General features: G+C 57.2%; 5 protein-coding genes and 2 non-coding genes across 11 annotated transcripts; 2 read left to right on the forward strand and 5 right to left on the reverse strand.

The window, feature by feature from the left end:
* Nucleotides 1-2,112: 2,112 nt before the first annotated feature.
* On the reverse strand, nt 2,113-3,937 carry RPS15 (ribosomal protein S15). Its single transcript, XM_060094743.1, has 4 exons — nt 3,842-3,937; nt 3,370-3,455; nt 2,345-2,579; nt 2,113-2,261 (listed from the first exon to the last, which is right to left on the reverse strand). The coding sequence occupies exons 1-4, from the start codon at nt 3,842-3,844 to the stop codon at nt 2,148-2,150; spliced, it is 438 nt and encodes a 145-aa protein (XP_059950726.1). The 5' UTR covers nt 3,845-3,937; the 3' UTR covers nt 2,113-2,147.
* Nucleotides 3,938-6,907: 2,970 nt separating this feature from the next.
* DAZAP1 (DAZ associated protein 1) lies at nt 6,908-27,423 on the reverse strand. Of its 2 annotated transcripts, none has more exons than XM_060094746.1 (12): nt 27,226-27,423; nt 20,249-20,289; nt 19,605-19,771; nt 19,266-19,331; nt 17,707-17,814; nt 16,833-16,881; nt 13,808-13,890; nt 11,366-11,519; nt 10,403-10,432; nt 10,152-10,292; nt 9,176-9,352; nt 6,908-7,800 (listed from the first exon to the last, which is right to left on the reverse strand). In XM_060094746.1, exons 1-12 carry the CDS (start codon nt 27,252-27,254, stop codon nt 7,628-7,630), a joined length of 1,218 nt encoding a protein of 405 aa, XP_059950729.1. In that variant the 5' UTR covers nt 27,255-27,423; the 3' UTR covers nt 6,908-7,627. The 2 variants fall into 2 exon arrangements, with proteins under 2 accessions (XP_059950729.1, XP_059950728.1); XM_060094745.1 differs by having other exon boundaries at nt 17,707-17,817; nt 27,226-27,422.
* Nucleotides 27,424-33,385: 5,962 nt separating this feature from the next.
* Nucleotides 33,386-36,679, forward strand: GAMT (guanidinoacetate N-methyltransferase). Of its 2 annotated transcripts, XM_060094747.1 has the most exons (6): nt 33,386-33,629; nt 34,653-34,798; nt 35,009-35,072; nt 35,360-35,427; nt 35,616-35,726; nt 36,283-36,679. In XM_060094747.1, the coding sequence occupies exons 1-6, from the start codon at nt 33,449-33,451 to the stop codon at nt 36,421-36,423; spliced, it is 711 nt and encodes a 236-aa protein (XP_059950730.1). In that variant the 5' UTR covers nt 33,386-33,448; the 3' UTR covers nt 36,424-36,679. The 2 variants fall into 2 exon arrangements, with proteins under 2 accessions (XP_059950730.1, XP_059950731.1); XM_060094748.1 differs by lacking the exon at nt 35,616-35,726.
* Nucleotides 36,680-37,293: 614 nt separating this feature from the next.
* NDUFS7 (NADH:ubiquinone oxidoreductase core subunit S7) lies at nt 37,294-44,299 on the reverse strand. 2 transcript variants are annotated; one of them, XM_060094749.1, is made up of 8 exons: nt 44,090-44,299; nt 42,359-42,392; nt 41,386-41,454; nt 40,748-40,865; nt 39,021-39,200; nt 38,882-38,945; nt 37,996-38,084; nt 37,294-37,464 (listed from the first exon to the last, which is right to left on the reverse strand). In XM_060094749.1, exons 1-8 carry the CDS (start codon nt 44,103-44,105, stop codon nt 37,354-37,356), a joined length of 681 nt encoding a protein of 226 aa, XP_059950732.1. In that variant the 5' UTR covers nt 44,106-44,299; the 3' UTR covers nt 37,294-37,353. The 2 variants fall into 2 exon arrangements, with proteins under 2 accessions (XP_059950732.1, XP_059950733.1); XM_060094750.1 differs by having other exon boundaries at nt 38,882-38,928; nt 44,090-44,269.
* A 69-nt stretch (nt 44,300-44,368) lies between these two features.
* TRNAN-GUU (transfer RNA asparagine (anticodon GUU)) lies at nt 44,369-44,442 on the reverse strand. The gene has a single exon. It is a non-coding gene; the product is annotated as a tRNA-Asn (tRNA).
* Nucleotides 44,443-44,574: 132 nt separating this feature from the next.
* Nucleotides 44,575-44,647, forward strand: TRNAF-GAA (transfer RNA phenylalanine (anticodon GAA)). Its single transcript has one exon. It is a non-coding gene; the product is annotated as a tRNA-Phe (tRNA).
* Nucleotides 44,648-47,094: 2,447 nt separating this feature from the next.
* On the reverse strand, nt 47,095-66,850 carry PWWP3A (PWWP domain containing 3A, DNA repair factor). Of its 2 annotated transcripts, none has more exons than XM_060094751.1 (14): nt 66,796-66,850; nt 65,657-65,785; nt 65,000-65,085; nt 63,629-63,699; nt 61,316-62,047; nt 60,005-60,112; nt 58,285-58,355; nt 56,669-56,745; nt 56,150-56,210; nt 54,617-54,692; nt 54,227-54,277; nt 53,376-53,812; nt 52,157-52,245; nt 47,095-48,533 (listed from the first exon to the last, which is right to left on the reverse strand). In XM_060094751.1, the coding sequence occupies exons 2-14, from the start codon at nt 65,711-65,713 to the stop codon at nt 48,479-48,481; spliced, it is 1,971 nt and encodes a 656-aa protein (XP_059950734.1). In that variant the 5' UTR covers nt 65,714-65,785; nt 66,796-66,850; the 3' UTR covers nt 47,095-48,478. The 2 variants fall into 2 exon arrangements, with proteins under 2 accessions (XP_059950734.1, XP_059950735.1); XM_060094752.1 differs by lacking the exon at nt 66,796-66,850 and adding an exon at nt 66,673-66,762.
* Nucleotides 66,851-101,079: the final 34,229 nt, after the last annotated feature.

The following is a 101,079-nucleotide window of genomic DNA, read 5'->3' on the forward strand; positions in this document are numbered from 1 at the left end:
TAGTTGCGGCTCATGGGCTTCTTTGCGGTGGCTTCTCTTGTTGCAGAGCACAGGCTCTAGGACTCCTGGGCTTCAGTAGTTGTGGCACACAGGCTTCAGTAGTTGTGGCTCATGGGCTCTAGAGCACAGGCTCAGTAGTTGTGGCACATGGGCTTAGCTGCTCGATGGCATGTGAGATCTTCCTGGACCAGGGCTTGAACCCGTGTCCCCTGCATTGGGGACACTGCACCACCAGGGAAGTCCTTTGTTTTAATTTTGGTTTTTTGGCTGCGTTGGGCCTTTGTTACTGCGCAGGCTTTCTCCAGTTGTGGCGAGCAGGGGTTACTCTTCGTTGCAGTGCGCGGGCTTCTCATTGTGGTAGCTTCTCTTGTTGCAGAGCACAGGCTCTAGGACTCCCGGGCTTCAGTAGTTGTGGCTCATGGGCTCTAGAGCGCAGGCTCAGTAGTTGTGGCACAGGGCTTAGTTGCTCCGCGGTATGTGGGATCCCCACCAGGGCTGTAACCGGTGTCCCCTGCATTGGCAGGCGGATTCTTAACCACTGCGCCACCAAGGGAAGCCCAATTGCTCTTTTAAATTATGGAATTTCCAAACAGGCAATTGAGGCCACAGTGGAGGGAGGCTACCTACTTCCTTTCTAGTTGTGGGGCCAGGCAGGCAGGTCCTGTTGTGACTGAAGTGAATCTGGTCCATGTTGCCCAGAGACCTTCCATGGCAGCCCTCACAAAGGCCTTTAAACTCACTGCGAGGCAGACAGCTAATCTCACCTGACACCCAAGCCTCACATGATGGATTCAAGTTTCTAGCTGGTTCTTCTGAAGCCCGATCAGGTTCAGGGGGCCATCCACAAGTGTGTCAGTGTTCTATCCACTGAATGGGCTGCCAGCCCCTCACTTCTCACCTTTGCCATCACCCAGGTGTCCTATCTAGTGTGCTGGACCCACGGGCTGCCTTCCCCACTCATCCTTCCCTCCTGCCAGGTGTAGGTCAGGCCCACCTGTCCTTTCTCAGTGCACAGACGCTCACGGTTTCTGCAGGGCTCTGGCTCCTGGCATGTGCATGTGTGTTAGGAACTAGAGGTCCTGCAGCATTTTGACGTCTGTCTGTTTATACATCAGCCCTGTTCCTAACAGGTTGCTCTCTTCTCCTTAAGGGTTTATAGGAGAATAAATGTTCCTCCATGAATCAGGGACACGAGACAGACTGCACAGAATCTAGTCTCAGCACTTGGGTCCTTCTGCGAAACTGGGCCAACCTGAGTGCTTAATCCTGTCCCGCAATCTGTCTCCTGTCTTCTCCACTCGAGATTACACACGTTGAATTGTGCTTCCTGTTCAATCTAACTCCAGATCAAGATATAATAGTACAAGCAAATTACGTTACAACTGAAAACCCAGAAAAAGAGCCCAGAGCAGCAGTCACGGCGGGAGAAGCTCCTTTCAACCATCTCCTCCCCGCCTCCATGGCTGGACTGTGGCCGCCCCTCACATTCTAAACTGAGGTGCAGACTTGGGTGCCTAAAGGCCACCTGCAGGACACCCCCCTGCTCCCCACTTTGGCTGATGGCAACTCCAGCCTTCCAGTAGCTCAGGCAAGAACCTGGGAGTCCCATCCACTTTCTTCCATATCCCACCAGCAAGTCGCAGGGACCCCTTAGGGCCTCACTGCTGCTTGGACAGTCACCGTGCCTGTCCATCCACTGGGGCATCTGCCATCTTTCCCATCGTGAAGGAAACAAGATCTGACCAGGAAGACTTAGGGAACACGGTGGAGACCGCACCCACAGGACACCCCAGGAAGGCTCAATCCAAGGCTCGGGGCCCTGGGGTTACTGTGGAAGGTTTTTGGAAGCCGATCAGGAGTGCAGGGAGAGCCAAGAAGAGGCACCGACGCAGGCAGCGCGGCCCCTGGACATCCGGGACTTAGCCCAGAGCCCAACCCACCCGTTCCCTAGCCTCAGCCTACCCGAGAGGGGCTGCATCCACAGCAGGAAACCCAGGGCCACACGCTGTCCAACAATGGCCCGTGACCCACCTGAGCCTCCAGGTTTTGTGACCAGGTGCAGCCCCGTTCCCTGGGGGGTGGACCGGAAGCACCACACGTGGAAAGGACTGGTCGCACTCAAGTCTCTACTTTTATTGGCCAGCAGGCTACTTAAGGGGGATGAAGCGGGAGGAGTGGGTGGCCCCAATGCCGGGCCGGCCGTGCTTCACAGGCTTGTAGGTGATGGAGAACTCGCCTAGGTAGTGGCCGATCATCTCAGGCTGAGGAGGAAGGGAGCAGAGTGGTCAGGCAGGCGTGGGTGGCCAGGCCCCGCCCACCCCGGCGCAGCACAGCCCACGCGCACCTTGATTTCCACCTGATTGAAAGTCTTGCCATTGTAGACGCCCACCATGCTGCCCACCATCTCGGGCAGGATGATCATGTCACGCAGGTGCGTCTTCACCACCTCGGGCTTCTCCATGGGCGGCGCCTCTTTCTTGGCCTTGCGCAGCCGCTTCAGCAGCGAGTGCTGCTTCCTCCGGAGGCCGCGGTTCAGCCGCCGCCGCTGCCGCGCGCTGTACAGCTGCATCAGCTGCTCACTGCAGGCAAAGCGCACAGAGCCTGAGACCCGGCTCACCCCCACCGCCCGCCCACTGACATTCCCGCTTCCCGTAGAGCCCCCAAAGCAACACTCGCAGCCCGGCCAGGGCCCACGGCACCTGTGCCGAATGTTCGGGATAAAGCCCTCCGGTTCAAGAACCGCCCCCCACCCCGTGCTGTCCACAAACGAGGAAGCCGAGACAGGGAAAGAGGTAGCTCAGGTGAGGCGGCGGAGCCGCCGAACTTCGCGGGCACACTGCTCTGCCCCGAAGGCCTCAAGAACCCAGGAGCGGGGCCACCCTGAGAAACCCACTGCCAACGAGGACCCTGTGCTGTGCCCCCAGGAAGCCGGCCCCTCCGAGCCAGACGCGCGTACATCTCCAGGAAAAAAGGCGTCCCTGGCTGTCCGCAAGCCTCCCTCCCCATCTGGGGGCCAGGGCGTCGCACCCACCCTGCCTAAAAGCTGCCAGCTCCTCCAGCCAAACCTTAGACCAGGGATCGGCAAACTCCCGCCCACGTACCAAATCCCAGCCTGCAGCTGCCCGATCTCAAAAGGCTCGCGAGCTAGGACAGCGTTTACATTTCCGAAGGGGCGAAAACACGTCCAAAGGAGACACGTAGAAATCCTCTTAAATTCCATCCTCAACGTCTCCACGTGGAGTTTTATCCGCACGCAGCCCCGCCCTCTCCTTTACACACGGTCTACGGCCGCGGCCGCAGGTCAGGCTGCGGCCCCAGCCCTCGGCATCCCCCCACCCCGCCGCCATCCCCTGCCCGGCCGCCACTTACTAGGACATGTCCAGCAGCTGGTCGAGGTCCACGCCGCGGTAGGTGAACTTGCGGAAGGTCCGCTTCTTCTTCTGCTCCACTTCCGCCTGCGCGGGCCGGGATACGGGTGAGAGGGACCCCGAGACCCACCTCCCAGCCGGCGGCGGCATCACCGGGCCCGCGGCTCCCGCCGAGAAACGTGCGGCCCTCCCGGGTACGGAAGCCCACGGGGACGTACCACCTAGGGCCCGTCCCGGGGCGGCCCGGGGCTACGGGGGCTCGGCTGGGACAAGCAGGCCGACACAGGCCTTCCCTGCCCCGGGTCATTCCGATACCCAGCAGGCCCGCCCCGCGGCCCCATGTCCGGCGGCGGTTCCGGAGGCCTGCAGGAGGCTGCCGCAGCGGCGCGGCCTGACCGCGGCCTCCACTGCGCGGCCAGAGCTCGGATGGCGCTGGATGGGCCCGGAACAGACACGGTAACCGTCACACTCACCATCTGGTCGGCTCTTCAGAAAAGATCGTCCTTTCTGCGCCTGCGCAGTTATCGCGAGGCCTCTCACGTGCCCCGCCCCCGGGCTGCGCGCGCGCTTCCGCTTTCCCAGCGGAGGACGCGCGCCCTCTGCTGTCCGGAGGCCAGAGCGCTGACTGCGAGGAATAAAGGAGCCTCTGCCAACCTTGGGTGCTCGGACCCCCAGGCTGGGGCTGGCCGCCTAGTATTTGGGAGCCCCTTCCTCAATTGGGGGACGTGGGACGCGTCGCCGCCCGTTTTGGAAACTCATATTCGTGCTCCGTAATCTCCATAATGAAATCCACATAAAAAAGTGTTTATGGATTGCCTGTTTGCAGTAAGCGCGCTGTCTGGGTTTGGGACTGGCCCTCCCCTAGAGAGCTCCCGACCCAGTGGGCGAGACAGACCCGTAAGAAACAAGGTCATACAGATATCTGAGCCAAAAGGAAACTCGGGGGGGTTGGGGCACTGCCTTTGCACAGATGGTCAGAAAAGGCTTCCCTGATAGGGACCAGCCAGCCTTTAACAGACGAACTTATATCAATATAAAGTAACAACTGCAACACTGCAGTGCTAGGTTTGCAACACATAAGCATGTAATATGTCTAACAAGAAGAGCAAGGATGGGCCGAGGGATGAGAGCTATATAGGAGTACGCTTTCAATAGTCACTGGAACAAGGTGTCCATCTGAAGGCGATTCTGGTACATTAAGATGTATGTGGTACATTGTGGCCCAGCAATTCCACTCCTGCATGCATACCCCGAAGAACTGAAAGCAAGGACTCCAACAGATTTGAACACCCATGTTCACAGCAGCATGATTCACAGTAGCCAAAAGGTGGAAACAACCCAAGTGTCCATCCATGAATGAGGGATAAACACAATGAGGTCCACCCACACAGTGAAATATAATTGAGCCTTAAAAAGGAAGGAAAATTTGACACATGCTACAATGTGGATGGACCTTGAGGGCATCAGTGAGAGAATCCAGACATAGGACAAAATACTGCATAATCCCACCCATGTGAGGTCCCCAGAGGACACGAATCCATAGAGGCAGGAAGTAGATGGTAGGGGTCAGGAGCTAGGAGGGGAGGATGGGGAGTTAAGAGTTTCAGTTTGGGAAGAGAAAGTTCTGGAGATGGATGGGGGGGATGGTTGCACAACAATGTGCATGTACTTAATGCCACTGAGCTGTGCACTAAAAAATAGTTTAAAATGGCCAATCTTGTATTTTTTTGTTTTTTTTTTTTTTGGCTGTGTGGCATGTGGATCTTAGTTCCCTGACCAGGGATCAAACCTGTGCCCCCTGCGGTGAAAGTGTGGTCTTAGTCACTGGACCACCAGGGAAGTCCCCTACCAATCTTTTATTTTGTCACAGTAAAAAGCAACCCAACAGATGTGTGTGGTAAACTATAGAACCCCTAAAAAACTCAAAAAGCACAATGAAAAAAATTAAAAGAATTAATTTTCTAGCTACACTAGAAAATAGTCACTGAATGCAAAAGAAAGCCGTAACAGAGGCATACAAGTACAAAAAGACGTGATACATAGAAAACAGTTAAACGTTTGGCAGGGGTAAGCCCCATGAATGGATCGAGGATGCAACCAGCCCTGCAGGGAGGCTGAGGTCCTGGAAGAGGGAGTGAATGTGCAAAGGCCCTGAGGTGGGAATGAGAAGATAAAACAAGAGAAAAGGCCAATGCCCTCCCCTCCCCCCAGCCACATAACTCCACCGCGCCTCACTCAGTTTGCCTTCACTCAGTTTGCATGGGGGGCACGAGGTGACTGTCTCCAGCCCCCTACCGACTAGGCTTGGCCAAGTGGCTTTGGGGGGAGCTGGGGCTGGCCTGGAGGGGACGAAGTCTGAGCCCTCCTCAGCCATTTCCACAACGGGGTGGGGTGGGGTGGGGTAGCCAATTAGGCTTCACGCGAAGGAGGGGACGTCCCTCCATGCCCCAGTGGGGTACAAGCACTGTGTTTGGGACTGCAGGAAGTGTCTATCAGGGTGTAAAGGTGCGAAGCGGGCTTGCCCAAGTTTACAGAGGCAAACGTGGTCCTGGGAGCTCCTGGCTGGCTGGAAGTCCCTTCAATGTTTGCACGGCACCCTTTGGCCAAGAGACTGTAATTTTGCAGAGAATTCATCTTGCTGATGTAAGGAGCTAATTTTTAACAATGCGACGACATGCAGTGGGGACTGGAGGGTGTGGGCATGAGGCCCCCCCGCTCTGCCTGACCCTGCTGCTTCTGTGAACCGGAGGGATGGGTGGAGGAGGGGTGCAGTCTTGGAGGGTCATCTTGGGTCTGGGGGAGAAGATGCCCGTTTCACTGGCTTTCTGGGCTGAGCCAAGCGTCCCTTCCCCCGCTAAGTGCACTGGGCTGGGGCTCACCGGCTATCTAGTTCACCGCATTTTCAAGCCTGGCACACTGGAGCTATCCAGGATTTATGTTCTGAAATCTTGATTGTCGTTTTTACGACAGGAACGGCTCCACCACTTCACGTGGCAGAGGGGACTCTGCAGGTGGGAACTCGTCCCACCCCGCCTCCCTGGCCCCCAGGTTCCCTCTGCTTCTCTGGGATCCTCCTTTGCTGGGACTCAAGCTGCTCCACTGCCCAGGCCTGGCCCTGCCTCTAGGGCCCTGTGAACAACAGCTGGGCCCCACCAAGTGCCCACCATGACGACCTTCAGCTCCCTGAGCTGCACCCCACTGGCCCTGAACTGGGGGTGTCGACAGCCCCCCCACCCATGTCCACGGCCAACTTCGTGGAAAGATGAGCGGCCTGCCCGAGGCCACAGTCCAGGTGTCACTCCCACAAGGGCGGGGGAAGCCTGGCCAGCCCCACCCGTGTGCAGACCTCTCTTCCTTGGAGCCTGGCAAGTGGCCTCTGAACCCTGGGACCCAGGGTCCCTCACAGTGCATCTGCAGCTCTGACCAGGCACCCCCCCAAGACCAGATCCCCCAAAGCCCCAGACCTGCCAAGGAGGGCCCGGGCTCCCCACACGGAAAGGGGCTCCTCCAAGCAGAGGGAATAACGGACACAGCGTGGGTTTCTAATCCAAACGCACTTTCTTTATTCAAACCGGTCAGCGGGGACGCCCTGAAGCCCCAAGCGCGGGAGATGGGCTGGCCCGGCCTCCTGGTACTTGACACCAGGGCGGACGCAGGCGAGCGCGGCCCCACGGCGCACCTGCAGACATGGTCAGGCACGCCAGTCGACAAAAGCAAAGAATAAACAAAAAACAAAACACACTCAGTAGATTTCTTCTTTAAGCTCCCAGAGTTTCTGGACCAACGAGTCCCAACCCTCAAAGCCAGGAGTGAGGGACTAAAAACGCCCCTCACCTCCACCAGTGCCGACAGAAACCCTGTTTTAAATTAAAAAATAAGCGAGTATACATTGTAGAAAATTTCTCTTAAAAATCTCACAATTTGTAAATGTATATTTTTTTCTTTAACATAAAAGTTTACAATATACGGTAAAATAAAGGCTCAGGAAAATAATTTCAAAAAAAAGGAAGAAAAAGAAACCTGAAGTTTTTTGAATTAAAGCTGAAGAATTTTTTTAACCCTGTTGTTGAACCAGTGACTTTTTTATTGAGCTGATGGGTTAGAGAAAGAATATGTTTAAAAACTTCGGTCCAGATGCCCACAGCCACCGCCAGAAGCCCCCCACGCTCCAGTTGGTATTTTCCCCAAGTTTGTGATTGTCACGAGTTCACAAGTTTGAATCCTGGCCTCAGCCGCCTGACATCCTCAAGGTGCTGCGGCTAGCGTCGGTAGGGGTGGAATCCTTGTACGTTGTGGTTCTGACCGCGTCCAAAGCCACTTCCGCCGGCAGGGGGACCCCCCGAGCCGGGCACCGAGGGGCCCCCGTAGGAGGGGGGCTGCTGGCTGGGGTCTGAGAAGCCCTGTCCGAAGCCCGCCAAGTCCTGTCCGTAACCTGCAGGGAAGGGCTCAGTGAGTTGGGACCACTTCCGCTCCCACTGGCACCCACAGCCAGGGCCCTGCGCGGGGCAAGGCGTGGACCCGGAGGGTGAGGGCCCACCTGGGAGCCTCGGCAGGACCCTGGGCAGCTGTCTTGCACAGAAAGAAAAGCAGCTCCAAGACCCCTCGGACCCCTCGTCTGTCCCGTCTGCTCTCAGCCCATTTCCCCACTCACTGCCCTGCCCTCACGGCTGGAGAGGCCCTTGATCCTGGAGACACAGATTATCTGGCCTGCCTTGGTGGACCACAGGCTTCTAGAAAGTTTGTCCTCGGGTGGAACACAGGGTGGACTCAGCACAGATTTCAGGATGGGAGGAAACGTGACAGGCCAGCCTGGGGTACAGGTACAGAGCTTGGCCCTGATGGTGCTGCCTGCACAGCCCGTCCAGGTCGGGCAGCCCCTCCTCCAAGCAGGAGCAGCCCCGCACCATGAGCAGCAGAGGGGGCCGTCCAGGGGCCCAGACGCCCACCGTGCTGCCCCGTGGAAGGAGAGCACGGGGCCAGCGGGGAGGTGGCCGGCCAAGATCCTCGCCCTGGCAAGGGCCCGTCCCCGAGGGCACCGCCGGGTCCACCCCCGCCCAGGATGGCAGAGGAGGCGACATCGTGGCCCGGGCGCAGGCAGTGGGGACCGTGGAGGAGGAGGCGCCACCTACCTAGGCCACATCACTGCTCAGCCTGACCATAAGAGTGTAAACAAAGTGAGGGCCGAAGCCTGGCGGCTCTGGAGAAGAGGTACCCAGGCCTGGCAAGAGACGAGACCAGGCTGACTGCCCCAGGCGGCCTCGGCAGAGGAGCAGGGGTGGGGAGGGGCACACGCGCTGTCGCTCGCACACCCCCACCGGGGGCCGGCGACCCCACACCCGCCACCGCCACCACGTCCTGCTCCGGGTGAGACGAGAACCCACATGCTCAGGAACCGCGGCCGGGCAAAGCCCCCAGGGGAACAAGAGCGTGCGATGTAGGAGTGCTGGGGGCGTCTGCTCAGCGCCAGCAGAGCCCCAGGCCCACCCTGTCCCCAAAGGAGCTCCTCTGATGGGTGCGGACCCTGGGCTTCCAGCATCTACCTGGCAAGCACCCTTGGGAACACACAATGCTGACATCGCACGGCCCTCACACCCGCCCTGTGCCCTATAAACCCAGACACCCAAGGCGGCAGGGCCCGCCGGGGCGCCCCCAGGCACAGGTCCCGGACGTCTGCCAGCCGCGGATGCTCCTCCGCGCCAGCGCCCTGGCCGAGACCCCAGAAACCAAGCGCCTGCTTCAGGCCCGCTCGAGCCTGGGTCTCTCGAGCTCTCCCCACCGCGCGTGGATGCGGGGAGCGAGGCACTCACCGTACTGGCTGTACGGGAAGTCGGGCTGCGCCGATGGTGGTTTGCTCATGTCCGGGGCGGCCTGAGACGGAGGCGGCGGGAAGGCCAGAGGTGCAGCCCCCGGAGTGGCCGGTGGCGGGGGGACCCCCGGGGGGGCGAACTGATCCGGTGGGGGAGGTGGAGGCCCGTAGCCAAAACCTGCAGGCAGACAGGAAAGACAGACACAGACGCAGTGTTCGCCCTCGGGGAGCCACCCAGACCACCTCCACCCAGCAGCCAGGCCTCGAGGACGCCCACAGGCCGGGCCCACAGCCAAGGAAACAACCCCCGCCGGGCAGAGCCCGACCAGCCGCTAGCCTGGCAGCACATGCCTAGCGGGGCGGGTCCGCTGCCCGGGTGGCCTTGGGAAAGCGGGAAGTCGTGAGCCGTCCATGAAGGGCGCTCCGCTCTTTCTTGTCAGAAATGAAACTGGCCGGGGGCTGGGCCAGGAGCAGGCGCCCCTCCTATAAGGGCACGCCGGTCATCAGGTGGCCCGCAGGCCCTGCCTTGTCTGGGCTACAGGGCTGCACTGCCCGGTCCCGGGTCCCTGGCCACAGGGGGCCGCTGAGCACGCCGCCCCAAGGACCACGAGGGAAGGAAGGCGGAAGACACTTCCCGCCAGCCGAACAACACACTGAAGTGGCTGCCTGTCGGCCCTACAGGACCAGGTGAGGCACTTCTCTTTCCCAATGGACACATGGTCACCACGTGTGGCCGCACCCGCTCTACGCACGGTGCTGGGGGATGGAAGGCCCGCGCCAGCCCTCCAGGGTCGCTGACCATCTGATGCCTCTTCAATTACAGCTGAGCACAGAGCAAGGGAATCAAGCCCCCTCAAGTGAAGTACGGAGAGCAGGTCCCGAGCGATTAAGGTGAGCAAGAGGTGGGGGAGGGGGGGTCTCTGTGCCCGAAAACTCCCAGGCCCCGGCACCCCCCAATAGGGCCCACGGCTACTTACTGAACTGCGGGGGCGCGCCATAGCCCTGGGGGAAGCCCTGGGGAGGGGGGAACCCTCCAGGAGGGGTGGACACAATGTAAGAGGTGAAGGGCGGGGGCGGCGGGGGGGCTCCTCTTCCCGCAGGGGGCGGTCCGTAGCCACCTGGAACACAGCAAGCAGGCTGAAGGCAGGCTGAGGGCGGGCAGAAGCCCCCAGCCCCACCCGCCAGTTTCACACCCTGTTCTCTCCATCTCCTCCCAACAGGGACTCACCAATCGCCTGTCCTGCTGGCACCCACATCCCTGCGGGGAAAACAGAGAGGAGTGGGTGCTGCGTCAGCGCCATGGCGTGGACTGGGGACCCCCCCCCACTACGGGACCTGGTGTCCTGACGCATCACGGGTGCAGGGGAGGCGTCAGAGGGGAGCCTTCCTTGGGTCGCATGGCCCCAGCTCTTCCAAGCAGCCCCTCGGTCAGGAGGGCGGGGATGCCCCCAGAGCAGGGACTCAGTGGCATGTGTGGGACTCAGGCTGGGAGGCAGGAAGCTAGGGCGGCCTCCGGCCAAGCGCTGCTTCTTGCCCTGCTTGTGGGTGTGAGGGCATCTGGTCTCACTAGATGGTTCCCTACAGCCGTGGCTTGTTTTGCAATAAAAACCATTCTAAAAGCCAGCCCTGGAGAGACCAGGAATAAAGCCTGGAGCCATGCAGAAATGAGTCTATGAGCTTGGGGGCGCCCGGTGCCCTTCCCTGGACAGTGTTCCTTCTCTGGGTTTCTAAAGGGAATGGAGGCTCCTGGACCCTGGCTCAGGGCCCCTGGCCACCCCAAGCCTCCCCTGCAAGCTGCCCGTAAAAGCTCTGCCAGCCCCACACGGAGGGCCCGCAGCCCAGGGAGCTAGAATAGACCCAAAGGGCTCAAGAGGCAGGACTCCATGCTTCCCCCCCGCTGGGTGGAAACGCCACTCTCCCTAAAGCCTCCGACCAGAGCTCGCGAGACAGTCAGGCCACGTCCATCTCCCACTCTGGCCTCATGGAACCTGCCCTTGGGGACACACCTCCGACCTCCACCGGAGGCACCAGCCCAGCACTCCCATTGCCCGCGGGCGGCAGACGGGACAGACCCACCCAGCCCTGGACAGAGAGGGGCCCTGGCGCAGGTTCTGGCCCCCACGGCGCGCACGTGTGCCAGTAGGCGCGTCCCAGCTGTGGATGGGCCCCTCGGGAGGGGCGCCAGCCTTACCTTGCGGGCCATACCCCTGCTGCCATGTGGGTGGGGGCTGACCTGCCCAGCCATTGGCGGCACTAGGCACGACCCGGCTGCCCCACTGGCTGGCCCCCGGCTGGCCCGGTGCTTGGCTTTTGCTGTCCCGTGGCTCGGCCCGTTTAACTTCCACCTAGACAAATTGAGCTCTGGTTTAGGGAGACGCTGAGAGCCTCATACCCCCTTCCCTTCAGACACACCCTCAGATAACTTACGACTACACTTAGCATCTTATTACGACTTAAAACTAAATACTTAACTATAAACCTTATTTAGGCCAGTAACTTTTTTTCTTTAAAAAGTTTTTAAAATTCTTTTGTCTAAAAAATGTTTCTCAGGTACAACAGATCCAACTGTAAGACACATGAAGCCCCACCCACTGCAGAGCAGGGCTGAGGGCCAAGAGTCCGCAGAGAGTTCTGTGCGTAACAGGGGCCTTTCAGTCAAGTTAAGGGGCAGTGTCAACCCAGGGTCACGCAGGCCAGGCTCGGGCCAACCATCACGGCCCTCCTCTTGGCCTCCCAGGCCGGTCGTGCAGACCCTCTCCAAAGCCCCCGCCCTGCCTGCACCCTTCAGCTCATACCTGAGAAACACAGTTGGTTTACTTAGGTTTTTTATTTAAAATGTCTAATGGAAGATAAAGACTTACCTTCCCCAGGCTAACGCTTAAAGAATCTCAATTAACTCAAAATAATGTCAGAGGGAATGGATGTGATAAGAGAATCTTACATTACATCTAACAAAAAAAGTAAACAAACATGCAATAAAATGGACATTTGAATCAGTAAGCAATCTTCATACTGTGTTAGGTCAGCAGCCCAGGACCCTTCCGCTTTTGGACGTGCCAGGAGCCACAGCACGTGGAGGGCGGGACAAGGGGACCGAGGTACCCATCCCACCAGGCCTAGCCCCGCCTACACAGCCTTTCCAATGTGGGCCGACTGACAACAAAGACCCCCCATTCCAGGGCTGCGTTAGCATTCTAGAATCCCCAGTTATTCTTGTTTGTAGGATAAATTTTAGCCAGGGGAGAGAGACAATGAATTCACTTGGAGTCGTCCTTGGGGCCTCACAGCCTGGTGCGCCAAGCATCCTGTATTCAGAATCCCATCAATTCTGCCTAAAGGCGTTCCTGGGAGAGAACAGACAGGCGGGGGACAGAGGCACAAAGACCCCACCTTCCAATGCCCCGAGGATGCTCCATGGACAGGAACAAAATCCCCAGTAGCTCAGGGCGGTGCGAAAGCAGGACCAGAGGACCCATTTCAAAGAACTCAAGTTAATGAGTCTGCACGCTTTCCTTAAGGGAATTTGGTTCCTGCTTACAAAGCAAAGCAGCCCTGTGACTTAAAAAGTATACATATTCTTTTAGTGTTCCTATTCTGCCCTTAGCTTTTAATTACAAGTGGGCCCCAGCCCTTCGAGACCCGGCCGGAGCTGGACTCTGCCCCTGGGAGCAGATCCGTGCACTGAGAGGGCCTCTCTGTCCCTGAAGGAGGACCTCACTTCTCCCCAGTTGTAAACGCCATAGGACCTTAAAACATGGGACACGGGCTCCTCTGAATGTGTGTTCATAACAGCACACACCCTTGGAATCTGCAAGCTAACCTTAAACTAGGAGCATCAATGAACGTCTCAAACTGAGAGCATGACTGTGTCTCCTGCACAGTCAGGTTCGGGTGGAACTGAGTCAGCCGCCCATCTGTAAAGCGAGGGGGCGGGGGGGTACCCCTGGGGCCAGATCCCCTCCACGTCTCAGCCGACGCAGGGCTCTGGCAAAAGGGCTGGGCTCGCCGAGGGGACGAGGACAAGCCGAGGGCCTGGGAGGGGCGGCAGCCTGGCCGGCTGCACAGCCCCCCACCAGCTACTCAGGTGAGAGCCAAGTTCTCAGCAAGCTCAGGGCCGGACAATGAGGGGTCGGGCCACCTCCCGAGAGGCTCCCTCCGTGGCAGCAACACAGTATGAAGATGAAACAACCAGAGGTCACTTGACTGCATGGAGTTAAGAACTATCAGGAGCGTGTGGCCGGCACCGAGTTCACAGTAAGTGACCCAATTGGAAAACCAATCCTTCAGGATGTTTACGTTGCGTTCAGTTTTACACGGAACCTGTTCTCAAAGGTTCAAGGCCCGGCACTTTACGGGCCGGCGTGGGACGGGAGGGGAGGGGAGGGGACACACATCTGAAGGAGTGGTCACTGAAACCAAGCCTGAGGCAACCCGTGACTTCACTGGACGCCAGCCTGCCCGCCCCACCGGCCGCCCCCCAGGGGCTCCCAGAACCGGGTCCGACCCCCAGCTGGGGGTCCCGGGATGACTAGCCCGGCCCTCCTCCTGTCAAGGGATTTCCTCTCCAGTGAAATCCCTAGGTTGCCTAAGACTTAGTTTGGTCTTAAGGTAAAATAAAACTACAACTACACACTTTTTTGCCCATGATGTCGTGAAAATGCATGTTGACAGCCTGGTCCACTGATTGTTCGTCCTCGAAAGTAATAAATCCAAAACCTAGCCAACGACGAAGAGTGAATCAAGGTAGCAGGGTGTTGTGACACAAAACAGGATGATGAACAGTATTAGGGACGGGCCGAGGGATCGACCGAGGGTTTCAGCGAAGCAAGTGTGCAAGGCTGTGGGGCATGAGCACGTCTCAGCCCAAACGCCGCTTCCTCCACAGAGGTGACCTTGAAACCACCGGGGCGCATCTTAGCAGCAGCCCGGACAGCAGGGCGGTGAGGGCCCGGCTGGGGGCAGCCCCGAGTGTGTAGTGGGTGCGCTTCTGCTTTTCTGAAACCCAGGGTCCTCCCCCTCGGCTGGCAGTCGCTTTGCAGCTAGTGCTGACAGCAGCCGTACATTGTTCTAGCGCCTTAACAGAGGTACGTCTCTACCAGTTAGAGCCTCGCCAAGCTTGCCCAACGCTGTTGGGTAAGCCCGAGGAGTTCTGCCAAGGTAACGTACGTATGTATACAGGTGTCTATCTATACGTAGCTGCATAAATAAATACACAGAGATACAGGCCACAGTGGGTTCCAGCAGGTCAAACACTGCTGTCGGCAGCAAGAGCAAGAGGCACCATGTCATCAAAAGGACAATTTCAAAGGGAAAAACAATTTAGCGTTTCCCAAACACAAGAGAGTGCAGTATAAACGAAGTTTGCTGGTCTGGTGAGCGCGGCCGCCTGGCTAGCGTGGAGTGTCCAGCCCTCAGGCTGCTGCTCTGGCTCCCCAGGGCCCATCTGCGCTGAGCACTACAGACCCCCCACGGCAGCCAGCTGCCGGAAGACCCCGAACAACAAAGGACAGGCCAGGGGAAGGGCCAGGGCCCAGAAGGGGAGGAAGATGGGTTTGTGGGGAGGGGCACGGAGCACCGTGGGAGGTGGATGCATGGGGAGGGAGGTGGGGCCAGCGGCAGGGGAGGGAGTGCCCAGGAAGGAGCAGCTGCCTCCAGGCCTCTCAAGCTGAGCAAAGAAGGATGCAGGAGCACAGTCGTGCGGACCGCGTGGAAAGAGTCCTGGCAAAATTGTGGTGGGAGAAGGATGGAGGAGGGAAGGCAGCTCAGAACAGTGGGTGGCAGCCTCGCAGGGAGGCCCGTCCTCTCTGCACACGCACGTGCCTGAGCGTGACACACACGCACACAGAACCTGCGCACAGCATGGGGAGGAACCGTGAACAGACCGGAGGAGACGGGCCGCAGCGGCGGGCACGCGGGAGGGTGTGAGGGAGCAAAGGCAGCGGCTGGGGTGTGTGGGGACTGAGCCCCGGGGTGGGGACGGGGAGCCTCAGATACACCGAGGGACAGGGAGGGAGGGAGGGAGGGAGGGAGGGAGGCTTCGGATTAGACTCAGGAGGGAGAGAAAGTAGGGACGAGCTCTTGGGCCGCCCGCTGACCAACTGCTGGCTCTGGCACAGCTCCCGCCCTCCACCCGCCTAGCACTGGGGGCCGCGCAGGGACTCGCCAAGCCCTATGGCGGAGGAGGATGGCAGGAGCCACACGGGAATGGGGCCAAGGGGTGAGCCCCGAGTGCTCTCCCGCAGCCCCTCCTGCCCAGACCCCGCCCAAGCCGCCTGGCGCCCCACAGGCGGCCCACGGGTTGTCTAAGAGCAGCCTCGGGACCCCCGCGTCCCGAGGCGTCCCAAGATCGGAGGCAAATGGTGGAACACAACATGGGTGATGAACGGCATGTGAAAAAGTGAACGTTTTCTCCAAGTGCAGGAGTGTCTGAAGCCACAGGGCTCGCGGTCCTTAGAGTGCAAGAGGCGGTGAGTCGTGGGGAAGGAGCCCCGGGGCGGGGCTTCTAGGGACGCGTCTGTCTGTCAAGAGGCGACATCACCGCTGAGGAAGCGGAACAGAAACACACTGAAACTTCGTTTACACCCCACTGGAGCAAAGCCCGCTCCCTCCTCTGACTGCGGGACTGGCCTGTACCTGTGTGATATAATTTAGCACCTGGAGAAGAGAAATCTAAAGAGATATCGTTAATCACAAACAATTCACAGAGAGAAAAGGAAAAACAACTTACTTAACATTACTGTACTTTACTATGAAACACTTAAGTATGTCACTAAGCATGTACGTCTACATTAAAATTAAAACTAAGACTTAACAGCTTAATCGACATGAAGTGAGAATACGTTACTTAATCATGGAGGAAGAGGAGAATGAGGTTCAAATGGCAAACTATTCTCCAGCATGGCGGGCGCATGCTGCGGGCGGCGCCGGCCACGCTTGGATGCCTCGAGGGGCTGGGCAGGGGCTAGCTCACAAGGCCGGTCCAAAAGCAGTTCAGGAACCAAAACACAGAGGCAGGGACAAATAGCAGCAGCCAGGGGGGGAAAAAAAAAAAAAGGAAAGAAAAGAAAGAAAAACAAAGGGCACGGAAATTGGGCGCCCAGTGCCCCAGCCCCGCAAACCACAGTGGACGTGCAGGTGGCGGCTGGGGGAGGCTGGTGCGGGCACGCTGGGGCGGCTCCTTGCCCTCCTCCCACCCGCCCCGCCGACTTAGGGGAAAAAGAACAAGAAAAAAAGAAAAAAGCATGGGATGGATCAAGGGAACTCCACGTTCAAGCCGAGCTGGGGCAGACCTAGCCTGACGACATGAAATGAGACTCCTGACTTCGCCGGAGTGAACTTAAAACAGGAGATGGTTGTAATTGAGGAAGTTCACAATTTAAAAGAAAGACTAATCTTTCAGGACACCCTTAAAAACAGAAACCATGTTGAAATTCATGCCAAGTTGTAAAAACTTCAAAAGAACGAGCTAAAAAAAAAAAAAAAAAAAAAAAAGGTTGTACCGCCTGCCCTTGGGAAGCAGACAGGCTGGGGCTGCGTGGGAAGGGACTTCAGTCTCCAAACCACCCTCTCCTGAGGCAAGGCTCGCTACAACCACCACCTAATTGTGAGATAGTTTGCCATCTGAGGGGAAGGCCAGGGACAAACTCCATCTCTTTTACCTCGAGGCCTCTGCTTTTCCGCATCGTAGATCATGACCACTTCTGTGACCTGGAAGGGAGATGGGCGTCTGAGGGCCCAGGTCTGCAGGTGGCATGGGCACATCTGCCTATAACACTCCCGGCCCCCGCTGCCTGGGACTGGCTGTCGAGTGCAGGAAGTCCTGAGGCAAAAGGCCGGCTTCCTGGGTTCTGAGACCCACGGGTCCAAGAGCAGGCCGAGGGGTGGTCACGGGGCAGGGTGGGTGGCTGGTCACCAGGGGCCCAGGCCCCACGCTCCAATGGGGAGACGAGAGCCAGGACCTCCCACCCGGGATCAGAGTCCCCGGCCTGGCTGGGCCACCACGCTCCCCTCCTCGTCCGCTCCGCACAAGTTCCTGCCAGGCCCTGGGCACACACAGGCACCACCAGGCAAGCACGCTGCAGCCGGGGCATGCGTGGCCAGCGGAAGCCTGCGGGGACTTCGTGTCTCTGCTTTGGATGAGGGGACAGCCTCCCCGCCCACTGGCCCCCTAAGCCCTGCCTGTGTCCTGTCTGCCCCGCTAGAACTCAGCTCCCCAAAGTTTTTTAGCCTCTTCCAGAAAACAAACCCACCCGCCCCCCATCCTAGGGGAGGAGGCGGAAGCCTCACCGAAGCCCAGCCCCTTCGTCCTGACACCATCTAGCACTTTCTACCACGGTGGCTACAACCAACCCGAGGGCCTTCCAGGAGGTCAGTCTGCCCCATTTACAGTAAGTCCTCTCCTGGGATGATAACTAGCCATGCAGGGAATGGATGGGGCTTTGGTCTGCTTTGTGCCAGGCTCAGCCTCCCCAGGACACAGGGCTGTGCCACTCCCGCCCTGGCCGACCTGCTGCTGGCGCGGGGAGAACTCACCACTCCGAATTTCTTGAAGTATTCCCTGAGCTCTGTCTCACCACAATTGTGAGGAATTCCACCGACAAATATCTTATTTGATTTACTGTTATCACTCCTGGGTCCTTTCTGCTGTTTCAAGGAGGAGAAGATGGTTAGTTCACGTGCGGAAACTTCCTAACACTCCCCGCTGTTGTGCACGGTGTGGCCTCTGAAGGTCAGACCAGACACCCCAGGAGCCCAGTGAGTCCAGAAAACCACAATGGCCGCTGTATGAACGAACGCGTCCACCCACCGACAGAGGCTGGGGCGCCCCAAGCACGCCCACCCACGGCGCCTGCCAGCTCTGCGGTGTGGAACCCAGGGCTTTAGGGGAGGAGAACGAGTACCAGGGTGGCCTGCACAAACCAAACTGGCAGACCAGGCTCGCTTCCAGGAGCAGTGTGTAAGCTGGTGACGCACGGACGGTGGAAAGTTCTGGTAACTGAGGCTCAGTTGCCACCTCTTTCGCCTTCTGGCCCGGACCCCGCTCTCTGTGGACACCCTGCGCTGCCACCTCCTCCCACCCCCCAGACACCAGCAGCTGGGGACGCAGAGGCTGCACTTTTGGGCGTGGGGGCAGGGTGCCAGCGGCAGGGGCAGGCACAGAGGGGGGTACACACACGGCCGGCCTCCGCAGCCACAGGTTCTGCGTCCTTGGATTCGACCAACCGTGGATCAAAAATATTCGGAAAAAAAAATTCCACAAAGTTCCACAAAGCAAAACTTGAATTTGCCGCACGCCAGCCAACTATTTACACTGTATCAGGTATCGTGAGTCATCCAGAGATGGTTTAAAGTGCACAGGAGAACGTGCGTAGGTTACAGGCCATTTTACGTAAGTGACTTGAGCGTCTGTGGATTCTGGTCACCTCGGGGGTCCTGGAAGCAGTCCCCGCAGATCCTACCGAGGGACGGCTGTGTAGATCACTGATGCTGACCACTGATGAATCTGGGCAGTGTTTTATTTAGGTGTTCACTGTACCACTCTTTTTCTGTATTTGTTATTTCCTAACAGAAAGCGGGAAAAATACGCCCTTGGTCTGAGCCCCTGAAGGAAATGCAGGTGCCCGGGCCCCAGCCCCACACAGCCCCCAGGCCAGCCCGTCCAGCAGGGCTTTCCTCGAGGACAGGGTACTCTAGGTGACGGCTGGCCTGGCACCGGGGGCCACACGCGGCTCACAGAGTCCCAAGGTGGGTTCTGAACTCAGCAGGCCTCCTCCCTGGACGGAAGCAGTCAGCAGAGCGCTGAGCGGTGGTGGTGGGGGGTCGGCCAGGAGCAGTCGGCGCGGATACAACAGAAGGTTCCTAACGACAGATGGCTGTGAGCCGTCGTTCGCAAGGTAGACTAATAAGAAACTTCTCGGTTACAAGATAAAATACTTCCAACACTGAATGGACCCGAGCCGTTCTCAGCTGCTCAACCTCATGCCGGAAGCCCTCCTGTTGCTCAGTCTGAGTGAACAAGGACCCAGGTCAGAGACACGGCTCCCCTCGCATCAGCGGCTGCGGGACACCCAGCAGGAGGCCCCAGCCCTTACCCAGCCTTCCTTCGGCCGCGTCCTCTCTGGCTGCATCCCCCGAGGCGTACATGGCTTTGGGTCGATCTGTTGGAAGTTTCAAAGGAGCAGTGGTGAACAGGAGGCTTGTTTCCCCCAGAGAGAAGGTGTGAGCAGCAGGGCCAGGGGCACAGGGCCCATCAGGTGGCCCGGGCCGCATCCTGGCCCAGCGCCAGGTCTAAGCTCGGAGCCTTAACCCCTTCAAACCAACCCCGCAGGAAAGCAGTCCTTGACACACACACACCACAGCTCGGGCACAGAGGCATGCCCAGGAGCCACACACAACAAGACGGAAAGCTTTATTCGGGGACCGGCACTCACGTTTCGGCCATCGAGGGTGTGTGGTCTGCTGGCCAGCACTGTGCCCACGCAGTTTGGGTCTTTGAATTTGACGAACCCAAAGCCTCGAGACTGGTTCGTTGTCTTGTCTTTCATGATCACGCAGTCCACAACCTCTCCATACTGGGAAAAGTAGCTGCGCAGCGTCTCTGCTCAGAGATCGGGACACACGCACATGCACAGCAGGGCATTAGGCAGGTCACACACTCCCAGCCCGTCAGCCTGACCTGTAAAGTGTGCAACTAGGAACCTTTAAACTGGCTGATCCACTGACATGGGGGCAGCGGAGAGGGTGAAGGACGGGGCGCCAGGGAAGGGAAGGTGCACCCCATCTCCGCGGGAAGAAGAAAGGCCACAGCTAAGTAGGCAGAGCCAGCGGATCCCTAGCCCTCCTGGCTCCACCTCCACACGCCAACAGCCTCTGCCGTCAGAGCCGGCCACCCTCCCCGACTGTGACCATGACCATGAAGCATCAGGACGAGATCAAGTTCCAAAGCCCACGATCATTCATCTCTGCCCCCATCAACTCCTGATCAAGTGCCCCTTCCCAGAAACCAAGACAATAAATAAGTCAGGAATTAAAGACAATTCACACAATCCAAAGACCGAGGTCCATTCGCACCTACCTTGGGTGGTGCTCCAGTCAAGACCGCCCACAAAGAGCTTCCTGCAATGCAACAAGAAAACATTCAGGGTCAAGAGGGTTCTGCCCTGGGAACTCCCCGGTGATCCAGCGGTTAGGACTCGGCGCTCACTGCCGTGGCCTGGGTTCAAGCCCTAGTCGGGGAACTAAGATCCTGCAGGCTGCATGGCAGAGCGCCCCCCGCAAAAAAAGAGGGTTCTGCCCAAGGTGCCGACCATCTGGCCTACCCTAAGGCGGTAACCCGGGGCACAGCCATGGCCCAGCCTCATCAGTCAAAGGCATGAAAGAGGCCTCCAAGATCTGCCCACAGGGCGGGAGTGAGAGTTAGAATGTCCCAAGTCGCATGTACACGCTAACCTCAACCACAGTAAGAAAAGAGAGACCGACGGCACCCCCTACCGTGCCAGTTTGGGAGCAGGATCACGGGGCAGCTTCCCAACTGCTCAGCAAACACCAAAGGTTTCCAAGTCCAGAGCTGAGATGCCACGCAACAAACTCGGACGACAGCGGGGATGAGGGCTTTAGGACAAAGCTGGGATATGCGGCACGTGGTCACAAGTAAGGACCCACAAATCACTGGGGAGGTCCCTGGAGCTCAGACATGGCAGGGTGGCCCGGGCTGTCCTTTCGGACAGGTGCCCTAGAATGTTTGAGAGGAAAACTTCCGGTGGCCTCCCTGCCTAGTGTCCACATAGTCCCGGGGCGGGTCCAGAACCCAGGAGCCTTCCACTGCCTGCCACTCTCAGGCTGGCTGGGCATGAGTGAACGGAGAGGCGCCCTGTGCTGCAGGCTCCCAGCCCGATCCGGGGCAGGTGTGATAGGGTAGGCAGGGGACGGGGCTCTCCATCCCGCCTGCTGCCCCGCGGAAAGGAATGACACTGTCACCCATGGAATGGCACCCAGGCACTGTCCCCATCCACAGCCAACCCCCCCTTGCTTGGCTTGAAGACAAAACGGCCCCCCGAGGCTGAGCGCGCTGAGGGCCCGAGAACCGGCAGCCGGGATGCAAGAACAGACCCTTGCAGGGCAGTGGCCCGCACTCAGGGGTCCCTCCCACTGAGGCTTTCTGCCTGGGGGAGAGAAACTCAGTGTGGAAGAAACAATTTCCCCGCCCCAGACAGGTGGCCCCTGCCATCCTCAACATGTCCCCGTCCCCCCACACAGAGCGCGTTTCTGGATGGGGAGGCCAGCTCACACCTGGCCCTTGTGACCTTCCTGTCCTGTCCCCTATGCACCCCTGCGAGATCAGGCCAGGCTCCTCCTGCCTCCCAGAGAGGAGGGAGCAGAGCCCGCAGCTGTGCCCCAGGGCCTGGCACCCAGGCAGGCGATGACCGAAGGGCCCTGAGGCCGGCAATGGACCGCCTCTGTACCCAGGCCTTGGGCACAAGCACAAACGGGTTTGCTGTGGAAAAGCAGCTTGAAGAAACAAAGGACCTGGAGCATTCTCAAAAAACCTGAGACAAACGCCAACTCACTTAGAGGAATACCCACCTCTGTTTAGCCTGCATGTGATCAGAACAGGAAGGTTGTCAGCCAGTCCCTCCAAGCAACCCAACCCCCATGCCGCTGAAGAGGAAGGAACTGGTCTGACCAGTCCAGGTTCCAGCCCTCGTTTAAATTTCAAAATCAGACGTTAAGGGGAAAAGAGAGAGAAAGGCCATCACCTGTGCAAATTGACAAAACCGGAATCTGCCCTGTGGATTAGATGATGATATGGTGTTGATATGTGCTTCCTGATTTTATCACTGTGCTGTATTTAGAAAATGTTTCTGTTCTTGGAAAACAGGACACACAGGAGCGTCCAGAGGCGCACAGGGCTGGAACGTGGCACGGAAAGCACGCAGCGGGGCCGGCGTGAGGAGAAACTAGGAGGCAAAAGCTGCTCACCCATGAGAAGATGCCAGAAGCACAGCTGGCACAGGAGAGAGCTCTATGTGACCGGAGACCCCATGCCAGCGCTGTGCTGAGTGCTTCATATACTTCCTTTCCTCCTGCTCCCTGTCTGTAGATGGAAGGTTCCGGAAGGCCCAGGGAGACCTCGCTGACCCGCGGTGGCAGGGACTCGGGGGCTCTAGGCAGACTTGGCGCCATCGCTGGTATCGCAGCCAACACACCTGCACAGGGTGCCGGGCTCTGCCCACCCTGCCGCCGTCGGGGGGTGGCCCAGACAGACTTGCTTGGCACCAGACGACCTCAGGCCTTTCTGGGCGCTTACACACGACTCAGCAGATGAAGGGTCAGCTGACTCTGCATGGCAGCCTCTCTCCAGCCCTTCTCTGCTCTGAAGGGTGCCAGAGTCATCACTCAGCTGAAGCTGGAAACTGGGGGGCCCTCCCACAGACCCCGCCCCGCCCCAGGGGACCTCCTGGCTCTGTCACACCCCTCCATCCCTGGATACCCGAGAGGAGGTCTGCAGTCAGCGCTGGCTCCCGGGGCCTGCCCCCCGACTGCCAGGATGGGGTCGCTGCCTTCCTCCAGGAAGGGGTTCGGCACAAGTGACCGGGTGCTGGGGTCCGGGAAACACTCACCCTCTTCTGGCTGCTGAACGGAAACATGCTCTGGATGACTCCCCTGTTCTTGCTCTGGGTACTTTAGGGCAACTGTGTAGTATGTACACCAGAAAGTCAGGCTCCGGTGGCTTCCCCGGCCCAGGCTGCCCACGGCAGGCACCACAGGCCGCGCCCAGGAGGGCAGGGGGCCAAGGCCAGGACCCCTCACACGGTCCGGCAGGCGGCCCTCTCCTCGAGAGCCTGCATTCACGCCTTTCTGCAGCCAGGGAGCCACCCCACTTCCAGCCCTTCTGCTGTGACAGACTGGACACCCAAAAGACAGTGGTCGGGACAGGGGTCTCACCCCGCCGGCCGGGCTTCCCTCCGCCAGCCGGTGAGATGACCTCTCATAAACTATGGGGCCGCACAACACATGGAAAGCCTGGGCCGACCTTCGCTGAGCACGTCGGAGGCGCGCCAGCTCCCTAAAGATACCACAGCCCACCGACCCCCGCCGGCCGGAGCCCCCCAGATAGCGACCTCCGCCGAAACACAGCCGCGCTCACCTGCAGGGGTGCCCCCAATTCTAGCCTGGCCACCCTGGGAGTGACCTTGGCCGAGTCCCCTTACCCTTCTAAGCCTCGTGTGCTCTGCCAAGGGAGGGGTCAGAGCTGAAGCTACAGAGGTTCAGCACAGCCCAGGGCAGGGGTTGAGGAGGGGCCCCGCACAGAGGGCAGCAAGCCACCAGGTTCAGGTGCTGAGCCCACTGCAACGGCCAGAACCAGAAGGGAGTCAAGTGGAGCAGCCCCCAGCATCACAGCCAACTGTACAGGCGTCCAAAGAGCCCTGGGACACACGTCCTAACCCACGGGAGCGAGCGGCATGGACACACTGGGAACCAGGCCTCAAAGAGCAAATGCCCCCAAACAGGGGTCTCATCTGGACAATTCTGCCCCCAGGGGACACTGGACCACGTCTGGGGACATCTGTGGCTCCTGGCATAGAGGGGGTGGGGACCAGGGATGCTGTTCCACACCCTGCAGAGCCCAAGACAGCTCCAAAATGCAAGAGAGAAGCCCCAGAGAAAAGGCCCTCCACTCCCACACCTACAGGGCAGGAGACACCTCTTCCCCCACCACACAGCGGCCCCCCATAGGGCGCTCACGCCCACAGGCCTCAGGAAGCTCGGCCCTGCGTGCTCCCGGTCTACACCCACGGGGCCAGCCAGAGCTCAACGGAAGGCTCTCTGCGTTCAAAGCCTCCGCAAGTAACCATTCCAGAAAGAGCCGCGCCCATGAGGGACCCACAGGCTCCGCCCCAGGACCCCTCCGGTGCTAAGTCACCTGAGCCTTCATGTGCCCCGCCCCCCATCATCCACCTCCCGCGTTTCTGTCCTGAGCAGCCGTGCCCACGTCTCTCTCCAGAGACCCAGTGCTGCTTTCCCTCCCCTCCCCCAGGTCCCTCCTCGCCCTGGGACCCTCCCCTCCCCTCAGTCACATCCAAGGGTCCCTGTCTCACCAGCCCGGGGGAACACCAGCAGAACCACATCTGCCAGATAAACCCCCCCTCAAACTCCTCTCCGGCTCCATGACACGTCAGCCCCCAGAACCTCAGTCCGGGGACCCCTCTTTAAGGGGGACTCTCCAAGGCCACAGAGGAGACCGGGACACAACCCTGACCGCTCCCCAGCCCTCAGCAAGGTGAGCGCCTGTCCCACCAGGCGGCCCAGGAGGGAGGACATCTGCCCGTGGCACCCGGCTCCACGAGGCCACACGTGACACCTGCTGCTCCTATTGGGCCTCTGCCCTCAAGACCCGCCCCGGCTCCACTTGGGCCACTGTGACAACCAAGATGACAAAAACATGAACTAAAAGCAGTGGCCTCGCCAGCCCCTGTACAGTCCAGACGCGGGGAAGCTTTGCCTTCAAAGGCTCAAACTCAAAAGTGCAGATCCCCGATGGGGCGGCACCCCAGGCATCCACCCACTTCCTGAGGACGCAGGTACCGTCCAGACAGTGGATCCGCCCCTCTGGCCTGGGAGCCACTGGGCAGGGACTGACCAGACATCAAAGCGAAGGAGGTCTGAGGGGAGGGTGGGTGTAGTCAGCGATCCGTGAGACTGTCACATCCCCATAACATGGCTACCACTTCGTCTGAGCATGACGCGCGCTCCCACACGGTGACCACCCCAAGTGGACAACGGTGGTCCCACCCACGGGAAACTCCAAGAGGGCCCATCATCAGGGAGCCAGATGGGGTCACAAGCACTGAACTAGAACAGCCACACAGATTAAGGAAGTCAAGGTGGACCCGGACTTCCCACAGCAAACGAAAACAAGGCTCCCACAGAAAACAGAAACTGACCAATGTTTTGGGGCAAAGCAATAAAGTTTCTGGAACACCTGACATCTACAACTTTAGAACTCAAGTAACCTGGGTGCATTCACCAGGGTGGCGAGGGGAACGCAGCCAGGCAGGTCCCTGATCCCGATCCTGGTTCTGCTACTTGCTCTGCGGCCTCCCCAAGCTGCCTATGGGTCTGGCGTGGGTCTGCGGTGCAGAGGGTGGGACCCTCCAGACCCAGCCTTGGATCCTGGCTCCACCCTCTCCCAGGGGTTGGTACAAGCTGTAGGGGTGAACCACCAGGGACCCCTGTCTGGCCGTCTCCTCGAGGGCACACCGAGGGGCAGGCCTCTTGGATCTGGAAGCTCCCTGCCTTCCCAGGCGAGAGGAAAGGCAGCCCAGGCCTAAAGAAGTCAGCCTCTTGGCCGCGGAAGGCTTGGCTGTCAGGAAAAGAGGCCCATGTGGCTGTGGAAGACCTGCTGCCGCTCCCTCAGGTCCTGCCCCTTTCGCCGCAACTTTCTTTTTACCCACATCCTAGTTTCCCAGCGGAAGCGCTGCAACTTTTCACTTACCCGACACACAGCTCAGGCTTCCAGTGCCTGTACGTCTTTCCTAAACAAAGCAGGCTAGGAGCTACACGCCTTCTTTCTGGTCCTCTAAACGCTGTGGGGTTCTGGAAGGGGGAGCCCACAAAACACACTTTATGTCCTACGGTGTAACGTGCTGCTGGAACCTGGCGGGGGCTCAGTGAGGCCAGCCACCCACCAGCCAACAATGACTTACTCACCAAATCAAGCGTTTTGTAAACACCACATCTGTTCAAAGCTAAGCGCACGGAGAAATGTACACAAGGCCACGGAAACCCAGCCCAGGCTGTTTTGCCATCTCCGCAAAAAGAACTTAACTGTAAAATTACGCTGATGCTGTAGAAACCAGTCTCTGCAAAGAAAACTAGACCAAACCCCTAGACTAGGGCAGAATGGGATTTCCTAGCTCCTCTGGGATCACTCTCCTCTCCAGCTCATTTAGCATTAGGCAAGACTATAATTAAAAGGGAAACTTAGCTATAACAAACCTTCTCTCACCAATAGTTGCACCAAGGAGAAAGACCTCAGGAGCAAGCCTGTCTGTCCACCGCCCAAGTTTCTCTTTCTCTTTATCTTAAACCCGCCCATGGGGGTTAGGTGGGGGCTGAGCAGGAAGGGGCTCCAGCAACATAAAAACAACAGTTGCAGACACCCCATCAGGTGGCGCGGAGGCGCTGAGATGGTGGACACTGCGGGGTGCGCTGCTTGCAGACCGGGGACGGCCCCCCATGACCTTGGCCCTCGGGCCTTCGGTTTGCGAAACTACACTTGGGAAGAGAGTAGATGGCGGAGTGGGCACTCGCTGAGTCCCGGGTGGGAGAAGCTGGGCGGCGGCAGAACTGGAACCCCCCCCCACGACCGGGCCGCCACGTGCGCTGACCCGCCAAGTTCGTGCACGGGCTGGGGGCTCCCTGGACCCCACAGGTTCCTGTTCGAGATCCCCGAAGAAAAGCACGAGCACAGGGACGGTTCCGCACCCCCCCCCCGCCCAGCGAGAAATCCAGGCGTGGGGGCAGACAGGGTGCCCCGGACCCCCCCCAACCCCGGGTTCCCGATCGAGAGTCTCCCTGCGGTAAACTCCGGTTCGGCGGCGGGGTCTCCCCCAGGCAGGTAACAACAGGAACCCCAGGAACCCCCAGTTGAGGCTCGGGGTTCCTGGCCAGGAAGCGGCGGGGCGCCCGGACCTCCAGGACTCCCCGGAACCCCCGATGGAGGTTCGGGGTCCCCTACCACGAGGCGGTGGGACACCCGGACCCCCAGGACTCCCCGGATCCCCCGGTTGAGGTTCGGGGTCCCTGGCCACGAGGCGACGAGGCGCCCGGACCCACAGAACTCCCCGGACCCCCGGTTCCCGCTCGGGGTCCCCGGCCACGAGGCGGCGGGGCGTCCGGACCCCCAGGTCCCCCCAGGGGCCCCCGGCCCGTCGCGCCCCCAGGCTCCCGGCCGCCGGCTCGGCACGGCCCCGCGGCGTGACCTTGACGGGCCGGGCGGGTCTGGGCGGGGGCCGGCCGAGGCGGCGGCGCGGGCCGGCGCGTCCTCACCCGATCTCGTCGGCGCCCGAGTTGTTCATGGCGGCGGCGGCGGCGAAGGCGCTCGGCGTCCGGGCCCCCTGGCTCGCTCCCGCCTCCGGAAGGTCACTGGCCCCGGCGCCCTCCCCACAGCCGCGGCCCGGATCTGCGCAACGGCGGCGGCCGCGGTGCCTCCTCCCCTCAGCGCCAACGGTCACCGCGCACCCCCGCGCCCGCGCCCGCGCCGCCGCCCTGCGCACGCCCGGGCGCGCTCCCGCACGGGGCCTCCGGGGGCGGAGCCAGGGGTGCGCCCGTGTGCGTGCGTGCGTGCGTGCGGCGGGGCCCGCGCCGCCGCCGCTTGGCCGCCGCGCGTCGGCCTAACTCCTCGGCGACTGCAAGCGTCGCCGCGGGGCACGTTGGGAAGTGGAGTCCCGCGCGCCGGCGCCGGCCCCGCCCCGAGGAGGGGAGCGCGCGGATCGAGCCCTGTGCGTGCGCGTGCTGCGGGCGTGCGTGCGTGCGCGGCGGCACGGGGCGCGTGCGCGGCCGGGCGCTCGGGGCTAGGCACCGCGGGGCGCAGGCGCGGCTGCGGCTTCCTTGTTCAGTCTCGAGTGCGGGGCGGGGGCGCGCGTGGGGTCAGCCGTGGGAAGAGGCCCCGCCCTCATCCCGCCGGGCCGCGGGAGGCTTCGGCGCCACGTTCGGCTCCTGAGCCTAGACTGCTCCCGCTGCCCCCAGAAGACGATACCGACGGTCAGAGAGGCTCATTCACCTGCCCAAGGTCACTTACTCAAGGAAAGAACTGGAATCAAATCCAACAGTTGGCTGTAGATGCAATGATTATGAAAACACATTGAGTCCCTGCCATGTGCCAAGGATTGTCCTGCCCGCATTTGTCCACACCGGTGGTTTTCACCCACGGTGATTCAGCCTCCTTCTCCCCTCGGGGGACAATGAGCCATGTCTGGAGATACGGTTTTGGTTGTTACCACTGGAGGTGGGTGCTACTGGCATCTAGTGGGTGGAGGCTGGGGATGCTGCTAAATATCCTACAATGGGCAGGACAGTCCCTCCAGCAAAGAATAATCTGCCCAACACGTCAACACGGAAGGTGGAGAAACCCAGGTCTACACGGACCATAATAAAAGCTGACCTGAATGGTGTTGTCAGATGGCGCTTTGTGCTGCGTGGTGACTTTCCACTCACTTTCTCAGCCTCTTGGTAGCCTGACAATATAACTGATTCACCATAAAATGAAACAAATGTGAGGAATCAAGGAACCAGGTCACAGGCAAACAGTATGACATAAAACATTTAAAATACACCTCACTTTGGCCACTTTACAGTTTGCAAAGCACATTGGCATCATCAGTCCCACCAGAGGAGAGTAACTCATTAGTCCCCATTCGCAGGTGAGAAGCAGAGACTCAGCAGAGGGGAAAGGAGTGGCCTCAGGTGGCATTGGGCAGGTGTTCTGTCTTCCCCCTGGGGGCTCTGTGAAGTTTTTCTGGTCAGAAGAAACCAGTAACACTTGAGGGGGGCGGGGGAGGCTGGCTCCCCACTGGGGGAGGGGCGGGGGAGCACGGCCCAAGTGCTCAGACAGACACGCCCTAGGCTGCTCACAGTGCACTATTAGAAGAGCAGAAAATTGGAAGCAACCCCCATGTCCATCCACTGGTGACAGGATAAATAACCACGAAGGGCGTGAATAACATGCACAGGATGTGGTCAAATGAAGGAAGGCAGACACAAACTGTTAAAAAGAAAATACTTTTAGGGCTTCCCTGGTGGTGCAGTGGTTGAGAGTCCACCTGCCGATGCAGGGTACGTGGGTTCGTGCCCTGGTCCGGGAAGATCCCACATGCTGCGGAGCGGCTAGGCCCGTGAGCCATGGCCGCTGAGCCTGCACGTCCGGATCCTGTGCTCTGCAACGGAAGAGGCCACAACAGTGAGAGGCCCGCGTACCGCAAAAAAAAAAAAAAAAAGAAAATACTTTAAAAAATACAGACACCTACCAGGGATAAAACAACAAGCAGCTATGTGCCTGCCACTGAAACGAACGCATGTTAGCGTTTTTGTCACATTTGCTTCAGATCTTTTTTAAAAAATGAACTTGGCGGTTTGCTTTTCCCTCCTCCCCGTTCACTTCCTTCCTCCCACCCCAGGGCAAACGGTGGGACAAAAACGGGTATGTGCACACTTTCCTGAATTTACTCCTAACGTGGGTTCAGGCATACTCAATACACAGAATATAGTTTTGACTCTTTTTTTCATTGTGGTAAAATACACGTAACATACAAGTTATCGTTGTACCCTTTTAAAATGCACAGCTTGGTGGCATTAAGCACATTCACATTGCTGTGCAACCATCCCCACCATCATCTCCAGAACTTTCTCATCTCCCCAAACTGAAACTTGCGATGTTTGACTCCCCAGCCCCTCCCTCAGCCCCTGGCCCCCACCATCTACTTCCTGCCTCTGTGGATGTGACTCCTCCAGGGAGCCCCTGTGAGCGGAATCAGACAGTATTTGTCCTTTTTCATCTAGCTTATTTCACTGAGCATCGTGTTTTCAAGGTCCATCCACGTTGTAGCGAGTGTCAGTGCTTCACCACTTTTCATGGCTGAGTGATGCTCCCGTGCGTGGAGGGACCACATAGCGTTTATTCATCATCCGTTGATAGACACTTTGGTTGTTTCTACCCTTTGGCTATTGTGCATAATACTGCTAAGAACATGGATGTACAAATAAATGCCCATTTGGTCCCTTTTACTTTAAAACATAACTACATGTAACACTGTATATGCAGAAAACATACAGCCACATGGACATTGCCTGGTAGAGGAGAGACCTGGGCAGAGGGTAGGCATCATGGGGACCTTGTTCTGTCATAGCTGCCATGTGACTTGTAATCATGTCATGTACTTATTACTTATTCTTGTCCATCCCCCCAGTAGGCTATGAGCTCCAGAGGACTCAGGGCTGGGCCCCCTGAGGTGAGGAATTCAGTATGTGCTGAATAAATGGGTGAGTTTCACTTCCCAGGAAAGAGCTGTGGGCTGCTCTGTAAGGGGGGCTGGCAAGCTTTCTGCTCAGGGCCACACAGTAAATATGTTTGGCTTTGCCAGCCTTCAGGTCTCTGTGGCAATGAGTCTGTGCTGTTGTAATTGGAAAGTGCCAGAGTCCATATGTAAACAAGTGGTCCTGACTATAAACTTTATTTACAGACATGCCAGTATGACTGTTGTATAATTTTCACATGTCTCGAAATAGTCTTTTGATTTTTTTCAACCATTTAAAAATGTAAAAAGCAGGACTTCCCTGGTGGCCCAGTGGTTAAGACTTCCTGCTTCCCCTGCAGGAGACATGGGTTCAATCCCTGGTCAGGGAACTAAGATCCCACAAGCCTCGCAGCTTGGCCAATAAATAAATAAATAAATAAAAATGTAAAAAACATTCTTAGCTCACAGGCTGTATCAAAACCACAGAAGGGGAATGTGACCTGCAGGCCAGAGTTTGCCAACTCTATAATGTTAGAATGTTTTGATCAACTGTGTCCCTTTTCTAATCAGAAAATAAATATTTTCCTTCTTTTAAAACATCTTTTAAGACTGTGGTCTGGAGTCAGGCACACCCCTGTTCCCATCCCCTCTGCCACTGATTTGCTGTGTGTCCTTGAGAAAGCCGCCTTCCCTCTCTGAGTCCGGGTCTGCAAACTGCAGATAACAGCAGCACACGCGCGCTAGACTCTCTTGAGAAAAATGGACACAATGAATAACCACATGTCGGTAACTCATTTGAAGACATCAGCTGGGCAAGAGTGGTCACTCCATTGAGAGAAGAGGACCCCAGCCAAGGCTGGAACAGAGACCCCTTGGCTGAGTCGCCATCCAGATTGCGCCATGCCCTCAGCAACTCTTGGGGATAGAGTCCAGGCTGCATGTAGGCAACCACTGGGAGGTGGCAGCTTGGCCAGACACGGGCGGTTCCTTATCTCCTGGGCACCAAAGCTTCAGGAAAGGATCCCAGTTGACCACCGCCTCAGCTTCCTCTTAGTGTCTGTATGGGCAGTAGCCTCTGAGACTGACCCCTACTTCTTGATATTCATAGCCTCCTGGGATTCCCTACCCTTGTGTACCTGGCTTCTAACCTGTAGGATACGGCCAGGGTGAGGGGATGTCCTTCTGTGATCAGATGACAAATGGTTCTGACTTCCGTCTTGCTAGAAGCAAGTTGTCACTTCAGGGAGGCCCGCATGGCCAGGGACTGAATGGAGTCAACAGCCAGTGAACAAGCCTGGAAGCGGATGCCTTCCCCAGCTCTGGGCGACACCTTGACAGCCGCCTTGCCAGAGGTTGTGAAACACAGGACCTGGCTAGGCTAAGCTGCACCTGGATTCCTGACCCACCAAAAAATGATAAACATGTGTTGCTTTAAGTGGCTGCATTTGGGGCAATTTGTTACATAGCAGTAGCTAATGAATACAGCCTGCCTTCTGTCTCGGGCCGGGCATTCCAGGGCATTGCTTGAGTTGGGTGACAGTAGTGAGTGCCACCTGTTTACGTGGGTGGCCCAAGGATGCTGGCATAAGGATGCCTGCAAAGCCCCCGCCACAGTAACCAGGACAGCTGTAAGGAAACTTGACAACACGAATTTACATGGGCTCACGAATTCAGCGTGAGCCCAGCCCTGGTGCCTGGTGACATCTACTCATCCTGCCTCCACCTGAGGGTCTCATGGAATCCGTGCTGTCCCATCCAGACCACATTAGACCCAATGTGCCCTCAGGAGTCATCAAGCATTTTGTGTGCCAGGCGGGTCGGACAGACAATATAACCATGAAGAAATACCTTCGGTGAGTGAAATACCAAAGAGAGGTACTGAGAGATGAAACAGCTTCAAATGGGCCATACCCAGCCTGGGGGGACCCGGGGGGCCTCCCAGAGGAGGTGTGGGCTTGGGCATGAACCAGAAAAAGAAGGAGACCAGGCCAGGAGCGAGGAGAAGCTGTCCAGGCAGAGGGGAGAGCATGTGCAAAGGCCCAGGGGCAGGAGGGACACAGGAGCTCTGCAGGGTGTGGGAAGGGCCACGGGGAGGACTCTGGAGCCACGTTAAGGCTGTGAGCAGCCATCCAGAGGTGGAAACAGAAGGGCAGGGCTGCCTGGGTTCAAACTCTGTGACCTCAGCCTCTCGGGGCCTCAGTTTCCCCACGTGTTCACTGGGATGTGAAAAACACTTGGCCCAGATGGGGTGTTCCAGTCTCACAGCCGGTGGCCCACTGTGTGCAGATAGATGGGAAGGGGAAGTCATGTTTCAGAACCTGGAGGAAACCCCAGCTCGCCTTGGGGGCTGGTCTCAGCGTGGCCAGCAGAGGACACAGTGACCCCCAGGGCTGCTGTGGGGCAAGCTTTTAGGGGTGGGCGCTGCAGGGCTGCCCCGCCTGCCGTCCTGGGCTGGAGGGCCCGGGGACCACTGGGGTGGGTATTTCAGTCCCAGCACTGGAGGCCCCTGTGCGCTGAGCCCCTCATCAGGCCCCTGGGGTCTGAGGTGACCTGGGGGGTGAGGTGAGCTCAGGAAAGGAGAGAGGCAGCCCCACACAGGAGTCGGAGTGGGGTTTATCAGGGGTTCCCACACCCCGCCCTCCCGGCCATGAGATTACCCGCTTTGCCTCTGGAGCCTCAGTTTCCCCACCTGTAAAATGAGGACGATAGAAGAAACCACTGCAGCGCTTCTGAAGATTAAGTGATAGTATTTATTTATTCTATTTATTTTGGCCGCGCCATGCAGCTTGTGGCATCTTAGATGCCGGACCCGCGCCCTGGGCGGTGAAAGCGCAGCGTCCTAACCACTGGACCGCCAGGGAATTCCCTAAGTGATTTTATATACTTAAGGCACTTCCAACCGTGTCTGGAAAATCCTTAGACCCTCACACCCCGGCAAGGAGGGGGCTATTGACGCGGTGGTGACAGACGAGGAAACCGAGGCAGGAAAGCGACTGGGTGAGGACTCCGAGGGCTCGCTGCTCTGGTGCCGAGTCCGCCCGCCAGGCGCTGGCTGCCCGGGAGGCGGGGGCGTCGTGGGGGTCCGGGAGACAGTTGGGGGCCGCCTTCCCCGCCGCGGCCGCTAGGGGCCGCGCGGGCCGCCGGGCAGTGCGCTCGCGCCCCGCCCCCGCCCCGCCTCCCGTCCGCCCCCTGCCCAGAAGGCCCTGCAAGGACGCGGCCGTTCCCTCCCCAGCTCCCGGGGCGCGCCGTCCAGCCGCAGCATGAGCGCCTCCGCTGCGACCCCTATCTTCGCACCCGGAGAGAACTGCAGCCCCGCGTGGCAGGCGGCGCCCGCGGCTTACGACGCGTCGGACACGCACCTGCAGATCCTGGGCAAGCCGGTGATGGAGCGCTGGGAGACCCCCTACATGCACGCGCTGGCGGCCGCCGCCGCCTCCAGAGGTAGCCCCCGCCGAGCACGCGGTGTCGACCGAGGCTGGGGCCGTTGGGACCCGGCGCCCGCCCGCTCTCCAGCGACGTGGCGGAACCTCTGCGCTCCTCTCTTTCCTCGCCTGGAAAACGGGGCCGCTCGCGAGGGCAGCGGGGTAGTCCTGGGGCGCTGCGGGCGCCCTGAGTACCGGGAGCCCTCTCTTCGGGAGACACCGAGGCCCCGACCGCGGGAAGGGGTCGGGCTGGGTCGGGGGATGGGTTCTCAGACGCGGAACTCAGCCGCCCGGACCCCGCCCGAGGTCGAAGACAGGGGAGGGGCGGCCTGGCGAGGTGCTGCCCAGGCCCACGTGGGTAATGTTCCTGCCCAGGAGTCGCGGGAGGCCCTGCCCTGGCTAAGAATAGCTCTGGTAAAGCTGAGGCCTGGAGACAGCTGTCGGGGGTGGCCCTGCACCTGGTGTCAGAGCCCGCGGGGTGCCGAGGGCTCCCCCCACGACCCCCAGAGGCCGGGCGCCCACCTCTGGGCCTCTGTGTTCCCACCTGGCAAATGGGCACAGCCAGTGTCCCTGCACGGTTAGGGCGTTTCTCCCCTCCTCTTTGACCCAAAGGGGCTCGACCCCCGCCCCTCACTGTTCCAGGCCTGGGTCTTGACTCCTGGTCCTTCCTTGCCCTTACTTTGTAGACTTGTTTGTTGGGGGGGCAGGGGACGCTACCCAAATCAGGAGATAGGCGCCCTCAGTGCAAACAACATGGGCCAGGGCTCAAAGTGCAGGGTCTGCCCTGCCCCGTATTCCAGCCCAGAAGCCGCTGTCCATGGCCTCCCCGGAAGGCCACCCTCTCTGGCTACTGGCCCCGGGCCCACGCTGTTCCCTCTCAGGGCTGCTGTGTTCTGTCCCACCCCCCACCTTTACTCTGCCAACCGGTCGCTCCTAGTGGCAGTCGTTTCTCTCTGCCAAGGCCCTGACCCCGCACCCCCTCCTCCAAGCAGCCTCCCCAGCCCCACCCAGTGTGTAAGACGTGGGCTGTCTGTCTGCCCAGGGGGCCGGGTGTTGGAGGTGGGCTTTGGCATGGCCATCGCAGCTACGAAGGTGCAGGAGGCCCCCATCGACGAGCACTGGATCATCGAGTGCAATGAGGGCGTCTTCCAGCGGCTCCAAGACTGGGCCCCGCGGCAGCCGCACAAGGTGCCCACCTCTGCCCGAGGTTCCGCTCCTCATGCTCCTTAGGGGGAAGGCCCTGCCCTCGGAGTGGGTTGGGGACCTGGGGTGGCCGCAGACATGGGGGAGGTGGTCTTCTCTCTTGGGAGTTCCTCTGCCCCCTCCCTTGCAACAGGTGGAGAAGTCCTGGGCCCCCTTTGACCCCCAGCCTTCTCTTTCTTTCTCCCCTGTGCCAAGGTGGTTCCCTTGAAAGGCCTGTGGGAGGAGGTGGCGCCCACCCTGCCAGACAGTCACTTCGATGGTGAGGGGCTCTGGGCACTGGGCGGGGGGCCTCTGCCTGGATTGCCAGCCCCTCCTTTGCCCGCTTCTGAAGCACACATGCCTTGATGTGTCACTGGGGTGGCCGAGCCCGGGGGGCAGGCATGGACACACATACAGGAGCCTGGCACTCAGGTGCGTGGACACCTCAAGAACGACCGGATGGGACACAATTCGTAGGGGCAGCTGCAGCATAGCGAACTCTGGGTTCCCGGCCGCCTCAACTTGCAGCTAGCATCCTGACCACGTGGCTTCTGTCCTCCCGAGCAGGGATCCTGTACGACACGTACCCGCTGTCTGAGGAGACCTGGCACACGCACCAGTTCAACTTCATTCGGGTAGGATCTCTTGCGGTGGGACGGGGTCTGCCAGCCCTAAGGTGGGGGTCAGCCCAGTGGGCGCGCCTGCCATCCACACAGGAGGCACCTCTCCTTCTGCCGTCCCCCTGACCTGGTGGGAGGCCCGCTGGGAACGCCTCTGCCCATCCCCACCCCCTCCCGACCGCTGTCCCCCCGACCCCGGCCAGGACCACGCCTTCCGCCTGCTGAAGCCGGGGGGCATCCTGACCTACTGCAACCTCACCTCCTGGGGGGAGCTGATGAAGTCCAAGTACTCGGACCTCACCACCATGTTCGAGGTGCCGCAGCCTGGGCGCTCCCTGCCCCACCCCACGCCCCACCCCCGGCAGCGACTTTGGGTGGGGAGGCAGCTGGGGTCACCTGAGACCTGGGGAGGGTCCCTTGCCTCTGGCCCTGGGGGCTCATCTCTTGGGTGGACTCTGAGCCTCCACTTGTAAATTAGGAGAGGTTTCTCCCTAGCTCAAGGACCTTAGATGGCTCCCCAGTGCCCTCAGGATACAGGGATTCAGCCCAAGGTCCCCAGCAGCATCCCCTCACTCTGCCCTCGTCCACCCAGGGTGCATCTTTATGGGTCTAGCCACCCCTTGTCTTGGGCCTTTGCCCACTCGGTTCCCTCTGCCTGCGAGGACGTGCGGGTGAGCAGCCTGGTGATACCCCATGACAGCCAGGAAGCTGTGTATGGACACCTGGAGATTCCCACCCAGACCTGGGCTTCAGCATTTTCTTAGCAGCCCCGCCCAGCCCCAAGGGCCTTGGCACTTGTAGGGGTGGCTGGCAGGGTGTCTCCTGAGGCCCCAGGGCCCTGGAGGTGACTCCGCACCTCCCTCTGGCCAGGAGACACAGGTGCCAGCCCTGTTGGAAGTGGGCTTCCGGCCAGAGAACATCCACACACGGGTCATGGAGCTGGTCCCACCAGCCGACTGCCGCTATTACGCCTTCCCGCAGATGATCACGCCTCTGGTCACTAAGCACTGAGCCCACTGGGCCCACCGGCTCAGCTGCCCATGCCACACTGGGGGCTCTGGGCTTCAGGAACCCCTAGCCCCCAGACCCCTACTGAGCGCCTTCGTGGCCGGGAGTGCAGGCTCTGGCCCCTCGGCCCTGGTCCAGACCCACACCAGCCACATGACATCAGCAAGCTTCCCTAACCTTCTCTGCAAGGGGACGACCACTACTTTCCTACCATGGTCCTGAGAATGAAATAAACACTAACACTGGGTTTAGCCAATCAGCCTGAGGACACAAACGTGTGCTTGCTTTACTCTTCCTGCCCCTCCAAAAAAAAGTGAAAGGAAAGAAACCTGTTAAATTGACCACCGAGACAGTGGCTATACCAAAGTTTCTGATCCTGCCTCTGACCCCCCAGCCATGCCCACTGAAGACACTGCCAATTTGTCACCCATGGCCCCTCCCGCTCTCCCTCTGGTGGGCAGCTGGGGTCCCCAGAGGAGGTGGAACTAGGTCAGGACCTCATAGCAGGTGGCAGCCCCAAGGCCCAGACCCTCTGGTCCCACCCCATCAGGCTGCACCACGATGCCTCGCTCTGAGTCGACGCCCCTCCAGCCCCAGCACAGGGACACCCTGGCTCCGTCCGCCCTGGGCCCTGGTGCCCAGCTGGTCGCCGTGGTGTCGTCTGCTTCACCCTGACCCGCTCTTGGATGCGTCCACTCCCCTCCTTCATGGGTGGGGCCTCCCACTGGGCCACGCTGGGCCTGGCTGTCCACTCCAGGGGCCTCGGCATCTCCATGCACAAGAGACAGGCCTGACCCCGCCAAGCAGCACTCGCTCCGCCCACCTCCCAGGCCCCCACCCCGGCCCCCACACCACATGGAGCAGGGGCAGTCAGGCAGGTTTATCGGGTTTATTGACCACCTCTGGGGTAACGGCGCAGACGCCGCCGGGCGGCTAGGCGGCGGCACTACCTGCGGTACCAGATCTGGAGCCTCTTCTCACGCTTGATCTTCTTCTGCAGCTGCAGGATGCCATAGAGCAGGGCCTCGGCCGTGGGCGGGCAGCCTGGGGGCGGTGACTCCTCAGTCTTCCTGCCCTTCCCCCTCCCCTCCGGGTGGAGGCAACCAGGCCACTTCCCAGGGTGGAGGCGCAGGACAGGCCTCTGCCCCAGCAGCCCGTTAGGTCTGCACCATGAGAGCTGGGGGGCTTGGCCCATCACGGGAAAGGAGCCAGAGGGGGGCATGGTGGGCAGCTGCTGACCCCAGGGCTGACCTCCCAGCCAGGATGAGGGAGGCCTGGGCTACCCCTCCCAGGCCGAGCTGCCCTGGCCCTCCCGCCTCAGGACCCGGGAGGACAATGTGGGCTGCCTGCCAACCCCCAGGCCACGCCAGCGTCTGGTGAGGACCCTTGGAAAGGAATGGGGGCAGACTCTTCAGACTAGGAGACCCTCCAGAGACAGTGGGGGAGAAAGGCTGCAGTGTCACTCTTATTCTTGGACCCAAATCTGCTTATTCTTAAAAGGGGGCGAGCTGTCTCAGGGCTGTGGGGATTCTGTGAATCTGGTGAGGGCCGCGTGGGCACCACCTGGGGGCTCACCTGGGACGTAGATGTCCACGGGCACAATACGGTCGCAGCCCCGCACCACAGAATAGGAGTAGTGGTAGTAGCCGCCTCCGTTGGCGCAGCTGGTGGGGAGGGGAGCGCCAGTCGTGAGAGCCTCTCCAGCGACCCTGGCCTCCGTCCCTCCTCGCAGCCCCCCAACCCGCACCCCCTTCCAACCTCAAGCAGGTGCCAGGCGGTCAGGAAAGGGCAAAACTGGGACACAAGTCACAAGAAAGACAGCGGCCACCTGAGACCTTCTGTGGGACCGGGCAGGACAGAAACAAACGGTGGGACTGTGAACAGACGCTCAGTGAGAGAAGCCAGACGTGAAAGGACACAGAGTGTGATTCCATTGATGGGAAACGTCCAGAACAGGCCAGTCCACAGACAGAGAGTGGGTTCCTGGTTGTCAGGGGCTGGGGGAGGGGGTGGGGAGTGACTGCTGATGGGGACAGGGCTTCTATTGGGGTGATGGAATGCTCTGGAATTAGATAGAGGTGATGATTACACAACACTAAGAATGCATTAAAATCCACAAAATTGTACGTTTTGAAAGGGTGAACTTTGTAGTATGTGAATTCTACCTCAACCAAAAAAGTCAGGTGACTAAATGGCTTTTAATGATATGGAGAAATGAGGTGCTGGCTAGACGGTGAGGAGGCTGCAACGCCCCCCCGAGCAGGACGTCCTTCCTGTGGTCATAACACAGAGAAACAGAACGAAACTGGACAGGCTGTTGGGGTGGGGGAGTGACTATAACAGGACAGAAGGGGACGTTCTGGACAACCCCGATCAGAAAGCAGCACAGAAGCGAGACTGGAAGAGACAAGCCAGCATGTCACTGTCTGTTGCTGGAGTCCCCGCCCCGCTGGGCACTCACCTCCCCATAGACACGACGTAGCGAGGTTCTGGCATCTGGTCATAGACCTGGAAGAGACGGGGGTCTGCGTGCAGCTCGAGCCTGGGGGGCGGGGCTGGGAGGAGGGGGAGGGGAGGGTGGGGTTGACGGTGGGGCCCACCTTGCGGAGCGCGGGGGCCATCTTGTTGGTGAGTGTCCCAGCCACGATCATCACGTCGGACTGGCGGGGGCTGGCGCGGAAGACCACACCGAAGCGGTCCATGTCGTAGCGGGGCGCTGCCATATGCATCATCTCCACGGCGCAGCAGGCCAGGCCAAAGGTCATGGGCCACAGGGAGCTCTGCAGGGCGGGGCAGTCGGCCCGTGAGTGGACAAGTGGCCCACCGTGTTTAAAGAAATTGGACGATTTCACATAGAAAAATCTGTTTCTAGCCTTTTCTGGGCCCTGCCCACAGCAAACCATGTGACCTCCAGACCCCGAAGGCCGCCCTGGACACTGGTCATCGGCCTGAGCCTGATGCCCCAGCCCAGGACTGTGTGACAGGAGGGCCAATTGAGTTAGGCCCGTGGGTCTATACTTCCAGCAGCCACATTACCAAAAAGAAAAACAGACAAAAATAAAACTAAGTGTGGGCTTCCCTGGTGGCGCGGTGGTTGAGAGTCCGCCTGCCGATGCAGGGAACACGGGTTCGTGCCCCGGTCCGGTCTGGGAAGATCCCACAGGCTGCGGAGTGGCTAGGCCCGTGAGCCATGGCCGCTAAGCCTGTGCGTCCAGAGCCTGTGCTCCGCAAGGGGAGGCCAGAGCAGCAGTGAGAGGCCCGCGTACCGCAAAAAATAAATAAATAAATAAATAAATAAATAAAACCAAGTGTGATTAGCTTTAATAATATAGTCCATATAACCCAGCATATCCTAAATCCCAGCCTCCAACATGGGCACTTGCTGCTCTGAGTGCCCAGTGGCCACACACAGCACAGATCTAGACCCTGGGGCTCAGCACCCTGGAGGGTCTTGTTCCCAACACTGCCTGGACTCAAAGTGCCAATTCCTCCAGGAAGCCCTCCTGGATGCCCTCTGACTTCCCTCCATCCTTTGGTGCCCGATATCGCCCCTGCCCCCACCCCCACCCCAAAGCTGTTCTCCACCAGAGCTTTCTCTGCTTGTCTGTGTCCAGTCTGGGATCTGGCCAAGGTCCCTGCTGCCCTGTGGATGTCCCAATTCAGGTGACAGGGCTTGGGTCACACAGCAGGCAAGGGCTGCCCAACACAGCAGGGCCATGACTCCACAGTGCACGGCCACAGCGACCATCGCCGCCCTGGAGCTGTGGGCCTGGAGGGACACTCGCTGTGGACTCGCTGGTCGCACACAGACACCAAGACAGCACCAGCCCGCCCGTCAATGGGGGACTGTTACCCAGCCGGGCGCCCCAAGAGCACTGAAAGGAACCACTGTCCTGGGACAAAGGACACATGTCCGGGGGGAGACACGGACAAGCACGTGAGCACGCAGACTGTCCCACGGCCTATGTGGGGGTGGGGTGGGGGATTAGGATATTTGCTGGGAAGGAGCTATTATTTCCATCATGTATTTCCAGTTAAAAACGTGGGTTTTATGTTAAGAGAGAAAAGAGAGGAATGAACAGAAGATGGAAGAAGAAGAACAGGAGGGAGGTGGCTCATCTTCTCTGGGGGCCGATGCGGGGGGCAGGGAGCACCGAGGGAAGTCAGGCCAGGAACTGCTGGGGGCAGGCAGGGGTCCTGAGACAGAATCAAAGCCACAGGTCCCCACACGGAGGGGCCCTGGGGGAGTCCGGCCCACTCCATAGCCATGGGAGTGTGGCTGAGCAGCCAGAGGGGGCCCCACAGACGCAGAAGGGGAGGGGCTCACCCGGCGGGCCCAGTTAATGAGGTCGTCCAGCTTGGCCACCACATACTCGCCCCGGCTGCTGGGAAGGGCGGCGGGTTTGGGGACCACGGCTCCGGCCTGGGACACAGCGGGGTGGGTGCTGGGCATGGGACACAAAGCAAGGGGAGGCGTCAGCCAGGCAGGTATCCCCGGCCGGGCCTAGCCCAGAGCAGCCTCTCAGAGGGCAGGACAAAGCCGTGGTCACGGTGGGTCCCCAGAGCAGCACTGGGAGTAGCCGTGAGGCCAGGTCTGCAGCAGCCCTGTGCCCTGGCCTGGGGCAGGACATGCCTGCCCAACATCAGAGTGAAAGATGGTGTGGACAGGCTTCTACCGCCTCACTGAGGCTCAGCAGGACCCTGTCCTCTCGGGAACTGTTTCCCCGTCTGGAAAACAGGCTCAGCTGACATACTCTTTAGCAAGGGCCCTCCTGGTCTGGAGTTGTGCAGCCATTGGCCTGGGCGCACAGGACCAGGCTGGACAGGACTCTGAGGGCAGGGACCCCCTCACATACCCCGCTGGGTGGTGGGAGTGCCCCTGAGTTGCCACGGGCTGCTGCTGTGCTGGGGTGGGGGGATGGGGGGACTTCAGGGTGTGTGGGCTCCCGGGAAGGACGACCTCACCTGCTCGGGCTGTCAGCAGCCGAGGTCGGGTGGACCCCGCGCACCTGCAGAGCTGTGCCCACGCTGGAGCTGCGGGGAGACAGACCGCCCATGACTAGGAGCCCAGGGCGCCCCAACACGCTGTGACAGGGTTACCCCGGGGCCAGGATGGGGAAACTGACCAGGGGGTCTAACCCAGCCCACCGCCGGTTTTCGTAAATAAAGTTTTATTGACACATAACCACACCTATTCACCTCCTTGGTGTCTGGGACTGTTTTTACAGAGGCAGAGCCAAAAACGTTTACCATTTGGCCCTTTACGGAAAAAAAAATCTGCTGATCCCTGGTCTAGAGAGTGCCTGGTTTTCATTTGATACTTCCCTCATTTTCCCCATCTTCCCTTTGCTTTGCAGTGAGTGTGTATTTTATTCGTAGGAAAAAGGCTTTATCAAAACAAACTCAGGGGCTTCCCTGGTGGCGCAGTGGCTGAGAGTCCGCCTGCCGATGCAGGGGACACGGGTTCGTTCCCCAGTCCGGGAGGATCCCACATGCCACGGAGCGGCTGGGCCCGTGTGCCATGGCCGCTGAGCTTGCGCGTCCGGAGCCTGTGCTCCACAGCGGGAGAGGCCACAACAGTGAGAGGCCCGCATACCACAAAAAAAAAAAAAAAAAAAAACTCAGCCCAAATCCGAGGGCCTGGCAGCCACCTGCCTTCCTGTCCCAAGGAGGCCTACACGGGGCTGCCATCAGAGCAAACATGCTGAATGCCTTTCGTGCGCCACATAGCGACTGGGCTCTGAGGGTACTAGGGCAGGCAGACGTGGGGCTGGATGCCAGGCGGCCCCTGGCCTGGTGCTGATGGAGGGCCCGCCCGGACCTGAGGCCCCCTGAAAGCCCCCTCTGAGCCCCTCCCTGCCAGGGCCTCACTGCGGGGTGTCAGGATCAGAGATGCAGACACGTAGGCAGGAAGGCAGGCAGGCAGGCAGGCACTCACCGAAGAGCAAGGATCCCACGGAGCAGGCCGGGAGCTGCAGAAAGAACCACAGGGTGGGGGCAGTGAGTTGTGGCAGCACCAGAGGCCACAAACGGCCCAGAGGGTCCAGCCTCCAGGTGTTTGCCCGTCAGGCCCCCCACGTGGTGCACCCGCCCTCTCACCCTCAATCTATCTACATTCCATTTAACAAACAATTGATAAAGAGCAATCTTTCAGAGGAACTCCCTGGTGGTCCAGTGGTTAGGACTGCACGCTTCCACTGCAGAGGGCCTGGGTTCGATCCCTGGTTGGGGAGATAAGATCCCGCAAACCACAAGGTGTAGCCAAAAAAAAAAAAAAAAAAAAAAAAAAAAAACACCACAACAGTGATCTTTCAGAATGTGAACCAGACAGTGTCATTCCCCTGCTTCCAACCCCACACTCCACGTCAGAGCCACCTTCCCTTTCCTCAGGAATGTCAGTGTCCCTCCTGTCTCAGAGCCTTTGCACTTGCTGTCCCCTCTGCCTGGAGCACCCCTCTCATGGGGCAGCTTTCAGCTGAAATGCCTGGGTCTACACTAGCTCCCCAGGCCCTCTAGATCCTGTCACCCTGTTCTATCTCTATCCACATGTCCTCCTGTGGCGCCTGCCTCCCCCTGATGCTAGGGCTTCCCTGGGTTCCCCAGTGTCTGTCTCGGCCTTGGCTCAGCCTGACAGGCATGAGTCAAGTCAAGAAACCCATAGACATCAGCGAGGCTCCAAGCCCTGGGCTGGGAGTTCCGGGGTTTCAGAGGCTGGGCAAGGAGTCCAGGTTAATAGCCCAGCCCCGGACTCTTGTGCAAGCTGCCCCTCTCTGAGCCTCAGCTCCCCCAACTGAAAATGTAGGGCTTTGGGTAATCTCACAGCACAGTAAATGCCCTTCACCTCCAAGGTGAGGGTATTCCAGCCTCTGGACCAGACATTCTTAGCAAGGGGCGGCTGGTGAGGATTCAGCAGACTGGTGAGCTTGCACGGGAAAGAAAAATACCCTCTTTAGTGTCACCAACGTCTTACTGAAAATTGGCCTTTCCTTAAAATCTGAGTGTAGCCAAAACCACAGCAGTATTAGCGAGACCGAGGCTTTTGACCAACAGAAATGACAGTGGTTTCCTAACCCCGACATAGAGGCTGCAGCCAACTGTGTGTAAAGGAACGTGTCCACTTCTCACTCCTTCAAAGTCACAGCAGTAGGCAGATCCGCCACTAAACCTTGGCTTTCCAGGCATGAATAATGAAGCACCCGGACTGCGAACTGACCCCCGGTTCCCAAACAGTATCCTGGCAACTGTCAGTATAACCGCTTTCCTTTGCAACCCTGTGAATTCATCCTATGCGTTTAATCGCTAATCGGAGGGAAGGTCCCCAGAGCAGCCAGGGTCTGGACGCCTTCTCTGGGGGTGACCGCCCCTTCCCGGGGTGGCAGGGTGCCCCGGGGTCGCGTCCCTGCCCGGCCAGGCCGCGTGACCACCAGCGGTTCCAGCCGCTCTCTGGGCCTCTGTTTCCTCGGATGTCGGGGCTGCTGCCCCCTCTCCGCCTCCTCCCGGAAACTTCAAGGGCAGCATCCCGGGCCGAGCCTGGGTCCCTCCGGCTCCCGCCCCGGCCCCCTCCCGACGCTGGGAGCCTGCGTCGCCCTCGGCCTCCGCTTCCAAGCGGCCGGGCGGAAAGGCGCCCGGAGCGACCCAAGCCCCGACCCCGCCGCCCCAACTTGCTCACCCGCCAGCGCCGCCATCTTGGCCTCGGCCTTCAGACAACCTCTATGGTCCGTCCTCTTCAGAGCTCCGGGTCCCCGGGGCCGTCGGCCAAAGTGCCTCGGCTCGTGCTCGGAAAACGGAACTCGGGCGGGGACGTTCCGCCTCTGTGGAATCCCCCCCACCGCGCGCCGCCGGACGCACCACGCGGGATAGAAGGATACGGAAGTGCGCGGGCAGGGTCGTAGCAAAAGAAGGCGAGCCGTCCCCTCTCTTCTTACCCGGGGAAGGAAAAGCGCAAGGTCGTCCCTGGGTGGGCTCGAACCACCAACCTTTCGGTTAACAGCCGAACGCGCTAACCGATTGCGCCACAGAGACGGTGCTGAGGCCTGCTTCCAGGCGCGACCCTACGAGGCATGCGCGGCCCGCAGGGGCGGCCCGAGCTGCGCCTGCACGCGAGCGGCTCAGCGTGGTGCGGAGTCGGGGGCGGGGGCAACCCCCTGCTGCGCAGCCGAAATAGCTCAGTTGGGAGAGCGTTAGACTGAAGATCTAAAGGTCCCTGGTTCGATCCCGGGTTTCGGCAGACATTTTTGCGCGAACAGCGTTCTGTTTTGCTCCAAGTTGATCCAGCTTTTCCCAGCACTTTTACCCAGAATGTGTCGATTTTGACCTTTCCTCCCCAGAATACTCTCCATTCTTCAGATGAGGAGCTGGGCTGCTGGCTCATGCCAACGCGGCGGGAGGGCTTAGAACAAGGCCTCATCCCCACCCACCCCGGTCCACCCCCAAAACTATGATCCCAGCCCAAATGAACCCCTTCCCCACTCCCATTTACAATATTTTTCAAGTGGCAGGATTAGAACGAATGTAATTGTCAAAAGGAACACTACTGAATACCAAAAGCGCCAAAAGGGAGTTTGCAGAGACACCTGCTTGGATGTCGTTTAACTGTGACAGTCCTGCTGGGTACCTCTTCTGCCCATTTTACAATACATATGGGGAAACTGAGGTTCCCCCGTGCCCAACGGGGGGACACAGGTGAGGAGCAGGGCTGGCTCCTGGCGAGGGAGGACCACCCCAGGTGTGTACTGGAGCCCGAATGCGCGGTCCCGGGAAGGGGAGGCGGGGCGCCGGTTGGTGTCACCATCCCGGTGGTGACACACAGGAGAAAAGAGCGGGGCTTGGCCGAAGGCCGGGTCTGTTGGGAATCCTACACCTCCTTGCCCTCAGTTCCCACAGCTGGCCAGGCTATGGAGCTGGAATTTTTTTATTAAAATAAACCTTGTAATTCCAAATAGTTTGATTCAGAGAAAAGTTGCAAACCTAGTACAGAGTTCGCTGAACTCATCATCCAGTCTCTCCTACTGCTAACATTTTACACTGACGTTAACAATTCATGACCCAATGTGTATACATCGCCAACTCATGTCCAGGCATTATTCAGGCTCCTGTCTTCTCCTAACGTTCCTTGTCCTGTGAGCCAGGCACCTGGGAGCCGAGCCCCCAGCCTCACTCGAGCCTTCAGACATCTGACTGCGACCTCCTGAGACGACAGAACAGCAGTCAAGAGAGAATGTTGCTTCCAGACACCAGGGGCCAGTTCACTGCTAAGGCGGGGATGGATAACTAATACAGGAGGGGCAATCAGCTGTCAGGGTGATGGATTGGGTGGGGAAGGGGGGTGGATAGGGGAGGTAAGAGCCTGCATCAGGAAACTGGGACGTCAAGGGAGAGCCCTGAAACGGAGAAGCAGGTCTGATAGGGCAGGGAGTTAACAGAGGGTTCACCGTAATTCCAGGAACACTGAGGGTCAGTGAGGGGGTGAGGGGCAGATGGGTAGGTGGGTAGGAGGTGGTGGGGAGAGGAGGGGGAGCCAGGGCTGGAGGAGGTGGGGAGCAGGACCTGGAAGGGGTGGAGCAGGGGCAGGAGGATGGGGGGAGCAGGGGCTGAGAGGGGAGCCAGGACAGGAAAGCCTGGCTGCATGCACTGGGGGGAGGGCCCCTGACCGCACTGCATAGACGTGCCTGATTTGAGATTCTGTGTGTGTGCATACCTCATCTTAATCAACTTCCTAGATAAATGACAGACTTAAAGAGGTACTCAAGTGAACACAAGGAAAACTCCCCCTTCCAGGAAGTGGTTTTGTCGATACACTGCTCCTTGCACTGGGGGGGTCTGATCGTCCCCATGCCATCTGGGCTGGAGCAAGAAAGGTACAGCAACTGTAGGACAAGCATCGCAGGGTCTGGGGTCAGGGGTCTGGCTGAAAAAGGTTCAGGAAGGGTGGCTGTGAGTGGTGGGAGGTGACTGGGGCATGGGTGGACACCCAGGGAGGGGATGGGACACAGGTGGGGAGCAGGGTGGCCGTGCAGAGGTGCAGACTGCTGAGACGCCAGCTGGACGGAGCCCAGATAGCTGAGGGGGGACGCCAGGTGATGGTGGGTGTAGGGAAGCTGGGGCTGTGGTGGACGGGGGTGCAGGAGGCCACGGGCCGGCCAGTGGGTTCCCCGGCTGCACCCTGTGTTGTGCTGGGTCTCTCTTCTTGATGCAGAAGCAGCCCAGTGCGCCGGCTTCCCGGGGGCCAGGGCCATCTCACTGCCCCTCCTGGTACATTCCTCACTTGGTCGGCAGGTTCTGCCTTCCTAACCACTACCCAGCGCCAATTTGGGGCATCAACAGACGCCCACCCAGCACTGCCTGCCCCAGTGGCCCTGGGACAAAGTTTCAAGACGAACAAAAACATAATACGGTGGGAGTCAGGAGTTGAAGACACCTGCTGGAGCGCAGGACTGGGATGCGGCTGGGCGCCGAGCAGTGGAAGCCTCCAGCACTTCTGGTCAGCACCCGGCACACCTGACAGACACCGGCTCTGCTGGGCTGACGTGGAACCCGCCTCCCCAGCCAGGCTGGGGAAGGAGCCTCCAGAAGCAGCCGTCAGGGACAGCGTGGCCGGCCTGAGTGCCCGAGGTGGGCTGTGCGTGGGGCCCAGGAAAGAACAGGCAGGACTGCAAAACGGCATTTAATTCCAGTCTGAAAAGTTCAATTCCACAGCCAGAGCTCAGAACACAGATATATAAAAATACTTCACGATAACGGAATATTCCACGTGGATGCCTCACCCACAAGAGCACCCTGTTCGCCATCCTGACCCACTTCAAGGAGGCTTGCTGTCTAGACCTTTCTAGAAGGGAGCGAGGCCACAGTGGAGATGCTGGCAGGGCCATCCTCCCAAGCCTGGCCCACACGGGATGCCCCTCCGACTGCCCTCGGGGGGCAGCTCAGCAGGAGGACCTCCAGGGCCGTGTCTGCACCTCTGCTTAGGTTTCAGCAAAACCAGCAGAGACACCACACGGAGGTCCCCGCAGTGATCTCTGCACCTCCTTCCCACGGGGACCCAGCCTCCCGTCAGGATCAGGGCCCGTGTCCCTGGCGCCTGCGAGAACCTCTCCCCAGCTGTCCTCTGTAGCGGCCGCTCGCTGGCCGGTGCCGGCTTCGGGGAGGACTGGCTGTGCTCAGATGCCGCGGCACAGCCATCACGGTGGGGACTTGGCTGTTTCCTTCCACAGGCAGCCTCATGTCAGCTTAGAATAAATAATCCACCGTGTGTGGCTTTAAACCAAAACAGAATTTCTGTGACCACGTCAAGGACCGGGCCTTCACACAACTCTCTCCAAAGGTTGGGGGGGGCCCTGAGCCTGGGACCCTCAGGCATCGGGGGACCCATCTGTGCTTCGGGCTTCCAGACAAAGGACTGGTTTCCATGGGCGCTGGGCCGCGACCCCACAGCCCAGGCCCAGGCCGTGCACACAATGACCCTGGCCGGGCCGGGCGGGTGCAGCAGCCCGGTGGGATCGTCACAGCTATCTGGGCAGTTGGCTGTGCGGTGACAAGGCCGGGCGGGGAAACCCACATGGGGGCAGTGCAGAAAGAGGCTGGAAAGACTGCCGGTCCGTCTCCTCTCCTGCACGAGTCCCAGCAGAGGCTAGAGCATGGGAAAGCAGCGGGTCTCAGGTCCTGCCTCTTACAAACATGGGTTTGCCTCAAAAACACATAACAGAGGCACAGCAAACTCAGGAGCCGTCATAAGAGGAGCCACACACAGGAGAGAAACAAATGGAAAAATACACTGATGTTGCGGGAGCCGTACGTTCATATCAGTCTTTAAAAGCTCCTGTTTAATGTTGGGTACAGTGCTTTTCAACATAAAACACAAACGTGCACCTTCTGTGAACCTACACGGTACAGTCACAGGTAATGATGTAAAGTTAAAAAAAAAAAAAAAAAAGCCTCTGTCCTTTCAAACCCTTTCAGGAGCTGTACCTTCCACAAGAACCAGGAAAACAGAGGCGGCAGCCGTCAGGGAGGCCAACGGCCCGCCTGTGCTCCAGAGCGCAGGGCCTTGCCTCCACCAGCCTCAGCTTCGCTGGCTCCTCTCTTCCAGGAGCTGCGTATCAAATATTTCTTTTTCCCTACAAAACCAAAAAGAGATCATTTTGTTTTAGTCAGTAATTGTGTTTTAATAAACATAAACCCTCTCCCAAGGCAAGAAAAATCAAAGAAAAATAAACAGATGGGATCCTAACCAAACTTATAAGCTCTTGCACAGCAAAGGAAACCATCAACCTATGGACTGGGAGCAAATATTTACAAATGATGTGACTGAAGAGGGCTTGATTTCCAGAATATACAAACAGCTCATACAACTCAGTAACAAAAAAAAAAAAAAAAACAACCCAATCGAAAAACGGGAAGAAGACCTAAATCCAAATTTCTCCAAAGACATACAGATGGCCAACAGGCACATGAAAAGATACTCAACATCACTAATTATTAGAGAAATGAAAACCAAAAGTACAATGAGGTTATCACCTCACACTGGTCGGAATGGCCATCATTATGAAGTCTACAAGTAACAGGGGATTTCCCTGGTAGCGCGGTGGTTAAGATTCCGTGCTCCCGGGCTTCCCTGGTGGCGCAGTGGTTGAGAGTCTGCCTGCCGATGCAGGGGACACAGGTTTGTGCCCTGGTCTGGGAGGATCCCACATGCCGCGGAGCGGCTGGGCCCGTGAGCCATGGCCGCTGAGCCTGCGCGTCCGGAGCCTGTGCTCAGCAACACAATGAGAGAGGCCACAACAGTGAGAGGCCCGCGTACCGCAAAAAAAAAAAAAAAAAAAAGATTCCGTACTCCCAATGCAGGGGGTATCACCTGATCCCTGGTCAGGGAACTAGATCCCACATGCATGCCACAACTAAGACCCGGTACAACCAAATAAATAAATACTAAAAAAAAAAAAAGTCTACAAATAACAAATGGTGGAGAGGATGTGGAGAAGAGGGAACCCTCCACCCTCCTCCTACACTGTTGGTGGGAATGTTAAGTTGGTGCAGCCAGTATGGAAAACAGTACAGAGATGCCTCAAAAAAGTAAAAACAGGGCTTCCGTGGTGGCGCAGTGGTTGAGACTCCGCCTGCCGATGCAGGGGACATGGGTTCGAGCCCCGGTCTGGGAAGATCCCACATGCCGCGGAGCGGCTGGGCCCGTGAGCCATGGCCGCTGAGCCTGCGCGTCCGGAGCCTGTGCTCCGCAATGGGAGAGGCCACTACAGTGAGAGGCCTGCATACCGCCAAAAAAAAAAAAAAAAAAAAAAAGTAAAAACAGAATTACCATATGATCCAGCAATCCCACTCCTGGCATATACCCAGACAAAACTCTAATTCGAAAAGACAGGGACTTCCCTGGCGGTCCAGTGGTTAGGACTTCACCTTCCAATGCAGGGGTGTGGGTTCCATCCCTGGACAGGGAGTTAAGATCGCACATGCATCATGGCCAAAAAACCAAAACACAAAACAGAAGCAATATTGTAATAAATTTAACGAAGACTTTAAAAATGGTCCACATCAAAAAAATCTTAAAAAAAAAAAAATCTTAAAAAAAAGAACAGATACATGCACCCCAACGTGCACTGCAGCACTCTTCACAACAGCCAAGACATGGAAACAACCTAAATGTCCATCGATGAATAGATAAAGATGTGATACACATATACAATAGAATATTACTTAGCCATAAAAAAGAATGAAATAATGCCATTTGCATCAACACAGATGGACCTAGAGATTATCATACTAAGTGAATTATTTGTAGTTTTTTTTGGCCATGCCACACGGCTTGCGGGATCTTAGTTCCCCAACCAGGGATGGAACCTGGCTGCTGCAGTGAAAGCACCAACTCCTAACCACTGGATCGCCAGGGAAGTCCCCATACTAAGTGAAGTAAATCAGGCAGAAAAAGACAAATACCATACGATGTCACTTATATGTGGAATTTAAAATAAGACACAGGGCCTCCCTGGTGGCGCAAGTGGTTGAGAGTCCGCCTGCTGATGCAGGGGATACGGGTTCGTGCCCCGGTCTGGGAGGATCCCATATGCCGCGGAGCGGCTGGGCCCGTGAGCCATGGCCGCTGAGCCTGCGCGTCCGGAGCCTGCGCGTCCGGAGCCTGTGCTCCGCAACGGGGGAGGCCACAACAGTGAGAGGCCCGCATACCGCAAAAAAAATAATAAAATAAAAAAAAAATAAAATAAGACACAAATGAACTTATTTACAAAACAGACACAGACTCACAAACATAAACAAACTTATGGTTGCCAAAGGGGAAGGGTGGGAAGGGATAAAGTGGGAGTTTGAGATTAACAGATGCACACTGGTATATATAAAATAGATGAACATCAAGGATTTACTATATAAGCACAGGGAGCTATACTCCGTATCTTGTAACAAACTGTAGTGAAAAAAAATCTAAAAAAAAGAACACAGACACACACACACGTATACGTATAACTGAGTCGCTTTGCTGTACACCTGAAAGTAACATAATATTGTAAATCAATTATACTTCAATTAAAAACAAACAAACAAAAAAAACCATAAACAGAGAAGTGAGTGTTTCATGGGGACCAAGTTTCAGTTTGGGAAGACGAGAAAGTTCTGGAGATGATGGTGGGGACGGTTGCCCGACAGTGTGAATGCGCTTAATGCCACTGAGCTGTGCACTTAAAAGGATTAAGATGTTGAATTTTACGTTATGGGTATTTCACCACAATGAAGAAAAATAAAACTACAAAGAAAAAATGATGAAATAGCAAGTTGTCCTTTAAAATGGCTATCTGTTAACAGAAAATCACATGATCAGTTAGTTGACTGGCTGCCCCTCTCAGGATCAACAAGGAATATGATCCTGAGGGGGACGACCCAAAGGTAAATGGAACACAGCAGCCTAAGAACCCCACGAGGAGACCCAAACCCTGTCGTGGTGCCGAGGCTCGATGGTTTGTGCACAAGAACCTAAACGCAACTGTGGTGTGAAAAGAAGCAGGAGGTGGACACACCGGGACAGACCCACTGCCCGACTGACACCCGGCCCAAGGGACCCCTGGCTGCCCAGGTTCGGTGCTCAGACCGCGTCCCTGAGGCGGCAGGGTGCGGCCGGGGCACAGCCCACGGCCCTCCACAGGCATCCGGGGTGCCTGCAGCCAGCTGAGGCTGCGGGCAACTCAGGACGCCCTCCGACCGGCAGCCCGAGCAGGAGGGTGGTGCCAGCTGGAGATGGGCCGCTCAGACCTCACTCTCCCAGGAGCACCGTCTCTCTACCGGGTGTGCAGGGCAGCCGCTGAGTCTGGGGACAGTCTGTACCACGAGACCCTAGTTGAGTCTTCAGCCTGTCACTGCCACGCGGCCCCGCCTGCTCCCAGCAAGGCCTGGCAGCCTGCCCGGAGACGGGATTAGAGGCTCCAGACCGCCAGTCCAGGGCGCTAACCACACCAACGTGAGAGGAACATCTTGATCACCGCATTCTTCCCGCCAGCCAGGGACGTCTGGGCAGCGGCTGCTGCTTAATCTCACTGTTTCCTCAAATAGCCGTGGCATTGAGGCAATGGGGGAGAATGTTGGGGAGGCAAACATCAGCCCCACGAAGGACGTAGGGCGCGGCGGGCCCAGCTCTGCCCGCTCGGACCAGGGCCCCTCAGCCCAGCCACCGCAGCCGCCGGCGCGTGGAGATGAAGCCCTTCAGGACGCAGCGTGGCCTGCCTACCGGTAGCTGAGTGAAGGTCCTCGTATGTACTTCTCCTCAGCTGTCTTGTAGTCCACAGCGTCCACCGCGGAAATCGCGCAGATTATGGCCTGCAAGAGGGCAGCACACGTCAGGCTCGGGCCAGGCCCAGTGGCTCGCACCGAGCTCGGAGGAGGCCGCGTGGGTGGGCGGTCCAGCCATGCCCTGGCCGCCAGGGCCCTCCCAGCTCAACACTCGTGCAGTCTACAAAATCTCTGCTCCTGATGTTTCCAAATTAAATCTACAACGTTCTCTTTTGGATGAGATGAGAGTTCATGTCACTAAAAGCAGAGAAAGGCAGAACCTGGGGACTTCCCTAGTGGTCCAGTAGTTAGGACTCCATGCTTTCACTGCCAGGCCTGGGGTCAATTCCTGGTTGGGGAACTAGTAAGATCCCACAAGCCGTGTGGTGTGGCCATAAAAAAAGAAAAAAAAAGGAAAAAAACAAGAAAACACAAAGCAGTAATCTGAATATACAATAGATGCCTGATATCAAAAGATCACTGTTACTTTTTTGGAGTGAAATCATAGTATCGTAGCTATTTATTTTTGAAGAGTTCTTCTGGTTCAGAGCAGGGTCTCTCTCCCCTCGGCACGGCTGACACAGGGGCCGTCCTGGACTATAAGGTGTGGAGCAGCATCCTGGTCCCCACCCACAGGATGGCAGGAGTCCCCGACTCGTGACGACCAGAGACAACCCCAGATGTCCCCCAGTGTCCCCAGGGGGCAGGATCACCCTTTTTAGAGACACACATGAAAGTATGCACGGATAAAAAACCATCCAGAAGGAGGGACTGGAGGTGCAAGTGGAGCAAGGCCACACCATTCCAGCGGGTGACGGACACGTGAGGGTTCACGGCGCTACTTAATTTTTTTTAACATATCTGAAACGTCCACGATAAAGCTCAACACTTTAGAGCCTGGTGACATTTTCCCACACATTCCATTCATGGCCAGCAGCATCCTCCCTGAATTGAAGAACGGCCGAGGGGCCGTGCACCAGCTCCTCGACCACCCGTGCCTCAGCTGAAGCGCATTCGCAAAGCTGAAGCTCCCCTTCCCCTGGGCCAGGGACCACCCGAGGGGCCCAGGCCACAGCGGCTCGGGGAGACGGCTCAGGCGGCACCGCCCTGGGAAGGCTTCTGGAGAACGACGCCCAGGCCCGGCACCCGGGGGTACTGCAGGGCCCGCTGGCGCTCACCTCAGGCAGAAGCACGTCCAGAACGAAGCGGATGCCGTCCGCGTGCCCGCGTGCCAGCAGCCTGCTGCCCGCCTCCTGGTACACCCCCTGCAGGTATTTCACCACCAGGTCCAGCTGCTCCTCGTCCTCCAGGTACGTCTCCACGCAGGTCATGTACTGACCCGAGCTCAGGAACGTCTTCAGCCACCTGGACGGCTTCCTGTTCTTCAGGATGGCCCGCAGGTGGCTCTCGGTGCCCCGGGCCTTCACAATGTACTCCACCAGCTTCTGGTTGGCTCGGTCCCGGGCGGCCCGCGAGCGGTCAGGGAGGACCTTCCTGCAGGCCGGCCTCCTGCCCCGTGGGCTCACTGCCGAGGCCTCCTGGGGGCCCACCCCGCTCAGCGGGGGGAACCTGGTCCCCTGGACGTCCCGCTGGATGGACTTGCGGACGGGGGAGCCTGCGGAGGAAGCGCACTCCCGTGACTGGGCGCCCTCGGCTGCGCTGGGACGGTCCCCAAGGGCTCTCCCTCCAATAGGACCCCCGCCCCTCGCCCCAGCTCTGCCCTCCACCTTGCTTCAGCGGCGCCCTGCAGACGCCAGCGACAGGAGGGCAGGGAAAGGGCCACGCAGATGCCCTGTCCCCAGGCGGGTGACCTGGGCGCTGGTGGCAGGTGTGGGTGTGCCGCCGCCCTCCCGGCCCCACAGCAGAGGGAAGCGAGGGGACCCCGTGGACCCAGGCATGGCTGGACCGTAGGCCTCAGGCTTGGGGCGCGCTGCCCGCTGCACACACCCCTCCAGAGCTCAAAGAAGACTGCCACTCCTAACGGGCAAAAGAGCGGGTCCCACCTTAAAGGGGCTGCTGGTGGACTTACTTATATCAGCTGCATAGTATTCCAGGAAAGAGCCAGCGAAGGAACCGCAGCCTGCACAGGGGCGGAAGGGAAGTCAGGTCACACACAGGACTGGACTCTGCCGGGTCATCCAGCCGGTGTGCGCCCTGACCTCAAGCCCGAGGACCCCCCCACGGCCAGACCTGGGACAGATGGAAACCAGCCCGGATTCAAAGGAAACTGTTCTGTTCAGACCCAGGATGAGCCTCCACCAGGTGCCTGCCCATCCGCAGGGATGGGGAGAAGCCTGCTTGGGGCCAGGCCAGACAGCTATGGGGACCGGGCCACCCTCCGCCCTCAGGGGCCCTCAGGGGAGGCCCCGCACTGCTGCCCCCCCGTCACTTCGTGCAGGGGCACCGGAGCCCCACGTACCAAGCCGGACCCTATAGTCGGTGATGAGGGAGACGCACCAGCCGATGGCCTGGTCGAAATCCTCCTTGGCCTCGTCCTGCAACAAGACCCAGATGGCAGGCGTCAGCTGGGAGCACCTCCAAGGTCCCGCGTCCTCAGTCCCCCCTCCTCCAGGAAGGGGCCTGCAGACGCCCCCGCACAGGGCTCCCTGCGAGGCACGTCTGGGGCCGGGGCTGCTCAGAAAACGGTCACCTGTGAGCCGAGCCCTCGGGGCCGGGAGACACACCACAGACGCTGAGAGCAGGAGGGCGAAAACCCACCGCAGGGCAGCTGACGGGCCATCAGATGGACAAGACGTGAGACTGCAGGGGATGAACCCCGTGGGAGACACCTCTGGGCCCGTGGCCCTCAACTGTACACGGTCAGTGGGAAGAAGTGCTGCCCGGGAGAGGGACCCCTGGCCTGTGATCCTCACAGCAACCCAAGGCCGTCACCCCCGGTGAGAACCCCTAAGCTGGGATGACCAGTGAGACCAGCCTGAGACCCACATGCATGTGATGGGAGGGGCGGGCAGCTCCAGAGGAGGAGGGCGCTTGGGCTGCGGCCAGGCTCGCTGACCAGCCTGGGACAGCAGTGTGGTGCCGGCACATGCCCAAGCTCCCATGGCCCGTCGCCAGAGGACGTGACCAGGCATCCGGGTCTCGTGAGACGTACATGCCATCTTCTGGAACCCAGGCGTCCTTGCGATAAAACCCGTTCCTCAGGTATTTGAGGCACACGAATCTCAAACTCGATTCCCCCCCTCCCCTCTGCCCCCCGCCCTCCGGTCCCAAGAGCCCAAGGCTGGGTCCAGCGTGGGTGCCGACCTTCCAAGCAGCGCCTGCACTCGAGGCCCGTGGCCTGCTGCCCTCAGAGAACAGCTGGTCGGCAGGAGACACCCTGACAGCCCCACCGCATCCCACTCACCCGGGGAACCAGCTCAGATGCTGCTTCCCACGTGGGAAGGCGTCACCCCACGCAGAGCCCAGAGCCCGCTGACCGGGGGCCAAGCAGACACCTGCGTCGGAGCAGGGCTCATGGGCCCCACTGCCCGACCCAGTTGCAGTCTGTGTTTTTGAAAGTTGGGACAACGAAGTGGTGGGTGTTTCAGAGTTAACAGACAGCACCCTGTGTGGACCAGCTCCTGAGGACTCATGGGCTGGGCCGGTCACAGGGCCACGGCAATGGTGCTCCCTGACGTATGTGGTGCTCAAGCTCACGGCTTCGGGGTCTACGGTGCCCTTCCCGGGGGCGGCTGAGATGCAGCCGCAAGGTGTGGGCCTTGGCCCTGGGCTCTCCCACCTTCCCTCTGCATAGGGCGCCCTGTCCTCCACGCCAAACCTGCTCAGTGGGGAACGGTCAGCAGCCACTCCAGGGGCAGTGACCCCCAGAGGAGCAGCCGGGGCCAGGCATCACTCCCACAACTACCGCTGTCTGAAGGGCCTTGTGGTGGAGGACACCGTTACCAGCTGCCAAGCCAGCCCTTCCAAGCAGCGCAAACAACCATCCACGTACCAGAAGTGCCTGCTTTTCTTTACAATCAAAGTGCTTCAATCGCCGGAGAGACACCGCGATGCTGGAAGCAGAGAGAGCAGAGGTTCACGGGAACCAGCCCCATCTCGCAACCTGAAAGCGCCCTTCCTCTGGGAAAGCGGGGGGCCTCTGCCAGCGCAGGCTCGTGGGTGGAGGGAGCCCCTCGGAGCCGGGCCCAGGTGTGCCCACTTCCAGGCCGGCTCTGGGCAGACTCTGCTTCTGCCCACAGTCGAGGACTAGGGGGGTGACTGGGCAGGGGGCTGCTCACGGCCCCTGCAGGGAGCCAACTTTGCTGCCGTTTGTGGGAAATGGGGGCCCAAGGAGTGTCCGGCGGGGCTGACTCTGGAAGCCGACAAGCAGTCTGGAAAACCCGACCATCTGGCCGTGTCCCTGAACACAGCCTTTACGGGGATCCTTATCCGGGGCTCTGGACCCCACCCCTCCCCCTTCACCAGCCTCCACCCAGAAGCACTCAGCAGGAGCAGAGAACAGTGGGTTTACCCTCTCCCTTTGGGGTTCATGTTTCCTTCAATGAAAAGCACACTCGCTTTCTTATCTCTTCGCCTGACGCTTTTCACCTGTTGGCAGATCCAAGAAAACCAGGTGTCAAGGACCCAGAAGGTCATGGGTTTTCGACACTTTCCTGATGTCACTTCATCAAGCATGTGACAAGGAACGCAGCCGGCTTGGACTGAGAGCCGCACCGGGAAACGCTCAGAAAGCGCTGCATGGCCCTCAGCGCTGTTCCGACCGAGCAGAGCCAGGGCTCTACAACAAGAGGAATCATGGCCGCTGCCTTCAGCACTTCCGCCCGGCTCACGGCGCGATCCTCCTCATTCTGGGGGACGGGCAAAGCGAGCTCAGGGAGGCCCGGCCAGGCGCAGCAGAGGTCAGGTGGGAGGTGGCAGGCCGTGGACCCCAAGAGGGGCCCCTCTCGGCGTCACCAGCGCCATGGGTGAGGCTGGAGCCTGCACGCCATGGGTATCTGCGCCGCTGGCACCCATGAAACCAGCAGGGCCCCCGGGAACTGGGGAAAGCGGAGAGGCGGGGAGAAGGCTGCCAACCGCAGGGGGACACGGGCACCTCGGGAAGCGAGGGTCCTCGATAATCAGCCCCAAACCCTGCCACGGAGCTGCACGGCAACCCCGGTTCAAGTGCATGTCTGCGCTCTATCTACAGACGCCGCAAAGATTTCATTCTGTCCTTCCCGGGATGGTCAGTCACGTGCCAGGAGGCCATGCTGACCTGGATGAGCTCAGACGCATCGCGACAACAAAAGCCACTCCACTGTGGCAGCTATCTTTCAGATTTACACGCCACTACCTCTTCCTAAAAGTTAAAGGACTACAGCTAGAACCATCAGAACACTGTCCCTGCCGGAAGACAAAGGGGAGGAAATTAAGGTGGAAATGGCAGAAGCGAGGGCAACCGGGTGGTGCCCCTGCCTCAAAAATTCTCCAACTGACCATGGGCACCGTCCAAGCAGGCGGAGGAGGCACAGCCAGGACGTCAGCCACACTTAAGGGCGTCCGCTGCACTGGGGGTGCAGCCAGGACCTCAAACACCTGCTGTGCAATAGATGCCCACCCTAATCTGCACGCTAAAAAGCTGAAATGTAGAATATTGAAAATGAGCAAACCATGGGCATTTTTTGGAGGCGGGCTTTCTAAGCCTGCTTGATAAAAACCTGAGGGCTTCCCTGGTGGCGCAGTGGTTGAGAGTCCGCCTGCCGATGCAGGGGACACGGGTTCGTGCCCCGGTCCAGGAAGATCCCACATGCCGCGGAGTGGCTGGGCCCGTGAGCCATGGCCGCTGGGCCTGCGTGTCCGGAGCCTGTGCTCCGCAATGGGAGAGGCCACAACAGTGAGAGGCCCGCGTACCACAAAAAAAAAAAAACAAAACCTGACCTATAAGCCTCACGATCCTTTGTGCCAGAAGGCTGAGACCCCCTTTCCTTAGGTAAACGCGTCCACGTCGATGCTCACGGACCCAGCGTTTCCCCAGTAACAACAGAACAGTGAACCACCTGCCCGGGTCCCGGCGTCAAGAATGGAGGACGCTGGACCTCAGGCTCCGGGGACCAACTGAGCAAGCAGGGGGCAGAGAAGGATTCTTACCACTGCGGGCCAGAAGGGGTATTTTTGGTATTTAAGCCAGACTAGCATTCCTACTTCAAACGAACGTGGTTCTAGAATTGAAAGAAAGGAAAACAAAAAGAGACAAGTTAGATCCATATCAGGCACCAAAAGCAACTGCTGGAGAAAACACAACCACGGAGACATTGTGACGTAGTTCCCCTAACAGACCCGAGAGTCTGAGGGGCAGGTTTGTAACTCCTGCCCCTGGAACCCAAATGCCGACCACAAGCGCAGCCAGGGTGACAGCTGGTTCCTAGCAGTGACCGTGTGCCGGGCTCGTGGGGACGGGGTGGGCAGGTTACTCCAGAATAGAGCACTTTTTAAAGAGCGTGGCACATAAACAGAAAGGAGACCACAGCACACAGTGAAAACCCCATACAGGGACTGAATTTCTGAGAAGCTCACCTGTCTGGGAAACTGGGGGCTTTAAAGGGTTAAAAAAAAAAGAGAACTATTCAAACAATCCTAAGATAACTACAAGTAACTTCTCAACAAAATTTAACTGCATCCTCAACCAAAAACGTTCCAGAATGTGTAAATAACTCAAATATTCAAAAACCAGCCGTGCTGCGGTGTCTGACAGGAGGAAGGGCTGTGAGAGAAAGGGGACCTGGGGGACAGGGAGCCGCCTGGGGCACACGCGGAGCGCTGGTCACCCGTGAGAGGAGCGTCGTGGCCCCCAGGATGACGGGTCATGGGTGCAGACAGCCAACCCGGGCCGACTGGCCAAAACACCAGCAAACCAAAACCAAATGGAAGACAAAACCGGGAGAAAAGAGCCAACGCCCGGGTTTCTGGGGCTGTAACTGACCGCCATGTAGCGATGGGGACGGAAACGCCCTCTGCAAGAAGGCACAGTGGCCCCCCTGCACCCAGCGAGCCCGCGGGGAGCTGACCCCAGTGACTCCCCAGGAGCCCAGGCACTGCAGGCCAGGCAGAAGCATCCAAACACCCCAGTAACCAGCCGCCACCAGGAACAATCGGCAGAGCCCGCGGGAAATGGCCGAGACTCGCGTACACAGAAAGGGCAGAGAGCCTGCTGTGTGGGGACGACAGGGGACGGAGGGGCTCCAGGCCAGCCCCCCGGCCGTGCAGAAGCCCCCAGGCCTCCCGTGCTGCTCATGCTACAGCCTGTGCACGCATAAATGTTTCATAATAAAAAGATCCAAAACCCAAACCAAACCAAAACCACCCCCAGACCACGTTAAGACTAACGGTTAGCGGGCGAGTCTAATACTGAAACCGGTCCTCAATTATTTAGTTGAAAGCAAACTAGCTTTCCGTTCCTGGCCGGTTCTGAACTTTGGGCCTGTGTCTGACACCCTTCCGGGGAGGACAGAGGCAGCTGACCTGTGCCCGGGGGTGGGGGCACTGTGCACACCTGGGGGCGCCGAGTCCCTGCTTCTCGGGATGCCATCCGGGAAGGCTGCGAGGCAGTGCCAGGCCGCACCCAAGCAGTGGCGACAGAGCCCATCTATTCACTCGGCTGCCGTCCTCCGTCACCTCCGAGGGGACAGCAGGGAGGCTGGGCTGTCGTGCCCCAGGGAGCACCCCCTCACATGGCTGTCCTGGACCGTGCACCCCGGACTCCCTCTCTGTAAGCCCTCGGCTCAGGACGAAACCCAGGCAGCGCAGCGAGAGACCTTCCGCGGACGTCGGGCGCCGCAGGCCTCCGCCCAGGAGGGCGCTGCCCACTCACCGTGGTACAGGAGGATTCTCGGGGGCTCCTCATCCTCGTCCTCCTCACCTTCCACCAGGAGAGAGTTCACGGCATCCAACTCCACTGACTCTTCAGAAGGTGGATGGGCTGCCAACAAGGGTAGATCAGACTTTCCCTGTCACAGTCCTGGGGACTCACCCCGGGAACAACGCCTCCTGGTACGTGCGCATCAGCGCAGAGAGCAAAGCTGCCGCAACGCAGACTTCCCCGCGGCCTTGCTCAGGCAGGGCACGTCGGTTAAAGCACATTCAACAGAATAAGAGAGACAGGAGGGCAGGAGAGACCGCGAGCGCAAGCAGGGAAGGTGGAGGAACTGGGCAAGGGGTCCTCACGTGTGGCTTGTCCGTTCACGCAGGCGTCCTCAGACACACGGGGAGGGGGCGGCCCTGGGGCCAGGCCCCTTGGGAAACCATCCCTGTGCCTCCGGCGCCGGGGAAAGGGCCCCTTTCAGGGGCCGAAGAAAGGCAGAAACCCAGGAGTGACTGCGGGGCAGGCAGAGTGCAAGGTACCAGCAGTGCAGAAATGAAGATTTCCAAATTAGCATTTCAAAACTAAGTGGGATGCTACAATGTCCAAAAGGAGGGAATCATAGCGCCCGGCTACAGCCACACAAAAATACATGACACAGGAATCCTTAAAAAGTCAGGAGCCTTTTAAGTGAGTTAATCACTTTTGAGATTCCTGTCAATTTAACGGGAGTGCATCATGGCTTCTGCCATGGGAAGAAGAAAGGAATTAATCCTCAGGGAGCAGATGCAGCATTATCACAGCCACATGCTTCCGCCCCGTGCCCCGCCACTCCCTCCCTCCGCTTCAAAACAAAAATAAAAACACACAAGTATTTGGGAGCAGTTGAGGTAATTATAGCCCAGTGGGAGAGACAGACGGAAAGAACTTCGGACATCTCTGCTCGGGATCTATCTTGGGAACAATCTCATTCAGGATTTGGTTAAAAATACACGGCGGGGGGGAGCGGGGGGCTTCCCTGGTGGCGCAGTGGTTGAGAGTCCGCCTGCCAATGCAGGGGACGCAGGTTCGTGCCCTGGTCCGGAAGATCCCACATGCCACGGAGCGGCTGGGCTCGTGAGCCATGGCCGCTGAGCTTGTGCGTCCGGAGCCTGCGCTCCGCAACGGGAGAGGCCACAACAGTGAGAGGCCCGTGTACAGCAAAAAAAAAACAAAAAAAACCAAAAAAAAACAAAACACGGGTGCCTGGCTCCAGATGGGCCGCAGGAGAAACAGACGCCGCCCCCTCCCCAGCACACGACTCATCCTCTCCAGGATTTTTACCTCCCTCCAGGAGCCGGGCGTCTCTGGTCTCCTCTTCGGGGCCGAGCTGAGCGGGGCTGCGCAGAGCCATGTGGGGCCCCGGCCTCTGGCTGCCATCCGGGCACAGGTGCTGGGCAGTGTGGCCCCGGGCACCGGGGCAGCCCTGAGGACCCTTGGCCCCACCTCCGGGAGAGGAGCGCAGGGCTGCCGGGCCGGCCCCCGTCTCGCTCTCTTCCTCCCGAGCTCGCTCTGAGGATGGAGGCGCTTCCTGACCCCAGCTGAGCTCCCGTGCCGGGTTCCTCTCCTGTTTACTCGGGGTCATTGTCCAGTTCACCGTCCGGTTTGCCTGGTGTTTTCGGGATCCCCGTCCGTCCTGAGCACCACTGCCGGCCAAGGAGACAGCTGGGGCGTGCAGGCCTCCGCTTCTCCCGAGACCCTTCTTGTGGTCCACTCTGCACCCAGGGTCCTCCTTGCGAGCAGGCAGGCCGGACAGCCTCTGGGGCGCACGTTCCCTCCTCGTGTGCCCAGGAATGCCCGACACGTCTTCGTGGAGCAAAGGCGAACGGCTGGGGTCGCAAAGCGAGGAGGCTGGTTCCGTGGGCTTTGCTCTCAGAGACCGAGTGGTCCTCTCTTCCCTGGAAGAGCTTTCTTGATGCGGTCGGGTTCTCTCATTCAAAACATCCAGAGCCACGCGGAGCGACCGCCTGTAGGCCAGCTCCTCCAGGGGCGCGGCAGCAACCTCGTTCTGCAAGGCTGAAGGACAGAAAAGGAACAAAGCCTGGTGATGGGCAGAGAGCCGGCACCGGCACCCGAGCGGCCCTCCACCGGCTGGGGTGTCTCGCTGGGACTGCTGGTCTCAGCACCTGAAGGGAGGCTGATGCCTCTCACCTACATCTTCCCAAAGGAGGGACCCGGACTGACGACAAAACCACATTTGAGGGCTGCAAGGCTTCCCTTTCCCAAAAGCAAACTGACTGACCCTACCCTGATTGGGTTACAGAGATACATTCCTCTAGGTTACAAGACAATGCCGCCGGCAAAACCTATTCAGATGTTTGTCCGATCCTCTCTCAGCCTCACAGTTTCAAATTCAATCAGGGTCAACAGAAACCCACACCAACTAAATAAAGAACTCTGCAGGCAGTGTACTCTGGGGTGGGGGTGATGAACACACAACTAAGAGGCTCCTCGTGGGCCGGTAGATCACCCACACTTCTCTGCAAGGGCGTTTCCAAGCCAGCAAGCAGCACCAGGGGCCTGGAAACTTCAGCCTGACCTCCCCACTGCAACAGCTTTCCCCGTTCACTCCGACGCGCAGGCGCTGTGCTCTTTATCTGAACGAGGGGACGGAGGCGACGCCACAGCTCAGCAGGCATAAATTATGCCTCCATCAACACAGTGTTTGCCCGTCTACCGGTAAAGGCGCCCACAAGCAAGTGGCCCCCCAACACGGGCTGCACGACCAGTCACGGCATCCGAGAGGTGCTGGTCGCCGCCGCCCAAGGCAGGCATCGTGCTCTGAACGAGAGCGGTTTCCCCAGAGATGCAGGAAAATGGACCCTACGTCACAGTCACCTCTGGAAGATACCCTGGGCAACCTTTACGCAAGACAGAAAGCTCTCTGCATGTGAAGTAAGCACTCCCAGTCTCAGCAGGGAGAACCCTTCCGCGTCTGGGCCTGTGGAAGGGCACGCCTAGGCCGGAGCCCGGTCTGTCTCCCGCGGGGTGTGTGCACCGTGGGCAGAGCTGGGCCGGGCTCAAGCCAAGTCTGTCTGACCTACGACGAGACGCCAAGGAGGCCGGAGTCTGGGCTCCACTTCCAGCCCGCCTCGCGCCGCCCCCTGCCCCGACAGCCCGCAGACACCGTGGCAGCAAGGCTGGTGCCAGTCACACCCTTTTTTCTCCCCTGGGCTCAGCGATAGAATTTAAATACACATCCAACTGCTTCTCAGACCTTGGGCGGAGGCCAGACCAGCAACAGAAGCACCTCACTCTTGCTACCCGATAAGCAAAACACATAAAGAGGAAAAGCCTCTCCCCCTTTCTTCAGAGAGGTGCCCCCCTTCTGCATGGCCTGCAGGGCCGCGGATGTGGCCTGTGGACCCTGATGCCACCACTGGCCATCCTGGGAGTCAAGAACAGGACGGGCTCGAGGGGCAAATTCTAGAAAGGGTGAAGAAGGCAGACCCATCTCCTCCAGCTCAGGGAAATCACGTTCCCTTGTGTGAAGGGGAAAACTGTGAACAGGGTCGCTTTGCAGACCTGAGTCTCCATCTTCTCCCAAACTGCCTCTCACTTTATTAAAACCTCAGTTACTCAAAAACATGCTCTTACCTAACGAGGAAGCAATGCCTTCAATGTGAGACTTCTTCAGGATCTGGGCTCCCGTGCTTTTCACCTTAATTCTGCAGGGACAGGAATGGCTGTTATACGCCACCAGCTAGCTATGCCACCAAGACATTTTCAAACATGTTTTGCTTTAGACGACAAAAGAATGAGATTCATTTTCTTCCTTTGCACCCTTCCACTCAAACCAAAAGTCACGGCCAACTGGGAATTCATGCACCTGAGGTGAGAGGCAGCAAGGACCCTGGTGAATGTTTTTGTTTTTTCCTTTCTCCTTTTAAGACAGAAAAGGTTGGCTGGATTTAAGAGCAAAAATGAATTCAGGGCTTCCCTGGTGGCGCAGCGGTTGAGAGTCCGCCTGCCGATGCAGGGGACGTGGGTTCGTGCCCTGGTCTGGGAAGATCCCACATGCCGTGGAGCGGCTGGGCTCGTGAGCCATAACTGCTGAGCCTGCGCGTCCGGAGCCTGTGCTCCGCAACGGGAGAGGCCACAACAGTGAGAGGCCCGCGTACCGCAAAAAAAAAAAAAAAAAATTCAAATTGTGACTTCTATGCGGCAAATCCCACTTTCAACTGCACAAATATCTCCTTTGTTAGACTTTCAGAGTAGAGGATAATGTCACTGAAAGCTGTTTACAGCCCAGCAGGTGTGTTTTAGTTTAAAAGGATGGGCTTTGCTTTCAAACTCGAGTATTCAATTACCTTCCCAGCCTCGGGGAAAGTGTGAGCTGTGGACTAAGCAGGCTTAGGAGCGGCTCTGAAGAAAGAGGGATGGGGACCGTGGGGAGGTGGGGACAGGAGCTGACTTGGTTTCATTCTCTATTTAGAATTGGGAATTCTCCCGTCAGACACACACAACCTGGGCATTTTAATCATTCCTGGTCATCTACGTCGTTCCACCACGGACAATCAAGAACGCAACATAACGTGCTTCCCACACCCAAGCGTTTGCCTTCTGAATGCTAAACGACAGTTTCTGATGAGAGGCACAGGCTCAAACATCAAATAGCCCAAAACTCAGGGGGCTGTCACACAAGTTTCTGAAAAAAAGACACACAAATACATCTGTGGGAAGGAAACAGCCCTACATGAACCCCAACGAGCGTTTACCTCGCGTTTAATTTACATTTGTTCCATTTTTGTACTGATCACGCTGGACTTCAGTACCTCATATACATCTTCAATTTCCAAACTTCCGTGAAATAAAATCAGTTGTTTTCCTCTTTGGGTTATTTTGACCCCATTTATAACTACAAAGATAAGAAGCCCTTAAGGGTGCTCTTTGCTTTTTTGGGGAGGGTGGTGGTATCAGAAATCCCATATGGAAAAAAGATAGCATCACAAAAACACAACACTTAACTTTTTGTCTAGGGAAAGTATCTGCACGTTTAGAAAAAATCCCTCTTTTCTCTTATTTTTGGCTGCCTTCTCAGTTCCGGCCAAGACCTACATTAGAGGAAAAAAAGAAGAAAAAAAAACCTTGTTACTAAGACAAAACAAACAGCTAACACAATGTAAGAAGCCGTGGCGACCCATAAATACAAATGCAGCAGATGACTCTTAAAGGAGCAAAGGACTCCAGAGGCGGGGAAACTGAGGCACAACGTGTAGCAGCAGATCCAGACAAGAACCAGGGTTGTATCTGGCCCCCTTCCCACTATGCTGCCGGGAAGTCTCCCCGAGATACTCCCATTATTTACTATCAGGGCTCCCGGCCAGCTATTTCCTTGAGTTACAGCCTTACATGCCTTTTTATAGCTGACTCTGTTAAATTTGTTTTTTTTTCCCCCAGTGTGAGGAAAAAAAAAGACACTTCCGGAAGCATAACCTTGTAAGCACTCAACCAAAACCCCATTAGACGGGGAAGGAGGGAGAATCGGTGCCAACGGAGAGGAGCGCCAACTGTTCAGACTCAATTATTTCGCTGAAGCAGCTCCTAGGTATCTCCTGATAAAGATTTTACTTGTCACCCGAAAGTCATTTCTAATTCCTGAAATTACAGAAGAACGGCTGTCACCTTTGCAGGCCATAATCGCTTTTTCCATCTGCAGAGGACATACTTGGCATCCATCATGATTTAGACTCATGTGGTAAGCAGTAATGATTTGGCACAAACAAAGTACTTGAAGGTCTGACGCGATGTGCCCTGCAACAAAATTTACACGGTGGTTTATAACATCGTTTGCTTCCCATTTCAACGCAGACACAACCCTCAAGGGCAAAGGTTACCGGGGCTGATCCTCAAGGAGATGGTTTAATTCCATCATCCTGCACTGAGTGGGCTCAATGCCAAAAAGAAGTGACTGGCCTCAGTGCCCAGGGAGACGCCTGGATGATTTTCATAAATAAAATACAGCCAAAGTCCCTCCCAAAGGTTCTGTCTAGATTATTTTTAAAAGGCTCCTGAATAAATCAGCCTGCCTCCAACGTCAGCAGGAGAGGCGTTGTAAACAATCAAAGCTTAAAAACAAGCAAAGCTTACAACCCTCCCATGTTTGGGGAGTTAACAGTTGACCACAGCGCAAAAGAATAAAATCAGAGGAAAATGACTGCTCTTTGGCTGCCGTGTCCCTGAAAGGACCGGACAGCTGCAGACCGTTGATTACATCAATGGGGAAGGCTGGTCTGGCGGTGACAGTAAAGAAAAGGAAGTGGGGGGGGGTCGTTTGTGCAAAGAGGGGTTAACCCCGGCAGGAGAGGGTGGGTCCAGTTAGCAGAGGATGGGGGCTTCAGGGAGCAGAGGTGGGGCTTCAGGAAGCAGAGATAGGAGTTCAGGCAGCAAACGAGGGGCTTCAGGGAGCAGAGGTAGGGGTTCGGGGAGCAGAGATGGGGGTTCAGGATGCAGAAGTGGGGTCCAGGCAGAAAAGGGGTTCAGACAGCAAAGTGGTTCAATGAACAGAGACGGGAGCTCCCGCGGCAGGGCGGGTTACCGCCCTGGGGAGCCTCTTTCGGGGTTCGCCCCTCCCCCAGGCCCGGCCCCGCCGCCTCAGCCCCCGCCCGGCCGACCCGAAGGGCGCAGCCCGCCGGGCTCACCCGGCGCCCCGCCTCCCCAGCACGGCGTCTCCGAGCCCGGCGCGGAGGGCGAGGTGGCCGCGACAGTCCAACGGCGGTTGCACCCGCGCCGCCCCAGGCGCAACCTTCCGCGCCCGCGCTCACCGCTTCCACCGCCGCCGCCGCCGCCGCCGCTGCTCCCACGGGCCGGGGGCGGGGCCAGCCTGGCGGCGGTACCAAGCCCCACCCCCGACGCCGACCAATGGGGAGCCAGCGTTCGCACCATGGCCCCGCCCCTTCCGCCGGCTGGGCGCGGAGAGACAGGCGGGCGCGCGCTAGGCTGACTGAAGGGCACGGGCGGGCGTGCGGGCTCGAGGTGGGCGGCGACGGCAGAGACCTCCATCTTCCGGCCCGGGCGCCCGCCGCCTCCTGCCTGCTCCTGTCAGGCCCGCGCGGCCCTCGAGGCCCCTCCCCGCCGAGGCCCTGAGGAAAGCCTCCAGAGCCTTCCAGAACTTTCCATGGCCTGAGGTGCCTGAGGTGAGGCGTCGCGGCGGTTCCGACCCGCGCCCAACAGAGGGGTGGTCGTGCGTTTTGCACATGACCCACTTGTGTGGGCGGTGAGCCGGGAAACAGGTACCCCGCCGGCCGCGTCAGTGCGATGGTCGCCGTGGGGTCGGTGTGAAGACACAGTGTGAGGTTCAGGTGTGTGAAGTGGCGACCCCACAGACGGCCGCACACGCGAGTGTGTCCCCTCCGCCCCCGGCTGGACCCAGAGTGTCTGTTGGGTCGAAGGCAGAATTCGGGGTTCGGCGTCTCGTGGCGCCGCGTTCGGGAGCCGGTTCTGCTCGGCCCGCTTCGTTCGGGGAAGTTTTGTATCAAACGCGGCGGGTCGCGAGGGGGCCGTGGACACCGGTGCAGCCCACGCAGGGCCAGGTGGCCCTCACCCCGGTCACGCGGGGGTCGGAGTCCCTGTTCACAAGATCAAGGTGTTGAGTGGGGTCCCTTTGTGGCCTCCGTAGGGCCCCGAATGCATGGGAACACGGGGGGGCGTCTCAGTCCACAGGCCATTTGGATGCTCCATTTCCATCGTTTGAGAAAATACAGATTCCGCCCTGGTGCGGGCTGGCTCGCTCGGGGTGTGCGTGTGCGTGTGCGTGTGCGTGTGCGTGTGCGTGTGTGTGTGTGTCTCTTCATCTTTCACGTGGTTCATGGTTCAGTAACAAACATAATACGTATTTTCTGCCATCTTCCAATTAGCAAAGGTGAGAGAAATCCTCAGGCCTGGCCCCAGCGCGGGATGTGAGATGGGCAGCCCTAATTCGAGGCTGCTGAGACGTGTGAATTGGTACCTTTCTGGAAAACGACTTGACGTTATCTGTCAGATGCCTCGAAAACGTTGCAGACCCTCCAACCCTGCAATTTCCACTTCCAGAGATTTATCGTAAAGATATAATCAGATGTGCACAAAGATGGGTGTGCAGTGATGTTTTCTGCAGCGTTACTTATATCGTGGAAAAAATCAGGAGGCCCTGAGATGTTCAACAGTAGAGGTGTGGTTAGCTAAAATATGATGGAAGTTATTTTTTGAAATGTCTTCGGTAACAAGAAATATTTATGATGCATTTCCAGTAGAAGGGGAAAAAGTTTTAATGAAAGCCAAACAGACTTCTGAGAAGGGTGGATCTTGTCAAAGGATGTTCCCTCACTGACTCTGCCAGTCATTTGTGCTGCTTCAGAAGTAGACCCTTTGGTGCAACTGTGAGTCTCAATGATTTGGGGTGTGTGCTTACTCTTTAAACGAATGTTTGAGTGACTACTTGGTGACAGGAACTGGGCATACAGTGGTGAGGAAAATAGCACTCAGGGAACTCAGCCTGATGGAGAAGACATTTAATAAAACCACAACTAAGACTGAAACACTTTATGCTGGCACTACTATAAGCACTTTGTAATTATTAATTTTATTTAACGCAAGAACCCTAAAATGTTAGTATAATAATCGGCCCCGGGACTCCCCTGGTGACGCAGTGGTTAAGAATACACCTGCCGGGCTTCCCTGATGGCGCAGTGGTTGAGAGTCCGCCTGCCGATGCAGGGGACATGGGTTTGAGCCCTGGTCCAGGAAGATCCCACATGCCACGGAGCAGCTAAGCCCGTGCGCCACAACTACTGAGCCTGCACTCTAGAGCCCGTGAGCCACAACTACTGAAGCCCGTGTGCCACAACTACTGAAGCCCGTGCACCACAACTACTGAGCCCGCGCTCTAGAGCCCGCGCGCCACAACTACGGAGCCTGTGCTCCGCAACAAGAGAAGCCACCGCAATGAGAAGCCTGTGCACCACAACAAAGAGTAGCCCCCGCTTGCCACAACTAGAGAAAGCCTGTGCGCATCAACGAAGCCCCAAGGCAGCCATAAATAAATAAATAAAAAGAATCATACCGTTAGTATGATGCATTTAAAGATAAAAAATAATAATCAGCCCAGTTGCTTTGGTTATCACTGTACAGCAAAGGACCATGAAGCCCATTAGCTGAAAGAACCAAGTTGTTTGCTCACAGTTGTGCAGTCTGGCCTTGGTTCAGCTACATGGTTCTTCTGCTGGTCTCGCCAGTGGCCACATGGGTGCTTGTGTTCAGCTGGCGAGTCAGCCAGAGCCTGGGCCTGTCGGGTTTGTCTCTCCACGTGCTCTCAGGGCCCGGCTCCTCCACATGCTCGCTTCAGCAGGGAAGCAGACTTGTTGGCTACATGGCTCCTCAAGGTTCCCAAGAGCACAACGGTGGACACTGCCAGTCCTTCTTAAGGTGTAGGCTTGGAGCTGGCACGGCCTCACTTCCACCATGTTCTCTTGGTGAAAGCGACTCACAGGGCCAGTTCAGATATAAGGGGAGAGGATTATACCAGCAGATGTGATTCATTGGGGACTTTCAAGGAAACTGAGATAGAAAGAGGTTAAGTCACCTGTCTAAGGCAGAGCTAAGACTTGAAACAGGAAGTCCCGCTCCAGAGTCCAGATTGGTAACCACTGTACCAAAAAATAAATAGAAGTTCTGGAGAAGTTAATACAGGAGAAGCGCAGGGAGCTTTGAAAATTATGAAGAGACAACCTTGTCTGGAGCAGGGGTGTGGGTGGGGATCAAGGAGATAACGTTTAACCCTGAAACCTGACGTCTGAATGGGTTGGGAGAGAGCTTTCAGAGCTTAGGGAACTGTGCAAAGGCCCTGGGGTGGCAGAAGGCCCAACTCATCAGAGGAACTAAGTGAAGCCTAGTGAGGCCAGGACCAAGGTGGAGGTGGAGTGACACAGAGGAGTCCCTTGGGGCTTGGATGTGCCCTAGGAAGATTTTTTTTCTAGCTTATTATTTTTTAAGTAATTATAGATTCATAGAAATTTGCAAAAGTAGTACAGAGAGGTCCCTTGTACCTGTCACCCAGCTTCCTCCAGAGGTTATCTTATGTCACTATAATATAGTACCAAAACCAGGACAGTGACATGGGGACAGTGTGTGTAGACTTCTGAGTCATTGTATCTCTTGTGTGGATTCGTGTAACCACCAGTCAAGATACAGGGCATTTCTCTCCCGACAGAGAGCTCCCTCCAGCTACCCTGGGTAGACCCCCACCTCGCCACCATGCCTCACCCCTGGGCACCAGGACTCTTCTCCATCTTCGTCATCCTGAGAATGTTCTACAGAAGCGACAGTGCAGCACGGAACCTTTGGAGGTGCGTTTCTCTTACTCAGCGCAACACCCGGGAGATGCCTCCACACCCTCGAGTGTATCAGGACTGCCTTCCTTTTTGTTACAGAGCAGAATTCCATGCTGTGCGTGTGCCGGATAATCTCCCTATCTTAAGGCCCCTAACCTCAGTCCTACCTGCAGAGTCCCCTTTGCCATCTCACATGATATATAGAGTTTCCAGAGATGAGGGTGTGGACATCTTTGAGGGCCCATCTGCCCACTGCAGGGATCGAGGGGCAGTGGGGGGCCTGAGTCACCTAGGCCTTGGAGGTACCATGTCTGCCCCACGTCCCACGGGTCCAAACATACCCACCCAGCTATGCCTAGGTGCAGGCCGGCTGGGAGAGTTGTCCTTATTCTGGGGGCCACATGCCTAATCAAGAATGGGGTTTTTCTATTTGAGGGAGAAGGGATATTGGAGGTCAGCTGACAAACTGTCACAGCAGAAGCCATCCACACGTCACCCCTATGTTACTCAGAGCAGCATTTTTGTTACTTGGGACCCTTACCCATAGCATGTAAAATAGAGGGGAGGCTCGTGCTGTGACTCTGGGGGGCCAAGAACAAACCCCAATGAGAAAGGCACCTGCATGTCATAAATCACTCCTGCCGAGACCCCAGGTGCCAACGGCCACACCTCAAACTGTTGTGCCAGCGGCCTCCTGTTGGCCGTTCTCCACCCAGTCTCCCCCCTGCTGTCAGTGTCTTTAACTGGGTGGCGGGCAGAATCCTAAGCTGGTCCCCAATGGCTCATGCCCTCGAGCGTGGGTAGAACCTGCGACGTGATGAGCGTCACATCCTGATCATATGATACTCTGGCAAAGGCAAAGGGATTTTCCCGATGGAATGAAGGTCCCTAATCAGTTGACCTATAGTTAATTAAAAGGGAGATTATCCTGGCTGGGCCGGCCCAGATCGAAGGAGCCATTTAGAAGAGAAAGCAGACTGGGCTCCCCCGGAGGCTGCAGAGGCTCTCCTGTGGTCCATGGGGAAGAAAGATGCCATGCGTTATGCAGCTGCCAGGAAAGGAACTCAGCCAACAACCTGTGAACTTGGAAGAGGCCCCAGCCTCGGATGCAACACAGTCCCAGGTGACACCTGGATCACCACCAGGGGACCCTAGCAGAACACCCAGCCACACGTGCCCGGGCTCCTGACCCACAGAAACTTTCAGATGGTGTTTTAAGCTGCCATCTGTGGTAACCTGCTACAGTGCAGGCGTCCCTTGGTCCACTGAGGCAGAGGTCCCAGGTTCCCTCTCCCGCCTTCCTCCGTTTCTGTTCTCTCCAGGGCCACCTCCCCCTCCAGTCCCAGCTCAAGTTTCGTGAAACCCTCCCTGGGAGCCCAGCCCAGGGAGCGGGTTCTCCCTCTGAGCCCACGGCCGGTCTGAACCTAAAGCATCGTGGTCACTGGCACTGTGCCCGTCTGTTTGGTTCTCTCTCCTCCATGGGGCGCATCCTGCCCACTTGATGCAGACGTGGTCAGGGCACTTGCTTTGGCTGATGAAGTGTGAGCAGAGCACCGTGGCCAGCATGCATGTCCCCTCATCCCCTTTCTGTCCACCCTGGGGACCGGCTCTGCCCCTGATGCTGGCTGCCCCGCCGGCCGGGCCCGGGAGTAAGGAGGATGGTGATACACTGATGAGCGCCACCAGCTCTGATGGACGGCTGATGGATGAGTTCCCGTGGCTGCAAACCGTGACATCTGTGACCCCGCACTTCCGGAGACATCTGAGATCGAGGTGTGGGCTGCGCTGGTTCTTTCTGGGGGCTTGAGGGAGAATCTGCCCCACACCCCTCTCCCTGCTGCTGGGGGCTCTGGCAATCCTTGACTTGTAGACACATCCTTTCCTTCCCTGCCTCCATCTTCACATGGCTTTTTCTCCCTGCCAGGTGTCCCTGTGTCTCCTCTTATACGGACACCAGTTGTTGGATTTAGGGCCCACCCTAATCCAGTACGGCTTCATCTTAACTAATTACATCGGCACAGGCCCTATTTCCAAATAAGATCACATTCTGAGGTTCTGGGTGGACCTGAATTTGGGGGGGGATGATGTTCAACCAAGTCCCACTAGTGTCTGTGAGAAATGAACCTTAGTTGTTTATAGATGCTGAGCTGTGGGGTGTTTGTCACTGCAGCACCACCATGTGAAGTCTCGCTGATTTACGCTGTAGTGTAATTATTTGTCTATATACTCGTCTACCCGGGACACTGACCTCCTGCTGACAAGAGACAGTGTGTCTTTCGTTACTGTATCGTAGAGGATGGTTGGGGAAAAAATTAATTTTACCAGCTGGTATCAGAACTCATTTTAGAGACCAACTGGGCTTGTTTAGGAAAATACCGTAATTAGTACTAGGGAACGGTGAGTGAGGCCCTGAGGAAGTGAGATGAAAGGGCCCACAGGGAGACAGCTAAACTCCTCTGCATGAGAAAATAGTTGCATTCTGGAGGAGAGGGAAAGGAGCCACGAGAGGTGGGGACCCATGGAGATCAAGAGGCAGAGAGACGGCGGGGGATGGCGGAGCAGGTGGGTCAGGGACCTCCGACATCCCATTCATGGGCCTCGAGCCACGAGGCAGGATTGGCCAGACCCTTGCGGAGCTGGACCAGCTAAGCTAAAGCAGAGAACTAGCCTGCACGGCCCAGCCCACCAGCCAGCTGGAGCCCAGCAGCCAGGCGCCCCGGCCAGCACTTGGTAGGCGTGCAGTACAACCGTGTCCAACAAAGATGAATATTAACGTGGTTGTTGGAAGGCGCCTGCGATTCACAAGAAACCCAAGGAGAACCAAGCTACTAATTAAAACAATGAAACCCAAATGTGCCCAGGTCCCCACAGAGCCGAGGCCCAGCTCATCTGGTACTGACGTCAGCCAGACGGCACAGGGCCGAACTGGAGGGAGGGCACGCGGGGTTCCATCATGTTCTTTAGCTTTGTCTGGCTGCCTTAGTCCTGTATTACTTCTGTATTGTTCTTTTTTTAAAAAAAAAAGTAAAAAATTTTAAGACCACCAACATAATGCTAGCTCTTCTGTGATCTGTGTCCGCCTCTGTCTAGGCCCCAAGGGGTGGTCAAGTGCTGCTGAGCTAACTGCTCTTTGCCATACTGTGTTGACCCCCATCCCCACAGCTGCCCCACTGCCAGCTGTCCCGGGAGCCCAGACTCCTCACTTGGCCTTCAGGCCTCATCCATGGCTCCGCTGACCACTGTGAAGGAGCTGTGTGCCCTTCTCAGCACTAACCCCATTGTGCAGTGACCGGCTTTAACGCCAGAGTAGGGTCTCCCCCCTGCGACTGCTGATGCTGAGGCCAGTCTTTTTGTGGGGGGGGGGCGCACAGGCACTGTGGGGTGTAGAGCAGCATCCGTGGCCCCCATCCACTCGATGCCAGGGGCACCCTCAGTCATGACAACCACATATGTCCCCAGACATGGCCCAGTGTCCCAGGGGAGCAGAATCCCCCTCGGGTGAGGCCCACGGCCATAGACTAATTGCATCCCTGCCAGCAGTCCTGGAAGTAGCCGCGCCTGGGTCAGCTTGCTCCCTGCAGTGTCCTCAGGACGAGCCCTGCACCTGCACCCAGGGTATGCTTGACAACTGGTGTCTGAACAAATGAAGGGAAAGGCAACCTTCGCAGCAGGCAGACTGCCTCCAGAACTTCCCTGTGTAGGTCAGCACTGCCCTTTGGGCGGGGGCCACAGCAGGAGGAGGGGAGAGCCCAGGGGTCAGGTGGCCTGTCCTGGGACATCCTTCACCAGCTCCCGATGTCAGCCCACCCCATCTTTCTCCCTCCGCCATCTCCTGGCATTCCCAACCTGATTTTGGCAAACGGAACTTGGTTTTCCTTTTCACGCAAAACCTTCCTGCCTGAGACCCGAGACAGTCCAGCCACGCACCTCAGTAACCAGCCGTGTGCATTTGGCACATAGTTATTCTAGGGGCTCAGGACTTGGTGCCATCCACGGGGGCTCTGCTGCCAGGGGACTAGCACCTCAGATGAAATGCTAACGGGGCAGGAGCTGGAGTGCCTGACCTGGGAATCCCAACACAACATAGATCCCGTCTGTAGAGCGCTCCAGCTACCCCTGGCCTTGGAGAGAAAAGTGTGTCACCAGACAAGGATGCGGCCCCTCTAGAATCTGGAAAAGGCAGGAACCAGAGTCTCCCCTGTAGCCTCAAGAAAGAAATGCAGCCCTGCCCACACCTGGATTTTAGCCCGTGAGACCCATGTTAGACTCCTGCTTTCCAGGACTGTGAGGGAATCAATGTGTGTAGTTTTAAGCCTTTGAAAAAAATTGCAGTTGTGCACAATGGAATAAGAAGAAAATTATCCATGCTTTCTAATCCCCATTTTATGTATTTCCAACCCACCTTTATAAATACCAAAAATATTAAGCATGGTGATATTACTAAGAACACAGTTCAGAAACACATACCATCTCACACCCATTAGGATGGCAAATACTAAACAACAACAAAAACACAGGAAATAACGAATTGGTGAGGATGTGAGGAAATTGGAATCCTCTTGTGTGGCTGGTGGGAATGAAAAAAGTACAGCTGCTGTGGAAAGTCTGCAGGGTCCTCAAAAATTTAAACATAGAATGACGATATGCTCCAGCAATCCCACTCCTCGGTACATACCCAAAAGGAGGGAAATTGGGACTCAGAGATATTTGCATACGCATGTCTATAGCAGCGTGACTCACAACAGCTAAAAGGTAGAAACAACGCAAGTGTCCATGGACGGATGATGGATAAACACAATGTGGTCCATCTACACACTGGCGTGTTATTCCGCCTTAAAAGAGAAGGAGGTGGGCTTCCCTGGTGGCGCAGTGGTTGGGAGTCCGCCTGCCGATGCGGGGGACATGGGTACGTGCCCCGGTCCGGGAAGATCCCACATGCCACGGAGCGGCTGGGCCCGTGAGCCATGGCCGCTGGGCCTGTGCGTCCGGAGACTGTGCTCCGCAACGGGAGAGGCCACAACAGTGAGAGGCCCGTGTACCGCAAAAAAAAAAAAAAAAAAAAAGAGAAAGAGGGACTTCCCTGGTGGCGCAGTGGTTCAGAATCCACCTGCCAATGCAGGGGACACAGGTTCGAGTCCTGGTCCGGGAAGATCCCACATGCCGCGGAGCAGCTAAGCCCGTGCGCCACAACTACTGAGCCTGCGCTCTAGAGCCCGAGAGCCACAAGTACTGAAGCCTGCATGCCTAGAGTCCGTGCTCCACGAGAAGCCACCGCAATGAGAAGCCCACGCACCACAACGAAGAGTAGCCCCTGCGCGCAGCAACAAAGACCCAACGCGGCCAAAAATAAAAATAAATTTAAATAAAAAGAGAAGGAGGTTCTGACACCTGCTACAACGTGGATGAACCTTGAGGACCTGATGCTCAGAGAGGCGCGCAGACACAGAAGGACAAATACTGTCTGGTTCCACTCACATGAGGTCCCCGGAGGAGTCAGATCCACAGAGACAGGAAGTAGATGGTGGGGGCCACGGGCTGGGGGAGGGGTGGGGAGTCAGTGTTTCATGGGGACAGAGTTTCAGTTTGGGAAGATGGAAGACTCCAGGAGATGGATGGTGGGGACAGTCGCATGACAATGTGAATGTGCTGAATGCCACCGAGCTGTGCACTTAAAAATGATACATTTTATATTTTACCACATAAAATTTTTTTCTCTCTTAAATACATCCCGACAAGCAAGCATTTCCCGTACCGTGTGGGATGCTTCCTGGTGTGTTCACTGTTCGCATCAGAGGGCGACAGACACCCCGCCAGGAACGTGACCCCATCGTGGCCCCCCTTCAGTTCTCCAGTCGCCGCGTCCTCCACTCCACGGAGATCCCAGGCGCCCCCAGACCAGGAAAGGGCGGTGCACTGCAGTGTCTCTTCAACAAAGAGTCAAGGATTAGGCCCCGTTGAGTTTCCATCCTGTTTGCCTTTGATTTTTTTTTAAAAGCCTTTCATTTTAACTATTAGGCATTTCAGGGCAGGCTGCACAGTGTCATCTGCATTTCAAAAAAGCGCCGCTGTGAGGATTTGTTTTCTTCCTTTTTTCTGTTTCCTTGTTCTTCTCCCAGACATCGTTGGTAATCTACAACCGTCTTTTGTTTTCTTCAAGGTCCTCTATCATATTATCTCACATTGTTCCAGGCAGTAACTTTCTTCTTTGTCTGCAACTCCTCCACAGGACACAGCACTGACCACCCCCGTCCAGTCCCCCCAGGGTCCAAGCCAGCACTCAATGTGGTACCGAGAACCCAAATTTCTCAGGGTCGCCCCAACCCCGTTTCGGTTCCACCCAAGACACACTGAGCGGAAATAAGGATTCTGCCTTTCTAAATCCCCGAGAAGCTCGGCAGCCACTCCCGGCCGCCAGCTGCAGGAGGAACCCAGAACTGAAGCACCGGGCTGGCTCCTGGCTCCAGGCTGGGCGCCAGCGGGAATCGGGCTGCACACTAGAGGCACAGTGACTGTCACCTGCGTCTCACTGGGCGGGTGCCCCTCAGTTCCACCGTGTGGATTCGAAGGATTGTTTATTTCTGTGTCTAATTGTCACACGGGGGCAGTTTTCAAAAACTGTGGTAAAACACACATAATCTACAATTACCATCTAAGCGCACAGCCCAGTGGCATTAAGCACATTCACACTGTCGTGCAGCGATCCCCACCATCATCTCCAGAACGTTCCATCTTCCCAAACTGAAAGCCCGTCCCCATGAAACCCTAACTGCCGTCCCCCACCCCCGCCGGCGACACTGGGGCTGTTTTGAAGCTTGGGTTCAACTTTCCGTGTCCATATACGTCTGTTGTTGGACAGAATAGGCCATCATGGATCTGGTTAAGAGATAAAAACTGCAAGCATTTAGTGTTCTAGTTGAGTCATATTTTATATTCGCCACGGTTCACGGGTCAGCTTACGACACGAACCGTGGTATATTTAGGCTTTTAATTCTTTTGGTAAGGAGCTGACAACTTCACTGTACAATCCTACCAAAAACAAAGTGGGACAACGCCGGGAGGTGTCGGTCTCACTACCATCCAGAATTTCATTCTCTGAATGTGAAACTAACTGATCAATAAAAATCTAAAACCCCGCGACTGCATGTCAGAGCGACAAGAACTGGAGGATGGTCGAGTTTCCAGCTGATGACGAGCACATCTGGAAGACGGACGCGCTGCTGCCCTGTTCACGCCCCCGAGTGCACCCCTCTCCCAGGCCGCCCAAGGTCTGTGTGTCTCGCACCATTTGGGACATCAATTGCCAGCGCCCTCGGGCTGGCCGCTGAACGGCCCCATGTCACCCATCAGCGCTCACCAGGACGCACTGCCTCGGTGGTACAATATAGCTGTGAACGTTTCCGTAAACAGTCCCTGTTGTTCTTTCTTTTCTTTATTTTATTTTTGTATGAAAATCCTAGGCTCTGATACCTGCTTTCAACAGTGCCATACATCAGAATATAAGGGAGTGAGGGAAACAGAGGAAAGATAATAAAAATAAACTTTTTTTTGGATACAGAGTGCGTTTGCTGTATTCTCAATCATGCTGCCGCCCGCTCAGTAATTTGCCTCGTCCTCGGGGGCGCGCGAGGGGGCAGAAGTAGCTCTCAGGATGGAGAGACGGCCTGGCCAGGGCGGGCCTGTGATGGGGGCCTGTGTCCTTCTGTACCACAGAAGCCGTGATTCACATCTGCACATGTAACCGAATGGCAGGGAAACACAGACAGATGCACATGTGGAACTGGCCGGATCCGAACGGGCTCCTGGGTTGTGCCGGCAGCAGTGGCCTGGATTTGATGCTCTGCTGTCTGGTTACCCTAGTGTCTGGGGTCTAGCTACTGTCTGGGTGCTCTGGTATCTAGGTGCTGTAGTATCTCGGTGCCATGGTTACAAGATGACACCGCTGGGGAGGCTGGAGCAAGGGTGCTCTAGTACATACAGAACTGCCTGTACATTTCTTTGCACCTTTCTGTGACTCTAGAATTACTTCAAGTAAAAAGTTTGAAACTGCATTTAAAAAAATGAAGGCAGTGCTCCAGAAATCAGTTCTCTCCCCAGGCTGGCGGGGCTGCAGATGGACAGAGGCGAGTGGACACCTGTGTGACCACACGCCATGGAGAAGGCCTTTGAGCCCGCACGGCGCGGCGGGGAGCAGGAGGCCTGGGGATATGGGCAGGTCCTTCCTCTTGGGGGCTGCACTGTCCTGATTCTGCGTCCCCCTCACACTCAAGTCAGGACCGGTTCCCATCTGTCCAGGAGACTTGGGGGCCTCTGAGCAGCCCTGGCTACCCCCCACCCCAGGTACCTCCCGACCTCAGCGTTCGCAGGATGTCCGCCTGTGCCCAGACCCGCGAGCGGGTGGCTCATAGGGCCCGGACTGTGGGGTGTCCCTGATGGGGCCCAGCTCCGTGGGGACAGAGCCCTGTAATGCATCTAACACCCCGCAGCACGTTGTGTTTCTGCAAACCCGTGTCAAGGTCGGAGTCCCCTACTTGGAGACAGTGCGCGTGTCCTTGTTAGGATAAAGGAGGGCGTTAATATTCTACTAGCAACCGGAGGTTCTGGAAGCAACAGGAAAGTGCCGTCCTGAAAACGCAGCCATGGTGGAACCCACAGGACTCCAGGTGAGAGGTAGGCCACCGCTGTGCCCCTCAGGAGGGCAGTGGCTTAAAATGAAGTGCCCCACCGCCACAGTGACCCCGACACCCCCATGGTGGCTCTGGGCGCCTGGAAATTGCAAGGACTCCCTGAAAGCGCCTGTCCCATCGGGGCACCGTCTCTGGAATCGGGGAGGCTGTCGCGGCGGGACGGTGCCCTCAGAGCTCTCCAAAAACAGGGCCTGTCCCCAGGATGGAGGTGGCGAGTTGAAAGGAAGATTTTAAGTGCCACTCCCGTCTCCTGAAGCCAACGGTCCCAACATAAAGGTACCAGCAAGGACAGGACTGGAATCCCAACGACCTTGACAAGATAAAGACACCCTTCACCAGTGGCGAGTCCAGTGTACAAAGAGAAAGCGGGTGTGGGGCTTGAATCGGACCCCCAAGTCCACGTGTGAAGACCTGAGCCTCAGGACCTCAGACCAAGACCTTGTTTGGATATAAGGTCGTTGGAGGTGTAATCAGGGGGCCCTGATCCAACACGATGGTGTCCTTACAAAAAGGGAACATGTGGACACAAGTGCACACAGGGCAGCGCTCTGTCAGCCTATGGCAGGGTCTCCCCACCCCCACTGCTGCATCTGCTAGTCATCCTCTTTGGGGACTGTCCTGGCCACTGTGGGGTGTGGAGCAGCCTCCCTGACCTCCACCCACTCGATGCCAGGAGCCCCCCTAGTGTGTGACAGCCACAGATGTCCCCAGACGTCGCCCAGTGTCCCCTGGGGGCAGGACTGCCCCAGTGAGACCCATGACTGTGGGTAAATCTCTATTAAAGGTGTCTCAGCTGATGTGCCGCCTTTTTCAGTTTAAAAGAACATACAGTTTCCTTTAAAATGGTCCTAGAGAGACGCCACCAGCGATTAAAAGAAGTATTTCCTTCTGAAATCCAAGGAAGGGCACATACTTTTTTTTTAATATGAATGACCAAACACTTGAGTATTTTTTTTAAAGACACAAAAATGTTACTTTTTGTTTTCAGATTCTGAGATCTGAGGTTTTCCTTTAATTTTTTTTTTCAGAGTATGATTCCCGTTAAAGTTCAAAAACAGGACAAAGTAGACATTTCATTTAGGATTGCAGATACAAGTGGCATCCTTTCATTTTTAAAGGTCATAAAATATGAGTAAAACATATATAACGCCAAAACGAAATAATTTTAGAAAACAGAAGAGCCCGGTTATCAATGATGTGAAATATGCCAGAGGTGCTGGGTGTGTGTCCTGAAGTCTCCCCCCAGGATCTGAGTCCAGGGGACATGTGACCCGAGGTCACATGAGACCCGGCGGAGCCAGGTCTGGACCAAGGACTCCTCCCCGAAGCCACCTCCCCAGGCTAATAACCATGAGAAAAACACTAGAAGAACCCCAGTTGTGGGGCTCGTTCTACAAACCCCCTGACCCGTCCCCCTCACAACTGCCCAGGGCACCAAACGAGGCATGACTGAGAAACCGTGACAGCCCAGAGGGGCCCAGGAGACGGGAGGCCTGGACATCACGGGGGACCCTGCGGACATCAGGGGAACCCGAGGAGATCTGAACAAAGCACGGGTGTCAGTTCATCACGTCTCAAGTTTGTTGTTTGTGACAAATGTACTCCACAAGGGGAAGCAGGTGTGGGGCACCCAGCTCCTATCATTATTCTATCGTAAATCTAAAACCCCTCTGAAATCTACAACTTATTCCGAAGTGACAAGGAAAGTGAGTTTGGTTTTGAGAAATGGGCGCAGAGGTGAGGGGACAGTGGGCCCAAGGAGAGACTGGGTGGCCGTGGGCCGAAGGACGGTGTCTGGGTGCCCTGTGTGCGAGGGCAGAGCACTGGGGAGAGGCTGGGGTCAGCTCTCCGTTCCAGGAACCGGTCAAGCCAGCGCCTGGCCCTTCCGAGGGTGGTGGCCTTTACGATGCCTCGTGACTGCGGTGGAGGGAGCCATCGCTCCCAGGGCGGGTTTAGCGCCTGCAGGGCAGGGACAAGGCCCACTGTGCGGGGCGGGGGGAGGAGCCAGCAGCAGGCGTGGGGACGGCCAGGTCCCAGCGCCCATGCAGCCCAGCCCCGTGGCCACCTGGGGAAGGCACACACCGAGCCGATGACAGTGCCCACCCCGGGCTCTCCCCTGACCCGGTGAGGGAGGGACGTGAACAACGGGCATGTCTTCTGCAATAATAGTAAAAATCAATGCCTGTGTTCGGTTAAAGGGCAGCCGTAACAAAGCACCACAAACAGCGAGGCTTAAACAACACCTGAGATCAGGGGTCCCAGGATGGCTCCTGCCGAGGGACCACCTGCACCCCACCCCCATCCCCGCTCTCTCCCGGCTTCCGGGGGACACAGCGCCTCCCAGTGTGTCTGTGTCCAAACGTCCCCCCTCATAAGGACACCAGTCCTGCTGCGTTAGGACCACCTGCTTCTGTGTGACCTCTCCTTAACTAACTACTCCTGCAAAGACCCCGTTCCCACACAGGTCCCACTCTGAGGTGCCGGGTCAGGACTTCAACTTCTGAGTTTTTTGGGGGGCACAGTTTAATCGATAACAAAACCCGAACTCTAAGGACGCGAGTCCACATGCGACTGAAGCCAGCGCCGGGCCCAGACCGTTCTCTCCCCTCCTTCCTGGGCACGCGGCACGAGGCCCCGTTGTCCTGGCAGCCCCACGTGGCCACGTGACCTCTCACGTCGGGACGAGGCACAAGGGCATCTTGCTTGCGATCTCAAGGGCCGGTCGGGCACCTGCGCGCTCCTTCCCGCTGCCTGGACCTGGCCCGGCGCCCATCCTCACCTCCCGCGCTGGGACACCTGCTCCACGCTTGCTCCCCCACAGCTGCCCCGTGAGCTCCACCGTGGGATTTGAGGGCGCCGCTGGAGCAGCTGTGCTCTCCCATGGGGGCCCCACCCCCGGCTGTGCGCATGACAGTGATGCCGAGACTCTGGGTCCACCTTGACACCCAGAGCCCAGCCAGGGGTCCCGCCCCTTGGTTGTCAGCTTCTGTGGCAATGACCCCGTTTCCAAACGGCAGAGAGGCTGGGGCAGGTCAAAGATCGACCTGAAATCACACGCCAGGACCAGGAGAGAGGCGTGTGTGGGCCCAGCGGCTCCCAAACCCCAGGCCCTGCACTGCAGGGACTGACACCGCTGCCGTGCCCGCTCCCCGGTCCTCCAACTCGGGCACCAGGATGCAGCCCCTCTCTTGGCAGGATTCTCAGAGCCAGCCTGCAGGGGCCCAGGTGGCTCCCTGCCCCATCTAGTCTCCCAGGGCCCACACTCTGAGGCCCGGGCCTCGGTCTGGGTCCCTGGGGAGGCTTAGGGGTGGAGGGGCTCTCTGTGTCTACCCCCTGGCCACGCCCAGCATTCCCCAGACCCTCGGCCTGCCCAGCTCACAAAAGCTTTGTATACAGTTTGTCTCAAGGCCACGGAGATGCCTGCTGAGAGCCCAGACAGAAAGAACATTCACAATTTCCAGAGCAGGTGTTAGAACACAGCTCCCAGAGGTGTCCCTACCCTAGTCCCAGGACCTGTGGACATGTCATCTCACATGGTGAGGGTCCTCATAAGAGGGAGGCAGGAGGGTCTGAGGCCGAGAGAGACGGGAGCTGCTGCGCTGCTGGCTGTGAGGATGCAGGAGGGGCCGCAAGCCAGGGATGCGGCGCCTCTAGAAGCTGGAAAAGGCGGGAACCGATGCTCCCCTGGAGCCTCTGGAAGGACCAGCCCTGCCCACGCCTGGATTTAGCCTGTGAGACCCGAGTCGGATTCCTGATGTCAGCACTGTGAGAGAACCAAGCTGTGTGGTTTTCAGCCACCAAGATCGTGGTGACTTGTTCCAGCCGCCGTCGGAAACGCCCTACAGTGAGAAGCCCCAGAAAATCAGCCTCAGGGTCACGCAGAGCTCCCTCTGGCTCCAAGGACCTAATGCTTCAATGACAGCCTGTCCTAAACAATAAAAACACAGTCTGCTTATCGCAACGCTTTACATGTTCCTGCCCAAGTGGGGGCACCAGGAGGTGCTGCAAAAGTGCCGAGCAGCCATTTGAGGAGGACGCCACGAGTGCAGGACCCTGGGTGGGGGACTGAGAACCACCAGCTGGCCGGTTCCCACGCGGCCGCCGCACACAAGCCGGTGTAGCTCTAAGCCCGACAGGAAACTAACAATGCTTCTTGTCCAACCATTCCCAAGTTGTTCTGTTAACCATCCTCTCAACAGCTCCCAGAGTACTTGGAAGTAGACCGTGAACTGAAACCCTGACCTACTTCCCAGGACCAGGAGCCAGGCTGCAGTGCAGAGGACGGAGACACAGGCAGTGCTGTCGCCCAGGAAGGGTGTTTGCAGAGCTTTGCTGGGAAAGCCTTCATCACCCTACTGCAGAGAATCATCAGGTCCCCAAGTAAAAGGGGCCTTCTGCAAAGACGAGCAGGAGGCCGATAAGAAAAGAATTACAAATGGCCAATAAACTCGTGAGAAAGGTATCGTTACCCTGCGTGGGAAGTTAAAAATAGGGACTAACTCCAAATAGTCAATTTTTAAAAATAATACCAAGAATTGGTGCCGACGCAAGTGGTTAAAATGGCATTTTATGTTAAATATTTTGACGCGCTTTTTAAAAATATTGATAATGTAATATTCCAGAAACCATAGAATCGTACACTCTAAATACATGAATTGTATATGTGAATTATGTCTCAATAAAGCTGTTTTGTTTTAAAAGCAGTACTATGCTATGGTCTCAACCTTTTAATTTATATATTTTATTTTTAAAATATATACATATACATTTTATATTTACACATGTTTGTATATGTGTAATTAGTTTAGTGGATATTTTCTGCTCTCTTTTCTGAGTTCTCTCCAAAATTTCTACCACTTAAAAACCTTGTAATTTAAAAACTGATTTTATGAAACCTACAATAACAAATGCTGGAGAGGGTGTGGAGAAAAGGGAACCCTCCTACACTGTTGGTGGGAATGTAAGTTGGAGAAAACTCTAATTCAAAAAGATATACGGGAGTTTCCCTGGTGGTGCAGTGGTTAAGAGTCCACCTGTCAATGCAGGGGACAGGGGTTCGAGCCCTGGTCCGGGAAGATCCCACATGCCACAGCGCAACTAAGCCCATGTGCCACAACTACTGAGCCTGCTCTCTAGAGCCCATGAGCCACAACTACTGAGCCCGCATGCTACAACTACTGAAGCCTGTGCACCTAGAGCCTGTGCTCTGGAACAAGAGAAGCCACTGCGATGAGAAGCCTGCACACTGCAACAAAGAGTAGCCCCGCTGGCCGCAACTAGAGAAAGCCCACGCGCAGCAACGAAAACCCAATGCAGCCATAAATAAATAAATTAATTAATTAAATTAATTAATTAAATAAATAAATAAATAAAAGACATATGCACCCCTATGTTCATAGCAGCACTATTTACAGTAGGCAAGACAGGGAAACAACCCAAATGTCCATTGACAGATGAATAAATAAAGAAGATGTGGTACATGTACACAATGGAATACTACTCGGCCATAAAAATGAACAAAATAACGCCATTTGCAGCAACATGGATAGACCTAGAGATTATCACACTAAGTGAAGTAAGTCAGACAGAGAAAGACAAACACCATATGATATCACTTATATGTGGAATCTAAAATATGATACAAATGAACGTATTTACAACAGAGAAATAGACTCACAGACGTGGAGAACAGATTTGTCGTTGCCAAGGGGGAGGGGTGTGGGGGAGGGATGGATTGGGAGTTTGGGGTTAGCAGATGCAAACTATTATAGATAGGATGGATAAACAACAAGGTTCTACTGCATAGCACAGGGAACTATATTCAATATCCTGTGATAGAATATAAAAAAGAATATAAAGAATATAAAGAAAAGAATATAAAAAAGAATGTATATATGTGTATAAATGAATTACTTTGCTCTACGGAAGAAATTAACACAACATTGTAAATCAACTATACTTCAATAAAAAATAAATTTTAAAAAATTGCTTTGGGCCTCCCTGGTGGCGCAGTGGTTGAGAGTTCGCCTGCCAATGCAGGGGATACGGGTTCATGCCCCGGTCCGGGAGGATCCCATATGCCGCGGAGCAGCTGGGCCCGTGAGCCATGGCCGCTGAGCCTGCGCATCCGGAGCCTGTGCTCTGCAACGGGAGAGGCCACAACAGTGAGAGGCCCGCATACCGCAAAAAAAAAATTGCTTTTATGGACCCTTGGTACGTATGATACATTGATCTTCCTCCCCAAAAGCCATCACCCCAGTCTGACCATGAAAAACATACCAGCAAACCCCAAGAGAGGGGCGTCCACATAACTCCTGACCCGTTCCCCTCACGACTGCCCAGGGCTCCAAACAAGGCACATCTGAGAAACCGTCACAGCCCAGAGGGGCCCAGGAGACGGGAGGCCTGGGCGTCTCGGGGGACCCTGCAGGGTCCTGGGGCAGAAAGCATGTGGGCTTCAACGAACCCTGACACAGCAGCGAGTGTGGGATTGTTAGTTGTGAGCGACGTACCAGGACACGGTAAGATGCTGTCTATCAATGGGGGGCACTGGGGGCAGGGCACATGGCAACTGTGCGCCGTCTTTGAAACTTTTCTGCGACTCTAAGACTGTCTGAAAAAATAAAGTCTATTAATAATAGTGAGAACAATAATAAAAGGTCCAGAAAATTCTTTACAAGCATGGCGTTCCTTGGCCTGTGAAGCAGTCAGCCCGGTTTGTCCTGGGGGCGGCCAAGGGGTCATTCTCTCATGGGCAGTGGGCGCCCGGCTAAGGCCTGAACTGCACGCTGCACATCCAGTCCCCTAGAGCCACTAATCCTTCCGCCCTGGACCAGGGCCCGCCCTGACCTGGGGCTGGGAGTCGGGGGTCCCTCTGTACCCGTAGGCATCCACACGCCCCCACTCCCACCCCGCCCCAGCCCCAGGTGGCACACGGAGGCATCCGTCTCCCGGCCCTGACGCAGTTTTGAAACTATTTACATTTTCACCTCCGGGCAGATGATGGTTTTCACTCGTGTTTGGAAGCAGGTTTCTGTGATGCAATTTGCGTACCTGATGCGCTCCTGGGGGCCAGGAGTCTGGTCCTTCCCGCCCAGGCCTGTGCAAAAGCTCTGCTGTACGTCCCGAGATTCCCACGCTCGCAGCAGCTCCAGGGTCCGGCCTCCCGGGCTCACGGTCTCCCGGTGCGGCGGGCCCTCCCGCACGCGCACCGCGGCCTCACCTGCACCTTTTCGCTGGGTCCTGCAGGAGCGCAGACGACCCCCTGCAGCCCGCAGTGCTGCACACTGATGTGTGTGTGTGCCAGAGGGGCCCTGTCCGGAGAGGCTGCAGGTGCAGCGAGTAGGAACCCAGGCTGTCGGCCGAAAGGGGGTTTCAGAGAGACGACCGGTAACTTTAGTGAAAGCGTGAGCCGCAGCATCTGGGGCCTGCTTACCGAGAATCTGCAGCCATCCAGCGTGCGACCCCACTGATGGGAAACGTCCAGGACAGGCAGATCCACAGGGACAGGGAGTGGGTTCCTGGTTGTCAGGGGCTGGGGGAGGGGATGGGGGTCACTGCTGATGGGGACATGGGGGGCCTTCCTTTGGGGTGATGGAATGTTCTGGAATTAGATAGAGGTGATAGTTGTACAACAACAAATGCCACTGAACTGTTCACTTGAAAATGGTTACTTTCACTTTATGCAAGTTTCACTTCAATAGAAAAAAAAGAACTTCAGGCACCACTTCAGAGGGGGAATTTGTCCCATAAGCCGGGGCATCCGACGGGCCCTGCTCTGCTGGTCGGAAGATGTTCTCCACACACGGGGCCATGACATCCCCACCGAGGCCTTCACAGAGACAGGGACCCCCCCCGCCCCCCAGTGGGAACAGCCACCACCTCTCAGCCCAGAAAGCCGTTCTGTGTGCAAGCGGGGCCCAGAAGCGGGGCTTCTTCCCCCACCTGCAGCCCCAGTTCCAGGATATACAGACCCCGGGTGGGGTTGGGGATATATTAGGAGACTGGGATTGACATACACACACTGCTATGCATAAAATAGATAACCTGCTGTAGAGCACAGGGAACTGTACTGAGTACTCTGTAATGACCTATATGGGAAAAGAATCTTTAAAAGAGTGGATATATGTATGTATGTATAATTGATTATTTTTGCTGTACACCTGAAACTAACACAACACTGTAAATCAACTATACTCCAATAAAAGTTAATTTAAAAAAAAAGGAATACAGACCACACTGAGGAAGGAGGCGCAGCCTGGCCCTGAAGGGGCACGGGGTGGCCAGGTGCCTAATGCACACCTCGGACCCCCGGTCCCCAGAGGTGCACCAGAGCAAGGACCAGCCGGCGAGGCAATCAGCCCTCTGGTGTGGATCATTGCTAGTCGCTGGGGTGCGGCCCCTCCACGCACAGCCCCACGTCCCTGCTGTTTTGCACTGATTATGCATTCGCCGGAGGAGAGGAAACCAACGCCTGGCCTCGTGTTTTATTCATGGATCCTGGCTATGTGTAACCATTACAGGTTTTTAGCAGGGAGGCCAGGCCAGCACAAGGAGCTGTGGTCCCCACACCGCCAGGCTTCTCTGGAGGTCAGGGGAGGGACAGCTGGCACCTCCAGGCTGCAACCCCACCGCGGGTTCTGCCCCGACAACTGGAGGCTCTGGTTGGAAATGTGCAGTGCCTGGTAACTTCCGGAACAGGCTGATGGGGGACACAGGGCTGCTTATTAAAAAAAAATAAGACTCACTGCTTCCTGTGAGTCTTCGCTCTCCAAGCATCTCGGAAGTTGGGTCTGCCCTCATTTCTTTTCAGCGCCTTTCTGTAATTTTGCATTTTCTATAATTTTGCACCAGGCAGCTCGGAGGGTTGGCCTGAGCTGGGCTGGGGGTTCTGGAGCCTCCCTCCCACCTTGTCACCCAGATCAGAGCCACGATCCTTGGTGGTCAGATAATCGCCCCCCACCCTCCACCCAAGCCCACCCTGCTGCCAGCCCCTGTCATGGCCACTGCCTGCACCGTCCCTGTCACTGTGCATGGAGGGAGACCCCGTGCCCCTGAAAGAAACACACCAATCAAGGGTCAGGACGCTGCTGGGCAGGGGTGTGGCCGGTACCCGCAGAGCTGGCCGGAGGGGCTGCAAGGACCCCTCCCCCGCTGCTCCCCTGAGAGCCCCACAGTGCCCGGAAGACGAGGGTCTGACTGTGACCACCATCGGCCAAGAGCTGTCACCCGCCTTGTTCAGAGGGTGGAAAGGAAGGTGTCCCGTATTGTCTCCCCCAAGGGCCGCACAGAACAGCGACAAAGACAGCCAGCCAGGAAGGGCCCTGGGTCCCCGCTTTCCACAGCGGCTGCAGGGATGGCAGACAGCAGGCGGGGATGGCAGAAAACTCGGGACGACAGTCCGCATTGTGCGCCCGGCTCCTCACCGCGCCACAGGCCGCAGCTTTCTGCAACCGTGTCCATCCGATTTCGGGAGAACCAGACCCCGGGGAAGGGTTCAGCGGCCCATTGTGCCCCCGCCTCCCCTCCACGCCCCCCCATGCCTGGGGTCCCGCTGAGCATTGGCCCGCATGGCGTGTCCGGGGTTGCACGCCGAGGCCTGGGCCTTGTCCCCTTGTCATATGACAAGCTGAGCAGTGGCGGGTCACCCCCTCCCCCCAGCATGTCACTCGGTCCCTCCCGGCCCACCTCATCCCCTCTCAGCCCACCAGGGTCCCCCTCCAGGCGCCAGTCTGCCCTCCCTTCCACATCGGATCAGGGAGCTCTGCCTGCTTGCTGTGGGTCAATGTTCAGGGGCTGTCCAGGGAGGATTGAATGTAATCTGCGGGAAAATTTCCAGAAGGTTCAAGGAAGCAACATTCTGCTTGCAGCCAAAGGGAAAGAAACTCAGAACACGGCACAGAATTTGCTGCCTGGAGCAGTGGGCAGGGGGGCTGGGGTGGGGGGGGCCGAAGCCTCTCTGGCCTGCACATGGGGCTTCCTGGGCAGGGGAACGGGGTGGGCAGCCAACCTGCACAGCCCCATTCATTCATCCCCTCCACTTTGCAGATACGGACCATCTCTGCCCGCAGGGCCCAGGGCCATCCTGGAGCCATTGAGAAAGAAGGCAGAATGTTCTGCCACCCCCAAACCACACCGCTCAGCACCGCCACACCTCTCTCCCACCATCCAAGCCAGACAGGAGAGCTCAGTCCTGGCCAGAAGGAAGGAGACAAAGACCCAGAGGAAAAAATGGACCAGAGACAAGGCAGCAGGTGTCAGAAGACACACAACCACTAAAGATACCCGGGGGGGTGGGTAGAAAAAAGGATCGCATCGCCCGTGATCGCACACAAGTTAGAGTAACCACCTACCTCTGGGGTTTTTTAAATAGGCCAAGATGAAAAAGGAGGTCGACCCGGCCTTGCCCGGCCAGCAGGCATGCGGACCTGAGCCACCCTCCTGGAGGGCAATTAGGTGACATCTGTCCAGAGCCCTCGGGGTGTGGGGGTTGCCCCCTGGGAAAAGTCCCAGCGAGCATCAAGCCACGGCCCTGACCGGAAGGAGGACGGTGCAGCCACCAAAAATTCTGTCCCAGGAGAACAATCCACGTGGGGAAAGGGCCATGATGGTGAAACATGGTTAAGCTTTAAACGGGTTACAAATCAGCAGGCAAAACACCTCTGATCGGGAAAAGAAAAGTGGATGAGCGGGTGCACACAGGCGCTCAGATACACACACACACGTGCACGCACGCACACACGGACACGGCGGGGCCAGGGGCTCACACCCCACGGTGCCAGTGTGGGTCCTGGGAGGAGAACTTTGGGTGAGTTTGTGGCTTGGTCTGGAGTGCTTTTCTGTGCTTCTCATGCCTTCTCTGATGCTGACGTCCCATTGTCACAAGCAGTAAGAAGACAAGAAGTGTCTGTAATGGGCAACGAGCCACAGGGAGACCTGGGAGTTGGCCAGCCTGCAGGCGAAAGGGCAGGCATCCAGGAGCCAGCTTTGCACCCCGGCCTGGCACTAACACTAATTCCCTGTCGGAGCAGGGGTTATCACTGCCCTTGCGTGACCCTCCTCTGGGAAACGGTGACAACTATAAAATCACTGACTGTCGGGTCTGTGGAGACCACGCATAATGATGGCTTCCAGTCATCCATCCGGGCTCTGAAGGACATGACACACACTCACAGGCTGCCCAAAATATAGACGTGTATTTTCCAAAAATTAAAAACTGCTTTTTTTGTTGTTTGTTTATTTGTATGGTAAAAATACCTCCTTGTGTAAAAACTTTGTAAACATTCAGAAAAAAGAGAAAGGAGACACTTCCCCAGACTGGATGGATGTCACCATCCCGGGAACACCCCATCAGGGAGTCTGTGTGTTTTTATACAAACAGGATCATATTTTTTATGCTGCTTTATTTTTTTTTCTACTGTTTATTTGGAGCTAATGACAGAATCACATCAACATGCACAGACAGCACAGAGAGGCCCGTCTACCCATCACCAGCTTCCCTCCACGGTCAAAACCAGGAATCTGATGCTAAGATGCTACATAATGTCTGGAGTGTGTAGACTTCTTCGTATCAGTTGTATCACTGAATCTCCTGTGTAGATTCCTGTAACCATCACCCCAGTCAAGATCCATGCCTCACCCCCCCACCCCCCCACCCAGCACCACGATTGTTCTCTGTCTCTGTCATCCTGAGAATGTTCTATAGATGCAACCATGCAGCTTGGAGCCTTTGGAGCTTAGCACAGTACCCAGGAGAGGCCTGCACCGTGTTGCCCATCCCCATGGCCGAGGAACATTCCATGGCGTGCACGTCCCAGCCGGCACAGCCAGTCACTTCTTTAGGGCATCTGGGTTGGTTCCCACTGGGGGCTTTCAAAAATAAGCTACCCTGCACATTTGTACACAGATTGCGTGCAGGACGTGAATGTTCATTTCTCTGGGATGAATGCCAGGGATAAACACAGCAATTGCTGGGGCGCGTCCTAAGTGTTTTACATGCTGTTTGGCGAGCTTGACACCAGCATATCAAGGAAAATATCCCTCACCGCTGGATACTCTTGTTTACAGTGGCTGCTCGGGATCCCCTCCACACAGAGGTGAGTCCCTGGGTTCCTCGGAGATGAACGTACAGGTTGCTGGCAGGGATGCAGTCCCAGACACACGGCGCCCACTGACTGCTGTGACTCTCGGACTACGCTTCTCGAGAAGTGGAACCACTGGGTCAAGGACTCGTGCTCGTGTCGATATGTGAGGCCACGTGCCCTCCAGCACATTTAAACTTTTTCTATGTTGCCTTTATTTTTTGGTAAATTGAGATATAATTGACATATAACATTGTGCTAATTTCAGATGTACAACCTAATGATTCCATAAATATTTGTGCATATTACAAAATGATCACCATGATGTTTAGTTCACCTCCTTCCATACTTAATTACAAATTATTTTTTCTTGCCTTTTTTTGGCCATGCTGTGCTGCATGCAGGATCTTAGTTCCCCCTACCAGGGATTTAACTCTCGCCCCCTGCAGTGGAAGCTTGGAGTCTTAACCACTGGAATACCAGGGAAGTCCCAAATTATTTTTTTCTTGTGATGAGGACTTTAAATATCTCTATCAGCAACTTGCAAACACAGGATACAGTGTTAACTATAGTCAGCAAGCTGTAAGTTACCTATCTGGTAACTGGAAGTTTGTACTTTCTGACCCCCTTCACCCAATTCTCCACCACACCCCCTCTGACACCCACCCATCGGTTCTCTGCATCTATGAGCTTGGTTTTTTTTTATTTATTTATTTATTTTATTTATTTACTTATGTCTGCGTTGGGTCTTTGTTGCTGCGCATGGGCTTTCTCTAGTTGCGACAAGCGGGGTCTACTCTTTGTTGCGGTGCACAGGCTTCTCATTGCGGTGGCTTTTCTTGTCGCGGAGCATGGGCTCTAGGCGTGTGGGCTTCAGTAGTTTTGGCATGCAGGCTCAGCAGTTGTGGCACATGGGCTTAGCTGCTCCTCAGCATGTGGGATCTTCCTGGACCAGGGCTTGAACCCGTGTCCCCTGCACTGGCAGGCGGATTCTCAACCACTGCGCCACCAGGGAAGCCCTAAATCCTATTGTTTGAAGCCACCCAGTTTGTGGTCATTTGCCACGGCTGCCCCAGAAAACCGTATACCCAGTCACCTGCAGAGCTCTGGGCGCACAGCGCAGGAGGATGACCGGGCCAGGGCCAGGGGACGCTGAGTGGCTGCAGCACGTGGGGGCACCCTCCAAAATGCCGCTTCGGAGCTCCCCCCGACGGGGAGCCCGCACGCAGGCCTCTCTCCAAACCGGCTCTCCTACAGAGGGACACACCACAGATGCCGGTGCCCCACATCTGCATTTATTATGAAAACAGCAGGTAAAAGCTCAGTGACCAAATGTAGCATCTCTGCCACAACGCAGGGCAGCCAGGCTGGCTGGGTGCTGGTTCACGGCTGGTGGAGCATGACACAGGCAGCCGCTGTGCAAAACAGGATGGCAGGCCCCCAAAATTAAACATTGACTCACCACGTGAACCAGCAATCCCACTTCTGGGTCACCTTTGGGTGTATGCCCAATAGAACTGCAAGCAGGGTATCAAAAAGATATTTGCACACCCATGTTCACAACAGCGTGCTTTACGACAGCGAAGAGGTGGAAAGAACCCAATTGTTCATCAATGGATGATGGATAAACAAATGTGGTCCATACACACAGTGGAATATTATTCAGCCTTAAAAAGGATGGAGATTCTGGGGACCTCCCTGGTGGTCCAGTGGGTAAGACTCTGTGCTCCCAATGTGGGGGCCTGGGTTTGATCTCTGATCAGGGAACTAGATCCCACATGCATGCTGCAACTAAGGAGCCCGCCTGCCACAACTAAAGGAGCTGGTGAGCCACAATTAAGGAGCACGGCTGCCTCGACTAGGACCTGGCACAGCTAAATAAATTTAAAAAAAAAAAAGGATAGAGATTCTGACACCTGCTACCACGTGGATGGACCCTGAGAACACGATGCTCAGTGAGAGAAGCCAGACACAGAAGGACCCACGGTGTGTGATTCCATTGATAGGAAATGTCCAGAACAGGCAGAGCCACAGAGACAGAGAGTGGGTTCGTGGTTGTCAGGGGCTGGGGAGGGGTTGGGGGGTTGACTGCTCATGAGGACGGGCTTCCTTGTGGGGTGATGGAATGTTCTGGAATTAGAGGTGATGGTTGCACAACCTTGTGAATGTACAAAATCCCACTGAATTTTTTGCCTTAAAATGACTAATTTTATGTTGTGTGAAGTTCATCTCAATTAAAAGCTTGCCTTCCTAATTTCTGTTCTTCGTATTGCAAAAGTCAGGCATGGTCACTGCTAACTAAAGCCGTCGTAAAAGTCTGTAGCCCGCCAGGAAGCTCGCACCTGTGTTCAAAGTTCTCTCCGGGGAGAGAGGTCTGTGCAGACAATGCCGTTTTTATGTAACAGTGAAAAAGTAATGTCAGTCACGGCTGTGGTCCCCAAGCTGAGGGCAGCTCACGTCCACCCCTGCTGGCTGTGAAGGACCTCAGAGCCCACAGAGTCAGAAGTGACTGCTGATGAGGGTCCCAGGCCCACCCATCCTTCTGGGGGGCCTTCTCCAGCGGGACCGCTGCTCTCACCTTTGCAAATCTGAGCCTCGCATCTGCTTCAGACCCAGAAGGGCTGCTGGGTCCCTGACCCAGGCCCGGGAAGGGGGGAAGGAGACCCGTGGCCTCTCCCAAGCCCCAGCTCATCCCCCCGGGCACTGCCCAGACATGATACACTCGTGGGAGACTGGGACGCCAGCCAAGCCCCAGGCCCTGACTGCTGTGTCTGAGCCGCTGCAGGGCTTGGGACTCTGCAAGTGACTCCATACCAGCCCAGGCCGGGGGGTGGGGGTGGGTCCCACGTCTCCCATTTCACAGCCAAGAACACCGAGGCTCACAGGGGTCTCAGCAGGCCCCAGCCCCAGCCAGGGCAGGGCTGAGATCTTCCCCGTCCCCACGTTCCTCCCAGGGCCCCAATGCCCCACCTCGCTGTGCTCAAGCCCCCAGCCTCCCGAGGCCCCTGCCCCCAGAGCTCGCAGCCAGGGCCCTTGCAGGGGGCACCTCGGGGAGGGGAATCGTCTGTTCTCCTTAAGCCTCCATCTTTAAGCCGGCCGTTGCCTTGGCAACGGTCTGTGGCTGACCTTTGTGCAGGAAGAAAGGGTGACCCTCCCAATGCAGCCCCCCTCCCTGCCATCCCCACTCCGCGCCCCGCCGCGGTTTAAAGGCATCTGTCTAAACAATACATTATGGATTTCTCTGCCGGTGCTCACGGCCTGAGAATTTCAATCCAGGTGCTCCACCGTGTCCTAAACTTGAGGAGGGAACGGTGTCCTGGGAGAGAGTGTTAGAAATGCATGCTCTGGGCTGGGGTGGGCCTGGGAATCAGCGAACACTGCCCGGACGGCCCAAGACGCAGTCGGGCCAAGATCGGAGCCCCAGCCTCAGTCTCTCTCTCTGTACACTGGACACGGCAGGACCCAGCAGGTGGAGGTGACTGGCTGGCCGTGCTGGAGCCCGTAAGGGGCAGTTCCCCAAGCAGAGCCACTGCCACGCCAGGCACAGGGACGCGCTGGTCAGTGTGCAAACCAGGCCCCCCTCTATTGCCCAGGATGGGGCTGCAGCCGGTCAAGGCCCGGGGTCATCACTGGGCCCGGTGCTCCCTCAGCGGTCACACAAGGGCTGAGGGTGGGAAGGGGTGGCTGGCTCAGCTGGGCCCCCCAAAACACACACAATGGAGACTGGCTTCAGGTACCAGGACCCTTGCCACCAGGCACAGGAATCCACCCCCAGGCCCCTCCCCCCAATCCCTTAAACAGTGAGGGAAACAAGGAAACGAGGTCGTGGAGGAGAAGTTTTCCTCCAAGTTCCTGTTGGCAGGATTTCTGCCCTGGGCTGCTTCCCCCAGCTCCAGGCAGCCCTCCGTGCCTGGCCCTCCTGATGAGCCCACCATCGGATCACGTCCCTCCCCTGCTCCAAACTCTGCCATGGCTCCCCAGGGACCTCGGGGGGAAACCAAATTCCTGCCTGAGGTCCCCCAAGCCCTCACTGGCCTCCCCACACCAGCCTCCCCCGCTGCCCATCACACCAGCTGCCCAGAAGACCTGCAAACACACCTGGCAGTCCCCCACCTCAGGGCCTTTGCACTTGCTGTGTCTTCTGCCTAAAGTCACCTCAAGACACTCCTCTCCTTTCAGCTCAAATGACACTTCCTCTGAGAAGGCCTCCCGTACCTTCCCTTAGAGCTTGTCGAGACAGACAGGGAGAGACTGAGGCAGAGAGAGATCCAGGCAGCTTTTGGAGCTCACATACTGCCGGCTCCCTGAGGACAGGCACCGGCTCTGTCTTCATTTTTATTTTATTATCTTTTAAAATTTCGTTTCATGTTCAGACACAATGCACGTGGATTCTGTGCCACTCACTGTTCCGGGCACTTTACAAATACAGACTCACTGGACCCGTAACCACCCAGTTACCCCAATGTCTGAAGGTGGAAACTGAGGCCACTCCCCTACACCCAGAGCACACAGTCAGTGCTCAATGAATGCACACGTATTATGTGTTATGATACCAGTCACTGGATGAGGGTTCACTCTATTGACTTCATCTTCACTTGATCACATATGCAAGGACCCTATTTTCATACACGGTTCCATTCCAGGGGTTGAGACTTGGACACATCTCTCTGGGGACACGATTCCACTCGTAACAGCACATCAGTAGGTCTGGGCCCTCCCTCCTCCACCCCCCTCTGCACCGAACCCTCAGCCTCTCACCCTTCCCTGCGAGGTCTGGGGAGATGCCGTGAGCGTGCCGAGGGCAGTGCCTGAGGCTCCACCGTCTGAAATATTGGGACCTGACATTAAGAGAGGCCCCTCTTAGGGACTACACTGGTGGTCCAGTGGTTAGGACTCCTCACTTTCACTGCTGAGGGCACAGGTTCAATCCCTGGTCGGGGAACTAAGATCCGCATGGCGCAGCCCCCCCCAAAAATAGAAGGCACCCCCTTAGATCCAGAGTCAGGCCAGGAGGCCCTTCCTGGGGGCCTGGGGTGCTCGGGGTCAGCAGAGCCCAAGGGTTTCTGAGCCCTTTCCTGAGTCCCTACGGCCACGCCTGGCATACGGCAGGTGCTCACAGATGGGGCCACCCCGGAGCTTCGGGACACTGGGAGCAGACATGAGGCAGCCCCGAGGCCCCCGGGGGTCCTGACCTGGCGGCATCAGCTCACCCTCAACCCCAGACTCAGAGGAGTCATGCAGCTGCCCGCCGAAGGCCACAGGATGGAGCCACCCGAACAGCCGGGGCGTGGGGTTCAGGCAGCTGCTGGGCTCAGGGGGCCCGGGAGTGAGGCCACTGGCCTGGCAACATCGTCCCCGGCCCTGGCTCCTCCTGTGTCCCTCTGTGTCTGTCCCTCTCTGTGTCTCTGTGTCTCCCACCCATTGTGTGGCCTTTGGTCCCCGTCCTCTCTGGCCTCTGTCCAGCAGTCTCCACTCTGTCTCTGAGATCTCCTTCAGGAAAAGAAGGAGATGGATGCAAGGGCAGGGACTTATGCAACCCCTCCTCCTTGAGGACTGGGACGCAGGTCACCTGGTGCCCCAGGCAGAGCGGGGCAGCTTCCAGGGAGGGCCCGGAACCTGCCAGCTAGACAGCAGACAATGGGGCTTTAGTGCTCCCACCAAGCTGTAGGCATCAGGTGGGTGCTACCCACCCCCAGGCCGGGCTCAGGGACCCCATCCCCTGCCCTCCCCACGTCTGCACAGCAGGTGCGAACTCACTCCTCTGGGACCACCCCTCCAAGGTCGGGGACCAGAGGAGGAAAGTGGCATTCCTGGATTTCTGGACAGAAAACAGAGGGGTCGTGGACGCTGGGACACCCCCTCCACATGCCCAGCTTGCCCTCCAATAAGAGTGGTGGTGGCGGGAGCATGCAAGCTGGGACGCCCTGCGCAGTTGCCTTTAAGCGAAAAGCAGATCCGGGCACAGGCGCTGTCCCGGTGTGACATGAACACATTAGGTGCTGTTAAAGCCCTTTGGCCAATGGAGACACCGGGGTTAGGGCAGGGCCACCCGGAGAGACTCGGGGTCCATGCCCCTGACCCCGCATGAGGCTTTTACCCGGAGCTGCAGACGCCCCGACCCGCACTATGCTTTTGGCCTTGGTGGGCCTTGACCTTGTGTGAGAGTTTCATGTACAAGGCAAGGGATGATTAAAGGGTTTTCAAGAACAGCACCTCTTGGGCTTCCCTGGTGGCGCAGTGGTTAAGAATCTGCCTGCCAATGCAGGGGACACGGGTTCAAGCCCTGCTCTGGGAAGACCCCACATGCCGCAGAGCAACTAAGCCCATGCGCCACAACTACTGAGCCTGCACTCTAGAGCCCACGAGCCACAACTACTGAGCCCACGTTTCACAACTACTGAAGCCCACACACCTAGAGCTCGTGCTCTGCAACAAGAGAAGCCACCGCAATAAGAAGCCCGTGCACCGCAAAGAAGAGTAGCCCCCACTCGCCACAACTAGAGAAAGCCCGTGCACAGCAACGAGGACCCAATGCAGCCAAAAATAAATAAATAAATAGATAAATTAAAAAAAAAAAAAAAAAGAACAGCATCCCCGGGCTTCCCTGGTGGTGCAGTGGTTGAGAATCTGCCTGCCAATGCAGGGAACACGGGTTCAAGCCCTGGTCTGGGAAGATCCCACATGCCGCAGAGCAACTGGGCCCGTGAGCCACAACTACTGAGCCTGCGCGTCTGGAGCCTGTGCTTCACAACAAGAGAGGCCACGATAGTGAGAGGCCTGCGCACTGTGAGGAAGAGTGGCCCCCACTCGCCGCAACTAGAGAAAGCCCTCGCACAGAAATGAAGACCCAACACAGCTAAAAATAAATAAAATAAATTTATTAAAAAAAAAAAAAAGAACAGCATCCCCGTCATAAACTCCAACAGAGTGGGAAACAGCCCAAGTGTCTCTCAGTGGTGAAGAGATAAACACCACGTGGTCCCTCCACACACGGGAACATCACTCAGCCACATAAAGGAGAGAAGCCCTGACACTCGCTACCACGTGGACGGACCTTGAGAACACGATGCTGTGAGAGAAGCCAGACACAGAAGGACACACAGTGTGTGATTCCACTGATGGGAAACGTCCAGAACAGGCAAATCCACAGAGACAGAGAGTGGGTTCCTGGCTGTCAGGGGCTAGGGTGACTGCTGATGGGGACGGGGCTTCTTTTAGGGAGGATGAAAATGTTCTAGAATCGACTGTATTGATGGACACGAAACCTTGTGAATATAGTAAAACAAATGAATCATACACTTTAAATTAATGAACTGTAAGGTATGTATCTCCATAATGTTGTTAAAACCATGACATGCCCTCCTGCCCCGTGTCCCATTCCTCCCTGACTTTGGAAGTCCACCCAAGGTAAGGCACAACTTCGCCCTCACCCAGGGCCACATGCAAGGAGGCCTTGTCTGGAAGCCTTGCAAGGTAGTGAGCTTCCCGTCTCCAGAGGCATGCAAGCAGGGAGCAGCAAGCTGCGGGCAGGGCTCCCTGCCCTTCGTGATGAATGGCCTCTGACTCAGGCCCAGCACTGAAAATCCTGGAACTCCTGGCTGCTAAAACTACCTGGTATCTCAGACACTGTGCCTAGTGTAGGGGCCCCAGGGGTGAGCCCTCTGCTGAGATGGCACCTCAGGGACGCAGCCTCAGGGCCTGGTAGGGCTGCTGCCATTGCACATACATACATGTACGTTCACATGCACACATATAACTGTTGGGGATTTTTCCCTTCTTTTCTTCAAGTAAAGGAGCCTGTCATGGTCACGGGGCAACGGTGACACCGTGGATTTCACGGTGCTTTCATCATCGCCGGCCTGGCTCACAAAGGCCCCTCTAAGCCCTCTCCTCTATTCTCTACGTGGGAGCCTCCTCGTTCCCTATTAACTTCAAAAGTCTCAATCCCATTAGGGTGGGAGCGGAGGACAGCAGGCCAGCCGGGGGCCCTGGGGACCCTCATTAGGCCGGCGGTGTTCCCGCAGGTCTGAGGGTCTCTGACAACCCCCCTCCCCACCTCAGCACCTCCGGAAGCAGCGGTAGGATGCTGAGCCACCCACAAGGGCCACTCCTTCCAGGCAGGAATGCCAGGCGGGGGGGGGGGGGCAGCGGGTTCTGGGCATCTAGGGGTTCAGCTGACATCATTTCGTGCAGCTGAGAAGTGTCTCTGGACCCCGACTTATGCTGCATCCCCTGAACCTCCGTCTCCTTACCCGGAAAATGGGGCCAATCCCACATTCTCCAGCTGTCGCCCACCCTACCCTTCCTATCCGAGCCGGGACCCTCCTGAGGATCAACTGGCCTCGCCCTGTGGCCTCGGGAATGTCTGGCCATGCCCTGGAATTCAGATTAACCCCGAGGGCAGTGGGAAGCCTTGGATTTAGGCAGGGGAGGGTCACAGTTTGACTTGGGGTTTTGAAAAGTGCCCTGGTTGCCCCAAGAAGCAGGCAGTGTGGGGTAGTTAACCGGCCTGACCCAGAGCAGAGTCGCGGATGAGGGAAGGGTCAGATGCCATGTGTGTTGTATAAGACGGGGACAGATTGGGGGGGGTCAGGGAGGAGGCGGATCCCTGTGGGCCCCCGGCCTGGGTGTGCCGGCCCACAGGGAGGAAGGAACGAATCGGGCTGCCTACATACGATATTCACACACGAATCTCATCAGCACCCTGACCAACACGGAGAAAAGGACAGGACAAAATGGGAATATCCACACACGGGAGCATCACTCAACCACGAAAAGGGGTGAAGCCCCGACACTCGCTACAACGTGGACAGACCCTGAGACCACGATGCTCAGTGAGAGAAGCCAGACACAGAAGGACAAACAGTGTGTGATTCCACTGATGGGAAACGTCCAGAACAGGCAGATCCACGGACACAGAGCGTGGGTTCCTGGCCTGGTTGTCAGAGGTTGGGGGAGGGTGAGGGGGTGACTGCTTATGGGGACAGGGTTTCTTTTGGGGTGATGGAATTTTCTGGAATTAGACAGAAGTCATGGTTGCACCACACTGTGAATGGACTTGAAAACACTGAACTGCACACTTTGAATGGATGAAGTATATGGTATGTGAATTACACCTCAATTAGAAACAAGAGAATCACTGAGTCTTCTGGGTAACAATGTAGCGCTCACTCCATTAGTGTATGAAGCCGTCCTTTTTCAAACACATTTGCCTCCTGTACTCGACCGTAACTCTCTGGAGGCAGTGGGGCACAATCCCCCAGCCTCTTTGTAATAAATATTGTTGAACTGAAAGTGAGAATGGGGTTGACACATGGGGGAGGGTGTGCCCAGTGGGGCTGCCCTTCGCCTGACTGGCCAAGGGTTGTCACACACGGGAAGGGAACGGGCCTGTGCAAAGGTCCTGAGGCAGGCACAAGATTCATTTGTTCCAAAGAAGAACAGGATGGCTGGGTCGGAGTGAGCAAGGAGGAGGGGCAGCCTATGGGGCCAGATTCCTCACTCTCAGTGCCGTGAACCCGTACAGAGAAGCGGCTGGGGAGAAAGTTCAGGGGTGGAGCAGGGCGGCTGAAAGACGCTGGAACCCCAGTGCCACCCCACAGCTGGTGGCATGCTGCGGAAGGATAGAAGCCAGTGCTTTGGGGGGGGACACCTCCCCACAATGAAAACAAGAATGGGTGCAAGGGCAATGTGGCTTTCCTAGGGCCCAGGACATGGGAAATGGCCACCAGATGGGCTAATCATACTGAAGGAGGGACCCAGGTGTGCTCATTACACAGAAGGGGACCACAATGTGCTAACTGCACAGAGGAAGCACCGCAGATGTGCCAACTGTACAGAAGAGGAATCCCAGATGTGCTAATTACACAGAGTGAGCTCCATATGTGCTAATTACACAAAAAGGGGACCCACATGGGCTAATTACATAAAAGGGGTTGCAAAAGTGCTAATTACACAAAAGGGGGTCCCAGCTGAGC

Source organism: Mesoplodon densirostris, chromosome 3 (assembly GCF_025265405.1).
Source record: "Mesoplodon densirostris isolate mMesDen1 chromosome 3, mMesDen1 primary haplotype, whole genome shotgun sequence".
Classification (NCBI taxonomy): domain Eukaryota; kingdom Metazoa; phylum Chordata; class Mammalia; order Artiodactyla; family Ziphiidae; genus Mesoplodon; species Mesoplodon densirostris.

What these genes read in the sequence shown, in the direction of transcription:
- PWWP3A (XM_060094751.1), bottom strand. Translation starts at nt 65,713, where the DNA reads ATGATGGATGCCAAGTATGTCCTCTGCAGATGGAAAAAGCGATTATGG. An exon ending in CGCCCGGCTCCTGGAGGGAG is followed by an intron (nt 60,113 to 61,315) that starts GTAAAAATCCTG and finishes CCTTGTTGGCAG; the next exon opens with CCCATCCACCTTCTGAAGAG. An exon ending in GAGAATCCTCCTGTACCACG is followed by an intron (nt 58,356 to 60,004) that starts GTGAGTGGGCAG and finishes TTTCAATTCTAG; the next exon opens with AACCACGTTCGTTTGAAGTA.
- RPS15 (XM_060094743.1), bottom strand. An exon ending in CAGCTGCTGGACATGTCCTA is followed by an intron (nt 2,580 to 3,369) that starts GTAAGTGGCGGC and finishes CTTTGCCTGCAG; the next exon opens with TGAGCAGCTGATGCAGCTGT. An exon ending in TCAATCAGGTGGAAATCAAG is followed by an intron (nt 2,262 to 2,344) that starts GTGCGCGTGGGC and finishes CTTCCTCCTCAG; the next exon opens with CCTGAGATGATCGGCCACTA.
- DAZAP1 (XM_060094745.1), bottom strand. Translation starts at nt 27,254, where the DNA reads ATGAACAACTCGGGCGCCGACGAGATCGG. An exon ending in CGCGGCCGAAGGAAGGCTGG is followed by an intron (nt 17,818 to 19,265) that starts GTAAGGGCTGGG and finishes TCCTTGAAACAG; the next exon opens with CAGAAAGGACCCAGGAGTGA. An exon ending in ACGACATCATGGGCAAAAAA is followed by an intron (nt 11,520 to 13,807) that starts GTGTGTAGTTGT and finishes CAATTTGTCTAG; the next exon opens with GTGGAAGTTAAACGGGCCGA.
- GAMT (XM_060094747.1), top strand. Translation starts at nt 33,449, where the DNA reads ATGAGCGCCTCCGCTGCGACCCCTATCTTCGCACCCGGAGAGAACTGC. An exon ending in GGCCGCCGCCGCCTCCAGAG is followed by an intron (nt 33,630 to 34,652) that starts GTAGCCCCCGCC and finishes CTGTCTGCCCAG; the next exon opens with GGGGCCGGGTGTTGGAGGTG. An exon ending in ACCTCACCACCATGTTCGAG is followed by an intron (nt 35,727 to 36,282) that starts GTGCCGCAGCCT and finishes CCCTCTGGCCAG; the next exon opens with GAGACACAGGTGCCAGCCCT.
- NDUFS7 (XM_060094749.1), bottom strand. An exon ending in GCTGCTGACAGCCCGAGCAG is followed by an intron (nt 40,866 to 41,385) that starts GTGAGGTCGTCC and finishes TCCCATGCCCAG; the next exon opens with CACCCACCCCGCTGTGTCCC. An exon ending in TACGTCGTGTCTATGGGGAG is followed by an intron (nt 38,085 to 38,881) that starts GTGAGTGCCCAG and finishes CCTCCCCACCAG; the next exon opens with CTGCGCCAACGGAGGCGGCT.